The 144,179-nt window shown below is 36.7% G+C and overlaps 4 protein-coding genes across 5 annotated transcripts in view; all 4 read left to right on the top strand.

The window, feature by feature from the left end:
- Positions 1-7,896: 7,896 nt before the first annotated feature.
- LOC115920405 (papilin-like) lies at positions 7,897-29,372 on the top strand. Its single transcript, XM_030976154.1, has 8 exons — positions 7,897-8,321; positions 11,680-11,728; positions 21,086-21,274; positions 24,404-24,840; positions 26,399-26,672; positions 27,999-28,142; positions 28,752-28,838; positions 29,356-29,372. The coding sequence occupies exons 1-8, from the start codon at positions 8,235-8,237 to the stop codon at positions 29,370-29,372; spliced, it is 1,284 nt and encodes a 427-aa protein (XP_030832014.1). The 5' UTR covers positions 7,897-8,234.
- Positions 29,373-30,928: 1,556 nt separating this feature from the next.
- Positions 30,929-44,866, top strand: LOC105437414 (adhesion G-protein coupled receptor D1-like). The gene is made up of 18 exons (XM_030976155.1): positions 30,929-30,959; positions 31,166-31,242; positions 33,442-33,687; positions 34,096-34,255; positions 34,870-34,998; positions 35,360-35,432; positions 35,978-36,092; positions 36,492-36,547; positions 36,830-36,950; positions 37,441-37,547; positions 38,150-38,255; positions 38,833-38,986; positions 39,564-39,697; positions 40,575-40,660; positions 41,764-41,890; positions 42,453-42,566; positions 43,146-43,194; positions 43,786-44,866. The coding sequence occupies exons 1-18, from the start codon at positions 30,929-30,931 to the stop codon at positions 43,854-43,856; spliced, it is 1,956 nt and encodes a 651-aa protein (XP_030832015.1). The 3' UTR covers positions 43,857-44,866.
- An 18,600-nt stretch (positions 44,867-63,466) lies between these two features.
- Positions 63,467-75,231, top strand: LOC115920370. Its single transcript, XM_030976061.1, has 3 exons — positions 63,467-64,530; positions 71,833-72,067; positions 74,869-75,231. The coding sequence occupies exons 1-3, from the start codon at positions 64,456-64,458 to the stop codon at positions 75,021-75,023; spliced, it is 465 nt and encodes a 154-aa protein (XP_030831921.1). The 5' UTR covers positions 63,467-64,455; the 3' UTR covers positions 75,024-75,231.
- Positions 75,232-97,693: 22,462 nt separating this feature from the next.
- LOC100891932 (endosome-associated-trafficking regulator 1) overlaps positions 97,694-144,179 on the top strand; it is a 51,613-nt gene continuing 5,127 nt past the window's right edge. The window contains exons 1-5 of one of the 2 annotated variants that reach the window (XM_030975173.1): positions 97,694-97,984; positions 117,601-118,814; positions 120,754-120,865; positions 126,349-126,411; positions 138,262-138,395. In XM_030975173.1, the coding sequence (XP_030831033.1) occupies positions 97,946-97,984; positions 117,601-118,814; positions 120,754-120,865; positions 126,349-126,411; positions 138,262-138,395 (1,562 nt within the window). In that variant the 5' untranslated portion in view covers positions 97,694-97,945. Of the gene's footprint in view, positions 97,985-116,846; positions 117,080-117,600; positions 118,815-120,753; positions 120,866-126,348; positions 126,412-138,261; positions 138,396-144,179 lie in introns of those variants that run through there. The other variant, XM_030975172.1, reaches the window with a different exon arrangement.

Below are 144,179 nucleotides of genomic sequence, written 5' to 3' on the forward strand. Positions count from 1 at the left end.
CACCGGATTGACAAAAACCACATTTTGTTCAATTTCACCAATCCGCAGGTTTGGAAATGTTCAAAAAACGACTAAGTCCAGCTAATTAATATGCGTAAATGCAATATCTCAAGTTTTAAATGAGTCTGTTTGATACAACTTTGTGGCAAGCTTCAACTAATGAATCCCTATCCATTTATATAATAAGATTTATGAAAACTAATTAATTATGCAAATGAGCTGATAATTAGCTAATTACATATTCGCAACACCGTTATGCAAATTAGACAATGTTTATATATTTTTTTTCCTTCTCACCTAACTTCCTGATCTATATAAAACAACTGTAGAAAGTTTGAGCTTTGTAGATGCTTGCATTTGCTGAATAAAATGATGAGCTGAACTTTCGCAGCAATTTCCAGTAATGTTTCACTCGATGGATTAAAAATCGGAGCATGTGGCAAGAAACTATGGATGTTAAACTACTGAAAACCAGTTTAGGATTTGAAAATCGGGCAATATTTACGGATTTATGAGCATTTTCTGAAAATTCATTCAACTCAATGTAACTTCGTGTAGAAACAAAATTCCGATGTACCTGTTGCTGGGGTAGCCAGGGAAAGGTCACAGGTACCATATATGGTAAGGTCATTGAAATCCAGTGAATGAAACATTGGTGGCAAGTCCATTTTTTACAGGGGAGTTTTTTCCAATCTGCCGGGATATTTAGTGCAGTATTGTCCGTGGTGATTGCACACACCCACTGGCCCAATTTGCGCGGTGTCAAAAACATCCCTTTTTAAAAAAATAAAATAAATACTTTCCCTAATACCCACACCCACAGGATTTTAAGTATAGTGGGTTAAAAGAATGACTGAAATATCTGTGAAAAAATTATGTTGTTACATGTTTTTGAATTTTTTAAATCATAAGTTGAAAAATGGCTTCTCAGCATAGATTTGCTATTGCTGTGCACTGACGTGCACGGCAGAATGTATATGCATGCACTGTGATCAGCCTACTATAATGGATTTTGTATAGGCATGTTTTTGCCCATATATGCTATGTATTAAAAGAGCTCGCGCGCACGGACATTTATCTTGAATTGACGCTCATGTTGTTATTAATGGTCATAAAGAGATAAACATGGTATCAAATTCCTCGAAAAAATATGAGAAATATCATAAAAGAAAAAAAAATGGCGATTCTATGTTTTTTAATGGTGTTACGCGCGAAAACGCGCGCGCATGCTCGTACGCGCGATTTTTTATAAAATGCTTAAAATGACCTAAAACGTATGCAAAATAAATTTGAGATGATTTTGAACATTTAAAAAATTTGCGCGCGCATTGACGCGCGGACGTACGCGCACGCGCGCGGATTTTGACCTGAAATTAACCGGACTGATATTGACCTTGATCATGATAAATATGAATGAGAAATACCTTTTGGTTATGAAGATATGATCATGAATTGATTTTCCGAAAATTTCACAAAATGGCGCCTAGATGACGTCATCAGTCAAGGTCAAGGTTGAAAACTTTACCGTGTTTTGTCCATGTGCCTATACATATGTGTGCCAAATATCAAAGCATTTGATAGAACCATTACAAAGTTATCTTGCTAACAAAAAAGTGGGTGGAAATAAGAAAAACTAGATTTGTAATACTTGTTTGGTACAAGTATAGGTGGGCTGGTCCAGCTAACATTTTAGACAAAATGAAGGGCACATTTGAGATAGCTAATTGTCTCAGCTACATCATACTCAAAGTTCAGCGTAAATGAAGCTAAAATGACGTAGATGTTGCCCGCGAAAGACGGGAATGTAGAATCGAGTTTTGAGAAAAAGACATGTCCCTTAGAGAATACACGCAAAATGTAAAAAATTGACATGCCTCCTTTAATCGCAAAAATACGCCATGATACCTTTGTCAAAATGAAGAATAGTACCAACTGCATTTGTAGAAATTTGTCTCAGCTAGAACATATTAAAATTTGGAAGAAAATTGATCAATATTTACAGAGATACAATCAATTTTCCATAAATATGCTGACGTCATAATATGCAAATTGAAATTTTGAGTTCGGAGGCCATTATGATGACGTCATGAGTTAATTGAGGGTCAAATGAGACATGAAACAATATTTCCGAATCATACTCTTTTAAAATATGAAAACAAATTGGGGTCACCTTGCATCCTAAAGAGCTACAATGGATTTTGTATAGGCGTGTTTTTGCCCATATATGCTATGTATTACACGAGCTCGCACGCACGGAAATTATCTTAAACGGACGCTCATTCCGTTATTAATGGTCAGAAAAAGATGAACAAGGTATCAAAGTGCTTGAAATAATGTTCCAAATATGATGACAGAGAAAGTTTGGCGATTCTATGTTGGAAAATACCAGTACGCGCGAAAACGCGCGCGCATAAGTGCTCTCGCGCAATTTTTTAAAATGCTTATAATGGCCTGAAACGTATGCAAAATTAATTTGAGACGATTTTGAGCATTTCAAAATTTTGCGCGCGCATTGACGCGCGGACGTACGCGCACGCGCGCGTTATTTGACCTGAAATTGACCGGACGGATATTGACCTCGATCATGATAAATATGAATGAGAAATAGCTTTTGGTTATGAAGATATGATCATGAGTTGATTTTCGTAAAATTTTACAAAATGGCGCCTAGATGACGTCATCAGTAAAGGACAATGTTGAAAACGTTATTGTGCTTTGTACATATGCCTTTACATATGTGTGCCAAATTTCAAGGCATTTGATTGAGCCATTTTCAAGTTATCTTGCTAACAAAAAAGTGGTTAGAAATAAGAAAAATATTTAATAACTAGACATAATACTTGTTTTGAACAAGTATAGGTGGGCTGGTCAACTTAAATTTGAGACAAAATAGAGCAAAAATAAGCGAGATACTGCTTAAATATTATTAAAAAATCAATATCATGTATATTCAAGACGTAAACGAAATTCACCTTCTAAATGCATAACACGCAAATTATAAAGTTTTGACATGAGGCCTTTAATCGAAATTTTTACTACAATGACGTCATCAAAATGAAAAATGGTGTTGACTGAGCTTGTAGAGAATTGTCTCAGCTACATCATATCGAAATTTGGAAAAAAATCGATCAATATTTACAGAGATACAATCAATGTTACATAAATTTGCTGACGTCATTATATGCAAATTCGTATTTTGAGTTCCAAGGTCATTATGATGATGTCACGATACACTTAATGGCCAAATGAGACATGAAATCATATCTCCGACTCATACTCTATCTAAATATGAAAAAACATTGAAGGTCACGGCTCATTCCAAAGAGCTATAATGGATTTTGTATAGGCATGTTTTTGCCCATATATGCTATGTAATAAAGGGGCTCGCGCGCACGGACATTTATCTTGAATTGACGCTCATCTTGTTATTAATGGTCATAAAAAGATAAACATGGTATCAAATTCCTAGAAAAAATATGAGAAATATCATGAAAGAAAAAAAAATGGCGATTCTATGTTGTGTAATGGTGTAACGCGCGAAAACGCGCGCGCATGCCCGCGCGCGCGATTTTTTATAAAATGCTTAAAATGACCTGAAACTTATGCAAAAAAAATTTGAGACGATTCTGAGCATTTTCAAATTTTGCGCGCGCACTGACGCGCGGACATACGCGCACGCGCGTGTTTTTTGACCTGAAATTAACCGGACTGATATTGACCTTGATCATGATAAATATGAATGAGAAATATCCTTTGGTTATGAAGATATGATCATGAGATGATTTTCAGAAAATTTCACAAAATGGCGCCTAGATGACGTCATCAGTCAAGGTCAAGCTTGAAAACCTTACCGTGTCTTGTCCATATGCCTATACATATGTGTGCCAAATATCAAAGCATTTGATTGAACCATTTCAAAGATATCTTGCTAACAAAAAGTGGGTCGAAATAAGAAAAATAAATAATAAAGGCGATTTTAACAAAAATATAAGGTGGTCTGTATTAGATACAGCCCACCTGATAAATAAATAAAGGCAATTCTAACGAAATTATAAGGTGGTCTGTACGATATACAGCCCACCTGATAAAGAAATAAAGAAATAAATAAAGAAATAAATAAATAAAGGCAATTTTAACAAAAATATAAGGTGGTCTGTATTAGATACAGCCCACCTGATAAAGAAATAAAGAAATAAATAAATAAATAAATAAATAAAGGCAATTTTAACAAAAATATAAGGTGGTCTGTATTAGATACAGCCCACCTGATTATAATGAAATGCTAAGAAAACTATAGTGTGACTTTGGCATCCTAACGGGCATGCATTAAAAGCCACATAGTAGTCTAGAGTCCATGTGAATCGCATCATATTTCGCTGACACCGAATTTGGTTTAATTACCGATGAATTTGTCTGTGCGTGCACAGGTCTCTCAAGCAGCGAAATCGTGGTCCCACCAGAAAATACTCTCAATTTGCCTTCATATCTCGAGGGTGAGGAAAATTCAATAGGCTAGTACACAGTGCTTTCGGTCGTAAAAGTGAAGTCCACTCTTTGTGATTGAAAACACCTGATATTGGGTAAACGCCCTAATGGTGTCGAATTCCTCGTGAAACCCACTACCACTAGCCTTTAATACTGGGTGGAGAGAAGCAATGTGAATAAAATGCCGTGCTTGAGGACACAATAAGACAATGCCTATATTGCTTTAAACTAATCAATATATTTTCATGTATCGTAAGATAGGTTTATATAATTCAACTAAACAAAATTATGTACTCAAAGCTTCACCCATTAGGTATTAACAACCTCGACCCTTTATCGAATATCTATCCCAACCCCTTAATTGAAAAGAAAGAGTTATTGATTTAGGTTATTTGCCAAGAAATGAAAGACCTTGAATAATTTTACGGACCAGCAAATCAAGCTATTTGAGACTTCGAGGAGGATCTGTGCAAATATTATATGCAGACTCTTAATCATTAAAACAATCAATAACGGTCCGTAATTTTCCTGAGAATATATACCAGCCTAATTAAATTAATTGTTTGCGTTAATTAATATGAGACCTCGGGTACTCTCACAAGAGAGTCTGATTCACATGCATACGGGAATAAATTCGCTGGGGAGGGCTGACGTTTTCTGCCCGAACATCAACTTTCTGGTTTCTAAATTTGTAAACGAGCGAGGAGAAAAAAATAGTGACATCCAGTGTTGACACATTGTGCATACATTCAAAGCCATTTCGCGTGTTTTAGCTGGTTTAAAATACACAATATACGCCTAAGGTTAAAAATCTCCAAAAGTTTGTGGTTTCCAATTCTCGGAGATGCAGCCACCATCTCCTCCTCTTCTCTGCCCCCACGTTCGCCTATGCTGTAATTTAATGGCCTCTTATCAATATTATTATTACGATCGCTGAATGGTAAGCTGCACTAGATTGGTTATCACTCCATTTGGCATCATACATTTGTCGACACGTTAAGCCTTTTACGCAATTTATATTCCATGGTGTAATTGATTACTTCCAATTTCGCGAGCCAACGCTTAAATCGATGCGATTAAGAGCGATATTCTAACTAATTTATGTACAGTTAAAAAGCTGCTGTTATGGTTACCGTTTTCAGGGATCAGGGGATTAATGAAGGCGACGATGGATATTGCATTTTTACATTTCGAAGATAATATATTCCTATCCAGATTTTGCCTGTCAGAGAATCGGTTATCCATGAATCTATTCTTTTTCATTAAGTTCCTAACATATTCATTGATATTTATGCGTTTGATGTTTGTTTGTTTGCTTTTGGGGGCTTTCTTTTCTTGTGTTTTGTTGTGTTGTGTTGTCTATTTTGATGTTGTCTTTTTATCAGGTTTTTGTTGACACGAAATTCCAGAATGATTTTGATTTATAAATGTATATCCGGTGAGTTTGACGTTTTGATGTGTATGACGAAGGTGTTGTACAACAGTGTATGAATGAGATTAGATGGTACAGCACGGAAAAGCTTATAAAAGATGAAGAAATGTCGTTAGGAAATACAGCTGGTGTTATTGTATGTTATCAATTTTCCTGTCTGACTTTCCGTTTCAACTAGATTCATTTGCAACCTGATTCGTTTTAAATATTTGTTTCATATTGATGATAATTTAAATGTTAATTGTTTATTAATAATAATGGTCTATCTGATTTTATTTCATTTGTTCAACTTTAGATTCGTTCCTTTAATTCATGATTTAAAAACATTATATAAACAAAAACAAAACTTCATTAACCATAGAAAATAATTAATACAAATTTAATTAAAAATAAATCCACCTAATCAATCACTACTCGACAGCGAATCTAATATCTTTACCGGACATACATGTAGACACCCAAGGTAACTGTATAAATGAGTTATCGAGAGAAAAACCTTTACACTAATGCAAATTCGGACTGTCCGTCCAACCACGATGATATGCTTTCTTTTTTTACGAATGATTTTTTATTCAATCCGAATGCATTCATATTGGTGCATATTTTAGATAAAGATTTTGAATTCATATTAAAAAAAAGAAGTACAATGGCCCCGCACCATGATTTTCTCGATTGTATTAAATTGTTTTAAATTTAAGAAGATAATAATAATGATAAGATTTATACCGAGCCGAATCCGCTTGAAATCAAATGCTCAAGGCGCAAACGTGCAAAAATTTAATCCCAAAGGTGTCTGTATTGTGCACAAAAGAACAACAGGAGTAAGATAGATACACATAAATAAAAGAGAACCTCATTATGCTGAATACAAGTTACAAATGATAATGATAATAAGTCGGGGTTTATATTACGCTTCATACATCGACGATGTCTATAAGCACTTTACAGATAAAGTATTGAGAACATAATATGTTGATATTACACAAACATAATGGAAACTAACGAACAGTTACTTATCATTCTAAGAGCAAAAAAATAAATATTAATTGCACTATCAATAATTTGCATTAGGTTAGTTTCAACTTCGGCATTTTGAAATCTCTCGCGTGTCGATTGTAGAACAGTAAATTGCTGCAACAATAATTCTGCGGTCATTTCTAACGCTAACTGAATCCTAACGGTCAATCCTGTAGGCCTAACACTTCACCTGACCCTAACCCTAACCCAAAACTTAACCCAAAACTCAACTTCCAAGTAACCCAATCTTTGACGAAACTATACTGCGGAAAATGTAGCTGAATTTAATGTCGGACCACCTGATTTTCCTGTGAGTACGGAACATAGGGCAAGCTTAAATTATGAAATCTAGCTTACTATACCTAAAAATCTTGATAGTGGTCGCACGTCTTCCAACTTATATGTACATAATTTAAGTTATTTATAGAAATGTCTAAAAAATGATTTTCCTTCGTAGTTAGTCATAACTTTCTGATATGTAAGCAAAGACAAAGTCAACAAAGTTGTTTTACAACTAAAAAGGATAAATGCAACCCGTGTTTAAACATATGCACATCGATCTCACAGTAATACACATTAGCAATTATGGCGGCGCCATAAGTCACGTGGTACACGACCTCCAACCAATCAGCGTCTAGATCGTAACAATGCATCAGATTTTCTTTCCATTTTCCTCATGAAAGAACTTGAGTATCGTTTCGACGGGACAAGGGCTGCTTTTGCATTGAGCATCTCATTGTATGTTTGTTGTCTTAAACTGTTGCACTGATATCTAAATTCTATTTAGATTGTTTTCTTAAATATTGTGTGCATCTATAACCTTAAAAAGATCGAAAGTCTAAGTGTGCTTTTGTGCTTACACAGGAAAACGGAATTACCATATTTTCCAAAAGACATCGACGCCTAGACCCCTCTCTATGATGGGTAAAGGAAGCAGTGATTAATTTCCAAGCAATCATCACTGTTCAATTCAATACTCGTAACTTCTACCTCCGATTTTCTAGAAACGTGGTGCATATAAGGACACACACCCAGACATCCCACTGCGGTGTGACTTTTAAATTACATGCCAACCAACTAACCTTCCGAGAGAACTACAATTGACTTTTCCCCCGCGTTCGATGAAATTAATGTCATCGCTTCTATTTGACCAACCAATTATCAGTAGGGGACGGACCTGTTATTAAAATTTGCGAGAGAGGATAGGATAGATGCGAAAATATGTCAATGTTGCAAGAGCTTTGCAGTGGAGTTTGTGTTTTCGTTTAATCGTCGCCGGTGGACTGACCTGAGTTGCAGGATGAGGATGGACGGTGTGATGGTGGTTTTGCCGGGCCTCGTCGGGAGCGGTGCACAGCGATTCGGTGTTTGCCTCACGTTGATTCTGGTAAGTTTATTTGTTTAGAGTATATGAACATGTTTGGCATTTATTATTTCAGATTTAATTGAATGTTTCATCTTTCACGCCATTGATATTGAATTTCATGTTACTTATTAAACAAATGAGACAAACAGATATGGAACAGAGAGTTGTTGTCGTGCCAATTTTTTTGTATTACGAAGACATTTATTTTTCTATAGTGCTCTCCAAAGTTCCGTCTTTATTTTTTTTGAATTTCTCCACCATTTTGCTATCTTTTAAGAGAATGAAACCAAACGAATGAGTTATGCGAGAAAAGAAGAAATTGGAAAATGTCGTTAAAGCTCAACATCGACCATATTAAAAAGACCGACCTGGAGAGGAAAACGAGGCGCATCCTTTCCCTTCTTATTGGAAAACATGAATTGCTGATTGATTTATTGATTAAAAGATTAATTGATTGTATGTCACACTCATCTTCTCCTTTCGAAATATGCAATATGTTTAACATATGGGTAAAATAAACATTTTCAAAATATGGGGAGGTGAATACTCGAAAAACGAAGCACGATACTTTCAATTCAATTCATTTATTTTCCATTAAAATTCAAAGTAAATGAACAGCAAAATCGGAAGGACCCAAGATAAGCAAAGCTTGTAATAATGGGGCCCTGTACAAAAATGAACAAACAAGCAGATTTTAATAAATATTGTAAAACTGTAGAATGGGGAGGGATTTAAAAGCACTGTGAGGATAAGTGATTCGCATTGTATAAATAGAAAACCTCGATTATGATAACTGATTATATTAATGATGATTAGTATGAAACATTTTTATGATTATGGTGATGACGATGATGATGATGATTGGTTGGATAATAATGATTTTTTAATTTTTTTTTATAGCAGTTTGAGGAAACTGTTTTTTTTGTATCCATCCGAAAAATGTATAATGTTTCTTGGTATCATTACCAGGAGTGATCATATGGAGGAGGAGGAGAAAGAGGATGGTGGAGATGATGAAGATAAGGAGGAGGTGGAGAAGAAGGAGGAGGGGAGGTGGTGGTGATGGTGTTGGAGGTGGTTGAAGGGGGATGATGATGGTGGTTGTAACAATGATCATCATCATCATTATTATCTTGAGGAGGTGGAGGAGAAGGAGGAGGATGGGATGGTGGTGGTGATGGCAGTGGAGGAGGAGAAGAAGAGGGATGATGATGGTGGTTGTGACCGTCATCATCATCATCATTATTATCTTGAGGAGGTGGAGGAGAAGGAGGAGGAGGGGATGGTGGTGGTGCTGGTAGTGGAGGAGGAAAAGAAGGGGGTGACGATGGTGGTTGTTACGATGATGATCATCATTATTATCTTGAGGAGGTGGAGGAGAAGGAGGAGGAGGGGATGGCGGTGGTGATGGAGGAGGAGGAGAAGAAGAGTGGTGATGGTAGTTGTGACCGTCATCATCATCATCATCATCATCATCATCATTATTATCTTCTTTTTTCAACTAGAGCACCATGAAAGGAATTATCATATTACTATCAACATCATGCTTCATCTCTTATGAATCAATTTTGGAAGCACAATATTCCATCGCCATGGGAGACAGTCTTATTTTATTTGCTTCTCACTTCACTAGGAGCCAATATGGCGACCAGACAATAAAGTCAAGGAGATTCGATTCTATGGACGCAGTTTGCCTGACAAGACCTAATCGATCAACTTCACTGAAAAATGGCAAAATTAATACATGGTGATCTAATTACTTTATTAGAATTTGTTTATTAACGACTCGAATTACGTAGCTTAAAATGCATTGTAAATGTTAGCTGTAAGAATATGTAACGGAGGGTGGAAGAAAATCTGTTATTCAGGTAATACCATGTTAAAAAGATATTAACAAGTTGCTGTGCTCTAATTAAAAATGAACATTTGAAGGAGGAAAAAAAAATACTTGGTGTATCGACAAAGACACGAAGCTTCGATTGATCGATTTCATTGGTAATACATGGCACATTATATAGGGCAATCTATTTAATATAAGGATTTGTTCAGTAATGAATATTATTATGTAGTTTATAGAATGCATAGCAGATGTTAACTGTAAAAATTTATTTGAAAAGTGAAGGAAAGCCTTTTTTCAGATAATGTTTGATTGAAACAAACATGCCCCATAACGAAGCACATGATATAAAACTGTTGTTCTCCAAATAGACTAAATACATTCGACAATTTACCCAATACAATCTCTGTCTATTGACAAAGGGGTGGAGGAGGAAAGAGGAGAATCAAATCATATTGTGGCACTTTTACGAATTTTTTTAATTTTTACGAAAAACAATGAGCGAAAAAGTAGTCCAACTCTTAATTATTCATACATTTCGGCCGTGTGCTCACAGTTTGGAATACATTTCCCCTTCAAAGTTTCTTCCTCAAATATTTCGATATACATGAATTTGCAGGTGTTTTAGCAGAAATCAAAGAACATGCGGACATCTGCATCTGAATTACACTGTACATTCAGTGAATAAGGTTATATTCGATAGTTTCACTGATTAATTAATTGGCGTACATCAATTATGCAACGATGAGATGAAGCTCACAATCTATTCAATCAAAGGTGAAACGTGTTAATGACAAGGTATGCTTGAAGGTTATGAAGCAATTATAAAGACAAAAATCTGCACCCCAAATTACCTTGTTTAAGAAATCCAATCGGCGTGCATTTGGTATGTTTGGGAGTATTTTTTCCACCCATGCAGCTTGTATTTTGTTACAATGGAAAACAAGTTTCTTGTCTACAAGCTTATTTGCTGATTTCATTTCATATTTTGAATACTACTGAAAATTATTGAAACCTTGATATAATTCGAACTAATTCCTCCATTTTCTCTCTTTCTTTATATCACCCCCTCCCCCGCCCTCGTTTCTTTGCCCGTTTCTCTCTCTCTCTCTCTTTTTCTCTCTCTCTCTCTCTCTCTCTCTCTCTCTCTCATTCACTTTTCCGTGATTTTCTCTCTGTCTCTCGTCCTCTCCCCCTCTCTGTCTGTCTGTCTGTCTCTTTCTCTCTCTTTTTCTATTTTATTTTTCTCCCTTTCTCTCTCACTCTCTCTCTCTCTCTGTCATTTAATTTAATTCACCTTTTATTTATATCATACTGAGGGATGGGCTCTAGCATAAGGACCATACTCCTTTTTAGCTCATCCCTTCACTCCCATTATGTTATGTTATTTTGTTGTTATTGAATGTATGATATTTTATGTGTGATTATTCCGTATTTGATTGTATATGTTCTTGTATTTTTAATGATGAGTGTAAATAAACGAACTTGAACTTGAACTTAAATAAACGAACTTGAACTTGAACTGTCTGTCTTTCTCTTCAGGTTCTCGTCGGGTCTATCTGTAATAGTCAACGTACCCACGACTGCACAGGTGAGTGGCATATACTTAACTGCTCGCTTGTGTTGCCTGTCTGTATGTATATTGCTATGTTGATGCTGCTAGGAATGAAAATGATGATGATAATGATGAAATGATGACGATGATGATGATGATGATGATGCTGATGATGATGATGATGACGACGATGATGATATTGATGATATTAATGATGACGATGATGATCTTAACAATCATGATGATGATAGGCTATCTTCCTTGTGTTACAATGTTCTTCACATTTATTTGTTGAAGTGCTCAAATATTCAAAGGGTCTCTTCCTACCTGGTACTGATTTACCTCACCTGGGCCAAGAGTGGCAAATGTATATAGATGAATATCTTGCCAAATGACGTATGAGTACAGTCAAAGATTCGAACCATGTGCTTAATCATGATTTTTCCTAGTGCTGCACAGAACATGAACTTTGTGATAAAAACGTACTTTGTTTTCAATGTCACCCAGTTGTTTCCGATTAATTAGCCAGTATTAAATCATCGTTATTGTCTCTTCTTTTTGGATTTTAGCAAGTCAGTAAATATTTAATTTATGCCAACAACTGAAATAGCAGCCTCATGCGCGATCTTTTGATCGGAACTACAAAGCAAATTAATGTAGTGAGCAGTTATATTGTACCCTGAATGGTCTGACAAGGAGCGTCGGACTCCGTATCCTTTACTGGTTGGAAGGGTAGGCGATGAGGTCACATTTGAATCTGATAACTCCTCCCACAAAAAAAAATATATTAAAAAAAGTAATAATAATAATAATAATAGATCAATAAAAAGGTTCTCAAATTGACACAAGGGGCACAGAATTTGGGCCAGACAGGGGATGGGCACATCGTGTATTACGTAAATCTTAATTTTGATTGGGAGGGACCACGCCCCCACCCCTCGTGCCTCATGGATGCGCCATCCAATACAATCCCCAATCATATATGTGGAGAGTGTGTGCGGCGCTTTGTAACAGCAAGGAAAAGGCGCTACATCAAATATCTTTTGGATGGATGGATATACAGAAGGGATTTAGAGCACCTATATATTCCCTACATCTCTCCTTTTTATTTCAATTCCTTTATAATCGCTTTCTCCGCTTATTTCCACATGATTTCATGAATTATTCTTTAGATGGGTTCTGCAAAGTAATTTAAGCATTCATTGTTGGCTCATGTTTTCTCCTTTGTCCATTTTTTCTCAAGGTTTATCTCTTGATAAAATGCACATTTTACGTCGCCCGGAATTTATATATATATATTTTGTTGTCTTTTTCCGTCGTGCACTGCCCATCCTTACATATTTTTTTCTTCTTTTTCTCTCTCTCTCCCTCTCTATCTCTATTCCTCCTTTCCTACTCTTTCTATTTTTCTCTCTCCCCTCTCTCTTTTTACCTCCCAAGTATTTTGTCCATTTTGTCCGTTTTTCTTTGTAAACATTCTCCATTCGCTTCTATTTTCCTGTATTTCCCCCTTCTGCTCTCTTATAATTTTACGTACATTTAATTAACCCTCCTGAGGAAGTTCTTTAAACACACACCAGGGGCGTATCCGGAATTTAAAACAAGGGAGGTAGAATTCCGAAATATTCAGAAATAGTAGTCAAATTCTCAGATGATAAATTACGTCTTCAAAAAAGTCTGTAGCAAGCAAAAAAGAGAGGATACATCAAAACATTTTTAGGTGCCTTCTTGTTTGAAAGGATGGGGACACAATCTTTTGTTGTGTTCTTTTACCCTAAATAGCCCAGGCTATTTTGAATCTGCATGGCCCGGGAGGGGGAGGGGCTTATTTGGCCCCCTTAAGATCTCGGCCGTGAAATGGCCAATCGCCGCGGAAATTTGCATGAATGTCAAATGAAAACGTCACTTATTTGCATATTTATGGTAATTTATGTAATTAAGATTACAAAATTCACATTTTTTACCATTAAGTCTTATATTCTTCATATTTAAACATTCGTTTTTTCTACATATATTATTTAGACCATTTGGAATAATAATACAAAATTTGGGAAAAGCCGGGTTATTACTTATGTTTTCTATTTTTTTGATAATTTCTTATATATTTCTTTGTATTTTAACTTATGTATTTTATTGTTTTTGTTGTTTTATTTAATTTCTAGCTATAATTCTACTATTTTGATGCATAAAATCCTAAACTATAAACAAGACCAAATAACCAAAGTTTTATCTCTTTTTCGGAAAATTATATTTCCATATGTTTTGTACACAAATAAGGAAAATGAGCGATTTTCGGGCTGACATGCAAAGACAAAATGTCAGGTAACTTGTAGCAGTAGGTCCGATTTTCGAAAAAAATTGTTTCAAAAGATGCGCAAGTGATAAAATTTCAGCGCAAGATTTGTTTGCTTTAAAAAATCATCATGGTAAGTCATAGTCACATGTCATCTACCTCCCCACTATTTATTGCTTACATTTGCGCGCTCCCCCCCCCCCCCCCCTCTCTCTCTCTCTCTCTCTTTCTCTCACACACACATACACACGAACACGTACATTTCCACATTCTGGGTTCTTTCTCCTGCCTTATTTCTCATACCCCCTTTCTTTATATTAAACTTAGTTGCCCTTGCCCGAATTTTCTACCGCCCTATTCTTTTTACATTTCATTGAGTTGTGCCCGAGTGTGAAACTGATATTCATACCGCATCACTGATATTCATTATTAAGTACAGAACAAGTTGTTTTTGTTGTAAAGCCTCTTTCACACTGGATCTGCGTAGAGTTGCGTAGTGTGGCGTACCGACTACGCCGAAATTAAGCTGCCTATTCATGAAAAAAATGTTGCTTCGGCATAGTCCCTGCGTAGTTTATGCAAGGCTGGCGTAAGGTGGCGTATGGTTACATACCCTGTGCAAAGGCACCGCGTACCTACCTATACGGCGTATGCAATTGGCATACCTACGCGTACGATTGCGTATAACGAGCACAGAGTTGCGTACGTTTACGTAGGCCTGGTGTACAGGTTTGCTTACGGTTGCGTATTGTTGCTTACTGTGTGCGCACACTTTTATCGCTTCGTCGGCCTGGCGTAGGATAGCGCACTCTTGCGTAGGCTTGGCGTACTGTAGCGTAGTGTTGCGTAGACCTGCGCAAAAAATGCGTACTTTCTGCGTCTAGTGTCTACGCCAAAAGTACGCCAACAAAATTAAACATGTTTAATTTTTTTGCGTCCGTCTCGCGTATACCCCTTTGCGTTCCTTAGCGTATAGTTACGTAGGCCAGCGTAGCTAGGCAGCGTACGCTTGGCGTAGTCGTTATGCAACACAACGCAACTATACGCATGGCCCGGTGTGAAATGGGCTTTCAGTCTTGACAAAAATGGATGTGCATGAACGCAAGTGTCACGAGAAAAGGAAATTCATTATCAATACATTATGCATAATTAAACGATTAGCTTTGCTCGCCAACCTGCATATATCTTATCTTCAATTCCTATATACAATGCATTTTCACTCATTTATATTTCATCGCTCTGATAAAAATTAGGACAACTTAATCATGACGGGAAAAATTAAGAGGACTTTATTTGAAGGATAAAAATGAGTACTTTATTTGACGGACAAAAACTAGGACTTAATTTGTCGGACACAAATTAAGGCCTTAGCTGGCTTCACACATTTATATTTCATAATCCTTTTGTTGAGGTGAAATGGGTTTTTATCGCTTTAACTCATCGTCAAAAGGCTTTTCAAGGCATTTATTCAAAATATAATTTAATATTCTCCTATTTGATAACGCTATTAGTTTGAGAGAGTAGGTTGAAAGTATATGATGATTTTTACCCGATATCTGATGTCAGTTCTAGATCTGACTATCATTATTTTATTACATTTCAATCAGGGCACCGAATGGACTTTATTTTTTTACGTTAAAAAATTTTCACGAAAAATGTAAAGGGGGGCGTATTAAGCTCCCCCCCCCCCCCCCACCCCCGGCTATACCGTGTGAGTCAAAAAAAAAGTTTACACCTAGAAAATTGCTGATTATTTTTAAAATCAACTATGAACAGTAAATTATTATACATCTTATGAAAAAGTGTTTTATCCCAAATCATTTGGTATCAATTTTGTGTGGTATGTGTTCATGCTTGGATGAACAGGAGGCATTGTTTGCGAGAGTGCAAAAATCGACTTGCGCCAAAGTGATGCCTACAGTTGTTGGTAGTCATACTATCAAGCTTTGCTTATTTTGTCAACCCTCCTGTTTGATGTTCTCGATTAGTTACACCCAGCCTTACTTTATTCTACATATATTCTTTTGTCATGTGTAAATTTGCAATATTTGTTTGTTATATATTTGTAAAAATGCAAAAGAAAAAGAAAATCAAACAGAAATAAATAAATCAAATCAAATCAAATCAAATTGAATGTACACTGTTGGTCATAATGGTGGAATAATTATTTTTACCCCAATTTATTGAATAATTTTGACAGTGATTTATTTCTAATAGATCTAGATAATAGTATACATTCTCAGATTTTATTGAATGGAAATTGGGGAGTGTTTGTTTTGCGTGACTGCTAAAGAATGTGTGTGCTACAATACTAATCAACTAGGGGACCTACGTCCTTAAGTCATAACTGACAGTAATGGGGATTAATACCTCATAAAAGGGCAATAATATATCACATCGACACGGTTTTGATCCTGGGGGCTCTCAGTAACGAGGCCATTGCTTAGCCAATGAATCAATACTGTACTCAGCGGGTGCTTGTGTACGTCGACGCCCCCACAAAAAGAAAAAAAAATGCAATCAATTTTCAATAATTCATTGCATTTTGCTCCGAACCCCCAACATAACAAAATCTTCTGTGGGCATGCCTTGAACCATAATGCATGGCCCTACAGAGGATTTTTTCCTGTTGGGGACTGGGGGAAAATGCAGTGAATTATTGAAAATTTATTTCATTTTCTTTGTTTTTTGTTTTTGTGGGGGCGTCGACGTACCCTAGCGCCCGCTGCGTACAGTCATGATTCATTGGCTAAGCAATGGCCTCGTTACTGTGAGCCCCCAGGATCAAAACAGTGTCGATGAACTATATTAGTGCCCTTTTATGAGGCATTAATCCCCATTACTGTCAGTTATAACTTAAGGACGTAGGTCCCCTAGTTGATTAGCATAGTAGCACACACATGCTTTAGCAGTCAAGCAAAACAAACACTCCCCTTTTTGCAGATGGCTAATTCACACACACCCACACACACGCGCACAAATGTTCGTTGACATTTGAAATGTGTGGTATGATTAATTTTGTTAGTGATGTTATTTGGATCTTCAAAGACCAAATTAATACCCAAATCCCAATTGTTTTATTCAAACATCACATTTGGCGCAAGTCGATGTTTGCACTCTCGCAAACAATGCCTCATGTTCATCCAAGCGTAAACACATACCACACAAAAATGGTACCAAATGATTTGGGATAAAACGCTCTTTCATAAGATGTATAATAATTTACTGTTCATAGATGATTTTTAAAATAATTAGCAATTTTCTAGGTGTAAACTTTTTTTTGACTCACAAAGTCTTATTATTTAGTCACATGTCATCTCTCTCCCCACTCTTAATTCCTTACCCTTGCTATCCCTCTCCCCCCCCCCCCCCCCTCTCTCTCTCTCTCTCTCTCTTTCTCTCACACACACATACACACGAACACGTACAATTCCACATTCTGGGTTCTTTCTCCTGCCTTATTTCTCATGCCTTCTTTCTTTATATTAAACTTCGTTGCCCTTGCCCCAATTTTCTACCGCCCTATTCTTTTCACATGTAATTGCGTTGTGCACGAGTGTGAAACCGATATTCATACCGCACCACTGATATTAAAGTACACAAACAGTTTTTTTTTTTTTTTGTAAAGCCCCGTTCACACCAAATCTGCGTAGAGTTGCATAGTGTGGCGTACCGACTGCGCCGATATTAGGCTGCCTACATATTCATGAAAAAACGTTGCTTCGGCGTAGTTGCTGCGTAGGTTATGCGAAGGCTGGCGTACGATGGCGAATGGTTACGTACCCTGTGCATAGGCATCGCGTACCTACGGCATAGGCAATTGGCGTACCTACGCGTACGATTACGTATCACGAGCGCAGGGTTGCGTAAGTTTACTTAGGCCTGGTGTACAGGTTTGCTTACGGTTGCGTACGTTTGCTTACTGTCAGTGTGCACAAACTTTTACTGCTTCGACGGATTGGCGTAGGATAGCGTACTATTGCGTAGGCTTGGCGTACTATAGCGTAGTGTTGCGTAGACCTGCGTAAAAAATGCGTACTTTATGCGTCTAGTGTCTACGCCGAAAGTACGCCAACAAAATTAAATATGTTTATTTGTTTGCGTCCGTCTCGCGTACCCCTTTGCGTTCCCCATCGCATAGTTACGTAGGCCAGCGTACCCTCGGCGAAGTCGGTACGCAACACTACGCAACTCTACGCATGGCCCGGTGTGAAAGGGGCTTTAAGTCTTGACAAAAATGTATGTGCATGCACGCAAGTGTGAAGAGAAAAGGAAATTCATTATCAATACATTATTCATAACTATACGATTAGCTTTGCTCGCCAACCTGCATATATCTTATCTTCTTTCCTTTATACAATATTTTCACTCATTTATATTTCATCGCTCTGATAAAAATTAGGACAACCTAATTATGATGGACAAAATTTAGAGGACTTTATTTGAAGGATAAAAATTAGCACTTTGTTTGACGGACAAAAACTAGGACTTAATTTGTCGGACACAAATTAAGGCCTTACCTGGATTCACACATTTATATTTCATAATCCTTTTGTTTAGGTGAAATGGGTTTTATCGCTTTAACCCATCGACAGGGCATTTATTCTAACTATAATTTAATATTTTCCTGTTAATAACGATATTCGTTTGAAGGGGTAGGGTGAAAGCATTTGATGGTTTTTACCCGATATCTGGTGTCAGTTCTAGATCTGACTATCAATATTTCATTACATTTCAATCAGGGCACCGAATGGACTAATAACGGTCGATGTATTTCAGTTATACGTACTTCGATGAAATTTAAGATAATGATTGTCTAAATCCCCCTTTTTTTGTTGGGTCAAATTTCTAATTTAAAGAATTTTGACGGGACCCCAACAAAAGCGACCACGAACAATAATTACACAGGCAAGAAAACGTCGTTAATTTGAATTGATATTACGAAAAATGTGAAGTGGTTAATTAATTACTGGTTAATAAATTAAGTTACCATGGGCATGGCATAGATCTAAATCAATATCAAAGCCTATTAGTCAGACAACATCATTAATGATATACAAGGTATACACTTTTCATTGTCATAATGATGTGCACATTACAGTGTGTGTGTGTGTGTGTGTGTGTATTGGATTTTTACAGACGTGTATCAATCAGATATGATTATTTACGTCTGGGACCGACCTTTAAACGTCACCATCCGAAAGACGTGACTCAGTTTCGAACCTGCGTCCTCGGCTGAATCAGTTGGTAACTTCCACTTTTTAGCTGGATTACAGGCGCACGCCACAACGCCTAGTTATTACAACACAGATCACAGTCTGCTGTAAATATGTGTGGGTCACTGGGTTGTGTGCGTGGGTGTGCGAGCGTGATTTTTGTGTAAGTGTGCGTGGATGTGTGATTTTGGTGTGTGTGTGTTTGTGTGATTAAGAGTTTACAAACATGTGTCAATCGAACCTGATTACTTACGTCTGGGACCGACCTTTAACATCTTTTAAGTTTCGAACCGAGGTCTGTCAGATTCGGTTCATAGACGAAGACAGCGATCTCGCCAAGAACTCCCATCAGCCATAACTCTTAACAAAAAATGACGTGCAAACTATCATCTTCCTCTAACCAGGACAGCTTTCGCCCAAAAAACTATTTCATACACAGGACCAAACTACTGGAGCACCATTGATCCGAATCTCAAACAGCTTAAAAACTGTGGCCGCTTTAAAAAATATATCAAATTGTTATTATTTAATTCGTACATGTAATGCACAACGATACTATTTTTTCCCCGACTGTGACTTGCGACCTTGAACATTCTATTCTAAAAACTTCCTTTTCTTTCTCCTCATCCTTCTTCTGACCCTCATTCTTAACCTTCTCTTCCTATTCTCTTCTCTCGTACATCCATCATCCATATCATTTCATTGTTTTTGTTATTATGAATGACACTGTGTCAAAATTATTTGAGGAACTTAAATTCTACAAGATATATGCTTTTTATTAAGTTCCTTTTTTCACATGTAATTTCGAAATTATTTAAGTGTAAATGTCATACAAACTTATGCTATGTAGATGTCTTTATTGTTCACGAATATCAATTTTGTAAATATGCTTTGTTTTGTTAATGTTTTTTTTTCTTCGTGTGAAATAAAAGAAACTAAAACTAAAACTAAAAAAACACAAAAACAAACACTAGACCTACTCATATCTCCCTCTTCTTCATTTAGGGCAACACAGTTAAACATTTCGAGTCGAGATGACCCCTCATTCTGGTAAATTAATTTTGATGAGAATATATTGCATTAAACATCTATCTGTTATGATCGGTCAATTCACTTATGATGTGAGCTAATAATAGATGAGGCGGCTAACGAGCATGCTTTTTTGAGAAGTCGGTATTACGATCAGAAAAAAAATGCATTATTCAATAAAACATTTTATTATTCAACAATCTTACTTGTCCTTCCATAAATATTTCATCTTCATTCCCTCTAATTAGAGTAATTGCTGCACTTCTAATCTAACCGACCCCATCTCGTACTTCCAAATGATCAACAAACCCGTCCAATTCTATGCCACCATCCATCTCTTATAGATTTTATGCAAATAGTTTTATGTTATCCTAGGAACATGGAATAGAGGACTAATTGGGTTAAAAGGAAACGCATCGTTATTCCTGGTAATAAGCGTATAATCATGTCTTTAAAGAGACGAAAGCGATGAATCTTTTGCAGTGATATTAAGATTCAGTACAGCGCTTAATTTCCATGCTATAAATATTTCTTCATATTATAATTTTTCTTTACTTAGTACAATATGACCACTAACCTGTTTCAAAGGGAAATTTGTTCCTCCCTTCTACCGTCATAATGTTGTGATACAATAATATATATTAAAAGCATGAATCGTTTGTTTTACTACATCAGTACGCTTCTTCATACATGTATCATATCGAAATATTGCCTATAAACTCACCATAATTATGGTGATTCTCATTTTCTCTGTTTTTTAATATTTATATTTTGATTAGAAAAATAATGTAAAAGTGTAAAAATGAACAAATGTTGATAGTTGAAACTTGACTTATATTTGTACACTTTATGCAGATTTGATATTGACCAATGGGACGCTAGTCATCGATACAGACTGCGGCGTGTGGTATCTTGTTTGTGACGACAACAGTACGTCATGTCTATCCTATGACGTCACAAACGGCCAAAACGTGACGTATACATGTACGATGTCCATTGAAGACTTGGACCTGGATTTCGAATCTTCTGAAGATGGAAGTGGAGGTGAGTTAGAAAATGAAAATTTGATTTGATTTGATCTGAAAGATTTATGTCCGTAAGATATTCACAGTGACAATTCATGCTATGAACAAACTTTGAACAGATTGTTGAACAAATCATTTAACTCGACCGCAATTAATTTCGAAAATTTAAATCAAATTAAAATCATGTCAAGGGCAATTTCAATACCTATCCTATAGCAATCATGTTCGGATTACGTAATACGTCATGGTAATTTAATACAGGTGATGGACAAGGCTATTGAAATTGCCTAAAAGTAGGGCTCCCACTTAGCGGAGTTGTATTAGCGAGTTAAGGCGAGTTGTGGTGAGTTGCCTCAAAGGGGCACTCGCAATAACTCGCGATAAGCTCTTCTTGTAACTCGGGATAACTCGCAACAACTTGATATGGCTCGGCGTAACTCAACAACATTCCACGACTCTCCCTGAAGTCGCGAGCAGTTTTTCGCCGATTCGTTGTCACTCGAGGTGAACTCGCCAACACCCGTAATATACTCACATTACTCGTAACAAGCTTGTGCTGCACTCTTCATAATGTGGCGAGTTGCTACGAGTTATCCCGAGTTACAAGAAGAGCTGTTCGCGAGTTATTGCGAGTGCCTCTTTGAGGCAACTCACCACAACGCGCCATAACTCGCTAATACAACTCGGCTATATAAGTGGGAGCCCTGCTTTAGTTTGATATGTCAAAAGTAGTTGCGCTCGTGTTAATTGTGTATTTGAAAGAATACAAGTCATGGGAAGTGTTTCGCAAAGACTAAGATCAACTTTAAGTTGGATTTAAGTATGGCAGGCCATTCATACTACTGTTTGCTCTCACCATTGGCCTCTCAGTTATGATCTTTAGACAATATCTTTTCCTTCAGTAATGAACTATACAAATATTTAAAAATTCTGGAGATTTGAGAAACCAATGCCACGAATGGTTAGAGGAACTAGTGGCATGAACTGCCTGCCATAGATAAGTCCAACTTAAAGTCGATCTTAGTCTTTGTGAAACGCTCCCCTGATGTTATAGTAAATAAGATTATAGTGGGTCTCAACCAGACACAATGTCGTAGCGTGACCATCTTGGTTTAACTGAGATAGTAAGATGGTTCTTTTTGCTTTGTTAGGCAAGGCAATTATGTGCCATACTGAAACTAAGTTGGGCAAACTCTGTGCGTAGATGACTCTCAAGATATTCCTATTCCCATTTACCAAAACCTCCCTATTGATAAATTTGTATCGGAAAATTTATGATGTTGTTGAGTGTTTTCTATCCTTTTCGACAAAAGAAAAAGATCAAGCAGTCTGCTTTTTTATATTTGCTCGTCGAAATATTATACGATTTAACAAATTTGGTAAGGCCGTAACTTTGACATTATTCTATCGACGCCTATGAAATAACAAAACATCATAACGTCGCGAGTTCGATGAGCAGTAAACTTCTTTCAAATGTAATTATATTAGAATATAATAGTTATTCCACGTATACTGGAATAATCACCTAACTACAGTCAAACCTGCTTAAATGACCACCTGTATAGAAAAAAACACCTGCCTATAAAGACCACTTTTCTTTGATCCCTTGGGTGGTCTTTATAGACAGGTTTCACTGTAATTGCTTCATCCAATTATCTCAAATCCTTTTTAACTCGTTTTGTATGAAGTACTTTGTTGAAGGCCGTCCATTTCTAACGTATTCATATTCATTATGTAAACTATTGTTCTGAAAATTTGCTTCCATCGGCCTAATCACGTTTTGACATTGATTGATTAGCTCCTCATTTTTTTTATTTCCCAAAAAATATTGTGCAATAAAAATCAGCTTCATAGTGATTCTACTCTCAATAATATATTTTTCAAAGATATACTCCATCAATAGGTGCGGTACCTGATTTTTTCTTCTTCCTGAAGTGTGTTACGTTTTTAAAACACCTCTCTCAGGGAAAAAGACCTGCATATCTATATTTTTCGAGGCATTATGCCACTAAAACGGCTGATAAGCAACAACAAAAACAAACAAACAAACAAACAACAACAACAATTTTTATTTTCGAGCCATGTTTGCTAAATCAAGAAGGCAATCATCCCCTTTTCCGTACCGCTGCGCCGTGACGTCGCCGCCGTCTAGCTATGTTTCAACCTTAATTTGATGAAGTACACGCTAGAAAAAAGAATGTTGATATAATATATATTAATCTGATGATGGGTCTGTGTGATTCAATGGCTTTACGGAGAACAGTTACAAATCATATTATATTATGTAATATTTTACTACTACGCTTGAAAGCCGTGTCGTTAATTAGGATATAATAAAACGAAAAAAAAAAAGATAAGATAAGCTTTGTTGGCTTATTTCAATTCATCGGGCCTTCGCGTCGGGTCGGATGTTCGCGTTACACGACCTTTCGTGAAACGGAAACGGAAGATCATGCGACCTTTCGTAGATTTGCCGTAGGATTTTCACACAGTGTCGGGTAATTTACCCCGGCATTTTGTGAATTAAGGGGCATGTTTTATAAAAGGTCGGGTAACGCGACCACCCGACCCGACGCGATGACCTGATGATTCGAAGTGAGCCTCAAACAATGCCGCTTTGTTTTTAAGTACACGAGTATTTTATTTCTGTACCTATCGCACAGATCTTCATAAAAGGTGATAGGTTTTTTATTATTAGGTCTGATATCATGTTACTTATACTCCATTTTAAATTAAAATTTCATTGACAGCTTAGAAAATTGACAAGACTCAAATGTCAAAAGGATATACATGTTTATAATTCAATGAAAGTCCAGTGCATTAAATAATCAATATTCACAATTCAAAATACCGACGTATGAATTAATAATAATTGAGACTTTTAACATCTTTAGATTAAACCAAGAAATATCCTATATGAAGCAATCAATAAAAGTGGCATCATCTATACGCATACACTCGTACACACACCATAGACAAATATAGTTTGTCGAATTCGGTCTAGTTCCCAAAAGCACGCCCATCAACACTTTTATACAGCTTCACGTACAAAGATTGATGCATTCCAATTTTCAATGTTCGGGATCAAAATGCACTCACGCACTTACTGACAATAATGGTATTGGTCGTTTATATATTCTTTTGGCAGATGATACCACGCCGTGGTTGTCACCTACACAGCTTTTTAACACCAACCCAACAAGTGGAACCACTTCCAACCCGGACAGCACTGAGAGCAGCATGACCAACCCAAGTAGCGTGACTCCAGAGACTACATTTCAATCTGGAAAGCCTGGGACCACACCTTACAAGACCACATCCGGTCAGTCGACGGGAATGGCAACAGGAACGGACGGGGTATCCTGCCCCTCGGACACGACACCTGAGACCCTGACACCCACAGCAGGAAGCACCTTAAGCACCGCAGAGGGCGCCACCACACCCCTTTGCGAGAATGCTACCATAGTTAAGAACGTCACCGAGATAGTCAGTACCGACATGACTGGCACAACAGACTATACCACCATAGATCCAAATCCAGAACAGCTGGACTGTGATCAACTCTACAATGCAAGTGTGAATCAGGTACAAAATAAAGTAATATAGACAGCATAGTATATGTCTAAGTAATTTTACCTATAAAACAAAAATGTTAAAGAAATATGAATAACGTTTGTGGATACATATAACCAAAGAGCTTAAAAGCCATTTGTTAAGTGCATTTTCTAGATTTCTTTTCACGCATCTGCTTAGTAGATCTAGATGTAGAAGTAAAAGAAAAGCAGATAAACTACTCACTTTTGATTATATCTGTAATATATTCGTTTCGTGGCAATTTTTCATCAAGTTTTATAGCGTATTTGTGTATTTTTGTTCCATTAAATCTATTGATAACTTTTTACTTTTATAATTTTGAAGTTGAACCAGCTACTCAAAATCAACGGGTTTTTTTAATGGCATTTCCTACCAATATAAGATTCGCTAGTAACAGCTTGATAATAATATAATAATATTTAAGATTTATATAGCGCTGGTATACAAATACAGTTTCTTAGCGCGTTACAAAACAAATGAAATGATGTGACGTATTGTTAACCTGAAGTTACAATAACCCCCCTCCCCCACCCAAGGCCAACCACTCTCCGAATTGCCTTGTCTATACACTATAACAAATTAAAGGATGCATAACATTTATGGGAAATGGGGAAGAGCACTCAGGTAAATTTTCTAATCAACAAGATAAAAGGAGTTCCATAATATATTTACAAATGTCATGGTTTAAAACCTTTGATTATGTACTTCATTACTGATATCCTAATCCACTATATTGATTGATTGGATAATAATAATGATACTAATATGGATATTTATATAGCGCCGGTATCTGCCAGGACCAATCTACGCCGAGGAGAGTTTACTGGTGACAGATTGGAAGTTTTATGTCTCCCAGTCAAACCTTTTCGGCGGAATTTAAGATTCTGAGTAATTTGAGGAGAAGATGACGATTTACTCAATTTTGTTTCGCGCCATTTTACCATTACGCTCTCACTTTGTTTGAAACGTTGTCAGTGATGCCCATAAAGATCGTTTTCATTTTGCATAGTTTTAATTCGATTTTATCATTTTTATACTGAATATGTTGATTCTTTCCATTTGCTCTGTCCAAAAAAAAACAAAAACAGAAATATATGTTTTCCATAAAGAAGGTGTTCAGTCATACATGCACCCTAAATTTAATTATTGCAAATGTTTCTATACAACCCCTGTATGAAACAATCCTTTACTTTATCAAAGAGGAAATTAACATTTATGACATGTTATGCTCAGAGCAAAAGAGAGAGGAGCTCGCAAGATACGTCACACCGTTGCCATTTTTTCTTCATTAATTACAACTTTAGAAATTCATAATCTGAATAATTTTAATCAGATTTTGCTCACACTTTCACTAAACTACTACTATCATTATTTTGTGTTCTTTGGTTAAAACCAACTACATTATTAGCAAGGACTTCCCATTTAATTGGTATTATACATTGTGTGTCCTGTTCTAAATGGAACATATTAAGTCGAAATAAAAACTCAACTGTTTTGAAATATTGTTATTTCAATCGCAAATTAGATTAATATGCATTTCTATCTATAGCACGTGGTTCTCCGTGGCAGCATAACCTACTACAGCTACATCGATGACTTCAACACAACTTGGCATTATGGCGTCGCTACCTTCAATGTGAACGGATCACTGTATCTTGGCTCAGCGCTGAGGGTTGAGGTCCGTGGAGAAAATGCGCTTCGTGTGAGCAGCACCTTTGGTGACGTCATCATAAATACAACCATTCACCTTGATCGCATAAACTCGTCGCAAAACGGCAACGATTCCAGTTCATTCACAGATCAACATTTAGGTGGATTTGGACGTAAGTGGGAAATTGATTATCATTCCATATTCTTTCATTAAGTGGGATTTTCGAACGAAAGCCCGTATTACAATATTATTCCAGGCTCCCACAAAGCATGAATTATCATATGGGTATTTTGGAACATCACATTTCACTTTTCGAATGAAAGCCTGTAGATACCAAATTTCGCCTCATAATTATATAATTAATTTCCCCTTGCATACAATATCCTCATAGCCTTCCCAAAGAAAAAATTATCATAAGGTTCAAAAACCAAATTAAGTCACTCCCTCCATCACTTTAATGCATGCACTGGTACCTAATGTTATATCATGACTTTTACCATACAGTTAGTTTTGTTTGTTTGTTTTGTTTGTAGTTGTGTAGTGTAGAAGTTTTATTTCTTACCTTTTGCCCGTTTGGTTTTATGTCTATTTTTTTATGGCATGTGTATTTGTATTTGTATTTTGTATTGTATCAATAATATCTTAAATGTTTCATATTTTAGGCCCTATGTTCATTTTGATCTATTTTTTTTTTCATTTGATATAATTTTTCTAAATCTCTTATGGTATGTTGTGTATATCATGTCTTTGTTTTCTACAATGTATTATATTTTTTGTAAATCTTTGTATGTACAGGGCTCTTTTGTAAAGCAGGCCTTTGGCACTGAAAAGACTACCCTGCTTTTTTAAATAAAACTGAATATAATATAAGGTTATTTTGAAATATCACATGGATCGCTACTTTTTTCTGAAGTGGTCAAAGTATTTGACATCCATTTGTGGATCTTAGTTCATTATATTTTCGTGAAAAATAAAATGAAATATTTAATTTCAGTACAATGTATCAATTTGAATGCTTATTGCATATTCATGTAGCTAAGGTAACATCCTCAAATTCTGATCCGTGTCTGTTGTCCTTATTCAAAGTATTTTTTTCCTTTCTTTCACTCTCTCTCTTTCTCTCCCTCTTTCTTCTTCTTCTTCTCTCTCTCTCTCTCTCTCTCTCTCCCTCTTTCTCTCTCCCTCTCTCTCCCTTCCCCCTCTCCTTATTTCGTTCCCCACTACTCGCTCTCTAAACTCCTAATATTTTTTCTTTTATTTTACTGCATCTCTTTCTCTCTGACTCTCACTGTCTGCTTTTTTTCTGTCTTCCTTGTCTCCTTTTTCTCCGTCTCCGACTCTGTCTATCTTTCTATGTTTCCCTCGTCCTCTACCCATGCCAACCTCTCTCTCTCTCTCTATCTCACTCTCCCTCCCCCCTCTCTCTCTCTCTCTCTCTCTCTCTCTCTGTTTCCCTCATCCTCTATCCACCCCCTCCCATTTCGACTCCACTCCTCAGGTGCTAGAGGTCCCGGTGGAGCTGCACCAAACTCCTCCGATGGGGCGGGGCATGGAGGTATGGGCGGGGCTATGACCCCCTCCACCCGCTACAGCCAGGCCTACTTGGTGAATGAAACGGAACATCTTCTGGGAGGAAGCGCAGGTACTTCATCTCGCATAACTGTTTTTACTTTCCATTTCTGTCATTTACTTTTCTAATATTCTGATAATCCTTATATTCTTACACGATAAAGATGGATTTGGAAAAAAGAACATGTCACTGTCAGCGATACGCACTTAAGAAAGCTACTGAAGTTAATGATTGATTGATTATTCCTTGGGTTTAAAGCCCCACTGCACTACTTATAGCTGCTTGCGCCCTCTATATAGCAAACAATACCTAATCGGTGACCGTTGGTCCCCTATGGTCCCCTTTTCTTACATTAATGAGAGCTGATTCGATGAGATAACCACCTGTCAGTGATCATGCAGGGAGGTATAATCCCTCCTGGTCAAGCTAATGCAGATAGGCTTTAGAATTGACTCACTACTATTGAAATGTTGAGAGTGATTTTTCAGTTCACTATCGAAGAGGTTCACGAGGGCATTATGAAAGATTAAAACATTGCCGGACAAAAGAAGTGCTGTGACATATAAATTATCAACCTGCATAGTCCTATCATAAAGAACCAATATATTGATTAGTTTTTCTTCTTTTCTTCCTGTTGTGGTCAATATTCCATTCGTTATACAATTTAATTACTCTAATTAGGTGGAACGTGGACGAATATCAATGGGACAGAGAGAGCTGTTGGCGGTGGTGCACTAGAGATGATCGCAGCGGGTTTTATCTACATAGGTCAGTTATCAACCACATTTCTCTTTCAGATTGGAGAAACAGTGGCGTGGCTAAACCATTTTGAATTAAGGGGGTGGTTTGAAGTAAATTGGCAGACAAATTTCAAGCAAGCAAAGACCAAATAAATTCTCATGATTTTAAAATTTTGCCATAAATAACAAACCTTTACCCACTTTTATTTTCATTTACTCGAAATTTTGAAAGGGGATTTACATGCCCACAACCTCGTCTAGCTACGCCCCTACGGACCTTGGCCATGCCTCATAGTGCTCACGCGTTAAAGTCAAGGATAAAGAATAAGATGTATATGGTCTCCCTGATTTGAACGATGACATTGCTTAATACCGGCTCAGTTGTTTTGTGATATGATTGTGTTTGAAATCAAATATAACCTTCTTAATTATTGATGTGAACAAGGTCTCAACCGTTTCAAATAAAGAAAACTCAAAGTAGTTAGAATATTGAAGGTCTTACGTTTGTCAGTTTTCGAACCTACTCATATCGTTTACATGTACAGAACTCTCAGCGCCATAGCATAGTAATAAGGAGCTTAAGGTAATCTGGACTTAAAGAAACTGAGAGGGGGGAGCATCTGCATCAGCAGCTCCTTCTCTGTGGAATAACTTACCCTTTTTCAAACTTTCAAAGCCATACTTAAGACCCACCTTCTGCTTGCTGGTAACATGTTTTAAATTTCTCTTCCTAGAATTCAACTATCAATTCACTGACTACATAATATATTCTTATTAATTTACCTTGGAGCTTTTGAACTGAAATTATTTTGAAGGCGCATCGATATTTGCGCGTTATAGATAGTCATTATTATTATTATTATTATTGATAACAGGAATGTTCTCATATTTTCGAAAAGCTAATCTGTCTGAAGAATCTCCAACCAAACAATACCTATTTTTAGAGGCTGTCAAAATTCTTTTAAGCAGGTTTGCCAAATCCTTATAGAGGGCAGCCCTTTCCCTTGCCCCTCCCCACCCTCATCCCACCCTCGCTCCTCCTAAGGCCGCCCTTGAATATCAAAACAGATTACTACTTGATCATGATGATCCGTGTTCTTTTTTAGGATCTGAGATCACGGCTCGTGGAGAGGAAGGAGGACAGGACTTATGTAGGGGCAGTGGCAGCGGTGGGCTTATTCGACTCATCGCTAAATCTGTGAGTAACAAGCCGATAATGGTTGACTAATCTCCTGCTCTACCATTTTCATCTAAAAGTGCATTCATTTTCCCAAATCAAATCTTTTAGAGTGTAAAGATCGGCACTTTAATAACCAGTAATGACAGATTTAATGTTTTCAAATTCACAAGATTACGTAACAGTTGCTTTCTTTCTTCATTGTAGTTGTGGAACTTTTCAGAATACCAGTATTCGGTGTAGGTGATAACTCCTAGTTGTGGAAGAAGTGACATCGTGCACTGATTTATTTTGAGTTCCCTTAATTTGCTTTCCAAGGTTGTTATAAGGACCAATTAAATGATCAATATAACAATTACCATCCAAATATTTTGCTTTGTGACTCTCTGCATAGACCAACATTATTTTATTCGGATATATCGTTGTATTGAAAATAGATCTACATTGTGGATGCTGGATCGTTGAACGTTGAGGGCGGAAATGGGTCTTTCGCAAAAAATGGCTCCGCATGCGGAGGGGGGGAGCAGGGGGTGTGGTCCAACTTTTGGCCAATGAGAGCTGTCTTAACTTCGACTCGCTGAAAGTTCAGGGCGGAATCGGGTTCAAAAATGGAGAACAGGGCGTGGTTATAAACAATGGTAAGTCATATTTAGATTCATTACTAGTAATTTAACGTAGGGATTAGTTGCAAATGAATAATAACAGTTATATTTCAGTGGCATTTTGCAAGTACTATATTGGGAACCAAGGAGAATGGTTACACATTAAACGAGGATGATGGTTAAATGTGAGACACCTAGATAGAACCGGCATTGGAGTACCATCTCATCAGTATTGAAGAGGAAAGGGGGATGGGTAAGATCTTGTATGCTTTTGAATGTGAGAGTATCTTAATGCTAGGTTTATTGGGTAATTAGTGCTGTCGGTAGAGGGTCGGAACCATGCGACACAATTTGGATGAGCTCAAGGCAAGTATTGCAAATAAATTATATATTTTGAGAAAAAAAGTTGGAGGAATAGTCACTCCTAAAATAAAGCAAATAAATTCATGTATTGGTACGTCATCATACGCGAGGTTCGAAGGCAATGTTGATTAGAGCGTTGTTTCAAGATTCTTTGTTTTACGATTAAAAAAAAACATAAATCTTTTGTTTCCTCCTTCTTTTTTAAACATGAAGGATCAGAGTGCTCAACCAGCGGAGGCGTCAACATCGATTTTGGTGGCGGAAAGTGGAGCGGGAACGGAAAGGGAAAGGTAAAGGGAAAGGGGAAGAAAGACAGGGATCAAGGCACAACCGAATCTGATTCAAGTTCGTCTCCTGAGACTTTAGACGAGACAGCGGTAAATTTAAGCTCAAAATCACCTTTAGGGTTGCTTTTGCCCCTTCCCATTTGTTTGTTATGGAGCTCTCACACTCTGCCGTGTAGGCCTACCGTCCACCTGCCGGGCTATTAAAAAACAACAGAGTCCAGAACGTTGGGTTTTGAGCGAACCTGTCCCCGGCCGCAAAAAAAAAAAATCATAAAATTAATCTTTTCACCGTTTCGTTGCCATCTTCTGACCGTTCTCACCGGCCGCATACCGGGTGTTGAACGTGCTTCTACCGTCTTCACCGCCCAGATTGACTTTTGTTGAAAATTTTGGCCGTTTCCATACCGGGCCCATACCGGGTCTCGAACGTGTGCACCGGGTTTGTAGCAGCCACCTACCAGTCACTTAGCGTCCCCTCACCGCTCGGAGCGTCCTGTGAGCGAGTCCCCGGACTGCTGACGTCATGACACGACTGCCATAAATACCCCGATTTGAACGGCAACGGTCAGTCCGCTCTCCATTTTTCATCACCGTTCTGTAACGGGTTATGAGCGTGTTGTGAACGTGTTCATACAGCAGTGGCGGATCTAGAGGGGGGGTTGGGGGGGTTGCAACCCCCCCAAAAAAAAAAAATCCGGGGACCATTTTTTTAAATCTTATCTTTTTTTTTAAACTTGTAATTTTATTTTATTCTATTTCTATGTATTTATTTCATTTATTATTATTATTATTATTATTATTATTATTATTATTATTAGTCTATTATTATTATTTCTTTTTTGGGGGAGGGGGGGGGGGTTGGGCGAACAAATGTCACAGAGTCCCTTGCCCCCCCCCCCCCCCCCCATCAGCTTTTTTGAGGACACGGGCCACCGCCGAAGTGACAAGCTAGGCCAGCGTTGCCGATTCTCATCCCCAAAATCCCCACATTAAAAAAAAAAAAAAAAAAAAAAAAGGAAAAAAAAAAGAAGAAAAAAGAACGCACGCTGGAGAGAAACCCTTTCAAGTGCAAATATTGTGAGAAGATATTCAACTCATCTGGTAACTTAACCAAACACATGATAACTCTGGATATAACTGTGTATTTAACTGTTACTTGATTTAAAAAGACGTTATCATGCACTGCTTTTTATGGTCTCCATTGTGTTAATAGATGCCAGGAAAACATCACTTACGGGGTTCAAATAAACACCCCAAAAAAATCGGCTCGCCGCTTCGCGGCTCGTGAACGATGCTCTGCATCGTCATTATTGGTCAACCCCCCCCCCCCCTGAGCAAAAAGCTAGATCCGCCCCTGTACAGTGTGACCGTTTCCATAACGTATTCATACCGTCCTCATACCGTTCAACACCGTCCTCTTGCCGCTTACTTGCGGCCGGTGCCAGCCGGCCAAAGTTTTGAACATGCCCAAAACTTTCGCCGGGTCCCACCGAGTGTAAATAAGCGCCAACGCCCTATTAACGTGTTGCCCGCTTTCGCGCACGGTGGCACACGGTAGGCCTACACGGCAGAGTGTGAGAGTCACTTTAGGGGTTGACATCCTCTCTTACAATTTTTCCTGTTTAAAATAATATATTAGCTTACATTAAATTTTGACCCCCAAAATATAACGACGATTTAAAATAATTCGTCGACACAAAAAGTGCAATGGTTTATCCCATGCCTCATCAAGTCATCTGTATAGCTACAGAACACCGAGAGTATTAAAACTTTTCTTTTCAACTTAAACTTGTTTCCAATATGTATTCCTCCATTGTTGTAAATGATTATAATTAATTCGTTATGTTTTGTGTGAAACAGAAATAAAATTGAATTGAATTTTACCATTATTTTGTATAAAGTGCTTTCACAGATACAATTGCTGTCTTGCATTTCGTAACACTGTCAGTTTTATTTCTTTTCTTTTCTTCAAGTATTTCAAATATGTTTGACATAAGCTGAAACCCACATTCTTTTGTTTACAAAATGTATTCAGAGGCGTCTCTAGAAGAAGTACTTGGTACTTGTAAGTGTCAACCTCACGTTCCCCCACCCCCCCCCCCCCATTTTACATTTTGTGTATGTTGATTTATCATATTTAGAGTCTTGTTGGCAATTCCCCCCTGACCATGCTTATTATCGTCAACATTTCTCACAACGCAGCCCAACCCACAGATAACGACGAGCACAACAACGGATTATGCAGGTAGCACTGGTCCTATCTTAACGACGCCTACCACCACAACAACACCTACCACATCAGCATCAGTCTCTACTACCACAACGACAGGTTCTGGTTCTACCTCGTCGACCCCTACCACATCAACACCTTTGCCTACCACAACGAAAATGACGTCAAACAATACCGTCGTTCGTCGGGAGCTTGCCAACCTCATCTCGTCCTTTTCAGTAAGCACTGTCAAACCTGTCTATAGCGACCGCCCAAGTAAACAAAAAAAGGGTCTTTGTAGACAGGTGGTCTTTGTAGACAGGTTCCTTTAGTACATGTTTCAATGAGAAACCATTTTCAAGGGGAACAAAAAATGTGGTCTTTGTAGACAGGTGGTCACTAAAGCAGGTTTGACTGTAGTAATGATACCTTTATTTGCCGGTGGTAGCCTCATCATTATCCATGCTGTTCTTCCAGGGGGCCATCTCCGCAATTGCCAGTTATTCACCTTGGTGGAGAGTGGAGAGTGGAAAATGTGAAATCGGTGTCGTTGGTACGAGGCAAGAAATTATAACTTGATTTGGGCTTTAAATGAGTTAATATTATCTTATTATTAATCTGTATAATTTTTTTTTCTTTTCATTCAGGTCGGTAGTAATGCGAGTTCAAGCACCAATGTATCATCTAGGGAGGCAGCTACTCAACTCAAAGAGCTAGAGAATGCAATGTCTAATGTAGCTCTCAATCTTCTTCAAGGTTTAGCAGACGACGAGCCTTTAAAAACAACTATCGTGGTCGGCGAAACCGGTATGTAATTATTATCATTTTATCGCATTACTTATTGTCTCATATACATACACATGTATTTTACAACAATCCCTAACTCATTTTAACCCATTTGCATCAGTTTTGATAGCAGTATTCTAGCATATCTTATAAGTAATAACCTTATCCATGAAAATAATATGCTTCAAAATATGAGTCTCTCAAAATTAATGGTCATGGTGACGATAACGAGAAAAGAAATTTCTACGAAGCACATAATTATAAATGCAACTGTTACTTTGAATGGATGAAAATGTTCCAGACAATGCTTTAAATCAATATTGACGTTTATCATGTCTGTAATCTCCTCTGTCTCTCTCTCCCTTACTCTCTTTCCCTAAATCTTTACGTGTTCTCTCTGTCTCTCTGCCTCTTTTTGTGACATCTGTCACCGTTTTTCTCTTCCTATCTGCCTCTCTTTTCTGTCCGTATCTTTCTCTTTCTCTTTCTTTCATGTCCTCCTCCCTCTCTCTTTCTGTCTCTCTTCCCCTTCCTTTCCTTTTCCCTCCCTCTCCCCTCTCTCCGTCCCTTCCTATCTCCAATCCTCTCAATCCTCTTCTACTTCCTCCTTCCCTTCTTTCTCCTATCCCTCTCAGCCGTAGCAATCGAGATCGTACCGGTGGCTGACTTCGAGGGGACATCGTTTCCCTCTGGCGACTCGACGTCGACGTCGGATGGCGCGAAGATCTCCATCCCTACCGTGGTCCTCCCCGAAAATGCAACTGGTAACGAACTTTCTTATTTATGAATTAAAAAAAAGCAATATATCTGACTATGCGGACGGCAACCAAAAAACAAAAGAGTTAAATTAATTATTAGATTTGATTGCGTGTATAATCTAATACTTTTAATTTGAGTTGACATTGTTAGCTACCCCCCCCCCCCCCCAACACACACAAACATACACACACGTTTTATCTTTCGAAACCGTTTTCTAATTTTTTTAATTTTCATCGTTAGAATGATTTCAGGGCGATTGACGGAAGGGTCAAAGGTAACAAAAGTGTCGAAATTATTTATCTATTGTACGTCATTTGAGATCACACCGGTATTTCATTAAACATCTTTGATCCGTTTTTGTTTCAGGTCACTTGGTGTCAGTGTTTATCCTTCATACAACACCGCCCCCTCTTGGTGGAAACCTAGTCGAGAACACTGGGTAAGTGTACTGACTTATCTACATGATCTCTTTGGCGAATAACTCTTTAAAAATTCTATGAAGAATTACCTGTTATCAGATCACCTGTTGTACAGACCATTTTCAGGAGTTTTAACTTTTTTAAATGAACAGTTTTAGGCGGCATTTGAAATGTAGATGACCACTTACATCATCGCGAACTTACTTTTTGCAAAGGGCATCTAAAGTGTAAAGGAATGCTTCACTATGAACATGACGGACAAAGAAAGCGGACAAAATATACAGTTCCTCAGGTAGAGAAAGGAACATCCCTTCACTGCTTTTATGTAAAAAGGGAATATGCAGGTGACATCTGTTCTACACATTTTTACATAATAACAGTGAAGGGATGTTCCTTTGTTTAACTGAGGAACTGTATATTTTGTCCGCTTTCTTTGTCAGTCATGTTCATAGTGCTTACTATGACGGCAACTTGTCTGTTTCTTTTGTTAATTAGTTAGTTTGAGTGTTCATTTGTTTGTATAAATTACCCATTAACAATTGCTTATGTGTATTTTTCTATCTAGATCTAACGTTAGTTTTGAACTCAACAGCCAGGTTATAAGTGCTAGTGTATCATTGGCTGATGATGGCGCTGTCTCCTTCAACGAACCAATCACGATTGTTCTGAGAAACAACCAGGTAAGTCAATTATCAGGATATACGCATGAAAGAGAACGAGGTAATAATTAATGACACAGTCAGCTCGTAAAATTCCAAGCATTTCTTTAATCCTACCATATTGCATATTTACTTTTCAAAGAGTATTTTTTGTTTGTTTAGTGAATGAAATTCTGTTTTCCTTTTTTTTTAATGTAAATGAAGACTTTTTTTTAGCTGCCCTCAAGCAAAGAGTAATCGTAATAAAACTATTATTATTATGTTGTATTAATAGTTGGCTTCTGGTGCTAACACGCCAATGCTTCAGTGTTAATAATAAAGGTCCAAATTCATCTTATACTTTAAATGCAGTAGGCACAAAGATAACATACTGTTCATATTGTTTGTTTGTTTATTTCATTCTGTTTCATAATTATGCAGGAAGACAGCTCCCAAAATTCATCGCTGTGTGTCTTTTACGATTTCTCCGCTGATAAGTAAGCATTTTTATTGATGATTTTTATGAATTTTCCTTTTTCACTGGACGTAGCATAATATTTTTTTTAAACAGAACATATATTGCGACAAGATTTTTCAAAAACTTTGTTTTGTTAACTTTACCGTTTCATGAAGGTATCATGAAAGATCGCATGAAGGCCCTCAATAAGTTATATAAGTATTGCCAAAGCTTGGTTAAAAAGATGTCCTGATGAAAAATGTCATGCTCAGTCTATGCCCTTTCTACCTTGACGATCTTATGCTACTTTTTATTTCTCTAGTTACACAGGGGCGTGGTCAACCGAAGGATGTAGGGCAAGTGACATCAATGCTACCCATGTCACGTGCTCATGCGACCACCTGACAAATTTCGCCATTTTGCTGCAAATAAACGACATTGAGGTAGAAACTCTCGTGGAATTGATACTGCAGCTTTTTTCATTTCAAATTTACTTAAATATCTTGTAATGAATCAAAGAATAAAGTGTCATATTTCAAAATTCAAATTTACCTAAATTTCTTGTAATAAATCAAAGATTAAAATCTGGAAGGTTAACGGGGAAAATGAATGATGTTAAATAATGAAGTAAAGAAAAACAAATAGAAAAAAACGCAACAACATTTTTTCGTCGTTATAATTAAAAATTTTAAATAAACCTCTCATAGGCAAAAATATTACGGTTACCAGGGATGTTGATCCTGAGGGAGGGGCATAGACAAATAAAGTTATAGTTGCCCTAACATAATTTGGTTATGAAGTGTGTGTCCTTTGGAGAAAATTATTCCAATTAATCTATTTTCACCCCCACCCCACCCCCAATTCTAAAGACAGACTGTCGCCCCTGGTTATTGATTCTCAAGTTCCGTTATCTTATTTCTATTTTTCACTCAGATTTCAGAGAAGGATCAGTTAATTCTTCAAATCATCTCTCAAGTTGGAATCGGTCTATCTCTCGTCTTTCTGGCTGCCGGCTTCATTGTTATTGTAGCCGCGCTGAAGTGAGTTCTCAATCTTATTATATCTTAATTTCAATCATTATTTCTTGAAGTCCGTCGTATTCGATGATGACGACAACGATGACGACGCTAATAACGAACGGAAGTATAGAAACAATATACTTTAGTGTGTACATGTCAAATCTTTTGTTGCAGGATTTTTTTAAGAAAGATCGTTTTTTGTTTTGAAGCCATGATAAAAAAAGATGCGTGTGTGTTAATAAATTCTGTGTATAACTATATGAGTTAACGCCCTTTTGTCTCTCAATAGACGGTTTGTGTGTAAAGTTCTCTCCATTTTAGTTATTTCATGAACAAATTGTGTTTTTCTTTGGAATTTCGGGAATATTTTAAATCCTAATTAGCAACGATTTCGTTTTTTCCTAGATCTGTTTTTTCAATTTGCATGCCTGTAATGTGTATCTGACTTGTGAATTATTTTACCCCATAATAAATCAAGCGGATACTCTAGAAGAATACAAATAGATTCATATTTTGTTATACGCGCATAAAATGATAAATCAATCATTTATAGCGCTGTTATTACATACTGATGACATGTTTTCTTTTCCAATGACCCTCCTGTTTCATCATCGATGATACAGATCTTTGAATAATCGAGAAGCAGCCATTATTCACCTCAATCTTATGGGAGCTATGATCGTAGGTCACCTCATCTTTCTCATCGGTATTGATGACGTCTATGATCAGGTACTCTCTTTTTTCGAGAAATGATCGTCGGTATAGAATTTATTTCACTTTGAAGGGGAAAAAACATGGAAATCTAATTTTTGTTTAATTCAAAAATGTTGCTAAGATATTTTCAGTGGAGAATGGTGGATGGGTAAAACATGCAAACATCACCAAATAAAAAGGGTAAACTTTCAACGTTTGACAGCATTTATGAATCATTTTTTTCATGTAGACGCATATCATTAAAAGAGCTAATACTGATACAGATAGATCTAGTCAATGAAAGTCATTGCTTTCCATGTTTTTTTTCCATTTTGCAATGGTATTGATGCGGTAGAGTACTATTAAAGGCTTTTATTTATTTTACAATCATAGTTTTCATTTGGAAATATATCTCATTTGATAAAGTTTATTTTGAACCTTACTCTTGTTATATTGGCCCATTGCGTAATAAACCATCACGCCAAGTCAGGTTTTCTTACATAATATTATTTACCGGGCATATTTATGAATATGAACAATGAATATCCTGAACGTTGTGTTTTTTTACACACCTATGTTGTAAATGCTCACTCTCTGTTTTTCTCGACATTAGAAACGCTGCAAGGCAGTCGCCATGTTGCTTCATTTCTTCTACTTGGTGACCTTCTTTTGGATGCTTATGGAAGGGGTTCACATCTACTTCCGGGCCACGCGTGTCTTCAAGAGCACCAACTATCAGCTGAAGATATTCCACGTGTTTGCATGGGGTAATCATTTATGTATACAATCAAACCTGCCTTCTTGACCACCTGTATACAAAGACCATCTTTTCATTTCCCTTGAATACGGTTTCGCATTGCAACCTGTACTAAAGGAACCTGTACATAAATAGGCATACACCCTGCCTATAAAGACCACTTTTCATTATTCCCTTGAGCGGTCTTTATATACAGGTTTCACTGAACCTTAATAAAAGAACGATATCGGGGAACTTTTCATGGTTACTTAATCTTACAAGAACCAAAAAACGTTCGTGAATGTTTTGTATAATCGCTGAGAAGGAACATAATCTTTTTACACAACTCGAAATAAGAATAAATAAATACACACCTTTTCATAATATTATCTTTAATACGATGGGTTGTAGTCGGAAATTTAAAAAACTTTATTCCTATCTATCTTTCTGGTACCATGTAAAGCTAATTATGGTCTTGTATTGTTCCACTTTTATATCAAATGATACAAAGATACAGGGGCGGCAACCAGACAAAAAATGAACGATTGTAGGATACTGTATAAATCTTCAAAATCAGACATTTTCTTTCCTTTTTAATTGATTTGTAGGTACTCCGGGTCTGATAGTCATGATCACAGCCCTGGTCAACATCGATTTCTACGGGACAGAACAGGCCTGCTGGCTCTCCAGAGAGAGGGGTGCCATCTGGGCCTTTGCTGGTCCTGTCGTGTTTGTCATAGCGGTAAGAAGTGGACCAGTGGTTAGACAAAGTGGTAACTGTATCATGAAGTTAATGGTTCAAATTTCCCACAATGAGAATACAATCTATAGACCTTCACTACTCCTGTCACATTTGTTATGGGGTAAGCGCTCTGACAAAAATAATAATATGAACCAGTGGTTGGACCTAGTGGTACTGAATTATGAAGTCTATGGTTCGAATCTCTCAGGCCTGCTAGCTCTCTCTCGAGAAAGAATGGTGCAACCTGGGGGCTTTGTTGGTCCTGTCATGTTCGTCATAAGGGTATTAACATATTTTGAGAAAAAGACCGGTGGTGGGACCAAGTGGTACTGTAATACAAAGTTTAGCGATCGAATCTCTCAGGCCTGCTGAATCTTTAGAGAAATTGGTGCAATTTAGGGCTACGCTGGCACTGTCGTGTTTGTTAAAGGAATAAGTGCTCTGAGAAATCAAACATTGGTTGGACCAATGGGTAATTTACCATGACGTTTAGGTTTGGAATCTCACAGGCCTGCTATATAGCTCTTTAGAGAGAGAAATTGGGTTCAATCTGGGGCGAGATTCTCGAAACCGTCATAAGTCTAAGTTCGTGTACATCCCATAGAAACGTGTGGTAATTCTATAACACACGTTTCCATGGGATGTCCAAGAAGTTAGACTTATGACGGTTTCGAGAAACGGCCCCTGGGTATTTGTTACCAGTTGCTACACCAAGTGGTACTGACTTATGATTAACAAAAATGGAAGACTATTTCTGAGTCGATAAATTTGAAAGATACCAACCTTATGTCACAGTAATTTTAGAGTTCATAAACATGCTACATATTTTACCTCTGATTGCTGTTTTAATGTCCTTTTCCATGTGCCATTTTTTTAGATGAACATCATTGTGCTAGTAGTCGTCTTGCAGACATTCTTAACAATCAAGTCCATCAACAGCAAGTCAAAGTTTGAACAAGCCAAGTGAGTATATTCTATAAACCTTCCAGCTTGTACTGTTTGTTTCTCATTTCCATCATAGCATTACTTACCTTCCTATCAAGAGAATAACGCCATTCGTCACTCCAATAATAGTTGGTCTCATGTCTATTGAATCATTTACGGTACCCTTCATTTACCATATAAGACGCTATGACAAGAAAAGTATAAACACACTTCATCCTTTATTCAGATGGGATCGGTACATAAATCCAGGCGCGGATCCAGGATTTCTTAGGGGAGGGGGCCCAAATTTTTTTTTTATTTTGCTCCCGGAAATTTGAAAATCGCGCCGGCCGAAATGTCGCTCAGTGGGGGGGGGGGGGGGGGGGGGGGGGGGGTACAGAGCACAATTTTTTTTTTTTTTTTTTTTTGCTCCCGAAAATTTGAAAAACGCGCCGGCCAAAAATTCGCTCAGTGGGGGGGGGGGGGGGGGGGGGGGGGGTAGTGAGCACATTTTTTTTTTTTTGATCCTCAAAAAAATTTCAATTTGCACCCCCCCCCCCTTGAGCGCCAGGGGGGGGGCCCAACCCCCAAAAAAGGTAAAAATCACGTGATTTTGCATGATTTTTTTCTCAAGGGGGGGGGGCCCGGGCCCCCCGGGCCCCCCCCCCCCCCCCCTGGATCCGCCACTGCATAAATCTATCTATAGCTATACAAATCCGATTCCTTCTCGTTTTCGCATTTTATTCCGAATATTGTTTAGGATACACTGATCTTAATAGCTCTAACCTATTATGCAAGAATTGGTAATTTTCAAATCATTTTACAATGTCGAAAATCTGTGTAACAATTAAAGTAGATGACAAGTTGAACAAAGTATGAGAGGGATCACAGTCATAATCTGGATGATTTCCATGATGACCTACGCAATACGGAAGCTGATGGGGCGTGTTCTCATGCTGTTGAATTTGTTGAAATGATGATTTACTAATGATTAACCATCTAATTACACATGTCATGACACATCTCATGACAATTTTCTTGAGGAAATTTGTACTTGATCGTGTTCATGATATTGCAAGTTCAGAGTTCATAGTTTCCATATAAAAATGTGATTTTATCTTGTATGTAAAAACTTGTTGCAGACGATCAACTCGAGCTGCTGTGGTGTTGCTCCCTCTCCTCGGTATCACGTGGATCTTTGGTTTCCTAGCAACCGGGTCGTCAACCATCTTTTTCCAGTATGCCTTCGCCTTGCTGAACTCTCTGCAGGTAAAGACCAGGAAATAGATTCGAATAATATTATTAGTGTCCTATATAGAAGTATTGCGCTCCTCAGTCACTAAGGTGTTGTGGTCATGGCCATTTCCTATGCATAAAAACTGTCAATAATTTGCTTTATTTTGTATCAGAACATATTTATGATATGTATGATAAAAGTGTCATAAGAAGTATACACTCAGTGGCAGCGACGATATTTGTTCATGCTAGGGGCATGCTGAGAGTAAGGCGGGGGGGGGGGGGGAGATGGGGGAGGGCTCACTGAGAAAGATCTAGGATCATTTTGACAGGGAGGCACTGTATAAACTGTCAATCTTATTTGTCTATCCAGCCCTTCAAAACTCATTCAGCATGGCTTGGCGATGGGAGTAGGTACCACTGATACCAACTGCTTAATATCAATTTTAAGCTCAAGATCAGGCAGATTGCTTTATCGAAAAACGTCGCATCCATTTCCCATACCTGTAAGACTTTATTATATAAGCACGCTTGAGGTAGAATCTATTGTTAATAATCAATTGTATACCTGTACATATCACTTTAAACTTTACAGGGCGTCTTCATATGTATATTTCATTGCTTTACTAACGATGACGTCATGAAGGTAGTCAAGTTAAGATACAAGCGCTCCAAACAACAGTTTGATGCCATCCCAAGCAACCACTCGGTAAGGTTTATATTCATATTTAACAAAAACATTTTTAGTGAGATGCTGTTCACAAAATTTAAAGTTATCAATGGTATTAACAACGTATAATATACGACTCATCAATTAAAAAGATCATCACTATCAAATATTAAACTTTAAAATATGAATTAGAGCTCCTGGATGAGAATAACGCCTTTGTGCATGACATCAAAATGAAATTGACGGTTCGTACACAGGAGAGGTATGGGTACCTGGTAGGATGCTGACAACCCGTTTGAATGGAATTATCACATGTCCTTACGATAAAGATAATGTGGTGGTAGGAGGAGTCCTTTGGGGTAGAGATGGTGCACATACAATAATGATTAGATACACGGTGACAACGCTTTTAGAGATAATTGTTTTAAGCAAGATATGAACATGTATATTTCAAGTGCTTTCCTAATTACACTTCCTAATACACATTTAGTTCAAATGTCTACAAATTTTATTGGACAAACATCAAAGTTTAACTCTTTCAAACAATTATTTATCATGCTATAATGCTCTCTAATCTCTACTTTACCTTTGACTTTCCTTTTCCTTTTTCTATCCTAGATTGGTGGTCGATTTCGGTCAACTACAAGCACAAATAAAGTTTCAGCGGGTAATTGTTTTTGTTTATCTAGTTAAATTTGAACTTTTGTATTACTTTCGATATGCTGAATTTGATTACAGGATAACTACGATATTGATTTTAGATCCTGGACAATCACCGAGTTTGCGGTTCTTTGCAGGACTCACCTACTTATTAACACACCGTCCTCAGAGCTAGTGTCTCATGTATATTCATCAGTCTCATGTATATTCATCAGTCCACTGTATATTTATTAGTCATATATTCAATTTTCAGGACTACACACCTTCAAGAAAGATTACCGAGAGTCCTTTTCAGGACTCCTTAATCCTCCCTCTCTCTCACACATGGTGCACCCGCAAGCCTACTGTATATATCCAATAAGTTTGATAGAAAGAAAGAATGAATATGGTCAATGTGTATCAAAACACCTTTTGATATAATTCAATCTACAATTGTCAAACTTTGCCGTACATTCCTTTATTGTAGATCAAACTCGAAAATGTTGATGTAAAAATTGAAGGGGAAAATAAATGAATTTAAGAACAGATTCAATCAAAAGTTCTGCTAACAGGTGAAATCTTTCCCTAAATTATGTGTTTTTTCTCCTTTCAATTAAAGTTGGCAGGAAAGAAGCTTTTGGGGAAAAGTCCACAGTTTCGACGACTGCTACCGATACGTCTGTCTTTTGATTGATGTGAGGAAAAATGGATAAGGAAGAAACGGTCGTCGGCAGCAGTTATCCCAGACAACACGATCAAATAATCAATTGCATGAAATTAATGAGGAAGCTTCCAGAAGTGGAACGCTAGGTCAAAGATTTTGTGGATCAGATCCTGGGTTCATATTCAACCCAACCATAAAGCCTAGGCCTATGTAGTTAGTTAATAATAATAATAAGCCATACTTATATAACGCATATGCGCTGTAATGGAGAAAAGGAAAGAAAAATAAAAGAATAGAGAAGATTGAGATATGCTCAGCATACTGCCTAAAGCCTAGTTGTCATCTTACAAAATGCTATAGCCTATTTAATCAGTTGACAATTAGTCTGATGAGGTTTTATAAATATGGGCCCTGGTTTTCAAAAAACAGAAGGGGGCAGGATTCTGAAATTCTTTCTGACAATAACAAAAAGGTAAGCACATTTTCAGGTGCATAACTTACATAACAAAATATCGGCCAAGCAGCAACAATTAGAACAAGAAAAACAAAAAGGAAGAAGAAAGTTGTCAAATAAGAGGAATTATAAATCTGTAGAGTTTATAAAAGAAATATTGCAGCAAAAACGAAATGCAAACGGAGATTATAGTGTGCCTTTTTTGGCTTTCACATTTCTCAGTTTGTTTTGTCTGGAATTATTAAATGCTATGTTTTACGTACAGCTTTTCTATAATATGTGGCGTGTTCGTTAATACGATAAGAGATATAGTTTTGCAACCTTAGTGTAAATATATTTTTGTTTGTCTATTTGAGCTCTGCAATTCCAAACGTTGACTCAATAATATTGAAACTTTCCTTCATATATAAATATACGAGTAGATTGCTGTGAACAAATGTGACGTGTTCGTTAATAGATATAATTTTTCAAAACTTAATGTAAATAATTTGTGTTTATTTTTCTTTTAGCTCTATAATTCTAATCAATGACTCAATTATTTTAAAAATGGCCTTGATACGAGTGATTTGGGGCAAACAAAAAGTACCTGTCACTATATAAGACGGAATAATACTTACTTTCTCTATTTTTAATAAAAATGAAACTAATAAGAAGGTAGAGATTTCAAATTAAATTGAGTCAAATGATAAATGATAATAAGTGATAATCAGATAATTTGATTAGAAAATTCATGCAAATATTTGATACCATGATTACCATAATGATTTGTAAATACAGAGATAATGTGATTTTAATATGCATATTATATATTCATGAAATTTGAATTATATCCCTTCAATACTGATTACCTTGTCTTTCAAGAGATATAATCATGTGTCTTTAAGAAGTAAAATTTCTAGCAATCTTTAATAATTATGTGTATGTCTTCTTTTTTATTGTTTAATGGATGAGTTCTGGCTGAGTGATATTTATATGATATATATATATAAGTATCAACTTTAGTAGGTTTCGTGGCTGGAGGATTGATTGATACGTGCATGGATACATATTTTTATTGCTATAAAATTAGTTTACTTGTCACTTTTAATATTGCGTGCCTGAGTGATGATTAAATTATCTATTTTAATAATTATTGTTAGATAGATTTTTTGTATGGTGGAGTAATTATTGAAGTAGTGAATAATTTCAGTTCTTTTTTTCTTTCGGGATTCGACTATAATCAACTAATCCGACTAATATCATTCGCTTATTAATGGATTTGTTAATCTGGATTGGTAGACGAGAACGTATGAAAATTAAATGACTAGATTATTATACTACAATAGGTCTGATTGCCATCATCACACGGATTCTTCAATATGTTGAACGTATGAAAACTTTAAGGATCTCATTGATAGGAAAAATCGTCATAATCTTCAAAATATCCATAACAATTTAGAAATACAGATCCAGTATCTACATAAATAAGAATGATCATGTTTTGATGCAAGACACCTGAGAAAGAAGCACGTCAGGCCTAAGTCTGAATTGATTTGTAAACTGCGCTGTTATTTCTCAAAGGATGCCCCGGATCGGTTGCAAAGGAGGAAAGGAAGAGAGGGGGCTCCTTCCCACTCCTGCCTCTCTCAGGTAAGTATGCCCTAGCTAGCGATGAAAAGGTCATCAGATTGAATGCTCCCAGCTTGAAGTTGGTTTGAAATGTGAACACGGGTTATTCTGAGTCAGCGAAGGGCTACCCGTCTTCCTCCCCGGGAGTCTTGGCGGAAACGCTCAATTGGTGCTGCTCGGTGAAGCCCGGACATTCTTCGTACCAGTGGTTAACCATAGCGATCAGTGCTGTAATTATATAGGCTGTAATAGTCCCAAAGAGGGGACGCCGTATTTTAAGTTTAGGTTTTCTCTATCTCTTTGAACGTCCCAGGGCTGAACTAGAAATATCCACTCATTATAGGTGTATTCACGCTTGTGATTTCAGTCTTAGTCTGTGCGTAGATAACCGGTGAAAGTGTTTTGAAGCGCTGAATAATGCTTAATGTTTTAAAGATAAAATCCTACATTCAACAAGGGGATGCGATGACATCGAATTCAGATTATGAAATAGAAAGATACGCATGGACAAAAGGCATGATATATTTTAAAAATGAAATTAGTATAGAACATTATTTCGAATTTCTATCGTCATTCAGCGTTTATGATTATTTTTTCTTTCCGGACCCTCAATTAAGTTTGAACGCTGTCATTGATCTCATCCGCCATCCTTTCATTTTGCATTATTGGACTGATAATATTGATTTTATTTGTGTTTTTTTAGATGATTATTTTTCTGTGATAATTCCGTTTCGCAATCATTCATCTTTCTCCCCTCATGCTCTCTTTCAATTTCATGAAAAGTATTGTTACTCTCTCAAAACTAAAATGTTAAATCACCTTTTAGAACTTAGAAGGGCCGAAGAGTGACCACTGTTTTCAAAATGGTAGATTAAACCCGTTGAACCTGCTGGATCCAACACTATGAATGTTGATTTTAGCATGTTAAAAGTGTTAATCTGATGTTTTGAAGAAACAAAAGTGGTCTTTCTTTGCCCTTTAAATGCTGATTAAACGTCTAGAGTGTTTGCTTATCGTTCGCGAACGTCATTATATATATCCGGCTCCATACGAAATTCACTACATTTGCTACATTGATGCAGATTTAAGATAATGTCAACATAATTACTTCGATAATTAAATTAGGATGTTGAACAAGGCCCGATAGCCTGTCCCATCTTCTTCTATCTGTTCATAAAGTCTCATCTCGTCACAAAGTGAAGAAGTGGGAGTCTTGCCCGAGGAGACATAAATAAAAGCTATCTCTTATTAACTTTGTAGAAATATACTGGAGTAAAGACGATATCTCTTTAGTTGAAAATCTGCGACTATCCGTCAATCGCAAAAACTTTTTAGTCGCCGTATGTAAAATTATGCCATCCGTTTCATTATTTATAATGATAATCACTACACATACAGCGCCTGGATCTTATGATTGCAGTCAAGATGTATCGTAACAAGTTTTACACTCTAAATTCAAATGCTCCATATAATTATGATGCTGTTACATCAAGAATAATTAACGAATTATAGAATCATCAGTACTTTTTTAAATGATTGAACGTTTTGGTTTTCGGCTATCTTGGCTCAATGCCTGATCTGACCTGGTAAAAAGGTATATTTTCCATAATATATCATTCATTTATTTATTCAATCAGTCAATCAATAAATTAATCCCTCACTCACTCACTCAATCAATCAATCAATCAATCAATCATGTAATGCAAGTGTATTTCAAATTTTGCAAAGAAAGCCAAGCCGTCTTGGCTCAATGCCCGATCAGACCTTTAAGTAAAAGAGGTATTTCCCTTTAGATGACACAGCGTCTGTATTAACCGTTATTAACACACCTTATTCGTCATTAGAAAGGGCGGGGCCGAATTTGAGAAACCTTGGACATTCATGTTTATCCCATAGTCATTGTCTATGTATTTATCATCTCCTCTCTTTATATCACAAGTTAATATAGATTCAATGCCATCTAATATGTTTACTAGATTGCTCGCTACCTGATAATACACTCGTCGAATATGATGATATGCAGTATCTATTCTGGTAGGTTTTTTTCTTTCTTTCTGTGAGGTTAATGAAGTCCAAAGCATTATACAAATTTAAAATATAGGCCAACCAAACGAATGAGAATTTCGATAAGCTTGAATAAGACATTTGTTAGCCAAATGACTAATATTTTTTAGTCAAGAAAAAACAACTAACTTATGATCCATACGCTATTATAATACTAGTTTTAAGTGCTTTTTGACAATGTATAAGTAAGTATGAATTACTTATAAATTGGTAAGAAAATACTTTGTAAATATAAAGAGCTTTGATGACACCATAATTATAAAGAGTTTACTTTAGAAAAACATATCTTATTTGCTGAAAAACATGCAATGAATATGGTGACATTAAGGAGGGCTTTCGCGAAATCGGTGCACCTTGTATGAACACGCCCATGGCAGGTCTCAGCAGACGGTATTAAGAACCAAAAAGTGAGAAGGAAGTTTTCGCACTCAAAAGCAACGCAACGGTTAGTTCGTCCATAGGTCATTTCGCATGCATTCACGTCGTGTGCACATTCAGTCAAGCGGTGTGTGCCACTGTTTGCGGCGAATCTATTTTGAGCTCGGCGAGGAGGGGGGAAATGAAGATAGTTTATCAAGAGTTCAAAGTTGACAATAAATTGACGAGGATTCAGATATTATGATGATGATATGATTAGGTGCAGAGCTGCTCTCGACTATAGCGAAAGAAGGAAAAAAAAAGAGAGTAAGCGACGGAGCGAGGGTGGGACGTTATCCAATGATTTCATACCGGATTAAGCACAAATACCCTGCTTTAACTTTTAAACCTTTTTTCATCGTCGAACTTTGATGATGGGAGTATTATATGGATATTTTTAACCATTGGTTGGTCTAGCTCCAGATTTATAAGCTAGAAAGGATCTTCATTTGCTCTTTGGTGAGTATGACATACTTGTGTATAGTTACGCTCACTTTTGAATTTGAGATGTTTTTTGTTGTTGCTGTAAATAATTACTTGTTTGCGTCACATATATCATTATTACCCTGCATACTGGACCAATTTTCAAGCATAATATAAGCACATTGTGTTACATGGTAAATTGATAAGAAAAATCGGTCCTATGTCGACTCGGTTTGTGAAAAGATGGCACAAATTTAAAGGGGAACAAAAACTTGAAGCAACCGTTAGGAGATGAGGATGTATATAGCCATAATTATGTACATTGTTAACGTTTACATTGTCTCCATGTATCTTTCCATATATCGAACTTTATGTTATATACTAATACGACGAATGTAATAATTATATTTTGTTATGTAATATTGGATGATATCCGTATGTAAATTGTCAATGTTTACATTATTTTAGCTAGCTTTCCATACTGCAGATGAAATGCCTATAACGGGAGAGGGAAGAATGTTTACTTTGAGGGTAATATATCTAAAGAGAACGAAATCTTCTCCATTCTACGATTGCCATTCCCCATTTCATTACCATGAATTGCAAGTGATTTCTCTTGATGGTTCATCACTATCTTCTGCCTGCATGTGGCTATTATGTTGATGGTCAGAAGGACTTTAAGCCACATTATCCTTTTTTCATCTTGAGTTATAAAGCTCTTCTGACTCTAAGCGGAAAATGTATTCATATCACTCAATTAACATGATTAAAAAAATAAGTCATTGTGTACGGTTTTTCTTTCGCATGTGGGGTTTAGGGGGGGGGGCATCTATCTCTTCACGTCGCTTCTATACGAATAAAACTCCTTATATGACGTCACATGCAGTGACGCTGTCATCCATTGCCATCCGATATCCATCATCGAATCTGTGATGTCCCCGATAGCCGTCTGATAATATTTCTTGGGAATAAGAAGAGGAAAGCGGAGATGATGGTGAAAAAGAAAGATGACCATGCAGAGAGACAGCTGCAATGGGTGCTAGCTTACCCAGAAGTGGGAGGGGCGCTTTCCGCTTTCTTTCTGACCTAGCACAGGGGCATTCGGAGCGGGTCAAAACATGGAAACTACATCGTTCCCTTTAACAATTATTAAAGCATACTAAAGAGTTGTTCTAATGATAATTTAGTACACAAGCGTGGGAGTGAAGGGGGGGGGGGCTGTAGATAAAAATAAAATGTCAATAAAAACCACAGCAGCAGCAACAGAGAAGAGTTAATTTAGGGTTATCAATGCACATAATATATTAAATCATTTATTTATATTTTGCGCATTTTTTCTAGTTCCCCATGAGAATTATCTTTCACAAAAATAATAGAAATGTATTAGCTGAGCAATATAGGCAAGTGGGCATATTGTCCGTTTTATTTAATTGTCAAGTATTATTTTTGATGTGTCATTTTCGTATTCTTCATTTCTATATATCATGTTCTGTTGATAACAGATATACGGGCTGTCAGACTGTTTTTGCACAGGTCAATAAGTAATATAATCTCCTATAATAACTCACTCAAATCTTGAAATCCAACCGGGTACAGATCTCACGAAACATTCACTAAAAATAGCCCAATTATTTCAAAATTCAGTCTTAACATGACTCAGCCACTAATAGATATAGGAAAACAAGCCTAAATTGGTAAATAGATACTTAATTTTGTAATAGTATCATCCCTTGTTAATTCAATCCTATTTCGCTTGTTTAGTGTAACGCTATTCATCAAGCAAGTTTTTAGTCACTTTTGAAGTTCTGAATATGATTTAAACATTTTGTTCCTATATGATAGATAACGAGACAAGCTTTGAAAACATGGAATATTTGTTATCTTCAAGAGATTAATATTTGTATCCGTCGGGTTTCATTATATTTAATGTTTAAATTTGACAAAATTCTCATGTTATATACTGTATGTTTTGAGCAAGTGGTGTGTTTTGATGGACCTTTAGAATAAAATTACTTAAAAATTGTAGAAAAGTAGGTTATAAAAGATAATTTAGGAAGCCTCGATAATAATTTCTGGCCAGGTCAACCCACACCATATCATTCACTTTTCTTATTTGTAGGCCTACTTTGCAATTACAATTTTCATGATTATTATTATTCGCTTACTATCTCATTACCCTGATTAAAGAAAACGGAGGTGTTAAGTTTTTTTTTATCTGGACTTGGGCAAGCGTATCATAAAAAAGTCATATCTGAATTTAGATTGTCTTCTTATTCATCAAATTTTAGCAAATTATATGACATCAAAATGAGATGTCCTTGGCTGGATGAAATGTAATAAAATTGAATAAAAAATGCAACATTAATTTACAGGGAGCAGATAGTCGAAAATTTGACTTAAAAAACATGAGATCTAAACGAGAAACACAGCCCTTGTAAAACCAAAGAGAATTAAGAGGCGTGTAATAAACACAAAATGTTATTGGCGTATCCAGCCAGCATGGAGTGGGGGGGGGGACGGGGGTGGACGAACACCACCCACCATAATCTCACCTCGCAACCAGTCACAAAAAAAGGGGGGAGGCTTATGATCAAAACAATTCTTTTTCAGTACTATTTGCTACCTTAAGATTGTAGGAATATGACCACTTTGATTGTTGTTGTTGTGTGTGTTTTTTTCCTTTTTTTCGGGGGGGGGGGGGGACATGCCCCAAGATTTCCTAAGACGGATAGTCGGGATTGAGGTCGAATGCTGGAAAGCAAGATCAAGATTTCTATTCACATATAATCCTTTGTTTTGATTTCTAGTCCCTCTTTAACTTTACAGGCATGATTGTTCCAATCGAGGATAAAGATTAGTATAGGCTACAACAGCTGCAGGCTTCGTTTCTCAGCTATTGTTTTCTAGAATTGCCTCGGCTCGCAAACGTAGGATTGAAAATGAATTAATAAGATCAATGATATTCTTTTCATGTAACAAGTTCCATTTTTAGTTTTATTTAGAATATCTATAAAGATCTTGGTTACTTATGAAACATTATTTTGGGCAACATTAGTTTGCATGATTGTTTCGTCACCATAATATGGCGGAATGCGCTATGCGGCATTAACGCCCGTTCGATAATGTAATTACATACGCCAATCAAGCCTTTAGAGTAAATAAGCGCATGCGCCAATAATTCCATGCAATAGTCGCTCTATATATGACATCACTCTCACATGGCCTGCCGGAGACTGTGATAGTCGCTGACGCAATTCCAACGTCAGCATAATGTGGCCCCATGTTCAACAGAAACAAAACGAAGAACAAGGGCGCTAAAGAAACTGTTTGGGTACTATTTGCTACAAACATTTTGGCTTTCTGTTTTAAATATTGTATGATTTTTTTTTTAAACGAAATATATATTTCTCTCTTTCTTGTAATTCATTTTGAGATCATAGCGTTCAGCTTCAGCTATTCTTCATGTGCTCTGTAATGCTCGTTTGACACGAGGCGTCTTCGGGTGACGTCATTGGACTGCGTCAGTGTCTGCATGGGGCGATCTAGTGACGTCCCCCATAAAGTGAATACAAATCGAAAAGTGCACTGATTGCCGTAATTCATGGCGCTTTTTTCTCATAGCCTTTATAATGCATCGCAAGCGTAAAAATGCAATAGAAAAGACGCACACTCGAGTGTGATTTCGTATTTAAGAATAAGTGAGAGAATGAAAAAAAAAATCAGTTGATGCAAACATAGTATTTAATTGCACTGTGCATGCACTTATTTCCTTCTCAGGCTTCATTAGAGTAGGTATTAACACAATCGAGATGATGCATCGTGAAAAAAAACAGTATCTGATAACTTCTTGGAAACTTCCTGGAAGAAAGAAAAAAGCGTGGAGTTACTTATCTTCGCTTTGATGACGTAATTATTTCAATCTCTGCGTAGTCAAATGTCGTCACCCTTACGTCACGGATTCTCGCAATGTTTGCAATCCTAAAGAAACACAAGAAACGGGTTAATATCAAAATTCGAGATAGCCTATTTTCATTTTGATTAAAATCAAATCTAGCAGGCTCACACGCCTCACAGTCAAGAAAACGAACATTTAAATCTTTGCAAGCTTTTGATTATCCTACTTCTCCTACGCTACTAAAATTAGAAATTAGATTTTTGGGTGAAAGTAAAGCATGAGATCATTCATATAAGATGATGATTTTAGTGGGGGATATCGAAAGGTGAGACCTTGAACAAAATGTGATAATTTTGTATGTCGTAGTATATTCATTTTAGGTGTTCGACTTTATTGTTATCTATACATGTATAACAGGTAGATGACATCTGAATAACTGAATATTGTACTAGACCATGTTAGTTATGCTTGTTACTACTTTTAACCTCCTTTTTCGAATCATCTGAAAGAGTTGGAAAAACAACAACATGCTATCTGAGTTGAATCAATGAGCATATAATCATAGCCACAAACTCTTGATTGGAACTTGTAAGAAAAGAAAGGAATGGTGTCTTTTTGCACCTGTTCTCTTTAGTCTGACTTTTAGCCTTCTCTGGAAAAGGAAATCAAAAGGTTATGCCGTGGCAGAAATGTATCCTCCAATATAGCTCCCAAGATGACAGTTGACCAGACAATAAACACCATGACGTCATAGGTTGTCTTCTTGTACATCGTTTCTAATTTCCTATTTCTTATTTAAATTTATTGTTGTTCTTAGTTCTCTTCCTTCGTCTTTGTCTTCTTCTTCCTCTTCCTTTGCTTCCTCCTAATTATCTGTGGGTTTTTGTTGTTGTTGTTGTTGTAATATTTCCTCGCCTTTTTCCTTTTCCTCCTTTCTTTTCGTCTGCTCTTGTGCTTTCTTTAGTTTTAATTTTCAATATGTTTTTATTCTACTGCTCTTCTTTTCTGTCTTTTCTTTCAATCTGTCATCGTCCATATTGTCCTTATCTTTTTTCATATTCCACATATCTTCAATAACTGTCTTCTGGTCAACATATATTTTTTATTTATAAATTATTAGTTCGAATTTTAATAGCCGTCGACAGCTAAAAATTACTTTCACTTTGTCATTCAATTCTAATGCTCTTTACAATAATACCATGTTTCAAAAAGACACAAAAATACTAGATAATTATAGATGTGACGAGTCGCTCAGACCTCCTGATTAGTGATCAGGCAAGTATCTTCACATATGTGTATATTTTCTCACCCGATAAGAACTCATGAATGGAAAGGAAATGTGAACAAAATCAAAACAAGCTACTTGTTTTACTTTGGCTTAATTTGTGTCCTAATTTCGGTCATTTTAATACATTACATTCATCAGGCATTATACTGCACCGTTAAATCGTGAGTAATAACGGTGAGACTGCATTTTATCCTTGAAATAGTTCGTGTGTTACAGAGACGTGTATACCTGTTTTATATAATTATCGTGTGAGGCCATGTTTTGATCATTGATCTCTCCTTGCTGCTTACATTGATTAATGCTGTTGTTGTGGAACTTTTCTTTTTTTTAAACGATGATTTAACTTATTATATGAATATAGACATTTGTGAACAGAGTGTTTCAAGTAATTCCGGATTCTTTGAATCTCTTTTAAAACTTGGATCAGTTTAATCACAAAGCATGTTTTCCTTACGCTGATCATGGTGGTTTGAAATACATATTTTCGATTAAGATTTTCTATGATAGAGAGAAGAAAAAAGAAGAAAAAAGAGAGAAGAAGTAGAAGAAGAAGAAGAAGAAAAAGAAGAAAAATACTTCTAGTAGTAATAGTAGAAGTAGTATTAGTAGAAGAAGAAATAAAAGAAGAAGACGAATTAAACAAGGAAGGGGAAGGAGGAAAAGAAGAAGAAGAAGAAGTAAAAGAAGAAAAAGTAGTAGTAGTAGTAGTAGTAGTAGTACATGTAGTAGTAGAAGTGATATTATTATTATTATTAGTAGTAGTAGTAGTAGTAGTAGTAGTGTAGTAGAAGTAATATTATTATTATTATTATTGTTAGTAGTAGTCGTAGTAGTAGTCGTAGTAATAGTAATATTAGTAGTAGTAGTAGTAGTAGTAGTAGTAGTAGTAGTACTAGTAGTAGAAGAAGAAACCGTATAGAGACAAAGTTTAGGGCGTAGAGTAAAGACTGCGTCATCGAACCGGTAGTCGTCGATTACCAGCACAGCAGGTGGTCTGATTGTTCTTCAAGGCAGAGATGGTGTCAAGGGAAGTCAAACCAAGTAAACAAGATGACACTGAACATCTCAATAGTTCTTAATACCTTGCTACAGCTCCCGAGACCGACATCTCACAAGACCGACACTGCCCACGAGACAGACAGTCAATGAGACCGACGATGTAGGACTCGCAGGCCTTATAGGGTTCTGTAGGCAGTGGTGGTGTTAAACCAAACCAAGTAAACAAGATAACACTGAAGATCTCAATAGCTCTCAATAAGTGGCAAACAGCCCACGAGACCGATATCTCGCAAGACCGACAGCCCACGAGACAGACAGCCCATGAGAAGGACAGCCAATGAGACCGACGGTGTAGGTCTCGCGGGCCTTAGGGTTTTGTAGGCAGTGGTGGTGTAAAACCAAACCAAGATAACAAGATGACACTGAACATCTCAATAGTTCTCAATACCTGGCTACAGCTCACGGGACCGACATCTTTATACAAGACCGACACCCACAAAAAAGACAGCCTTCGAGACCGTCATCCCACAAGAAAGACAGCCACCGAGACCGATATTCCACGAGACCGATATCCAATGAAACCGACACGTCATAAGACCGACAGCCCACGAGACCTACAAATTATTAAAAAATACATACTAAAAATACAGAAAACGAGACTGTTTGAAAAGTTCCACGAGACCAATGACACACGAGACTGACAAAACAAAGAAATGTAATAAGGAAAGATAGAAAATGTCGCTCTCTGAGCTTCTGCTTTCTGGTCTCCTGAATCCTCCGAAAAATGGCCCGCAAGGCCGGTCTTGTGGGCTGTAGGTCTTGAGAGCTACCAGCCCCCAAATGCATAAAAGGAGTTGACCCTTAGAGTTGTATATTTCAAGACATGTGTTTTTCACAAGTGAAAACCACGAGCATACGTCATTGGGGCTGATGATATCATACTCCAGATGAAACTACAGACATCAGACATGACATGCATCGTGTAAATGTAATGTGACAATAAGGAAACGTTACTCAAGAACAGGTCTTTCCTTCACGTGCAGGTCCAGGGTTCTTTATTGGGGGGGGGGGTGGGGACAGTTTATCAGTGAGCATTTAACTATGCAGTCTCCCTCCCCCTCCCACCTCTCTCTCTTTCTCATTCATTTTGAAAATACTAAGATATCATTCACCTCCTAGATTTAAGAGAGAGGTGTTTGAGTGACAAATGATCCGGAAATGCAGAGTTATTTATTTGTTTATATTTATAAAAAAATATTCATTCATTTATTTAATTATTTATTTATTCATTCATTTATTTATTCAATTATTCATTTATGTATGTATTGTCTTTATATCGATGAAATTGTGACTAAAGAGTGCTATCCTTAGATTGGGGTACAGTATAACCAGGCAGTTGTGAGTTTAAACCCACAACTCGCTGCAATAACAGTTCTTTGAGCAACAGAGGATTGTTTCTAAAAATGACGTATAAGGGGAAAGTGAGGGGATTTTAGGCTCATTCTCCGTACAAACGCCCACATGATTACGTCCCTATGACGTGTGCAATGATGCTGAATCGACAACATTGATTTTTAAATGACCTATTATTGATAACCTTTAGCCAGAAGTTTGTTTTATCCCCAAGCTAGTTTTGTAATGAAATAAAATATATATTTTGTACGAATAGAGGGCTTTCTTAATTCCGCAAACAAACCCTGTTGAATGAGGATGACCTAAAAATATTAATATATTATGTTACCATGGGTCTTCATATTGATTGCTGATTATAGTAATTTTCATATAATTTATATCTGCATGCAGTTTAACCTCGAAATGTTGATTCAGTTTTCAAAGAAGTGTGAACAGTTACATTAATATTTTGAGAAAAGTCTCAAATGGGAAAGGAGCCAAATAGAATAAATAAGTTGCTATTGTTATTTCATTTTTATTTTATTTTTTCAATTAAAAAATTAGAAATTCCTTGTGGAACCTATTACAAACACATTTCACTCCTACTTTACGTCAGTCTGCTACTATAGGAAGAAGAAATTATTCTATTTTCGTTTTATTTTCCAAATATTTCTTGATTTTTTTTTTATTTGAGACTACTCTAATATGTAATTTTGCAGAAACTTACTGTGATATGCGGTTTAATTGAATGAGAGGAGAGACAATTCTCCATGGAAACGTTATTCGTTAAAATATATGAAACAATAGTCGATGGCTCTGGTACAAAATGTACACTGGAAAATAACAAAAATATGTGCAATACTAAAAGAAGCAGAGTGTAGGTTATTATGCATATATATATATATATATATATATATATATATATATGGAGTAGTCGTTCCCTTATTCTACAAACTACATGTACATGATACAAACTAAATACCGTATGTGTCTTGTTTCCTAAATACCTGCCCATGTCTATTGAGACTACAACAGAAACACCTTGCCCCCATAATAATGTACATGAAGTACGGTTTTACAAACGCTTTTATCGTTTTAAGCTTTCCCTGTCTTAAGAAGAATCCACCAGTCCATAAAGATTAGCGACTGCCCATGACTCAGTGCATTGCTTACATTAATCACTGAGACCTTAGTTTATAATAATCATGACCGTAAAAGTTTGTTCCCCCTCCTCTCTTTCTTTCTCTCACTCTCCAGGGTTATTTCCTCCCAGGTCACTGAAGCTTCTAACCATGCCACGGTATAGTGCTTAACACTGTCCAGCCATACAATACACCCCCCCCCCCCCTCCGTTTCGGGTGCTACGCCGTGTTCATAAAACTATATCCGCGCCATAATATGCAATTCAGGCGTACCTCACAAAAGCTCATTGCTTCACGAGGTTCGACGACTTTTTTCCTAAATGATATCACAATGTATACTTATTATTATTTTTTTTTTTTTGCGGGGGGGGGGTATATTCTTGATTACTATGAGAAAAACGTGACAGAGAGATTTTTTTTTATAAATCCCTGAATTTAATGAAATTTGTCTCCGTTGCATTGGATGCACTTTATGGTATCTAGGAGTATTGTATCACTGTTTAAACAGAGCGATTATTTTCTAAGGACTAAGGATTTATGATTAAGTAATATAAATATAAAGACTGATCTAAACAGTTATCATCTTATGATCACACCGAGGTTTTAGAAGAAGATGGATTGCGCTATTCATACAGTATCCGACTTGAATACAGAAACACCGATGATCGTTACCAATATGAACGCAGCCTTACCCTGATATAGATACAACGCGGTCCCAGGGAGGGTTGAGGGAGGGCATGTCGAGGAAGGTCGAGTATTGTTCATACAGTATCCAACATGAATACAGAAACACGTATAATCATTACCAATATGAACGCAGCCTACCCTGATACAACGCGGTCCCAGGGAGGGTTGAGGGCAGGTCGAGGAAGGTCGAGTACTGTTCATACTGTATCCAACATGAATACAGAAACTCAGTTAATCATTACTAACATGAACGCAGCCTTACCCTGATATAGATACAAGGCGGTCCCAGGGAGGGTTGAGGGAGGGCAGGCCGAGGAAGGACAAATCAGAGGATGAACGGGGGTCACCTGGATGTGAGGGGGGTTTATTCACTCAAACAAAACATCCAGAACTCGTCAATCATGTTCTTGTGAATATCTTTGTAAAGTAAACATGTAGATATCTCAAATATATTTGTTGCAAAAAAACAACTATGAAACTTAGTTTGTACCAATTTTGTGTCGCGTTTCATGCCTAATTAAAATCGGCCACATTTGCTAAATGTATTGTTCTTATGAATTGAGCCCTAATCTAACAGTTTTTATAACAAGTTTATCAATAAAAGTATTTTAAAAGCCATTTGCTTTTGATTCCTATGTGCCCATATGTTAATGCCCTATAGGTCTGTGAATAATTGTAACGAATTAGAATTAGTATTATAATGACTCTAATTTATTATGATTTATCAAGTTATGTTTGAATTTTGATATAGGATAAGCTTTTGATTATAAGTTCTTACTCTGTTTTGGTTTTATTTGAAGGACTTTTTGAAGAAAATAATATCGATCTTTATAAGGTGGGAACTGAAACAAATCAACAAACTTCATCGGGATGAAACATTCTATTTAGGGTAGGCTGTGGATAATCAAACTTATCTCTTCACCCACTCCAGCTCCCCAAAGTAGGCATAATCTTAAAAAGAAGCTAACTTTGAGCCTCGAACTCGTTCCTCTCTCTCTCTCTATCCAAGACGAATGATTGAGTGAATTCGCCTTATTTACTGCTCTATTTCTGGTTCCAAGACATTCATTTAAAAAGATCAATTTGAAGTCATTTCCCTTTTAAGAGCCCAACTGTGTACCAGTCACCGGGTGATAATGTTCTCCCCGTTATAGCCCTCTACTTGTGACTTAGGGTGGTTCCCCGCATGCAGACTAATTGGTTTACAGCTATCCATTTTGTGAATTGAAGATTGGAACGAAACTGACGTTCAGATTCAGGGGTAATATAGCCCCTGAATCACTTTCTAACCAAGGATATTATGCATGCTTAAAGGCGTTGTTTAACAATGTTAAATCAGAGATGCATGGCCCTACCTGTTGCAGTGTCTGTGATATGGTGTAGTATTGAAGCTCTAAAGAAGTATCGCTACAGAATGATCAAGAAGTGCCTCAACAAAGTAAAAATCTTTGAGTGACCAGTTTTACCATACTCATTTTTCCCAATAGACTGTAGTGTTTTAAAAACCGTTAGGAAAACGAATTCTGAAATTTCTTATTCCAATTATAGATATCTTGATCATCAGACAGGCGATTGGCTTGTAAAAGTCATGGGATACATATATGACCTAAAGGTTTATAATTATGATTGCAACATGAGCTAAATCAGAATTTTTTAAAAAGAATCTGAAGCAAAGTTACCCAATCCCTTTAAAGGTTTGTGCCCCCTTTCCTTTAAAATGTCCTGGATATGCCATTTACTTGAAAAAAGGTCTTGTTATTGTCTTTGAATTTCATACATTTTGGAATGTGTTTAAATTGTGGAATCACATGATTTAGTTCCTTAATTTGTCGAAACTGTCTGCAATAGTCTATAAAAGAGATCCATGTATCTTGTACTGCTATAGATAGACATTCGCATGCAAAATAGTTTTCACAGTTTTCTTCAAAAGTCTATAACAGTACCCAAGACTGGTCAATATTCTTGAGCTTTCTTCGCATGACTTGCTGTAGATTGCATTTCATTAATGTTATGTAAAATATCGTTAAAATGTCAAGTTTATTTGTTTTGTTTGGTTGATAATGAAACAAAAATCATTAATGTATACGTGTAGGGGTATTGTGGTCCAGTGGTTAAAAAAAGTCTTGAATAAGTTTTTGTTCTTATCTGTCTGTAAATATTACTATTTTAATTATTAATTTTGTACTCGAGAGCTTTCGTGGGCTATCCTAATCAAGCTGACTTCATTTTGATCTGTTATTCTTATATATTGTTGTATGTTGGAAGCTTGGCGAATGCCTTAAAAGGACGTCACATGTAGCAGTCCACTATGTCGACCTGAAGTCCCTATCATTGCCCTTCTCGACCCATGTCTACGTCGAAAGGAATACCGTCATGTAATAGCAGCCGTGCTAAAGTTGAAAAATATTCATCAGTTATAATCAGAGGAGTCTACTGGATAAGCGATTTTCCCAAGGAAAATTCTTGAAAGCTATGCATTTTCCTTCTATGTACTCACTCCTCAATAGTTGATTTAATTTCTTCCTTTGGAGAGAAGATTATATAAGCTGCATCAAAGGCCGGTGTCAGATCGAGGATGTTCGGTGACAATATGAAGATAATAATCAAAGATTAACTATGTGCAACAGGAAATGATTCATTTTCACTCGTTGTTAGATAAATTTGCTCGATGAAATACAATACTTACTTAAAAAGCAAACACCGACAACAACAACAACAATTACAACAACAAAACGTTTTTGGCGTTCCTGTTTTTTTAGAATTATATTTAAAATTCACCTTTTACTTTATGGCTAATAGAAATGTTTGCATCTGCTTTGCCTTGTTTGATTCCTTCATTTTGCATTAGTAAATACATTATTGTTTTATTTTGAAATAGTGTTGTTCAATGTGAAATGTGAACCAGAAAATGAAAACCGAAAAGGATTAGAAATATAGAGTTTGGATTCATACGAAATACGTGCCGTCATCTTTTGAGTAAGGCAAACGCGGATATTTTCTCCGGCTAAGCTATACTTTAATTTGCAAAATTAGGGGTAAAAATATTCTTATTTCGTCAAAAATCACACACCATTGGGTCTAAAACTGCTAAAAAGTGTACTAATGAATGGAAATACAAAAATTTGGCAATAATAATTGTCATTTAATGTTTCCTATGTTCAGAATGTGAACACATTATAGAATTAATGACTGGATAATATCATTACTGAAGTATGCATATACATAGACAATACAACTAAGATATTACAATATTTATCAAATTCTGACAATTATTTTTAAAGGTTGACAGAATACAACATAGTTAAGCATACTATTGGGTATATACATGTATCACATTCATTTCTATTCAAGTATTTACTATATCCCTTTATAAACATGACAATAATAAATATTTGCTTTGATGGAAACTTCAATCTATCAGCAAATAGCACACCGAGCATTACAGTCCATATTCCGGAAATCTTAAGATTATGTTTCCCTGCCCTCCCCACTTCTTGAACATTGAGTCATATTTGAATCATATCTGGGTGAATAACAGTCTCAATGTCACATCGATTAGTATATGACACATTCTGCTAAGCCCAAGTCCTATCCGGGTTTTTCACATTCATTTTTAAGTAATTAATACAGCTGCGTCTTGGTGTTGACATCCAAGCATGTCCGTTTGGCATTTCATAATTATGCAAATGCATATACAGTCAAATTTGTCTATAGCGACCGCCCAAGGGAAACACAAAAAGTGGCCTTTGTAGACAGGTGGTCTTTGTAGACAGGTTCCTTAAGTACATGTTTCAATGAGAAACCATTTTCAAGGGAAACAAAAATTGTGGTCCTTGTAGACAGGTGGTCTTTGTAGACAGGTGGTCACTAAAGCAGGTTTGACTGTAATTGAAGGTAGAGCCAAAATGCGTGCATCCATGCTAATCTGTCAGTGTCTATACTCATTGTGTTAATCCTTATTTTTTCCGTGGCACAATATGAGTGGTAATTTCTGTATTTGTAAGAACATAGTATAGAAAGTAATGTTTGTTATATTTTCTTTACACTATGGATATTTTCATTTTTGAAAGAGGCATGTGCATGCCCTTGGCCAAATCAAAATATGTTACATACCTGTAGTACTCATCAAATGAATCGTGTTACTGCTTTTTAATTCGTTGTCAGAGAATCTAGAACCATCGCTGTTATAAATTTACAGTCTTTAAGAACATGATTGAAACTAAACATTAGTTTTTCAATTAGCCGGGATGTCATCTACTTCTTGATTACGTAATATTTTATTTTGAATAATTACTTTCTGATTGAAATAATGTTCATAAACAACAGCAGCAACAACAACAAAATTGTTGTCATTATTCATTTTATTCTACGCTGCTTACAATCTGGCGAGCTAATTAATGATGAAGTTGTCACCATACCTATTGACGATGAGCTAACCGCAAACACTAAACAATCCAATCGTTGATCTTTAAAAAGGCTCAATTTGGCATTGTTCCCATTAAGGGGAAAGTCCACCTGATATTCAGTTAGTTTTAATAGAAGCAGTAAAACGAGAGGAACAGGTCATTGAAATTTGAGCAAAAATGTACCAATAACTTTAGAAATGTCTATTTTCCCTAAATGTAAATGTTCAATCGGATTTAATCGGATTTTGTTCAGACTTTTACTAAACAGTTTCTCAAATTTTCTGCTTTTACTTAAACCAACGAAATATTAGGGTAAACTTCCCCTTTAAATATTTCGAAACTGCACCACGGCTGCTCACACCTAAACCTGGCATCAATACATGAATAGATATGAAATCCTGTGTTCAAGGTTAAACATGACTCCACGGAGCATGAGAAAAACAATTGAAATTAGAAAGAAAGAAAGAAATTTGTGGCACGTGTCATTTTGATATTTGCTATTGTATCTGTTCACAACAATATTGTGGAATATAAGTAGTCTTCTCCTTACTTTAACCAATTTGACTGTCTCCTCTGTTCCGTCAAGATTGTTTCAAGGTATTTTGCGGTCTCATAAATGTCACTATCATCAAATATCACTCTATTTTTTTGTAAACAAACAGCGTGTAATATTAATCTCTGTATCAGAAGTAAAAAAAAGGTTCCTTTTTATACTGTCCTCTCTATTAATTTGACGGAAATCCCAGATTTTAAGACCTTTCAAAAATTCACATAGAGGTGTTGATAAATGGAATTATTTTGTTATAACATTTACATTTACATTTATATAAGATTGTTATTTTTTCTTCTCTCACAGACATTTTGACATGGACAGGCAACTTTGGATAAAATTATCGGATACTTCTTGACAACTGTCCACTGAGACTGTCCACAACAGTACAGAAGCTAAACCTGGACCTGAACGTCGTTCTCTTCAAATTTGGAATTCTTACCGATCTACTTTACAATTTGCTCCTTTTTTCGGATCAGCCTTAGCTCTTGTACTTTGGATCATCAGTTCCAACATCAGATCGGGCAGTTTGGATCATCGTTAGTCCATGGACGCAAACCACCTGTGGGATTATCATTGCTACCTCATGTTTTGAAAGCCGACGCGTTTTCAAATATTTTGGCGCCATTTCTTGTGACGTGTCGTCTGCAAGTAATCTGTTGGACACCACCGATTGTTCGGACCACCTTACAGAGATAATCCGATGCTACATTTAAATGTACTGGTCACAAGCCAACCGGTTATTGTATCTCTGAAGCTATTGTACGCTTGGTGATTCATCTAAACACCGAGGAAGAGCAGAATTAGAAGTAACAGCAAGTTGAATGAGCTCAATTGGAATAGCTTTTGTTGTGACGAAGCCAAAAGCCGCCAAGTGAATCAAGGTTACAGTGTTTGTAACCGACCAAAAATTTGCTTAAACAAGGTTGTCAAAACCGATGAAAAGTGACGTCGGAACTGAACAATCACTTCTGATCTAATATTTGTGTTACCACATGCACGCGGAGTATCCAGGTAATCCTACCCAGTGGAACATTAAACATGATAATTAACAACTTAATGATCGAACTTCTGGAAATAGAGTGTTTATGAGAGTCTAAACACCAAACCCGTTTCATCTGGATAATACAGTTGTTTGAATCCATTTTAAAGGAAAACACTATTTGGATCGTCAACCAACAGACTGCAGAAGGAAAAGGACGCATTTGGTACTCAGTAACAGTTCTGAGACAACGCGATCAGAAACCAACTAACACGCTCTACTCTTGAAAACTAGTGACTTTACCTGTCATTAGATGCCATGACCCATCACCGAGTCAACATGCAACGAGTCACCAAGAAGCTTCGCCGGATGACGGCCCCGGCATCCATTCAGGTAAACAAACCTACCCCATATCCCAAGGTGTTAACCTACAACCTAAAAATGGACGCATACAATTAATGTTCTAGATTTCTCTGAAAAAGGCTTTTGTTTCTAAACAATGTGCGTTTAGATGCTTTCTGTATAGGTTTCCGTGATGAGTAAATATTCAACAGCCTCGTGAAGTATTTTCAGAAATACTGTCTCTCAGTAATGGCTACCACATGGTGTTACCGAAAGCCTCCAACCGTGAAGACTGTACATTCATTTAGCAAACTGTGACAATTTGTGACACGATCTATATACTACATCCACAAATTAGGGGAATAGTGTATTTTTTAACTCCTGGAACAGCCATGTTAAAAACTTAAATCTTTAAGGAGTGAACAAACGGCGGGGCCTCGCAATTGGTTTCTTTAACGCTAACGACCGGTAATCGTTAATTGTCAAATTTCCTCCCCATTAAAAGCGTTAGGTGTCATTGTTCTGCAGACCACTATTGCGTGTATCAACACCCTTTCCTCTGAAGCTGCGAGTTTTAAATGCATAGAAGTTTGATGCACTAATGGTTATGGTTATGATTCATAAACCGGACAGTCTATTGGGAGTATGTTTATGCTACACATCATGAGGGCGTTACTGAAGGGGATCGTAGAGTAACATAACACCCAGAAGCATTTGTTTACATTATACACATACATTTTGACTGATATTATTGAGTTATCATTTTGTAGATAAATGTTTAAAAAGTCTCATCTCTGTACAAACGAAACTCGCGATGAGTCAATCATACTTCACGTTTGCCAGTTTATATGTTGTTATTTAATAAAAAAGGTACATGCTAGGCTCGAATGAGGTATCATTTTGTTGAACTGTATTTGACAACACATCATTCGTAACAGAACTATTTCTTCTGAGATTCCAACATGTTATAAATGTGTCATTGAACAATGGATTGAAAATTAGTTGCAAAACATACAATGTGTGTCACGATGATATGTGGCACACGCACATTATAAGTTAGATGCTTTGAAGAATGAAAAGGGTATAGTTCGAAAAGAAAGTGGCTTTTTATTCTGTCGCTCTTAAGTGTACTATGTACTCGCCAACATTATATCCGTGCTTATTAGATTTTGAATTTGAGGACAAGTACTGCATGGGAAGTAGAGTGATTTACTTCAATGTCCATCTTTGTTTAAAGGGATCCGGTAACTTTGTTTCAGATTCTGAAACAAAATCCTGGATTTAGCTCATGCTGCAATGATATTTATAAACCTTTAAGTCAGTCAGGAACCCCATGACTTTTAAAAACCGATCGCCTGTCTGATTATCAAGATATTTATGATTGGAAATCGAAACCAAATTTTGCGTTTTTCCTAACGGTTTTCATAACACTACAGTCTATTGGGGAAAACGAGTATGGTAAAACCGCTCGCTCAAAGATTTTTAAAACTTTTTTGAGGCACTTCTTGATCATTTTGAAGCGCGATTTGTTTTTAGGGCCTCAATATTACACCATATCACAGACACTGATTTAACATTTTTAAACGATGCCTTTAAGAAGAGTTCAAAAATATGTTGTTGTCTATCTTTGATTGACCCAATAGAATACAATTAACGAACATGCAGATGCACAATCAACGTCTCTTGACATAATAATATATATCCCACAAAATTACATTCTACATTTAACAAAAAATGAGAGAAAAAAGGGGAAGTGTGACGATGCTTTCGAGGTCGTAAGATATATTATCATCCGGCGACAATTAGTCCGGGGTTTATTTCGTCAAATAGGCCTATATAGTTTTAGGGCTACAGATATAGGCCTCTATAATGTTTGGGCCAATGTTCAAGATAGGATTTTGGTTAGGATATTGACCGCGGAGCTATGTCTCCAGAGCATGCACAACCGCATTTGATGACGCTTAAATTCTTCGTTAATGATACTGACATTAATGATCAAAACATGTTTAAACTAAGCACGTGATTCAATTCAATGTATAAACAAAAGTTATAATCATTATTATAGTCTACAATTGTTAAAATTGAGGAGGTAAAATCTTCAAGTTCATAAACAACGTTTTACTCTTTTAGATCCAGTATCACTTACTGCGAGACCCGTTAATTTCTCATGACTGATGTACTGACACACAACTATTTCAACGGCCTCATTAAAATGAAAGAACACTTTCAAAATGGAATTTGCCCATTTCTGTACTTTCTCCAGTCCCACGAGCCAATTTCCAGCAATCCCCGACCCTTTGCGCCAAAATCGAATTTGAATGAAACAATGTCGGAGAATTTAGTGTCCATAGAAGAAAGGAAAAACTTGGCACCTTCCCTGCCTTTTTATTCAATTGAGTAGAGCAATCAAATTCTATGAGTGTTCGTTGACTGAAGGAGAACATTCAAGAGATTTTTAGTGAGCAAAACTGTACTGTTATGTGATGCTCCTTCCAGTAACAAATCCAGGATTAATTAAATGGAATAAGAGTTTTGAGGCCATTTTCGTTGAATTGAACTGTCGATTGCGGGATAAGTTTTATTATAAATGTCAGACTGTTGTGAATTTACAATATTTGTTGTGGTTTTGGTGATGAAATTGGCTTTTAATTTGGATTAAATCTGACCATGGAAGTGCCCTTCGTTGTAGACACGTCTCTGAAACGTGCCATCCTCAGGCAGCAATGGAGGAATTATCAAGAACAGGTATATACTTTTTGTAGCACATTGAAATCGATATATAAATACCGCTCATGTGAGACACGAAGAGTGGTCTTCACAGCAGGTGGATTTTATGTACAGGTTCATTTAGCACCATTTTAATAACAAATACTATTCAGAGAAAACAGAAAATTGGGTCGTTATAGACAGGTGGTCACTTAAGCATGTTTCACCCTATTTTTATTTTATTTGAAGCAATTGACCAACCATGATATATTGGATTAATGACACGGATTACATAACCTGTGAAAACACAATCGTTACTTTTTTTTTAAATTAGACGAGGGAAAAATCCTTGCTTATAATTCCATTTGATACATGGGCTCTATTTAGACATAATGTATGTATTTGATTTCTAAATCGTTGTAGAAAATCACTATTATTGCACTTGTATTATACGGTACGGCCACGTTATTATCCTCGAAAATTTATATTTTGAGATTCCGTTTGGTAGTTAGTAATTTTATCCGCTTCAACAAACATAATGTATTATTTGAATTCATCATAGCTTTACTTTTGATCTTTATAATATAGTTTATCTGCGACTAATTTGAAATCTCCCTTCGGCTCTATTCAAGCGTCTTTTGATGGCGATGCCTTCCCACCCTCATTTTTGATTTTGTTTTCTTGTTGTTGGACTCACCTTCCCCTATTCCCACCCTCCACCATATTGGTCCGGTGGTGTTTCTATGCTGAAATTCATAACTTTATTGATAGGTAGGTAAGGTTATTTAGCTCCCTAAACCAAGATATATATATATATATATATATATATATATATATAATATTACCGCGCTCCTAAAATTGTTAAATATATTTGTTTACCATACATGGACAATTTTGACTGCTTTTTGTAGAATTACGTATTTTTGATCTTCAAAAAAAATCTGTCGGCAATCTATAATATTTCATTAATGACCGTTACAGTGTGGTAGGAACTTTTAATTGTATTTGGTGGAAAAAGCTTCTGTTATATTTGTGTACAAATTTGTCGTTCATTCGTTCGGGCGTTTGGAATCATCCCTTCGTCATTCTACCGATATTCCCATTGGTAGTTCGTATACTTCCTTGCACCACACGACCAGGGTCACATTATCTTAAAGCTCTTCTTGTAGCTACTTGCTCCCTCTATATAGAAAACTTCCCCAATCGGTGCCTGTTGGTCCCCCATGATCCTCTTTTTCTTATGTTAGTTGAGAGCTGAGTTGATGAGATAGCCACCTGTCAGTGACCTCGCTGTGTGGTATAATCCCTTTTGGCCCAGTAGTATTGACGGTCTTTAAAAACGGGGTTTATTATTTTGTCAGAGCATGAGTGGTAAAAACATGCTGAGTCATGCTTACGGTGTGTGGTTATAACGGTACCTATAGGGTCGTATGACAGGTGAATAATGTTGCTAACTCTTGTCTCAATCTCCTATTTCCCATATCCTGATTAAGACATCCTTCCCGTTTCAATTATAAATACATTATCATTCCTCTTGCCAGACCTTATAGGAGTATTTCGGAGAAGCGTATTTTACCTGCATTGGAATAGGTTCCCGAGATACGACAGCTACTGAAGGGCGGGGTTAAGGTTTAAAAGGTTGACATTTCAACAAACTTTGATATCATATCATAACGTAAAGTATAATTATTGATTAAACTATCGAAAGGATAAACAAGAAATTCGCCGGTGGATAATATTAGGGGAAGATCTAGCTTTTTCCAAGGGGGGGGGGGGGTTTGACCCAGTAGCGGATCCAGGATTTTCCAAAAATCCCGCCGTTTTACTGTTTTCTTTTCCCCCCTTTATTCCCCCCCCCCCCCCCCTAGATCCGCCCCTGGTATATTTACACAAATTCGTTTGTACTTATTAATACTTAAGTCTGCCAGCAAGATATAATAGGTTATATATTGTGAGAATTTTCTTTAAGATGTGATCTGTGGCTCGAAGTAACCCGCAACCCCTTACTATTGCCGTATTTGTTACGTAACAATGCACTGTTAATTAATTTGATTAATTGCTTTTCCTATTGACTTGGAATGGACAAGGTTGAGGAAATGAGGGCAAGGGGAAGATTAAGAAAGATCAAATTCTCAACAAATTGTAGTGAGAGACCAATTTGATTTTGTCAAATATAGATCAAAATTAATAGAAGCAATAATATTGTGATATCACTATGAACATTACTGACAAAGAAAGCGGACAAAATATACAGTTCCTAAGGTAGACAAAGGAACATCCCTCTCTGCTATTATGTAAAAATGTGTAGAACAGGTGTCACATGCATATTCACCTTTTTACATAATAGCAGTGAAGGGATGTTCCTTTGTCTACCTGAGGAACTGTATATTTTGTCCGCTTTCTTTGTCAGTCATGTTCATAGTGTATAGAGCTTAATGTTTGCCCTTGAGAAGGGGATATTCAATGTACATATTAGTTCACTGATATTAATAATGGCCTATGAGAGCAAGTAAACCTCTCTCCGTGCTGCACTTTTACATCATTGTTTCTCTTCTCTCACGTCAACTTGTATCAACATCTTTCTTTCTCTCTCTCTCTCTTTCTCTCTCTCTCCCCCTCTCTCTGTCTGTCTGTCTCTCTCTCTCTCTCCTCCCCACCACACCCCTCTCTCTCTCCCCCACACCTCCATCTCAATCTTTTCGTTCCCCATGTGGCATGGACCTTTCTCTGTCTGTCTCTCTGTCTCCACCTCTCTATTTCCTGTCCATTTCTACACGTCTACCATGATGCCCATGTCCGTCCCAGTAGGATTGTCTTGTTCGATTGTTTCCTCTATAATGACATGTCTCTCTGTGTCTTTGTCTGCTTGTCTCCCCTCTCTCCCTGGCGGTCTCAATGTCTCTATCCTGCCCCCTCTATCTCTCAATTTCAGTTCCCCTGTCTGTCTCTGGCTCCGTATATTGCTCCCCAACCCCTCATTCTCTTCCTCTCGTTCTACCCTATACACAAACACTTCCTCCCCCTCTCTAACCGACACAAACATCCTCACCTTCATCTAGCTCCTATCTCTCTCTCTCTCTCTCTCTGTGAGCTTTTCTGTTTTTCCATCGTCTAGTATGTTCTTAGTTAATGGAAGTTGATATGGAAGTTGATATTTCTTTCTTCATTTCCTTCTTTCTTTATTGATTCCTGCCATAATTTTTCTTAATTATTTGCTTTTCTAAAATAACTTTCTCTCCACTCTTCATGTCCATCTCACGCTCTCTCCTTCTCTCTCACACACTCTATCTCTCTCTTTCTCTCTCTCTCTCTCTCTCTCTCTCTCTCTCTCTCTCTCTCTCTCTCATACACACTTTCTCTGTCCCATCTTTATCCTTTGACACATTTTTTTTTGTAATAATCTTCTTTCACGCTCTCTATACCCATCGTCAATTTTCATTCCCAGGCGAATATATCTTTTACTTTGAGACTTTAAGATTATTTCATCTCTACACTTGCCAAAGAAATGACTCACACGTTGATCGTCGCAACTGTTGTCGCGACCTACCCCCGCCCCTCCCCCGCCCCTCCCCCTTTCCTCTCTCGGGCCTTTTTACCCCCTCCTCTCATGTCCAACCCCTTCTCGTTTGCCCATGAACTACTTCCGGGTGGCATGGTGCGCAGGAAATGAGCTATGCTGAGGAAGCCGTTGTCGTGGCAACGTGACAAGTTGCTTTAGGCCACGTTGCAAATTATTGGTGTAACCTCCGAATTTTGCTGTACGAGTTAACAAATAGTGTCACACAACATATACGAAGATATCTTCTATTTTTAAATGATTTCGTAATGAGTCTGTAAGACATTATACAAGACTACAAATAGAATGATAACAATCCCGAATACTAACTATACATTTTTAAAAGTCGAAATGAATTTGAATTTCACCCCCAATTTTACTGATATACTAGCATGTAAATGTATAGACTTACCATTTATAATCTACAATCAGATGAGTTTGCTTATTTCATAATGTAGTCTTCAGACATTTCCCCCTTGAATCTAAACCTCTGTTTAGTGTATGAATGGCGGTGATATATCTTTGAACATATATTTTTTAAATTAATCATTTAAAATTGTGTACGTCAACGTATGCTTAAATGATACATATTATTGTTTTATTCCACACTCTCAGCTATTTAATTTGAACGTCGAGTTAACATAACTCAGTTATGTGACACCCAGCCTAATGCCTGTTCACCCCAAACTTGCACAATTAATACGAATTTCATCCTAACGTAGCTTTTTTGAGAATTTTATCTTGTAATGTCATCTTCCCCATGTATAATTGTTTTCCTCCTTTTAAAATAAAATGAATTTCACGATTCCCCACAATTTCAAGAGCTCTCATTGGCTCTAAGTTTATAACCAATCACCCATTTTGTTTACCACACACACGCACGTGTACCACTGACCTTTGACCCCATATCACAACAATCATGGCTGCCTTTATGGAGGAGTCGTCAGACGACGAACCAAACCCTTTTTCATTCAAGAATTTTTCTCAAAAAAGCTCCCAACCCTTGCCCCAAGCACCTCTACCAGCTGTAGTATCAAGCAGCGATGATTCTGAATCAGGTAATTATGTTTTTTGGTCGGTTCTCTTTGCAGAAAAATGGATTTGGAATGGCGAACGGCGCGAGGGACGAAGACTTTATTCACATTGACGATGTTGATGAAGAAGGCTCGTCGTTTCTGTACGTGCCCTACCGGAAAAGATCGTCTCAGAGTATTTTAGATGAAAGTGATGGAGAGGGGGACGATACAAGACCCTACAGTCATGCAGACAGACACTCGTCGTTCCATGACCCAAATATTATCAGGAGAAGTAAACTGAAAGTTGCAGGTAATTCGGTGGTGAATTGTTGCCAATTCCTTATGATAGCCCCACATGTGTAGTTATTTGTTAGGTTTTTGTTTAAATTGTTACTGTTGATCTGAATTCATGTATTTCCGTTTTTCTTCTATATTTTCTTCTTTAATATTAAACAAAACGGGAGAGATTAGTGTCAAAGTAGCCAACAGGTATCTCACATACCCGATATAGTATATACATTTATATGGCTGCCCTGTAACTTTTTGCAATTTAGACCTAATGAATATTTGAATTTCCAATAATAAATTAATGGGAAAGCCAAGTATTTTTTTTTTTGTCATTGAATATTCAATGTACAGAATGTTCTGATGCATTGTCAGAAAGCACATAAGTTGTCCTTGACCATCATTTCCCCTGCTGTTACACTTTAACAGACTTTTGAAAGCTAACATTTTTAATGTTTGTTTAACAGTTTGAAATGTAACTGAAATATCCTAATGGATTTCTTATGGCTATTTCAGATTTGATATTTTGCTAAAATGAAGTTTTCACTGTTATTATAATTAATCTTGATTTTTAAATTAGTTTGTGGTAAAAATGGAATTTGTATCACTAAATCAGACAATGAATTAAATATTTGTTGATAAGGCCAGACCTACATGTGAATGTTTATATGTATCAATACAAAGTTGTCACTGCTATTCAATCATTTCTAGGTCGATCATCCTGATATGAAGGCCACATTGATCATTGTGACAGTGTGATGTAAATGTGTTGATTGAAATATTGTATTTATGATGATTCAAGTAAACACACAATATATATGTATTTTAAAGACAATGAGGAATATATGAATGCAAAGGAGTTGGTTTCCATGAAATAGGACAAATTTATACTAATAAAAACAAATGAAGAGTTAAGGCCAAAGGTAAAAAAGGGATGGTATGAAAACTCTACACTTTTTATGCATTCATTACGACAGCGCTTTACATACAAATACAAGGCATTGAATATCCCTTGATTTTTGCCTATAAATACACCCCCCCCCCCTCCTTTGCGAGTATATCTAGTCTATAGCCAATGGGTTAAGAAATTAGGACTATCACATGTTCTGTTGATCTGCAGCTGGTTGCAGAATGAAGCGTCTATCCCTGAACCCATATGCGTCAGTGATGATGTCAAGTCTTAGCCCAGCCCCAACACAAAATCCCATCAAGGGTATAGGATTTACTGACACACTACAGAGTGTTCTTTATGTATTTAATGTACATGTACATGTAGTAGCCATTCAAAAGAATATTTGAGTGATTAATTGGATGAAAACTCAGTCATTGCCAAATTGCAATTAATCCTGCTTTAAGCATGCTCCCACGTAGTTCTATCACAGCGTGAACTATTTGATGCAGAACTGTGTGCTATACTCATTATGGTGCAGTTTGCAATGCATTTGCATGGGTGAATGCTGTTCGAGGAGCTGAGAGAGACTAAGATCATGTTTACCTTACTGTCACCTTGTAGGGGATGTTGTCAATATCCAAAGTTTATTGGTGAGCTACCAGTCTTAATCTCTATGATTAGTAGAATTTTCTTGTGTTTTATTAACTTTCATAATCCATAATTATTTATCAAGGAAACAAGATTTCTGGCAGTAGACAACTTTAGATTTGTGTGTAATCATACTAATATTTTCTTTGTCTGTTTTTCTTTGAGAGTACCTAACTTGATTAATTTTATAGGAAAGGTTCTTATTAAAATTTACAATTGCCTCTAGAAGTCTATGACCAGTAGGTCAACAATTATGAAAAATCTAATTATCTATTTTCTTATATAAGATTTTAAAAAAACTTTGCTTGATGATATATTTATTTGTGTGTTTCTAACCTTTTATTTTCTTTGATATCAATATATTTTTTATACCGATTTCTTTTGGTATGGCAAGCTGTCTGTCATGATGTGGAAATTACGATTCATTTCCTTTTTTTTTATCACAATACATTCACGTTGATATTGTACGTTGGCCAAATAGGTCAGGTCACTTTGTTTCAAGTGCCAGCAACGGATATGAAGCCTATTGATTTTCTGAAATCTTTGGATAATATGCATATAATTATTCAGCTTCTAAAATCTGTATTAGATATAATGTATGATATATATTTCTGACAGTTGTATTAGCTTGCTGACACATATTGTAGAATGCATACAACCATAGTACACTACCGGTATATCCACTAATGAGTAGAATTTGCAAAAGATATGTATTTATCAGTCTATGTGTACTTGATTTTTTTTTTTGCAGTACAAAATTAAGCATGTGGAACATAACCAGTTCTCTCATATTATGTAGTTTAATGTCACTTTATTAACAACTATCATTATCAACAAAGGAAGCCATATACAGCATGTACAGTTGAACAAAAATATAAAAAATAGAGAAAAGCACAAGCCATGTTCTATCATTGAGTATGCAGGCTATCGCCTCTAACGTTTCATTCCACCGACAAATATAAAATAGATCTCTTGAATGAAAAGTCCAGTAAAATTTCTGTAAACAAGTTGCTTTTCCAAATGGAAACTATTTCTATGTGTAATATTTTGCTAGTATAGCCCACGGGCCCGTTTCTCTAAACAGTCATAAGTCTAACTTCTTAGACATCCCATTGAAATGTGTGTTATAGAATTAACATGCGTTTCTATGGGATGTCCACAAACTTAGACTTATGACGGTTTCGAGAAACTGGCCCCATATCACCAACATAAAGAAAGTCTCATTGCGTTTAAAGAAAGAGTTCTAAGTGATAACAGACTTCTCTCATGTTTTCTAACTATGACAGAATCTCCAACTGAGGAGGTTGGGAAAGATGGCAAGAACCCGTTCTCCTTCAAGTCCTTCATCAAGAAAGAGAAGAGAAAAGCTGTCTATTATTCATCTAGGGAGCAACTGGATAGCTCAGGAATGGAGGAGGAGGATTTGGTAAAACTTGCATGAAATTTCTTTCTAAATGTAATCAGAAAGACTTTCAACTAATCAACCTAAGGCCAATTTCAGTAGCCTTGTAGATCTAGAGTTGATTTCTTAGAAGTCTTGCAGTTGTGCTCATAATTTTTCTTTATTAGTAGTCACATCTGCCTGTCTGTCCACCCCCTTCCATCTTTCTCCCTTCCTCCCTCTATCTCTATCTGTCTATCCATCTCTGTGTATCTTTCTGTCTGTCTGTCTTCCTCTCTCTCTTTGTCTCTCTCTTTGTCTCTGTCTCCCTTCCTCCCACTTCCTGTCTCTTAGTCTCCCTGCTCTGTTTCGTTCTTTCTATTTAGGTTGCCAGAGATTTCGATATGCCCATTCTCTCCTGTCATCATTCTCCATTCTCTACCCATTTCCTAATTGTGTTGTTTGCATGATTAATACCGTATATACTTTTTACTCACTGCTTTACATTAATGCCACTTCTCAGATGATTGCCAATATACTAGGGTGTGACATGGGGCCATTTTAGAGGCATGTTGGTGTCTCTCTTCTGGATGTAATCTCAAACATTAGGGGCCTGTGTCATAAAACTTGTTATCTATAACAATTGCTCAATTTCTATGACAAACTTGCTCTCAGCTAATCAGATGACATGATTTAAATAGCTTATAACAGTAGCTTGTAACTTGCTATTGATATCAAGTTTGCTCTCAGCCAATCAGATGCCATGATTTCAGTAGCTTATAACAGTAGCTTGTAACTTGCTATTGATATTAAGTTTTATGAAACAGGGCCCTGAACTGTGTTTGATTAGAACCCACAAACACCCTTACCGTATAACAAATACCCTTAACTGTTAAAACCCATCAGTAGTTTACAGCTAAAGATGACAGTTCTAGATTTTATCATTACCGTTGAGGCAGCTGGATTATGGCCTGTAGAAAGAAAATATATCCCTCAGGTGATACCACGTAAGGACTTCTAAAACAGATCTGTTGTTGTTTAGCGTCTCAAGGCTTTACCATGACTCACCAATAAGCAAAGGATCAACAGATTGCGTTTTACAGGATTTCAATGTCGGCCATGACCTCCTGTCACAGGTGTGCCTTTGAGGGCTGGATGCAACGTCTCTCTCGCTTCTGTCAGCGTCGATGTCTATTTCCAGTGTCTGTCCAGCAGCCATGACTGGTCAGATATATTTTCAAAGGGTCAGTCTTGTATTTCTTTCAAAGTTGGTTGCACGCAAGAAAGATCTTCTTGGCATGGTTTCATGATTTCATATAAAATGCATTTTATGATGTGTTTAATAGAGATCTGCAGGGATCAAAAGCAGACTGCTGTCTGTTTTCTAAAGACTCTCTCCTCATTTTGTGTAACTTTGTCTCCATAAGACTTTCAGAGGCTCAGTCTTGACTTTTAAAATAGCCACAGACATCATATCTTGTAAGAATGACTTGACCATCGTGCAAGGAAATAATTTGACATTTACTTTCTTTGTAGGCTCATAGCAGACTTTAGATTTACGACCTAATGTGACCACATATAGGGTAATAACTTGTCTCAGAGAAAGGATTTAGGGGGAAGAGTGTCTTAAACTCGTTATAAACATGCAGATGTATGAGGAAAACATGCATCTTGAAAAAATAGGTATGAACGAATCGTCACATACATCACAGTCACTTGACTGCATTGCCAATTTGAGACTTGCATAGTTGAACCATATTGACAGCTATTAAATACTTCAAGATGTGATGGATTGTGATTTGTGTATGAAAGACAACAGTTGTAAAAGCAGAAAGATTCAAAACAACTCTCTGTAGGAAATTAAGCAAAGCAGTTCAAGGCTACATTACAATTTACGTTTACTATTTGCATGAGACAAGTATCTGTACCCTGTACACAATAGCACAATAGACATAGGCATGTTTGAGCCAAAAGATCAATTACCTCCCACACCTCAAATTAATTTTTTAATCCCTATGCCTTGAGTTTCATCAAGCCAACATGCTTTGCAAAGTAGAACTGATTATCACCTCCTGGTTAGTGAAAGGGGTGAATATTATTTGTAATGAACACTTAACATGTATATACAAACAAAATTGCATTGTATTAAAGCCATTCTGTACTAGAAGCACTACCGCAGAAACCCCTCTGGCGCTATCTCAGGTCAGCTGTAGCGGTATGGTCCCTTAACTCGCTGCTTCCCTGGCTGCGATGTTTGTTTTTGCATCGGGTCCTCTCAGGCCTGGGTCCTCTATCTACGAAGTTGAAATTAGGTACTGGGTTATACAATGTTGGGAAGTTGACCTTGAGTTTGCACTGTACAATAAACAGTACCCTAAGGCAGAAAGTTAATCATCTCCTTTTAACAATTTTGTATTTATCCCAAGGAAATCATCACAGTATTGCTGTAAGTGGAGGAGAGGCTAGTTTTCATACTTTCCAAAAACATATATCATTCTCTCAATCTTAGTATAAGCTTTTTTGTATTTTCTCCAAGGGAATGTTGTTTGTATTATAAGAAACAAATCTTATGAATGAGCTACATTGATTCAATGTGGTATCTGTAGTCACCTGTCACTACAAGCAAATTGAAAATGCTTCAAGAATGAAGATATTGCATTACAACTATGTGACCTATTGGTAAATCTCCTACAATATTATCTTAACAGATGTCAGGGATAAACAAAGTTGATCAAGGAAAGATACTTCCAAACCATTGAAAGTATAAAAATCTTTTTACTTTCAAGCACATGTTCATGCTAGATTGTCCCTTTAAATAATTTCCAAAGTGGTTCAGGAATCGCTACCCTGGCTTTAACTTCAAGCATCCATGATAGGGCACAGGGTCTTTGGGCTGCTGTAGTATAAAGATCATTTTATTTTTAAGCACAAGTATATGCTAAATTGTCCCTTAAAATACTTTCAATCGTGGTTCAGGAATCGTTACCCTGGCTTTATCTACAAGCATCCATGACAGGGCCAAGAGTCTTCGGGCTGCTGCAGTATGCCGTCCTTACAAAAACCAATGCCACCCCAAGAAACGGGCTAGAGGCCTGTCCTATGACGTCTTTCTGAGGTTGTTATGCAACAGCTGCATGTGTTCTGCTTACAGGGAATTGTGATTCATCGTCCGTTCGCAAACTTAATCCCAAGATGAGAGAGAGAGAGAGAGAGAAAGAGAGAGAAAGATAGTAATTCATTCTGTCTTCTAAGAAAAACAAAGCTTGACGCATTGTTTATGCGATAGCAAGGAGAAGTGGGTGGGGTTCTAAGATTTTCATTTTTTTCTAATCAACTGTCTTTCCTGACAAGCTTGTCTTCAGGGTGTCTTTCTTGTTGAGTATTCATTTAATCATATTTGATTAATAAAGGACTAATAACTATTAAAGTTCATGTTTAAGAAAAAACACAATATGACTCAAGTTAATATTTGTTTTCAGAAACAACATTTTCTAGATGTTTTGAAAGTTTGATGGCAACTTATTGTCCAAGATTGAATTTCACAGTCAGAATTCATTCTGATGTAAAAGTTTTAGGTCATTTCTCTCTCTATCTCTATTGTTTTCTTTCTCCTGACTGTCTCTCGCTCCTTCTTTTTAACATTATCCAAGCTACATGTAGGGAGAAATCTTGTGTAAATTTCTAGTGTTTAACTTTTCTAACTTTATACATGTTTGTTGCATAGAACAATTGATTTTTCTTGTTCCTTATCCCCTATCCGCTACTCATACACGGATACAAGTGCGATTCATGAGTGACAGTGCGTTCTGCACAACTGATTGCCCAAACTCTTACCTCTTTGAATCACAAGAGGGAGCTATAGAAGGTTCCAGCTGTGTAGGGATTGATCTGGAGGTGTTCGGGATCCAAATGGTTAAATGAACTACTTGCACGTGACACATGCGACCTAATGATCATTACACAAGTAAATTATCAAGCTTCTTGGTCATACTATAAGAGTACTTGGTGAAGGTTTATATCTGAAACTTAAAGCCTATTAATTTTTTTTTATTCAACACAAAGTCCTACAAATCTTGCATTTACAGCCAATTAGCAATAAACCAAGATGTCATTTGTTGAAAGCCAGAAGGGCATTAAAAAAAAAGATTTATGGCCTTCTGGCTCTGAGTCGAGTTGACAATATATTCTACTTTTAATTTCTTTTGACTTTGCAAAAAAAAAAAAAAAAATTGATTACATGGGATGATCACTATTAATCTTCTATCTTTTTCCCAAGTTACACCGATTGAATGAAAGGAAAGTTTAGTCATGGTCGAGGGGTATCCTGTAAATCTACTTTGAGTCCTCATCTCTATCTTAACACAAGAGGGAGCTGTAAAAAGTTTTGTACAATATTGCACAGAGCCACAGACCTATCTTATTGACAACTTCAGAACAGAACGGACAAATCAATGCATACAAAACGCCATATCGATTCACTTCATTCCAGAACATCAAATTGAGAAGTTGTTTATTTTAGGTCCCATTGTCTTGCTGTTTATTTCATTGTATAACCAACTTTCAAACCAGTCAACAAGCAAATTACAAATTGAACTGTAGCTACAATTTAGAGAAGTATCAAATCAAAGTTTTTAGAAGAAAGTGACAAAATCTAGAGGCTTATCAAGTGACTTGAACGATTGAAACATTTTTTTAATAACATAAAGGTTACTGCTTACTAGGAGTTGGTTTTAGCTGTTCTACCAATGATGTTTAGTATAGCAGAACTGGGAATTCATTCTGAATGAAATAGAAGATGATAGGAATCTATTGATAGTATTTAGAATTGAGGGTATACCTATATACTAGAAGAAGATATGAATATATTTTGTTGCTATTAATAATTACAGGGGAGGGGAAGGAAAGGGTGTGGAATGAACATAAAAATGGTTAGATTAGATTGAGATTTGAGAGAAGATATCTAATCAGTAAAAAAAGAAAAATAGTGAGAAAGAAGAACATGACTCTGTTTTTATCATGTGGCAGGAAAACCTTAGGTTTGGCAACTCTTTGCGGAACACCCAAACCTAGACAAAACCACAAATGTACCGAAGTCATGACCAACGTTACAGAAAAAGCATGATGGAGAGGATGAATCATCCACAGTTTCCTGATACATTTAGACCTCTCCTGTGGCTTAAAGGTTATACCAGGAAGCTGTAATGAATGGAGATACCGTCTCGAAAGAATTTTCCGAGGGAAAATTATTCAAGATTAACCTGGCTTAACAAAAAGAAATGTAACCCTCTCCAGCCACCATTTCCATCAACAGCTGTCCATATCAATGCACAGTCCCTCTCTGGCATTCCAAATAGTACGAAATGTTACGCAACGCCATCTGCTTCCCTAAGTTCTCTATTTACTCGTTTGCAAAAATATGCAAGCATCGGGCTTTGAAGCCATGCGTGGCACCGACAAATTAAGTCATGTTCATGAAAGATGTATTTAGCTATATCATATAAAATGCAGAATTCACAACATTATGACCAATGCAACTTTCTATTAGTCATCAAATGCGTTTTCCGTTCTCGGATAGCTCTACTGAAGACATGGCCATTTTAATCAGCGAAATCGACCAAGGAAATCATGAGTTAGAGCGAATGAAAGATTTTCATAATCATGATTTTCTCATCTAATTATTGACATTTTCCGAAAATTTCCGAAATTTGTACATAGCTAGGAAGGTAGTCCAAAGGTTTATCTTCCTAAAGAACTAAATGAAATTGTGTTATATGTTTGCGCATTTATTGATTTAGGGCTAGAAGTTGTCAAGTTAGCACCACTATTCACCCAAAGTACGGGCCGGCAAAGCAAAAGCCGCCGTGCTCGCTGGGCTGGGCTGTGTGTGGAAAGGGAGGACTTAGTGCTACTAGGGAGCTGTAAGGTTTTGGAGGGGGATTAAGGGGATTACGGTAGGGGAAACAAAAGACGCGCGGTGCCACGGATGACTTCAAAGGGGCCTCTTGGACGGGATCTCCATTCATTACAGCTTCCTGGTTATACACAGTTTCTGTGGATGAGGTTTAAATATTTGCAACATTATGTTTTTCTTGGAGCGAATGTTGTGGGTTTGAGTTCTCCTGGCATAGCACTATGGTCCTTTGGCAAGAGGTTAATCTACATTTGCTACTCTCCACCCAGGAGATAAACTGGTACCCGTTGGAAGGAGTTCATTCAGTGCCATGTGCCACCAAATCAGTAGCCTAGCAGCTAGAGTAGGGCTAATATTGGAGTACCTTGAGTACCTTGAGTACCTTGAGTACCTTGAGTACCTTGCGTGGTGGATTTATATACCGGTACTATAAAAATATCCTGTATATGTACAGGGCTCGAAATTAGCAGTTGCCCAGGTGCCATTGACCACCTAAAAGTCCTGTCTTGGCTGCCCGGTGGCAAAAAGAACAAATAGACCCGTGGCAGATTTACGCATTACACAAACCTCTTTAAACCTATTCACTGTGCCATTTGGCAACCTAAACAAGTGTTTAGGATGCCCGGCTGGCAACCAAGAAAAAGGGTTAAGTGAGAGCCCTGGACTGTAGATAGCATAAAGACCACAGTGACGGGTATCTTTCTTTTTGGTGTACTTGTAGCCCGTAGCCCTGTGCATAAACTTACTATGTAAGCTAATGAGTGGGCAGAAGGGTGAAGAGTTTAATCACTGCCATTCACTACACAGTTTATAAGTATTAAGTTGTGCACCCCCCCCCCCCCATTTATTTTTGAAGAATTAAAAAAAAAAAAAAAATTGTGGAAAATTGATAATATTAGGTAGAGAATGTTTTAATTAGAGATAAGTTTTACACATTTCTTGGGAGTCGGTACACAATTTTCCATAACTTATTATGCTTAGAAGGTCTAAGTGAAGTTATTGCTATACTTTTAATAATATTAATTTATAGTAATTAATAAGTGGTTACAAAGTTAAAAACAAATTTTCTTTGTATTGTGTAATTTTAACAACTGTATAATCGTTTTAAATCTACGCACAATTTAAAAAAAACATTACAAATCAATGCACTAAAAATAATGAATAATAATCTGGTCTTATGAACACAGGGTAGCCACATCAGAATAAGTTAATACTACTCTTCCTGTGGGCCCTGCAATTGCCAAACAGTTGCCTAACAGGTTCCTATTTATACCTGGGTGGAGAGTGGAAAATGTGGATTACTGTCTTGTCGATGGAGGTCAGTGTCCGGCTTGACCCTTGGATTGAGAGTCCAGTGAACGAACTGCTATTCCACACTTACTCCACTACCTATCGGGGAAAAAATATTTACAAAATTTAAGGGGCTACTTTTTAAGCTTGCTTGCATGAAAGTAACACTCTTTAATTTGTTTTGCATTGAACTCTATGCAAATTTTTGGGGCTCTTTTATGACTTTCGGGTGCTCTTTTAGGCATTTTGGGGGCTAATTTGAACTGAGCCCCCGTGTATATTTTCCCTGCTACCTATATTGTACAATGGAGTTAAGAAAGCACGCTTCTTGCACATGCTTATTATTTTGAGCATATTTCTTTTAGCATCCCCTTCTATTCCCTGCGCCCCTGGATTCGTTTCCGGCCATGTCTGCTTGTCTCTTTGCTCTCATGCCTCTTGGCTATACCCTTGCTTAGTTATGGGGCTCTATCACCTTGGTTTCGATGCTGAGTTCACCTAAGCTAAACCCAAGTTCACGCAGTCAGGGGAGAAAAAAAAAACAAGAATATTGTCAGTAATATGTACCAAAAGAGCTGGATTATCGCTGATTTCCTGAACGCAGTCGTCGTAGGATAATGGAGAAGCGCTTCTTCAAGTTCAAGGTAAAAATAGATTTGAATGTTCCGATTCTGGGGCTGTGGATGTACAGAGGGAGAGAGTGAAAGAATTAACCAAACTTCTTCTTTTTTGGTGGAATTGTTTGTAGGTGAGAAATAAATTGCTGTTGTTATATAATATTACCTGTACAAGGTAAGTATCAGCTAACCAATTTTCTTATTAGTTCTGAAGCTAATGTTAATAGCTATAAAGGAAGTATTATGATTTTGTTATATGGCGTTTTTTTATGCCTCCGTTACGAAGTAGCCGGAGGCATTATGTTTTCGGGTTGTCCGTCCGTCCGTCCGTCTGTACGTACGTACGTCTGTACGTACGTACGTACGTACGTCCCGTTCTCGTGATCGCGTTATCTGAAGAACCGATTGATGGATTCCTGCCAAACTTTGGTCATGTATGTATCTTGCAGAGCCGATGAACTGATTAGATTTTGGGGTTACGAGGTCAAAGGTCAAAGGTCACAGGGCTCATTATGTATGCAAAAACAGCTCGTGATCGCGTTATCTGAAGAACCGATTGATGGATTCCTGCCAAACTTTGGTCATGTATGTATCTTGCAGAGTCAAAGAACTGATTAGATTTTGGGGTCATGAGGTTAAAGGTCAAAGGTCACAGGGCTCATTATGTATGCAAAAACAGCTCGTGATTGCGTTATCTCAAGAACCGATTGACCGATTGCTGCTAAACTTAGGTCATGTATGTTACTTGCAGAGCAGATGAACTGATTAGATTTTGGGGTCACGAGGTCAAAGGTCAAAGGCCACAACGCACATTATGTATGCAAAAACAGCTCGTGATCGCGTTCTCAAGAACCGATTGATGGATTCCTGCCAAAATTAGGTCATGTATGTTACTTGCAGAGCCAATGAACTGAGTAGATTCTTGGTTCATAAGGTCAAAGGTCAAAGGTCATGGGCTCATTATGTATGCAGAAATAGCTTGTGAAAGCATTCTCATTAGAACTGACAGATGGATTACTATTTAACTCAGGACATCTTGCAGAGCCAATGAACTGAGTAGATTTTAGGGTCATGAGGTCAAAGATCAAAGGGTCATATATGTATATGAGAAATTGCTTGTAATCACGATATTCTGAGAACCTGTTAATGGATTACAATTGAACTTGAATTCGAAAAATGTGTTCTGTTTTGGTTTGTAAAATTGCTCTATGACGGAGGCATCATTTTCGACTGCGCGCAGTCGAATTCCATCTAGTTTTTTATGGCGCCGAAATATGATTATTTTTCAAAGAGTAGTTCAGAGGCTACAGTGTTGATCTTGACTATGAGCACAGGGTCTTAAATCCCTGCTATAACACTTGTGTTCTTTGGCAAGATGTTGATCTACATTTGCCACACTCAACCCAGGTGATGTAAATGGGTACCTGGCAGGAATTAAATCCTTGAAATGCTAGAGGCCGTAATGGCAGCAGTGCTAAAGCCAGGGTAATAATCGGGAGCGCCAGGAGTGTCAAGTCTGACAGACATGAGCGCTATACAAGAACCCACTATTATTATTATATAGATGTTGATCTACATTTGCCACTCCTGACCCAGGTGAAGACAATGGGTAGGAGGAAGAAATTCCTTGACTGTTAGTGTTACAGACAGCGGTTCATCAATAATCTGGAAGCTCATCTAAATCTGTAAATAGTAGCAGTATTCTGCGCTTTGAGTCTTCTGGAAATAGCACTGTATTAATCCAACTTCCATCACATGTATAACTGTCCTTGGGCAGGTATTACCAAATCAATCAAATAGAACTCCATAGATGAACATGATGGAATTCACTAATGCACATTCAATGTGCCCTTGCTTCCCTTATTATAGCATCGAGGTCAAATGAACAATGAACAGAAATGGTTAATTCTAAGATTTAGCTCTAGAATTTGTATTAAGGTTCAGAGAATCCAAAGGAAATTTATCTGAATGATGTATAAATTATTTATTCAGTATGTCTCAAAAGTTATATTTTATGGCACTAATCATTAAAAGTTAGATTTAGCCTCAGATTAAAGTTACAAATCGTTTATTTTACCTAGTGCATTTCTATTGCATGTACCAAGCCCCAAAAGAAGACAGATACAATGTAACATTAATGAAATACAGGTATAGGTTCATGTAATTATTTTCAACTAATTTATTAAAATTCTAGCAAGTTATACCGGTAGATACATGTACATCTGCAAATTTTAGAATAGTATTAATAGTCGGATACATCATGCAAATAAACATTTGAAGATTAAGATGGTGAGGTAGGATATGACAGACTATTACTAAAATGACAGTTGCCTTTGAAGTCATTTTACATATTTATGTTCATTATTTGAGACTTCTGACTACCTAAGAGAGCTTTCACTTTTATTAAATAATATTTCTGTGGTGAAGTACCAAACCAAGCAATGCACTCATGATAATCTATTGTTCTTTCTTTATTCAATATTCTGAGCTTCTTCTTGTATAACTTTTGTTGTAGTTAATACAGAGAAGCAGAGCATTAATTATATTCCGGACAGGCGAAGTGTTTGTCAATTGAAATTGTTGACAGCATCTGAAGAAAATTGCCCTTGGTATTGCTGCTTTTTAATCTGATTAATTAGAGCATGGCCAAGTTCTAATTTATAGCTTCCGCATGTTGAAACCAAATGAATTATTTGAAGGCTAACTTTTATAGGGCAGGATATCAATTGCAAGAGAAGTTGAAGTGTGAGATTTTTCTTGATTCATTTATAAATGGACAATGAAAAATAGAATATCAAAAGTATTTGAGATGATGCCAGCGGAAATGATGTTTGCCAATGGCTTGGTTCTGAGATGTTGTAGTCAATAAAAGCTTTTTACCGAAGATATGAAAGTCATAGGTTCAAGCCTCAATGATGACTCATAAATAGCCAAGGGGAAAAAAAGTTAACATCAAGTATTATCACTTCTGAGTTCTGATCTTGTTAATTGTGATTTTAACGATGTTTGTGAAGTATTTAGGTGATGATGATGATGATTGTTTTACCTGACTGCTGAGAAAGCATGAATATACTTGTAAGTAGGCAACCAGGATCCTCTCCGAGAGACTTGGTAATGAGGATTAATGCCTTACCAAAGGACAAAAACACATTGACTTGGTTTTGAACCCAGGACCTCCTGGTTATGAGATCACTGCTCTACCACTGAGCCATCGCACCTCCTCCTATTTGGCTGAATGCTGCTTTGCTACCATTTTGCTTTAATAGGAAGCAGACACATACATAATCAGCATATAAATAAAGAGCTAGAACAAAAAGTGTATGACCATTTATAAAGCAGTTATATGCAATAATAAAAAAAATAATTTAGCATTCTCCTTCTCTCTCACTGAAAAAGAATAAGCACAAAATGCTCTGGCAATGTACAGCTGCCTTGCCGAATAGGGTATGAGTCAGATTAACCACGCAAAGCCTGCACCCATGCCGCTTCAGAGATACAGAAGCAATGACTGGCCAAGCGAGGTGGGGGAGGGGGAGGGGGGCAACTCTTCCCTCTCTTTCTCAATCGCTAGCTGCCTCGATCATCGGAGCGGGTTGAAGTTGAGGAGTTTGCGTGCTAGGTAGCTGTCAAAATATTAAAAAACTGAAACCATGTGCAGCAGTTGACTCACTGTATTTTCTCACCGGGGGCTTGATCGTTTAAGTTTACTCGCGGGTCGGCACGAAGGGTTTGTGTTTTTCAGCAGCGGGATCGGTAAGTTTTTTCCCCTTCTCGTTTTACTCCCAAGTGTGTGCCTGTCACTCGTCGTTTTGCATGCTATTATTGTGATGCGGCTATCTGTGCCCCGGTGCGCTTGTGTTTGTTTGTTATTTTGTAAACGATAATGTCTTCTCTACTTCTTTTGGAATAGCGTGCAGTGTTGACATTGCAGGGAAATAGCTGTCCTTGTAAATATCATGTTTACTTGTTTTGTTGTAATTAGGTTTCCTGTTTCAATTGAAGCATGCAGATGTCAGTCTTATTCTGTTTACACCAGTTTTATTTTCAGCTTCTCAATTTCTGTTATACATCTTCCCTTGAACTGGTTTGCCCTCCTTCCTAATCCTTCTTTCTCCAGACACCTTTTTTTTTTAACGTTTCATGTACATGTAACTACATTTTATCATAATCAACAGTTTTTAAATATGTAATACCTTGAAAATTATTTTAGTGTAGATCAAAATCTTTTTCTGTAGGATTATGTGATCTTCTTATCCTCCAAGTGACCCAATTTCCCATTAAAAATAATATTCATGCAGCTTTTTTGCCTAGTCATAACTAACTTTTGAAAGAGAAAATTGACATTTGCTATGGTAACAATTGCTCTGGGTTCTATTTTGTATGAGGTTTAGGTTGTAATTTTGTTTTGGGATATTTAGGTATAGTATTTGACCTTGGTCAAAGTCAGGAATCGAGTTGGTGAAGGATCTTGATGATGGAGTAATTGTTGACAGAGCATACATGTATATCATAGAACTCACTTCATGGTCTCCACTATAGGCAAAGATACAAGATACCTGTAGTTATACCTTCTTGAGAATACTATGGGATGGATTTGATTAATCCCGTCACAATTTTCCTCCTCTTTTTTCCTACGTACCAACCATGCAACCCAGAAGGTATGTCTTCATCAGCTCGAGATTGCCAAATGGCCCGCTATTTCTGATTTGGGAAATAAGTCCAAAGTTACAAATCGCATCTTCATCAGCTCGAGACTCAACCTCGAAACTCGAAACACGAGCTTTAGATATTGTGTCAGCGTTAGCGCATAGTGCGAGTCTTCAGGCTGGTGAAGATGCACCAAACAAATAGCGGGATATTTTGCCAAATAGCGGGATATTTGCAAACTAGCCAAAGATATATTTTGGGATGACTATCTCAACCAAATATCCCGCTAATTGCAACTGCGGGATGATGAAGACGCAAATTAGCTGGATAACTTGCGATCAGGATCGTTAAAAAAGCAGGTTATTTGGCAAACCCGAGCTGATGAAGTCACGTCTACGATTCCTCCTCTTTTTTTTCTTCCTGAATAACCATACAACCCAGAGAGTGAAGAAAAAAAAGAAGAATTGTCATTACTAGTTTGATGGCAAGGTCATGAAGGTTCACAGGTACATCATATAATCTTTGATTTTAAGAGATCCTAGCACATTACTGCTATTGGGAGGTATTGTTTTATCATCAGCATTGATAAAAGGCAAAGACATACCTATGACCTTGACAGGGCAGAACTGGGCGGTGTTAATTGATCACTTTACTATGTCAAAACACAGGAAATCTTGGATGAAGGTTGTCCATCGCTTCATTGTTCCTTGATAGAGCCATTGAAGCGATACTGAACATTGGGCGGAGGTGTGTTCGTTGAATGTCACAAGACATTAGGGTCACAGAGATGACTTTTGCACATATCTGTTAAGGAATTGCCTCTGGGAACAAGATGGTCTCAGTATAAAGCCTATGGAGATGAGAGAATCCAGTAGCCAATGGTCCAAAACATTGTCCACCATGCTCGGTAAGTGCTTGCCAAAGAGAGGGGAGAAAAGCTTGGACAATATTGCAGGTTCCTTTGTAGGGTTTCTCATTGATACCAATTAATGTTAACACCAAAGTATTTGAATTCTCAAAATTATTTTAGTGTTTGAACCTTGGACAAGGGGGTAATAATAAATATTTGGTTAGGAATTAGGATCTCCCTTGTAATTGGTATTTCTGTCATCTTTTTGCCCTCAAAACTTTCACACTTTTCCTCTGATTTATAATTGTTTGTTTGTTTGTTTGTTTGTTTATTTATTTTTATTTCTGCATTTTCAAAATGAAACATAGTCATATACATAAAGTAACAAATATTTCTTCATTTTACATGATTATACATTTTTAAGTACATTGAATAAGATGCATACAAACACAAATATAATTTCAATGAAAAAATAAGAAAAAGAAAGATAAATTACAGAAAATGCAGGAGACCGCCATCATGAGCGGTAAGCTTGAAATCGATGGCGGCCTCGAGAGCCACCATTATTAATTCAACATTCTTTCTTGTCAAGTGCAGAGATGTGAAATGCTTCAAAAATGCCCCCCATTTTACTATGGTATTTATGGAAATGTGGACCTACTGACAATTCTCTCTCTTGACAGAAATAATATGATAGCAGAAGTCTTTGGGGCTTGTGTTTAAACTTCATACAAAGGTTTAAGATACTTCAAAATTGTTTATAGAAGAATTCCTTAGTTCCCCCTCCTTATTCATGGCTCCTTTTCTATTCATATAATTGGGCTTTACAATTGATACAAAAATAGAGACATTCGTATATTTATAGCAAAAGTAAATTTCAATTGACAAGTATCAACTTAGCGTTAAATATTTGCACCTCTCGAGCCCCTGTTATTGCTTCTTGAAAAGGAGATTATTGTTTAAGCTGTTTCTGAAGACAAAGCAGGGCCCCCACTTCGAGGGGGACCTTGAGTCTATAACATGATGAAAATAGTTTGCATTTTGAATAATCTTGTTGATATTTTTGAGTGATGACTGTTCAACATACCCTGTTTACAGACTACAGAAACGTTCCACTAACACTGTGTTCAGACTACATAATTCATTGTATAGCTTTATGAGAATCATAGCTACACAATAAATACATTAGAATTTTCAGATTCTGAACACACATATATATATATATATATATATATATATAAGAAATGTTGCTTAATGAAACATTATAATAAAAAGCATGTTTCAGCATCGTTTGAATGAAAACCAAATAAGAATCAGGGTCCTATGCTAGTCTGAATGAATATTGTAACTAGGCGGGGCTTGTCGTGAGCATGCACTGACGATTGACCAGCTGTCATGTCAAATTACCTCTTCAAAATGATTTTCTTTATACAACGTTTCTTCAATGCAGTGTTGTTTTTCTAGTCTTTATGTTCCCTTTGCTGTTCAATAATTCTTTATAGAACAAGGTTTTTATAAGGAGTTTTGTATAAATCTCCTATTGTCTGAATAGGCCTTTACTAGATACCTGCAGGAAGAGAGCATGATTTGATTCTGGTTGTGTTTGTGTACTAGTGATTCACCAATTGAGTACAATCAAGTTTTTTTCTCTTGGGTTATATATATTCTGAGAGACAGATGGAGTCATATCCTGAAAACAAAGAGTACATGCCTTTCTTGCTCATATCAGACTACATTTTGCTTTTTATGAAGCATATTTCAACCAAAAAAAAGCCCCCCCCCCTCCTCCCTTTTTTTTTGGGGGGGGGGCTGTGGTTCTCTTATATTCCTGTAAACACTCGCTATTTTTATTCATGATATTGATAACAAGAACAAAAGTATACCTCAAAGAACTTCATTTCATGATAAATTATGAATAAAATAGTTCATGCTAAATTATTAAAATTCCGGTCTTTATATATGCTTTAATGGAAGAAATATGTGAATTATAGACACACAGATTAATTTTCAGATTTTTAGAGGTCCAGTTGCTCTCATACCTCTGTTTTTAAAATGTTTATGGTTCAACTAAAGATCTTTCAGGAAAGGATATAAAGCAGGGATTTAAAGGTACTATGTCCCATTTGCAGGCCAAAAAAATGAAAAAGTTAAATTCCAACTGCATTTGAAAGATAATACTAATTTAGAACTAAAAAAGGTGGGGCTTGAAAATGTCTTCAAGTGGGAAAATAACGACTATTAGTTGTCAAATCGACTTTAGGGCTATAGAGCCCAAAAGTAATAGTCTTGATTTTCAGACAATTGTTCCGAATGGTCATACGTTTTATGCTGCGCGAAGATTCAATCAGTTTAATCTTGGCCATCACAAGAAGTGGGTTATTGATGTAGACAAATGCTCATGTACCCTTTACAACTCTTTTCATGTATGTTATTACCAAAGAAGAAAAAAGCCAGTCAGTCACTCAATAGTGTCTGACAGTGAAGTCTAGCAAGTAAACGGGTTTCCTTGCATAATTTGAATATGAGGACACTGCTAACGTTTAAATTTCACAGATAGAACATACATGACATATTCATAAGTCCTGCAAAGTTCTACAGAATTTGAGGTTGGCTGCAAAAGGGACATAGTACCTTTAATATCATTCACATTTGAGATACTTCAACATTAATTCATCATTCTTTTTATACTTATTGAAATATTAAAACTCCATGGTTGTCGTTTACAAGCAATACAATTATAGTTCTACCTTTAGTGAGCATTTTCATTTGAGGTTGAGTAATATCCAGTTTTTGTTATTTGAAATTCAATATCTTTGCATAACTGCCATGAGAAATATGAGATGTTCCTAAAGCTATACCTCTGCTTAACAGATTAGCCACTCAGACAACATAGATTACGGACCCACGTATACACATATTTATGTTATTTAAACAAAACATACACTGTGAGGCAGCGGGTTTTAACTTATATAATTTTGCCTAAAACGAAATACCCAGGATAAGTTCTGGCTCTCAGACAAAGTCACATACACTGTTTTGGCAGATAGCAGAGTTCTGATATTTTGTAAACTTATATGGAATTGAAATAAGAAATAGATTCTTGATTGATTGAAGATGACATTATAGATCACTAAATTTGAAACTACAGAAAAGGTGTGATTAAAAAGACATAGAGACTGTTGTTTTTAAAGAGTGGGAAGTAGGGCTTTAATTCTATGAAATAAGTATGAGTAAACTGCTATTTGAAAATTGCCTGAAAAATACATTTTAAGATTGTAATTTAGTATACAATATTCATTTTACCATCAGAATGCTTTAATTGAAATTATACCATTTATTTTGCTTAATTGACAAATATGTTTTTTTGCTTGTGTTAACTGCAATGTGAAGTAACATTTCAGGCGATGTGTTTTTGTCATCATAAGCCTCGGTCACAAATGCCATTACGAACTGCTACGAATGCCGTACAAACTATTTTCAGACAATGGAAATTCGGGAAGACAATGGAATAACGGAGATTCGTACGAAATAATCGTTCGTACGAACCTTTGTGACTGTAGCTTTAGATATATCAAAAACATCGAAAACCAGCTATTGTCACCTGCTTTCAGTGATAACTTCAACTTTTTTTCTTCAAACCTTTAAGATCTTTTTCCAATCCTGAGATACCTTTAGAGTGTGAAAGTGAATGATAGATGTACTAGCGTTATGTCAGCATTTTGCAAGCAGCAGACATACATGTCAACATGAAGCCATTTAGAGCCAGATTATTACGCAGCTATCGTTCACCTTCATACCCTGACACCTATGAATGTGTCTGGTAAACAAGATAAACTTGTTGATGTAACATGGGAGAAAACGTTGGCAATGTGTGAAAAACGTAGTTCCTATGTGTATCCTTGCAAAACAAACAGATTCATGTTGAGTCTGAGGGTGTCTTAAAGCGGGACAACAACCGTTAGGTCTTTTTGATAGCTATTAAGTCTGTTCATGTACTTTGTAGTTTTTATATGTAAAACTTAGATGTACATAGAAAGTTAACCCACTGGCTACGGAAAGCCTATGGGAATGAGACAATTTAGCAGTCAATGGGTTAGAACCTGTTTAAAAATGAAATATAATTTATAAGGATTATTGTAGGTTCTGTGTAATTGTATCTCACAATTCCATCTTAAAATTGTTGATAACCAAAAAAGATACAATGCTTAACATCTGTAAATTCTTCTAAAATAACTAGTAAAGATTCAAATTAGATGAGCATTTAATGCATCATACATTAGTCTTTTTTTAATCTGTTCATACACAGTAGATATCTAGTAAATGATAGCGATGTTCATGTGTTATTGCTACCTGAATGTTTGTCACTTATTGAGGTGCCATTTAGCCGTATTTCATTTCCATAAATTGAAATGATCTTCTTATGATGTTAGTTCTCTGGCATTGAAATTTTCAGTTATTAATCAGCTCAAGACTGTATTGGATTATACCACCCCCTCTCCCAGATTTCTAATACTATTTGGCTTTACAAACAAATTTCTATTGCAGATTATATATTAATGTATTAATTTTGTGATTTCTGGAGCAGATAACCATGATGGCATTCATGATTGTGTACACCGATCATATTTAATAGACATGAATTGACAAGTTATGCCAACCTGAACTAGATATATTAGACTTCAACAGATTATATGTATACCTCTCTACATGTATTCCCAACATTAATGTAGTTTATGCTTGGACTATAAGGGCATTCAAGAAATATCAGATGTTTGCAGAATTTTGAGGAAGATTTTTTCACTGTCCCCATTCATGGCAATACCAAGATATGGATTTTGTCCTTCTTGATTGTTATCAAAGATGATTGTATTATTTTAGTAGCTCTATTATAGAATGGACCTGTCAGAATGTCAAGTACTTTTAAGCTGAAAACTTAGACCCCGTTCTCACTTACTTCGTTGGAGCGCTCTGGAGCGCTCTAACTAAGACCCGCTCCTCAGGAGCGGTTCTTAGGTGAGTGAGAACGCTCAAAGTGGTCCAGGAAGCGGACTTCTGGACCGCTCCAGAAGTCCACCTTCCGAGGTGGTCTTGAGGAGCGGGTCTTATTAAGAGCGCTCCAGAGCGCTCTAACGTGTAATGTGAACGGAAAGCGTACTTTGAACGGAAGTGACGTTCCGCGCGATGAGCGATCGGGCAGGCACTACACATATACATGTATACGGGGCGCGTCGCGAACGGGACATCAGGTGACATAGGGTTTGGATTCCGCGCGCGAAAAAATTGACCCGCCTACCTGAGCTGCCATAGCAACAAGACCACTTTGACTCGTGGAGCGGTTTGAGCCATAAAAACTGCTCGGAGTGTGAACGCTCGCAAACCGTTCCTCAAGACCCATTCCTCTGGAGCGGTCTGGAGCGGTCTAACTAAGACCACTTTCAAAGTGAGTGAGAACGGGGTCAAACATGAATTGTGACTTATGTAAATACAATCAACACAGGAGCATATGCAGAAGGCAAGTTTCAATTCGGGATTCAGCAACTTTCAAGATGAATGTAGGCATTTTATTTAAAGTCACAGGTTGTCTAGCTTGTTCTGTTTACCAACCGGATTTCTTTCATTTGAAGAAAACCATGATAAAAATCTTGGCTGGCGAGTTTTCCCCATGGAATTTTGGACCTTGAAATGTCAAGCATTATGTTTTTCTTTCATTTTCAGTCATCTCTTCAAAACTTACATAAGAAGGAAAAAATGAAAAATGAATTTCTTTCAAGAAGCCAGTTTTCAACCAAGACATTTTATGAAACATCCGTTCACGTGATTCAGAGATTCATGTTTTGTTAATGTGTGGTTCATAATGTTATTTGGGTTTCGGAAGAACTCGGGGAAAGGGGTTGGTATACTGTATTAAATTATTTAGATGCCTGCCCCCCCCCCCCACTCAGTGTTATTTAGGGTACGCGTCTGCATGTTCCCTCCTTTTGAAAATACCACCTAAATCCGGTGTGTAAAGTCAACACGGGCCAATTTTTTTGTGTGTTAAAAGCCGGACTTTGCTGCGTGAAAAGTACCCCTTTACCGGACATTTTTGGAACACGCATGCAGTCCTCCCGTTCCTGGAGTGGGGGGGGGGGGGGGCCGGGTTAAGATATTAATATTCACATATTGGCTACTTTGAGGGACACAGTTAATACTGTTGCTGAAGGTAATCTCGAAACTGTAACCATAGGCAAAGTCCAAGTGCATAGTACAGTTTTGAGATCAATGAGAATCTATAGTTTTAAACGTGGCCTCCCAAATCAGCAGTCAGTATTTGTTTTATACATTGTATACTGCATCTCGCGTGTAAATTCTCCAAATTTGATAATTCGACAAAATAAACTGTTCAAATTTATGAATTATATAATGTAGAAAATTTACCAATCTGAATAAAGTAGGTGTGTCCAATGCATGCATCCATATAGTATCTATTGCGTCCTTCCATTATACATGCAAGTGGTACTATGCCGGTCAAAAAATGCTTGCTAGTATGCTCGTTGATTGGATAGTTTTTGCTCCATAAGACAATCATTCAGTAAAATCATGGGGGCAATTCAGCCCCCCTCATGATATTGATGCCCCTGCAAGTGATTAATTAGTTCCTGAATAGTGATGAAGGAATTCCTCAATTAATACCTCAACGATAACTCTAAACACATCAGAGGCTTTCCAAATGAAATGAATTTATTCAGCTATATAGACTGTGGCAAGATACATATATAGAAATATTATTTACAATCATGTAATGACATTCTTCTGATGAAGATTTAGACTGTCAAGGCTTTTTGTGCTCATCAACATGTTTTGTTGAACTGTATAGAGGAAGGGTATATGACGGCAGAGAGAGAGGGGGGGGGGGCGCATGAATCTCTTCCATATTACAAATGCATGGCCATGGATAAGCCATCGAGTTCAAGTGGAAAGGGAGTCTGTATTGGAGTAACACTTTGTAAGTAGTATGAGTACACTTGTGTTCATCTTCGAGAAAATTCTTGGGTAACTCGAAACTTCTCAGAAGATTTCAAGTATCTGTGCAATCTTACAAACGTTTGGCAAAATGGAGAAAAAACTTCTCAACTGGAAATATTGTGCCGTTAAAATGCTTTAAAAATCTTTCACATATAGATCTGCTATTCTGCTTCTTGGCATAGAATCATCATTTACATGTACTTGCTACCCAAAATAATGAATTGATACATATATATATATACAAATATATATATATAACTAAAGGGTCAATTCTGTTTTACATTTAATCTAGCCAGGTATAATTGAATTTGAAAGAAAATGTATGATTTCGAGACCATAATAACAACTTTAAAGAATAGTGTTTATTATGGACATATTGTTGCGGCATGAAATTAATGATTATAAACATTTTTTGCCTGACCAGTTAGGCAAGTTCATTGGCATGTTTACTAGGAGGTGCTTTTTTAAATGATGAGTTACATTCTCTTAGAGCACATCAGTCAAGTTGCTGCATGTGCTCGGGAGCCATATTGACGCAAACATAATTGAATCATGTGCACTTTGGATTAATTTAGCTTTAGTCATCATGTGTTAGAGCACACATTATGAGCTAATGAGAGACACGTGTGATAATACAGTAGACATTATGTACTAATACAGGACACATTTAAGCTAATGTAGTCACTTAAGTAATAATACCTCTAAATAAAGTTTGTCCTTTTGTAAAGTTGTGTAACTTTGTAGAGATCAGCAATTTACCACATTTAAAAGAAAAATTAGAAGAATTTTTTTTCCATTCTAAATTCAAAAAAAGAATCTGCTCAATAATTTTGGTGATTCTGATTTTTTTAAAATAAAAAATAGATTAGTGTGATTAGATTGCTTTTCCAAATGACAGATTTGCTAGGCATTGGGCTAAATATCATAGGGAATCCACATGAAGAAAAAAAAACTGCCCCCAGCCCCCCCCCCATTTTTATAGCCACTGTGTGTACTGCTCCCCAGGAATCATGGACTTTTGTGACTTATTTGTTCCCCCCCCCCCCTCCCCCCTCCTTTCTGATAATCCTGGATCCGCCATTGCTAATAGGCAAGTGACTCCATGCATGGAGGATAGAGCTTGTACTGGTTGTAAAACAAGAGAATAAGTGAATCATCTGCACTTGAAGCCAATTTAGCTGTTATGTCTCATGTGATACAGCACACATTGTGAGCTAATGCAGTTATTCTGGTAATTAGAGGTAATACCCTTTAAAGACAGTGCATCATCTTATCTATTTTTGCGTTTGAAAGCATTAAATGTACAAACAGTAGTTCAAGTTCAAGTTCGTTTATTCATATCATTTTCATAAAAAACACAGCAAATGCAAATAAACATACAAGTATATATACATACAAAGAATGTTCAGTTAATACAATAGTTTCAAATGGAATGGGAGAACAAAGGAAAAGCCCATGGTGGCTTTGAATAAAAAGTTCCCAGAATATTATAATTTATATTATTTATATTACTGAGCATATATTAGTTAAAGATATCACAAAATACAGCGATAAACACAATATAAAAACAAAAAAACTACAAAACAAGGTAAATTTAACGGTACTCAGAAAAAAAGGTCAGTTTCATTTGTTTTTTAAACATTGGACTGTTTTTATATTAGCGAATGACTATAGTAGTAGTATGAAATCTTACAGTCTTAGGTTTTTAACTTTGCATGAAAGTTTAATAGAAGCTAACCCCTTTTATTTGACAACCATTGATGCCATTTGGGGGTACCAAATTTAATGCTTTTAATTCTAAATAGCAGTAACATGATTTTAGTACCAAATCATTCCTACTTATTAATTTCTTAGATCAACATTCCCAAGAGTGCCTTTATGGGTGGAAATAGCTTGAGCAAAGTGAATTTATATTTGTATTTATGTATTTTTTTGTTTTTTTGTTGCACACAATCATAGGTTTGTCATTGAACCAATAGTTTTGTTTAATACAGAGTAATTTATTTTAGAATAATAAGTGCTAACATGATATCCACTGTTTCATAACAAAACTTGTAAATTTCAGTGTGATTTAATCAGAAACTCAACATATTCCAACAAGAAGCCAGTTTCCTACTCCCATATCGTGAGGAAAGTTGTTGCAACTTACAAGGTATTTCTTCTATGTACAACTATATTTAAAATATAACATGATAATATTAATCCTGCAAAATGGAAACACCTCCTTTAATTCTGGGATGACAACAGCGCAATGTAGGACAAACCACAACACTAGCTGTGCACCCTCCACGAGCCAACAGCATGGAATGATTGACACAAACCATAGTCGATTAGCAATATCCGCCCGTCGACTACCGGGAATAGAAAAAAGGGGGCTCCTCGCAACCAACAAAAAATAGAACGCCGTAGAGTCAGGAAGAAGGAAAGAGTTGCAGGAAAAGAAGGAGGGGGAACATGCTCGGAGTGCCAATGTTTCTTAGGACTTATAATCCTCGGGATCGGTCGTGAATGCCAGCATAATCCATGTTGTTGTTGGGTGCACGAGGATATTGGAAGGAGTATAGCTAAAGTGGGTGTTATATTATATAGTGAGTAGGGAGAGAGAGAGGAAGGGAGGATATTTTCTAGTTTGGTCACTGGAATACGGAGTGAAATGTGCTAGATGCCGTTCCGGGTAATGAGCTCGAGTCGTAATAGAAGAGTAAGTAATTTAACTACCACCATTTCTCGTTGTTTTAGACTTTTCTTTCTGATATTGAGTATAGATTGTAGCAAGGACTTTGAAGTTTGCAGTCATCATACACAAATGAATCATCAGTGATGTCATGACCTTGCCTTCATTTTGGAAATTACAAGGTGTGAGATTCAGATGGAGTCTTATTTTGGAATATATTTGACAAGTTTTTTGGTATGCATGTAAGCTTTACAACATTTGTATGATCGACACTGCTCTGGTGATATTTGCTCCACGGTCAACTGCTAACGCTTGATGTCTTCCTAACTTTGACCCTGACCCAACACTATACACTCACTGTAACCCTGACGCTAAACTTAACCTTTAACCCAATTTTTCATTCACTTATTTGTTTTCACTGGCTGCCTAAAAAAATAATAACAGGAGAATTTTAAAAAGACAAGAAACCCACAAGAAAATAACATCCAGTACTATATTTGTATAGATACATGTATGCTAGAGCAGGCAGCATTTGAAAAATGAAAAAGGACCTGAAATATGAGGCTGACCCAGAAGTATAAATTATATTTTCAAAATATAAACCATATTTAGTTTCAACCCAAGTTTTGATTCTATATCTTTGATGAATTTTAGCCTAGAGCAAATGTAGCCTGGGCAAATGTTACCGGCGAAATTGTTGGGTCAATTATATCACTTATAGCAACATCTACAGGATAGTTCAGTCTAATATTACCTCTTGGTGATCTCATGGCTTGCATAAGATTTGCCTGACATATAAAGAACTGATGTTGAATTTCCATTACCAGTACTGAAGGTATATTTGATAAGTGAATTAGGAGTATTTCCAAGAATTGTCAAGAATTTTATAAAACTTAGATAACGTTCATGGTCAATAATATATATCATCTTTTATATTTTATAGCATATTGCAGGCATTTCTTTTTTTTCAATGATTCCCCAGGAATGTTTTAAACTACACCTATTTGATGAACCGATATTAGAGGACATTATGTTTCCATTTCTGAAAACTAAATGTATGGGTATATAGGAAGCTAGAACATACATTCTTACTGAAAGATATTTCTTAATTCTTATACAATATTCCGAAAGATGTAAAACTTGTCATGATAGATATCATTTTTGCTAGACTAGAGATTGACTTCACATTCTACAAATCAATGGAATCTTTTTTTCATAATATCTTGTAATATCTTTCATATTTTATCTTGGCAAATGGTGAGAGTTGCCTTCAATTTGTACCTGAACAACTGCATTGCCATGATTTGAAAATATTTTAGCAGAAGAAAAAATTCCTATAGAGTAATCTAGCCATTTTAAACAATAGGTTCATTTCATTGTTCTTGGAATCTTCACAATTTAATTACTTATGAAGTCTTTACATGTACGATATGAAATGTCCATCTGTTATTAATTAATTTCTTGCTGATCCAGGGACTGATAGTGTCCAAATCTATTGTGTAATTGGATTAATAGCAGGATGTATGCAAGCTGTGGAGTGCTAATATTAGAATTGATATTGGCAAGAATAGGGCGTTTATTTGGCTCTGTAACTGGAGAATGCTTATAGATTTTTAATTTGGCACAGGTATGAAAAAATGGAAAATCAACAAATTTGACTAATTATAGAGAAAAATACTTTGGATAGCTCGAGAAGAGACTTTACAGCCTTTATATACATCAAGATATACCTCAATATACCTTTGCCCAGGTGTTTTTTTTCTTCATTCAAGATCTATTCTGTTTTCCAGTTTTTCAGACTTTATTGAAATTCTGGCACAAGAGAACAGATATATATGAAGGTATTTAAAGATTATTCAAAGGATGGGCTATCAAGGTTTCTTTCGGTGATAAATGTGACATTCAATATAGCATACTTTCAAAATTGATTTCAATGTGAGACACTTTTTCTTTCTTTCTGTAAGCACAATAATATGAGATTAAAAAAATAAGTGCAATGTAGCATTTATACATAATGATGAAGAAAGAAAGTGTAATACAAAATACTGAATATTTTTTATGAAGTATTAGGTTAACTCATTTCATCTGTTCAGAGTAAGGAGCAAACACATTTTTAAAAAAGTACCGGTAAACACCCTTCTGGCTCCCAAAGGACAATATTGAAAATAAGCTAAAATCTTTCATTATAAAATATTATGAATAAGTGAGAGTGTTTGTTTTTGATGAAATAACTTTAGGGTTTCAACTTTCATGTAGAAGCGGTCATGAATGTGGGAATGTTGAATGTTCTTCTTCAAATTAGATGCTTCCATGTTGGCACATGATGAGTGACCTCACCCAGATCCATGTTCACGCATTCTTGATTTAATTTCCCTTTTTGAAAGGGTGAACTGTCTGTTGGGAGCTACGAAGGGTGTTAACGCTTACATTTTAGCATAGATGACATGACCTCTTAACTCTCAACGGTGTTACTGTAGAACGTATTCTAATGTTAAGGTCATTGTCCTCTTGTCCTCTGGTGCTGTCCCAGGCAGGGGCTGGTGGCTATGCATATATACATTGTATGTGATCATGAGATCTTGCTCTGACCTCTTCATGACGAAGTCCAGTCCATATGTACTGCTTGATGTTGTCATACCAAGTGATTTGTTGTCTCTTCATGTTTGACTCTATCAGTAATATCTTCTGTAGTCCTCTTTTTATCAAATGTCCAGCATATACTAGCTTCCTTTTCCACCACGCAAGGTGCTCAAGATGCTCCAATATTACCCTGGCTCTGCAAGGCTACTGATTTTGGTGCTCACAGCATTCAAGGATTTCCTTCTTACCGATACCCATTTAACACCGGTAAATTTAGATTAATGTCTTGCCAAAGGATACTAGTGCCGCGGCGGGACTCGAACCGCGGACCCTGTGATCCACAGTCTTGACGACGTATCCACTAGACAACGACACCTCTACAGAGATCCACCATGGGATGTTTATGTAGGATTTTTGAGTAGTGGAACCAATGATTGGACATAGGTTGTATCAATGGAATTACCAAGACCAATGATGTAGGATATTTTAACCAAAATGCTTACAATAAGAAATTTTTGAAGACAAAGCTCATGGCCAGAGGTTAGTTAATTAGTTTAATGCAAACACGATTGGGTAGATATCACATCTAAGCAAATCAAAATTTAATATTGTATAGAAACACCAGATGATTAATGCATGAATAGCAAAGTTAAGGAATTTTTAGTATTCATGTACATTTGGACATTTGGGACCTCTCCGAAGCTTAGCTGTAAAAAACTGTAGTTTACACTAATGTCGCATCCAATGATTTAGAAAATCCCTCTGAAATCCCCTCCCTCTCATTTTCAATTGAATACATTAGCTGTGGGTTGACATAGCCTCAAATCTCTGATACAAATCAAGATTTAATGAATTTGCACTTCATTCTTTAGCATTATCTCTGTAGTTTAGTTTGTGGCAACAAAATATGACATCAGACAATTAAGTTCTTGGCCTATGCAACACTTCATGATCACTTCGTGAGCATGACACGATTTAGTGTTGAATTTAGTCATCACAGCACCTAATTCCCCTTGCCAGATCTACCCCCAAAGAAGCTATTTTTGTTGCCCTCCAAATTGTCTTTTTTGATAATCTTTGTATCACAGTAGGGAATGTGTTTAATGCTGTTGACAGACTAGATGTTGCTTATAAGACAGGGAGGTAGATGTGGATTAGTTGTTTATGCTGTAACCATACCTTCTGGTTTTGGGGGAGGATTTAGGGTTGAACTGAAACTCAATTTCAGCTGTGAAGATATATTAATCATGCAAAGTAAAACAAAACTCAGAATGCAAATGTTTTGAATCAGATGAAGAAGTGAAATGTTGTTCCATTCTATTTCAATCGGTGTACATGCAGACCTTCTATACCTTGTTACCTATTAAAGTATTTCATATTAAGTAATAACTGGCTGAAATATAAGGGTGCTGTAAAACCTTGAGAGTTATATTCCCATGGCAAAATCTTACGCTAATTAGCAACAAAATAAATAATAACACTGATCATTGTTGGAATACTTGTATAGCACCTTTTCCACTGGAAATATAGTGCTTCGAAATGTGGTCGTTATGTCAGTGTTAGAGTTACAATATATATAAGTTTCCAAGCAGTAACAATGTGAGATCAATGAATGCACAAATAAAGAAAGAGTTTTTTTTTTAATTGACCATCAAAAGTTCAATGTGATAGTTTTGTAATAAATTTAGTGGCACAGAAGGGTTGAATTATGATATCAGTCAGTCAGACAGAACAGATGTATCTAATTTACCAACTACAGACAAATTATGATTCAGCATCGGGGGTTTACGAACAGGATCATCTTTTTAGTTGTGATGAGCACCATAATCCTGTGTTATTGCATATATCTGCATCTGGTTACTTTTTAAAGGCAGGGTTAGCCTTTTAAAATTTGAAATCACTTCTAACCTGTTGACTACTTGATTCCCTCAATGCCACAGAATTAATACAGGAACTACCTGGTTCCATTTAGGCAATGGGTTAAAATGAACTCTGTAAATGGGTATGATAAACACTCTTATTAAAGAAAAGGTTTTAAAAAAACATGATCACGAAAACTTTTCAAAGAATCAACATAAGGCATTTGCAAAAGCATTGAGCATTTCCTTTTACAATTACAGAAAATGACATTGACATGTAACATTATCTGAAGATGATTTTAGAGGCAATGCAACCAATATTGAAATGGCCCTTGAGTTGATACTTTAGAAGTCTGTCTCATTCTGTTATAAACAGATAATGGATTCCCTCTACAAAAGATCCTTTGCACCTGGGGAGTGTTTCATAAAGCTGTTCGTAAAGTTACGCATGACTTTACAAACGACTTGTATATGAAGTGCCAGATAGTATGCCCAAAATCTTTTCTGATATTTCCAATTACCTCAATTAAATTATGGCAAAAAATATACTTTGCTTTAAAAATGTTTGTTATGATAAGAATGTTAATCTACATCTGCACAGTTCAACTTTAGTTGATGCAGTTAATAACGATTGACCATCCCATTTGGCTTTTCATATACAACTCATTCGTAAAGTCATGTATAACTTTACAAACAACTTTATGAAACACCCCCCAGGAAAGAAAGAGAAAGTATTGGTATTTTGACATTCGTTTTGAAATGCACACTTATAGCGAGATATACATCCAATTGAAAGAAAATGACAGATTGAGGTGGTCGATGAAAAGGGGTGGGGTCATGCCGAATATCAAGAATAAATATGCTGGGGTCATCCTCTCGGTCAAATGAAGATCAAACTTTCATCTTGAACTCTGCAAATTTTCACCAAATTGCCTTCATCGAAAGTCTTGAGATTGAAGATTTCCACCAAGGAGGGACCCTGTTTTCAATAGACATTTTGTCATTAGATAAATTCATCCGAAATCCCTATAGCGTGATATATAGTTGGGTTTGATCTTTGCAGAGAATGTAAGCTGATATATAACCTTTCAGAAAGTGTTTTTTAGGACATTGTGGTTCTCTGATGACTAACAAACCTGTTATATCTACTCAAGTTTGTCTGCTGTTGATCTTTAAGTCAAGGTCAAATACTGGTCAGATCCTAAAGACCCTGAGTCACAGCTTTGTGATTCTATTCTGAAACAATGTCACTTTAAATGTACTATTTCCCATTTGCAGGCCAAAAAATGAAAAGGTTAAATTCCTATGGCATTTGAAAGATAATACTAATTTAGAACTTCCCTAAAAAAAGAGGGGCTTGAAAATGTCTTTAAGTGGAAAAATAACGACTATTAGTTGTCGAATTGACTTAAGAGCTATAGAGCCAGTAAGTAATAGTCTGATTTTCAGACCATTGTACCGAATGATCATACATTTTATGCTGCGCAAAGATTCAATCAGTTTAATCTTGGCCATTACAAGAAGTGGGTTATTGATGTAGACAAATGCTCATGTACCCTTTACAGCTCATTTCATGTATGTTATTACCAAAGAAGAAAAAAAGTCAGTCAGTCACTCAATAGTATCTGACAGTAAAGTCTAGCAAGTAAACAGGTTTCCTTGCATAATTTGAATATTAGGACACTGCTAACGGTTAAATTTCACAGATAGGACATACATGACATATTCATAATTCCTGCTAAGTTCTTCATAATTTGATGTTGGCTGCAAAAGGGACATAGTATCTTTAATCTTTCAAATTGTTTATAAATACAATACGTCAACCAAGTCAATCATCTGAAAGATGCTAATCTTGAAAAAATGCATCATGTCTTTCTTGTACTTTCTTCTCCCTGCATTTTTGTCGGTCACCCAATTATTTTATTGTGAATTGTATTTTTAGATACTAAATAATATTTCCAGTTAAAATGAGTCATCTTTAGTAGATATTAAATTACCTTCTTGAAATTGAATTAGTTTTTTGTAATGTCAAAGCTGAAGGGTAGTTAGTGTTTTGTTTGGTAATTAATCTTCTAGTGTTGTCTATAGTAGTTAGTGTTAGAAGGGTCAAACATTATTGAAGAAAAAAAACATGCTCAAATAATGATCCATATTGATATTTTCAGAACACAGAACATTAATATTGCAATATTTTGTATACTTTTTCTCTTAATCTAAAAAATTAGCAAGGTTTGCTTCTCAAAAAGTTATGGATAAAAAAAAAAGGTCCAAAAATTTAAGAAAGTACCTGTTAAGCCATATATAGAAACCTAACTTGATATTCATATAGCCAATGTACAGTTTTTATAAGCAACAAGATAACTTTTCTTCTATAATGAATTCTATTATTTATATAGTAGATGTCAGAATTTTGATCATAAGATCATGGTTCTAAATATGCATGAAAATTGTGAAGCTAACCTTGTGAAACAAGTATGAGGCTAAATATACAGAGCGAGCTGTTGTGATCTTCCTGTAGCGGCCACACACAGTGCATTGTGTATCTTGGTTCGGTGTTCTCTCATTGTATTAAACCGTAATGGTAGTGTTCAGTGGAAATGATTGTAATGATTTTGACTAGAGAGGGAGCAGTAGGGGCTATTCTGTTCCAGTCGCATTGAGAGGAAAAGAGTTAGTTAACTTCATTTTTTGCTGTTGTTGGATGACTTGCATCAAAGAGCCTTGTTGTGCAGAATTCAAGAAGTATCTGTGCACTAGGGATGCGATGGGAAGTGAGACAGAGAGAGAAAGAGGGATATTACTGCTATTTCAAACCATCTTACACTGAGTTTTGATCAGGTAATTGCTAGAAGATTACATGGTACTTTTCTGTATTACAAACTAAAATTTCCAAACTAAGGAAAGTCTGAATGTTTAACTTCAAATTCATTTGAAGAAACAAAACACCATATCAGAAAAATCACCCCAATTTATGCTATAACTTGTGTTTGAAAGATTTTTTTTGGTCTTAACAAATACTTATATTACCTCTATATCATTCAGATCTGAATGCTCCCCCTGTTCCATGAAATCATAGAAAATAAGCCTCTGAGAGTGAGAACTAATTTGACCATTTTGCAAGCAGAATAAAGCTTCAAAAGAAATACTAATACTCAATGTTGTGAAGAGTACTTTACATTTGCTGCCCTCTTTTGGTAAAAGAATGCTCGAGCAAAATATCATTAAATGACTTTGCATTTATTAATCACGTAGTTGAGTTGACATAGGATGTACAGAAAATAAAATGGTGTTCATTATGATCCCATATACACCATTGCATCATTTGAATTGTTTTTTCTAATACAAATGATGAATATTGGAATATTATTTATTCTATTGAATTTTTAATATTTTTTACTGCAGATATTTAGTATTTTAGACATTTTGAGATTAAAAAGCTAAATATTTTTTAGTCTTAAGACTATAACCTTATAATTTAAAGAAAAAACAATCTGTGACATGAGATTATTACTTTATGTTGTATATATTAAAGGTATTGAAATCTAAAGCAAATAATTGAATGATGCCCACACTGGTGCGACATGGCCCTCTCTCTTATACAGTATATTGTGTTGCCTTGAAGTTCAAGAGAATTTTGTCATTCTAATCATGTTATGTAATGATAAGAATAGTAAAAATAAATGTAATTTATATAGTGCCAACCCCACTATGTGGAGTGCTTAAGGCGCATGTAGAAATAATTAAGAATGAAACAGAAGTGTTTTTACATGATTTTAAAGGAATCAGTGGTTATATACTTTTTGATGTCTTCAGGAAGGCTATTCCATAAGGTAGGACATGCATCAGTAAATAATCTTTCCCCCAATTAAGTATACTTGCTATCTATTTTTGCTTTTATTCAGTTTGTCATCATAACACGACACTTCAAATTACCAAGCTAAAAAAAAGATTGTCTAGGGGCGTGTTCACACCGCAAGGGGGGACCGTGGGCGGACCGTGGATCGCGCTATCGTAGCGCGACCCACGGTCCGCTCATTGGCATTCGCCGGATCCACACCGCAGTGAGATAGCGCGGTCTATCGTAGCACCCCCTTTTTTGAGAGGTCCTGTTGTCATGACGCGTGACGTCATGAGGTCAGAGCGGTTAAAGATTTCGCGCGCTATTACGAACTAGGAGTGTTGAATAGGCCATTTTCGTAATAGTGCCTCAATACAAATTATTTCATTCACCTGATAAGAATAATAGTATTTCGATAGACAGAATCCAAACTGCATACATTATTTGTTGTCAGGTTGGACAAGCATTATGGCTTGACCTACCTATATAGTAACACTTAAAGATAAACTTGAGTTCTGGTAATGCGATTGCATTGTGAAAGAAAAGGTGTGGAATGGATCAGAAAAGTTGATCATATAGCATGTAAGTAATGGTGTGTAATGCAAGGTTCTGGAGTCATCAAAATCATCATAAATTTGGCAGAGTCTTGGTAAAGTAACAATCACTTACACAGAAAGATGTATATGGTACAACACATATGGTGTCGGGGCTAGTACAACCCTTATTTTTCTATGCCCATTACTCAGCCAGTATACATTTTCTTCCAAAATTGTTTGGCACATGACATTTATTTGTAATCTTGAACATTCAATGTAAGTTTCGTTAGATTCTGTGAGAATTAATTTTCTTTTTTTACCAAAACTAATATATGCAGTTGCATTCTGACTATTGAAATACTAATGTTCCTATCAGGTGAATGAAATATGTGGTATTGAGGCACCTCACAAACACTTATGTATTCAATTTGGTTACATTACGAAAATGGCCTATTGTACCGATTCAGATTCAGATCGCACCAAAATAGAATGAGTATGAAATTCCCCGTGTGTAGAACGATGAAAGCCGGCGTGCTATCGTAGCTCCGGTTCACACCGGCAGAGATAGCGCGGTCTAGCGCGCGCAAGACCGCGCTCTCTCTCGTGGACCACCCCCAAGAGGTGCTCCAGTGTTGGCTCGCCGTGGCTCGCTGTTGGGCAGACCGAAACGACGTTGTACCTTCCACACCGCAGAGATAGCGCGGTCTAGCGCGCGCTAGACCGCGCTATCTCTGCCGGTGTGAACAGCCTCTAGGTGCTCTTCAGTCCACTATAGCCACTGTGAAACTCAGAGAGAAAGAGGGAGACAGAGAGAGAGAGAGATAGAGAGAGAGAGGGGGGAGAGAGAGAGAGGGGGGGAGAGAGAGAGAGAGAGAGAGAGAAGGGGGGAGGAGAGAGAGAGGGGGGGGGGGGGGGGAGAGAAAGATAGAGAAAAGAGAGAATGAAAGATGGTTGACAATTTGGGTGTCACTGTGGTTCATGTGTTGTCAAGTGAGGGGTAGACTGTAATGACTGGTTTCCCCAGGATTATATAATCGTCTGGGTCTGTCAATTTTGTCGAACGAGGGGCTAGGAGAGGTTTCCTTTGGACCAGCCTCCTTGCCTCGAGATTCAAAAGTAAATATGAATTCACTTTCAAGAGTTCAGTATTGAGTTTCAGTCATTTATTATCCTTTATTTCATTTATTTCAATGTTGCGTTGGTCAAGAGAGTTCTCCGTTCGTGCCAATTTCTCAATGTATCTATTTGTGTTTCATGAAGACAGAATGATATTCTTGTCCTTCAAGGATACGGTACAATGAATAAATTCTGTGGCTGTACCCACAGAACGGAAGTGGTTCATCTTTAAAGGAACATCTATGCTTTCTAAGTTATTATTAGAATATGTATTTTTGTTTATTTTAGTGACACTGTATTGTGCATAAGTTTAGAATAGCTTGCATATAGATTTGTTCAGTACTTGATCCTCTTTTTTTCTTCTTCCAGTGTCTCCATATTAACTTTTGAAAATAAAAAGTAATTGCTGTTGATATAAACTTGTATTTCTCATTTATCTCTCCTTTAAGTAGGAGTACTCGTCATTTCTTTTCATTGTACATTGTTATCACCTGCTATTTCTCTCCGTATATCGTCTTTATATTCTCCTCTCTGTTTCCTTTGTTCCTTTTGTTTGTCTTTTTGGTCTCTATGTTTGCAATTTCCTGTTTCTGTCTCTGTCTCTGCTTGTCTGTCTGTCTGTCTGCCCAGGCATGGTTATAGCAGAATAATATTTGGGGGCTGGCTGGGGGCTTAGGGGTTCTTGCCTCTTGCATTCATTTTCTTCATATGCCATGCTTTGAATTCATTTTGTAATACAATTTTTTTTTTTTTTTTTTTTTTTTTTTTTGGGGGGGGGGGGGGGGGGGGCTTGAGACCCCCAGCCCCATTTATAGGACTACTACTAGCTCTCTGCCTCTCTCTGTCTTTGTCTGTCTATTGGTCTCTCTCTCTCTCTCTCTCTCTCTCTCTCTCTCTCTCTCTCTCTCTTGTGTATATGCCTCTGCTTCTCTCTGTCTCTATCTCTATCTTTCCCTTTATGTCTCTATGTCTCACCATCCTTCGACTCACTGTCTTTTCTCTCTCTCTATTTGAACCATCTTCTGGACATGTAGTCTAGCAAAGATTTCCCTAGGATATTAGAGGAAACTCTGCAGGACGGTGATTAATTAGTCTGCCTCCTTTTAATGTATCTTCATTTAAATCTAGTTCTCAAACATGAGAACTGTACACACTTGAAAACAAACGTTGTCATTTGATTCCATAACTTATTCGGACCAATTCTCCCTTTGAATTTCAGAGTGTTCTACGTAATTTGTCAAGTGTAAATGACTATGATTGCCTCCTTCTATGATTCTTTGTCAGTATCTACATGAATAAATAATAATGTTTTGACTGTACCCAGAACAACCCTCAACTGTATAAGCTGTATTATGGACTTTGTGATGACTTCAGCATGAGAGGAATATTATTAGAGGAGATTTGTGGTATTTCAAGTAATTTCTCTTGAGAACAGAATTATTATTGATATTAATCATTCATTGTTTAGTAGCAACCAATTAGAGACATTTTGGGTATTGTTTTTTAGCAGCCAAGTGGAGAGATCTTGGAAGTATTCTTGGCAGTGAGCTTCGTGTGATAATGGGAATGTGTGTAAGAGAAATTTGAATTGCTTGAAAATGCTGCTTGTAGGGCACTATCATCTAATATTGTAAGTTTTTTTAAAGAGAAAAAATGAAATAGTCAACCAATTTCTTCTTAAATATTCCACTGTCTGTAGATGAAAGTGGAGAAAGGAACAAAATGGGGAATGTGTTAAGCAAAATCTTAGAAAATTAGGGGTGAAACAGTAATCAGATGCAAGAAATGGCTGAGAGACACAAACACAGACACTGAAAATGAGAGATGAAACAAAAATAGAGAAAAATAGGAAGAGAGAGACAGTTAGAGAGGAATAAAAGAGTGCAGTAGACAAGAGTTAGAGAAAGAGAGGGAGAGAGAAATGACTATGAGGGCATGACACGGAGACATTGAGACATACAGACAGGAATGAATGATAAGAAAGAAAGACAGACCAAATAGAGAAACTGAGAAAACATTGAGAGAGAGAAAGAGAAGGGAAACTGTCAGAGACAGAGAATAAGATAGGAAAGAGTGAGCATGAAGGATAGATAGATAGATAAAGAAAGAGAGAGAGAGCGAGTGAGGGAGAGAGATGGATAAGCCTTTCTAGGGGCCCCCTCTCAAGCCTAAGTGACGTGCAGGAAGTAACAGGAGGAAACGGGCGATTAGACCTGCAACGAGCGAGCTTCAGCCTGCCTCAAATATTCTTATCTAGTCTGAGAGCTCCCATCCCAAAACCACTCATTATCCCCCCTCCCACCTCCCCATCCCCTCACCCACCTCCTCCTGGCTTTAAAAAAGTTTTACATAACAAATATATATCATTGAATATTAATTTTTCAGCACTTGAAACTTGAAATCCTCAAAATGAGGGGGCAAAAATTAGATACTGCCCTAACAGAAGATTGAAAAACTCATGTGGACAAATTTAATATTTAAAGTATTAATGGATAGTAAAATATTATGTATAGAGAATCTCATTATTTCTCTTACTCTTTCTCTTTCTCTTTCTCTCTCTGTCTATGTCTCTCTTTCTGTGTCTGTCTCTCTGTCTCTCTCTGTCTCTCTTTTCTCTCTTTCTCTCTCTTTCTCTCTCTCTCTCTCTCTCTCTTTCTCTCTCTTTCTCTCTCTTTCTCTCTCTCTCCAATCATTGTTATTCTTTCATCCTATCCAGAGTTTTCTCTTTAGTTTAGTTATTAATTTACAAGGCAATCTATCTGTACTGTAATCCCACTGATAATTGCCTCATGTCATGCACCCTCTCGGCTTTTTAGTTCAAAGATGCAAAAGTCATACTCCTCCCTTCATAATACTCCAAATTAACACATCAAAAAGAAGCCTTTTCTTCCCCTGTGTCGGCCGATTATTCAACAGGATGGGCCCAGCGCAAGCCTCCTCCCTTTTCCTATTAAGCATCCTCTTCCAATTCGTGTCAAATTGATGTTACTAATATAGACCCAGCCAGCCACAATATCCCCTGACTTTGTTACCATTTCCTGGGTCCCTTTCCTTTAATATGTCTTGAGGTAAACGTTACGTCTATTGTGGTTATTTATAATATAAGAGATTTCTAACAATCCTTTTAAGATGTGTTTATAAAAGGTCATTCTTATGTCATTATGTTTCAAGATGTGACAAATGGCAAAGGGTTTGGTAAATTCTTCTATAGAGTGTTCTGTTTATTAATTTTCTTGTTTAGACTTCTTGACTATTTAATGCATCCTATTCATATTCATTGATCAGATCAATGGAACCAAGTGAATTTCTTTTGGGTTTGTTGTTGTTGAGATATTGTAGAGCTATAATTTCAAGAAAACTCAGTAAACTCTGTTGTGACTGTTTGAATGATAAAATCATTATTTTCTTTGAGAGGATGGCATTCCTTTCCAAGGCTTTGCTTTAATTTATACTACTACCACTACTGGTACTGCTGCTGCTACTACTACTTCTGCTTCTACTACATCTACATCTACTACAACTACTAAAATTACTAATACTGTTATTACTTCTTCTACTACTTTTACTGTTACAGCCACTTCTACTACTACTACCACATACTTTTTGCAACATATTTACCAAATAATTTATATCTATGTTTAGGATGTCAAATATGTGACAGTAAGTTCAGCAGGAAACAGACAAAATTCTCAAACTTTTCCAAGACCTATATTTAGACCTGGTTAGACCTGGTTAGACCCGATGAGCCCTCCCTATAATCGCATGTAAGTAACTGTGCCATCTGCCATGGTATCTCAGTAACCATGGCGATAATTTTAAAAGCAAACCCTAAAATAGCAGCAGGGGATAAACAGTAATCATTCGACTGATCTTCTCTAAATCCGTCTTGAACTGTCTCTGATCAGGGGGGAAATACAGAGAAGCAATTATTACCAAATCTCTTTTCCTGTTCCCTTTATGAAAATCTTGTCTAATTCTGGCAAGTATACCTCATCGGGGCCCAAGAGACCTTTGAAGTTGGTAACTTACATCGTAGCTTTTAACTTTTCTTTGCTTTATAGTTCTGTTTAAAAGTATATATCATAAGCTGGGTCTATTTTTATAATTTGTGTATTTATGTTACAGTATGGTTTTGAATTCACTGAATATAGTTAAAGGAATTTTCATTCCAATTTGGGAAAGTCATTTCCATAACCGAGTGTCCATTTTTTTCATGAAGAAGAGATTGCTTTTATCATACATACCAATTGTTTTAATTTTCATATACTGAATATATTTAATATTTTATAATTCAATATCTGCTGTTATCATACATACCAATTGTTTTAATTTTCATATACTGAATATATATAATATTTTATAATTCAATATCCCATTAAAAAAAGCATCGTGTAACACTGGATGGCACAAAACTAGTACCGGGCAGCTTTATAACCCTCAACTAACAATATTAGTAGAACAAGAAAGTGATATCCGTAGATGGTTTGGACAATTGTACCTTCTGTTCTGGCAAAAAACATTTAATTATGGGGATTAAAATTTTAGTTTTTATTGAACAAACAAAATAATAACTGCTAAGAGCTGCCTTCGTTCATAGTACATGTCTGTACGATGCACACACACTCACACAAAAAGAAAACTTGACAAAGTTCATTTTCCTAGACTCAAAACTCTTTCATGAACGGGCCAGACTGTATATTTCTAACATATTTCCAAGACATGATTCATCTGCGTAATGGTATCATGAAGCGAGACCTAAGAGTAACATAACTAGGTTTGGTACTAGCTAGTCATCATAACTTCCTACTAAGCACCCTTATGATCTCCCTGGGTATAAATATACTCTGAAAGGTCATAGCCAGGTATTAGGTCATGCACCTGTAGGTATATACACCTGGGGAGTGTTTCACAAAGACTGCGATCGACTTTAAGTTGGAATTACGGTAACTATGGCAGGCCGTTCATGCTACTGTTTGCTCTCGCTATTATGATCTTTAGATACTATTTTTTCCTTCAATAATGAATTATTAAGAAATTTTAATTTGTAAATTTGTGACCATGATTTGTACGTCCATTGAGAGACCAATGCCAGTAAATGGTAAGAGCAAACAGTGGCATGAACAGCCTGCCATAGTTATGTCCAGCTTAAAGTCGATCTTATTCTTTGTGAAATACCCGCCCCCCCCCCCCCCTGGATCTTTAGTACCTTAGCCCAATTGCTTTTATTATTATCTTATGCGTTTTGAAAGCTTAATATTCTCTTTTAAGTATTCCGAGGTAAAGTTTTACATTTTTAAAATCCCTTAACTGTTTTATTTAACAATAGTTTTAAAAAATATATCTAGGAAAAAAAGCGAGGGGGTATATGTACATGTCAATCATTTCCAAATTGGTGTTTAAAACTAATAACAGTTCATTTTCAAACACTTAATGTTATTTTATCATATAACTTTGTTTAAATTGATGGCTTGTATAATGGTCAATGGAGACATGTGATTGAATTGTCATTGAGTAGATGAAGTGAATTTCCTCCCACTGGTGATTCATTGTTAATCACTGACTCTGTGCACTGTTAAAGTGGGAGGATTAACAGTGAGACGAGTGATTGGATTCTCAAGGCTTCTCGATCAGTTGAAACAATTAGAGCAGAAATGGATGTGGATGTGAGTTTTTTTGGTAAGAATAATGAGTGTTCAAAGAAACTTTAAAAAGGAAACTATTTCCCTGCAGATGTGAGAGCGGATCTCCTCTCCTTTGTTTAAAAGGAAAATGTAAATAAACAGTTTACACTACAAATGCCAAATTGTGAAAGGCTATGAGAGGGCTTACACTCATGAAAATAATCATATTTTTAATTAATTAATTCCTCAAAATATACTAACTAGCAATTGACTTGAAAATTTGATCTGACATTGTGGAAGAAACATCTCTCTGTTCACATTTCATATGTTATGCTTATAAGGACCATTCGTATTTATTTAACACCTTTTGTAAAACAAGTAGAATGAACATTTCTAGACCCATGGCACTCTTTCTGCTTAAACTACAAGATGGCATCTCATGAACAGAAACTATATTTGGACGTAATGCTTCAACATCTACTTTAGATCTTAAAGGTTGTGCACATTTGCTTGTTTTGTCAATGAATGTGTGATCAGCAGTGTATTCTATTTAACCTGTTGACTCCTGAATTATAATGTGCCCCATAGGTTTAATACAGGATCCACCTGGTTACAGTAGGCAATGGGTTAATGCGCATACTATTGGAAATATTAGCAAACAATATATTTGTTTAATTTTTTGTGCTTATTGACTACATATTTCCTCAAAATGCTCCTTTGAAATATATGGTTGTCAGAAAATCAAATGAATAATAAATATAACGCTTATTGATATGAGATTTGCAGAGAAATTTAATGATAAATAGGAAATGTGGAAAGTTAATGATGATTTGTTTATAAACGCAATACCGCAGAAGAGGTTATCAAGTTCAGTATCCAAATGTTGACTATTCGGACTCAGAAAGGCATCAACTCACATACTTAAAACACAGAGTTAACGCCCTTCTGGCTCTGAGCAGATGATTTATTGTGTCTGTCACAGGGAGAATTATAAGGCCTCATTAAGATACGACACGGCAAAACCGCAGCGTTTTTTCATCCATATGATGATGTAACGTGTAATACCTATCATACTTCTGTATCTTATAGCACAGAGCTCAGCGCATACACACAGGATCTTTGTTGTGTGCAGTTGCCATTCTTTTATATGTTGTTGTTTTAACCACATGTTTTTTAAACACTGCAATTTTTTTGCGGTGCTTTACCGCGTTGTATCTGAAAAGGTCTTGACTTGACATAGAATAGAGTATGTTGCCTCCAAGGTTGAACATCTCATGATTCAGCATGTGGCTTAATTAACGCAATTTTCTTTTCCTAATTTGAGGTAATAGGAAGATTGACTACTCTAAAATTAAACTCCATTTCAAAGTAGAGACCTCGATGTAACACCTCTACTGATTGTCGCTTCCTGTCTGCTAAGATATAGGGGGAAATTATTTGTGTTGTGTGTGTGTGTGTTTATCATACATGGGTTTTGTTGAATCCCTAATTTTTCACGATAAGATCCCTTTTTAATTTGCTCTTTTTCCTAGAACTGTAGGATTTATTTCAATATTTGAATTTTTATTGAGAGAGAGGGAGAGAGAGATAGAGAGAGGGAGGGAGAACTAGAGAGGTGAGGAGCTTAAAGGGCAATGCAACCCTTGTAATAAGTTCATTTGTATGAAAGCAGAAACAAATAAGATAAGAATTTCGAATTGGCAGTTTGGTCAGTGGATTGTGACGTAGTTGTAGATAACTTTCCCTCTTGTTGTGTAAGAAAATGTCATTAATTTATGTTTTTCTATTAGGTGCTTTCTCCCGTGGGGCTCTACTCAAAATATATAATAATAATTATTATTATTATTAATATATTATGGATAGCATATTATTATAAGTTATGAAGAGAATCTCCTCCCCCCCCCCCCCCCCCCCCTATGAGTAATATATTTGTTATTTGAATAGCCCGTACCTATAGTGATTACAAATTTCAAAAGTTTATAACTTTGTAAATTTTTGTCTGATTTCATTCAAACTTTCACCAGTCTCCTCCCTTGATTTGTCTGCTTTCCTCTACAGTAGTTTGCCATCAAGGTAGTGTCTCCCTTTAAGTGATGTATAGGTTGTTGTTCCCTTAACCTAATTAGCAGATCAAAGCACCCCTTTGCGATACCCAATATCCTTTCTAGCTGAGCTGAGCTGTAAGCCATTGATGGGAGTAACACTGTCACAACAGATCCGAGTTAGAGTTTGTAAATAACTTTACCAACATAGACTGGAAGTGAGACATCTACAGGTTGCCCTCTCCTTTCTTCATTTAGTTTTTAGAGCCATGATTGTCTTCAAGGCTACTAGTATGAGAGAAAGTTAGAGAGTTCGGGAGACAGAGAGAAAGAGAGAGGATGGCGTGCAAGGGTAAGTACTAAGGAGGTGGAGCATATTTGTAGGTATGAAAATAATAAAAAAAGTGTAAGAGAAATTATAAACATTAAAAACTTTTAAAAGATTTTAAAATACCTCAAGCTCATTCTATAGAGGGAGAGGCGGAAAGTAAATAAGAATATTGTAGATTTGTTTGTTTGTTTGCTTTTATTGGGGAAACAGAAAAATTATGATAGGAAGCCAGATATAGAACTTAAGAGAAGTGCCTATAATACAGAATACTTTCAAAGACATATTAGTTAATGAATTGATAAAGTGACAAAAGTATCTAACATAAGAAAGGAGACCCAGATTTTGATGTTTTGTTCTTTATAATAAAAAGGAGGGGATGGGTGAAATGTTGTCGATTTTATTTGGTGATGAGAAAGAGGTTAAAATGAATGTGATTAGAAAAGGAAACATTAAAAGTTATAGCCTCATTACATACATGTCCCAAGCAGAGAGGGGGAAAGAGATAGTGAGAAGTGGGGAAATGAAAAGCATAGTTTCGAACCTTGTTCACACAGGAGGTGGTAAACCGTTCTTTAAAAAAAATTCTGCAGCAAAAAAAAAAAAAATCGTTATTAAAAATCTATTAATGGCATGTAGGGTGGAAGCAATTAGCCGCGTGCAACAAGGACCCTGAGCTTTTCCATTTTTCTGCTGTGAGATACCGAAGTTTTAAGCACATAACAGTTAGATAACAATGAATATTGTTGTCCCGGGTTTGTGAGTTGGGTTTAAAGAGTCATGTGTGAATGAGGCTGTAGGAGAAGTCTCTGCTGACTCTGACTCATCTTCACCTGCAACCAATGGGCCTGCCTCGATCTACAACGGGAACTCATAATAAGGAGGGGGGCAAACCGTCTACGTAATAATCCACAGTGTGTGTGTGTGTGTGTGTGTGTGCGCTTTCTGAACTCGCTATCCCCTTGTCTCTTGTTCGAAAGGCTCAGTTTGTAAATCTGCGCTCTTGTGTGTGCATGCGACTCATCCGTCAGCAGGCAGGCACATCAAGCGCCCAACTCTTTTCTTCCAAGTTTGGCATTTGTTTGTTTTTCTGTTTCTGTCCATAAGTGGAATTTATTGGATTGTTTCTTGCACCCTGGAATGCCTAGGACAAAATGTATGTTTTAACAAAGTGTCGCAATCGTCTCTTCAAGACCTTCCAGGTAATGTGATGTTTTACTTTCATGGTTAACCAAAACTTTTTCTTTCTTGGAATGATATATTGCTCTCCAATGTTTAATTGGCTGACATATCGGCTTTAGCTGAGTCGGTCTTGGTTTTTTTTCTGTGTGACTTGGTTGAAGGCTTTGTGACACAGCAATAAGTCGTAATCTTGGGTAACATTTGCAGGAAATCAGTGCTTTTGGCTTCTTTAGAAAAGTCTTTCAGCCCCCTCATATGTGTAATTTTCTTTTTTCTTTCGATCGTTACTTTGAAATCCTGGGGGCTTATGGTCTCTTCCCCTTCCTCGAAGTACTGACTTACGGATGATATTTTTTTCCACTAGCGCTAAATTACTGTGATTCATCGCAGTGGGCTATGCTAGAGTTCTATGTTGGGACAGGTCAGTCAGTAGAGTCATAGATTTAAGAGACTTTGCATGTTGCCTATGCAGAGGAAGCTCAGCTTAGACATCACATGTTTAATGTACTTTTGGTTTCTTGTCTATTTTTATCCTAATCAGACGGAAGACATGGGCAACCAAAATGGTAGCGCACCATCGGGGGGCGCCGCCCCAGAGGTGAGCAATGCAAACTCTGGGACCACCAGCAACGGCACCAGTAGCAGCAGCAGTAGCAGCAACGGCAGGACCAATCTAAGACGAGCAACCAGTCCTGGAATGCCCAACCGAGCAGGGAGAAAGGGTGCCCGCAGCGTGCAGAGCACTGCAGGAGGGACGCCGGCCCCTCCGACACCCACTAAACCCACGCACATGAAGTCATCTTCAAAACAAGAGCAGCAGCAACGCCCACACCAACAACAACAGCAGGCTGCCACTGCACAGAACCAAGCAAAGGGCAACGAGTTTGTGGATTTTATTTACGACTACGCCACAAAAGAGAATGGTGAAGGAGAGGAGGAGGAGAGTAACGATAAGATTGGTGAGGATACAACCAACAAAAAGAATAAGGCATATGATGCGGTGTTGGGTGGGGACTTAGCTGGGCATAGAGAGCATGTTGATAAGAAACAAGGGCGAGAGAGGGCTAGGGCGCATACCCACGGCCATGCTGCTAGGAAACACAAGTCACCTGCCAATAAACCAAACACAAAGAGCACATTGGTTGTGGACTATATCGATGCTTCACAGGATGCCCAGACCTACTCCTCGTCGACGGGTCTCGCTGCGCCCGATATGAACGCGGGAAATGATGAATTCACACGGGCCAAGGCTGCTCCAGAGCCCAAGCCACACAGGGAGAGGGCCAGAGCGCAATCCCACGGCCACCGCAAGAAGGGCTCAAGTGACTCCAAGAATCAAAACAAACATAAGGGCACGTCTTCTTCGAGCGATGCCTCGGACAGGGAACACGTGGTCAATCTCTTGGCTGTTCCTCCCAAACCCGCTAAGCCCACTGAAAATGGACATCGTAGCAAACTCTCCTCCAGTACAAACGAACTGGACGTTAGCTCTCGGGACAATAATAGAAGTCACGAAAACCTGCCGGACGTCTCGATGCATGACTCTTCCATGACAGAGAAACCGTATGAAGCCATGCCCACGCTTGATAAGAACAAGAGGGGGGACACCCCGCCCAGGTCCTCTACCCCACCCCAAGGGGATAGGACTGAGAATGGTGTGAGTTCTGCTGATCTGGCTAGATTCAAGCAAGAGAATAGTAAGCTGAGGAAGGAGTTAGCAGATAGTCGGAAAGCCTCTGACAAAGACAGCAAAAAGTGAGTTCTTCACCTTCTTATTTCATGGGAAACGTATTTTGAAATTGTCAAACGGGTAATTGACGATGTTTACATTGTCAAAGGTAAGTTACAACAAGTATTTATGCATTGTGGTCTACATGTTATCAGTTGTACAACTTGGGGTACTATCTCTATGATGTTCTATGTTGAATTTTGATTGTATTAGAAAGCAGAATTCTAAGCTACCTGTTCGTTATTTTGGCAATGAATACATGTATTCTGATATACCAATATCGAACAAACATTGTCTCCTTCTCTTTATCCCTTTTTTACTTTAATTTTTTTTTGCTTTTTAGTAGTAAAAATTATACTGTTGTGGTTCCGTTTACTATCTCGGGTAGAAGTGTGAAATTGTGAAATAGAATTCCCTCTTTTGGTATGTTACCCCTAAGCCAGGAGTCAGACTCTTGATATCTTTGAAGAAAATTAAGTGTATGAACTAGTCAATAATAAAGTTTCTAATTATGTAGGAATGCGATAGTGCTTGTGCCATAATATTTGCATAATATACCAAGATTTTAATTAAATTGAAGTGTAGTAGGCCCTGCTTTTACTACATGTCCTGGGAAAAAAAATCATTTAATGGCATGTATATTTGATACTAATAAGTTCTATGGCCAGTGGAATTAATCACTTTATTTTAATATTTTCTTTTTGTTTCATTTTCAAGAGGTAAACAAAAACCCACTTGAATACCTTGAGACACATTTTTCTACTTTCAAAATGGTTTACCAAAAGAAGGATTTAATTAGTAGTTTATAAAAATAGGAGTTATGCTTCCTTCTCAACAAGTCATACTTCCTAATCTCAACACAATTTGTGCACCTATGATATGAACTCTTGAATAAGATGCTTCATTATTAAGTGACCCCTGAAAGCCAATAATAATAATAATCTGATGTAGTAGGTTTATGAATCTTAGATTGATGTGACATAATTTTTTAAGTCATAACGAACCAAACAAATTATGTACTATCCCTACCTCAAATAAGAATGATATTTGAAGGTAATGTCCTACCTCTTTTGACTTTTCAATGATGATCTCTGCATCACATCTTTAATAGATTTATGTAGTTCTTGAACATTTTGGTAATGTCATATGCAAGCAAATCCAGACAACATCTTGTACATATACCTACACTGATCATGGTTAGGTATTGAATGATAAGTTATAAACTGAAATCTGAATAAATATGGTAGACCCACATCACTGACTCTAACTATATAAACAGGTTTATAACTTGCTTAAAATATTTAGGATCTATATGAATGCTGGTATTATTTGTTTTTTAAAATTGACAAGATATTTGACATGACTGTCTTTGTTAACTTTTGAATATCAATATCCAACATTTAGTATACAAACAACTACACTTCCATTTGATGAAATTCTGGGTTTTTATTCTATATATGTCGTGGTGGAGTTGGGCAATATAATATTTTATGGTTATTAACTTCAACACAGAATTATATGTCTGTTTCTGATGCCGAAAAAAAAGCATATTGTTATTTAAACTGTCATTAGCGTCATGTAATACATCTAGATGGAATATGCTCCTTCTAGCATGGAAAGTCAGTAGAATTTAAAATGTAGAAGTCTTTATTCTTTATTTTGTTCTACATAAATTTTCTGGTAATTTTAGTTAGTACTTTATAAGATAAAGTTAGAACTCATAGTGAAGGATGCCTATTACATTTGAACTAATTTCACCCTGATGAAAATACAAGTCTGTTGGAATAGGAAAATATCCACAATGCTAGTTTTCCTCTCTGAAATGTCTGCTGAAGAGGAAAAGTCTCACCGAATCCAATTATTGAATTATGAGGGGCCTCTGTAATTGAATGATTTGAGTGTAACCAGGCGTCTCTAATGCTCGGTTTCCTTCACGCTTGTCTGCCTGTCTGTTTGTCATGTTAGGATTGAGAGTATGGAGGCAGAGATCAAGAAACTGAAGCTGAGGGAAGCGGAAGATGCCAAGACACTGGAGACTATGGTTCAACATGTGGAGGCCAACCTCAAAAGAACTACGGTCAGTATGAACTAGAGAGGGAGGGAGAGAGGGAGGGAGGGAGGGAGGGAGGGAGGGAGGGAGGGAGGGAGGGAGGGATCAAGAAACTGAAGCTAAGGGAAGCGGAAGATGCCAAGACACTGGAGACTATAGTTCAACATGTGGAGGCCAACCTCAAAAGAACTACGGTCAGTATGAAGTAGAGAGAGAGATGGAGGGAGAGAGAGGGTGAATGTAAAGGGAGGGAGGGAGGGAGGGATCAAGAAAGTCTAAGAGAAGCGAAAAAATGCCAAGACATTGGAGACTATGGTTCAACATGTGGAGGCCAACCTCAAAAGAACTACGGTCAGTATGAAAAAGAGAGAAATGGAGGGAGGGAGGGAGGGAGGGAGGGATTGAGGGAGAGTGGGTGGGTGGGTGGGTGGTTGTGAGGGAGGGATCAAGAAACTAAAGCTACGAGAAGCAGAAGATGCCAAGACACTGGAGACTATGGTTCAACATGTGGAGGCAAACCTCAAAAGAACTACGGTCAGTATGAACAAGAGAGAAATGGAGAGGGAGAGGGGGTGATTGTAAAGGGAGGGAGGGATTGAGGGAGAGTGGGTGGGTGGGTGGGTGGTTGGTTGGTTGTGAGGGAGGGAGGGAGGGAGTGAGTGAGGGAGGGATCAAGAAACTAAAGTTGAGGGAAGCGGAAGATGCCAAGACACTGGAGACTATGGTTCAACATGTGGAGGCCAACCTCAAAAGAATTACGGTCAGTATGAAAAAGAGAGAAATGAAGAGAGAGAGAGAGAGGGGGTGATTGTAAAGGAAGGGAGGGAGGGAGATAGGGAGGGAGGGAGGGAGGGAGAGAGGGAGGGAGGGAGGGAGGGAGGGAGGGAGGGAGAGGAGGAGGAGGAGGAGGGAGGGAGGGAGGGAGGGAGGGAGGGAGGGAGGGAGATAAAAAAAATAAGCTGAGACAAGCAGGAGATGCTAAGACACTGGAGACGATGATGCAACATGTGGAAGCCAATTAACCTCAAAACTATGGTCAGTATACAAGAGAGGGAATGAGAGGAAGGGAGAGGAGAACAAAGTAAAGTAGAGAGTGAGCAGGGAAAAACAGAGAAAGAGAGAGAAGAAAAAAAGATGACTGATAGAATAGAAGAGGTGGTATAAGGGAAGAAGAAATACAGGCATCACAAAGCAGAAGCCAAGTAGCAGAAATGCTGCGGCTTTTCATACCAAATCAAAATTTGTTTCTGGATACATTCTTTTCTGGCAAGATTCAAATGCTGCTTTCCACTTTCAATGGATTGCAAAACTGTGTTCATATAATATACATTTTTTTGTGTTATACAACTTAATAATCCTGTATCCATTACCAGTGATACCTTGCATGCCAAAATGCTGGACAGCATCCAAAAATGTAAATGATTTTGTACGTAAACCACCTAAATTAAGCCAAGTGATTCACGCAATTAAAACCACCTACTGGTTTTAGTAAAGAGAAACAAATGGGGCTAATTAAGTACTTAATGCCAAAAGCATGTGATTATTCCAGTCACATGGCTTTATCCACTGTTAAAGGGGGACTAGATACGAGCAAGGGCAGAGGGGTATATAATTAGAGCAATGCGCAACTATATATTTATCCCAATAGAATTATATTTTAGTAATTCAAGGCTTATATTGATGAGGTCGACCAAGTTAAACCTTGTTCAGGGTAGATTTTAATTAGTCAGCCGATTTATAAAGTACCTCCTGTAACAAAACGTATTTGAAAATAATGATGATGGCTTCTCATCTAGAGCACATGACCTTTACATTGTGAGGCTCCTAGGGCTTTAACATTGTTAACCAGGTCATAGCTGGCGACCGAAAAATGTAGTGCTCTGCCATATGGGATACCCATTTACACCTGGGTGGAGGGTGGGAAAATATGGATTAATGTCTTGCAAAAAGATGTTAGTGCCAGGGTTGGAAACGAACCCTCAATCCTTAGATTGAGGGTCAAGAGAATGAACCACTATACCACGACACCTCCATGAATAAAATGTATCCAAGCATGAATGAAATCAAGAAATTGATTTCATTTTCATTCATTCATTCAATTCATTGATTTCACATTAAAAAGCCAAAAGCTTGCAATAAAACACAACAATATCCCTTACAATCAGCAAATCCAGAATACAAATAGAGCACATTTTGACATTATTTATTGATCATTCGATGTAGAAAGACCTTAATTTGTACGCAATGCGTTGGATGACACTTGCTGCTCCATAGATCATTGGCCTCAATCTACTTAGTTAAACCTGGACTAAAGATAATACACTTTTATCAATATCAATTATCAGCATTTGAATTCTGGAGTGTAGATTATATGTTCATACTAGCTTTTGAAGGGGAAAATGAGGATTTAATGGAATATTGGATAACTGTATAATTGGAGTAAGCTTCCTTTTAGGGACTATCCTGTGATTTTAATAAGCTTTTATGTGCATCCGACAAAACCTTGGTAAACCCTCTACTATCAAACTAGTGTTTAGTAACTGTGCCACCAAATTTTGTTAGTAATGCTATTATAATTACTTGATAATAGTGTGAATCCTAAGTTGATCTGAACGAATGAACATATATGCTCTTTAATGTTCATGGGAGTATGCATTTACAACGAAAGGCTCCCATTATTATCAAGTAGCTTAAAACAGAAATACACCATAATTAATCAATATAATTGATAGATCACAACTGTAGAATTAAGGTATCAGGATATTAAACTCTTGTAAATTGATAGTTATTTATTTATTTATTAATTAATCTCAAAAAGTGGGGCAAAATATGCTGGTATTCTGTAGGTTATTCCAATTTGGGTATCATTATAATCCATTGGGTTCTGTGTAGGTGTGGCTATGTGATCAATGTATGGCTTATATCATTATATATATTATTAGGATATGTTTCAGGGTATACAGTTAGAATTAGACAAATAGGACAGCAATTAATAGTATTTCGGGTATCACTGATATGTAGAAAGAAGTATGATTAGGATAGGTGTATAAGTACTCTGATATGAATTTTTATCAGCGCAAATTAAATTAGATTCCAATTAATTTTAAAAAAAGTATTTCTAAGCCTGTGTTCATAAGAATGCACAGATGACAAAATTAAACAAAGTCCAAAATACTTCATCCTGATTGGTTGAAAATCAAGTTTCTTGACTTTTTGTAAAGTTCCATTTGTTATTTGAATGGCAAGATAAATATACACAATATTTGACATGGCTCTCATGTTGTATTAAATTCAAATTTCTGGAACATAAAGTTCTGGAAAATGACATGGGCTACAAATGTTTGAAAACAGAGGTATAATGTGTTTGGAGACAGAAGGGTGTCATTAACTTGTCTAATTTTACTCGAAGTTAACACACTTTTGGCTCCAAACAGACAATATATTATTTCATTTGTGGGGATAAATGATAAATGATAATCATATTTCAATATCATTTGTAGGTTGTTTAATTTCATCAATTAGGCACAATTACAAATAGAAGAGAAATCTATTACCAGTATGTCTTTCCTGGAAAAGCAGCACATTTATTTTCAGTTTAAACTTGTACTCTCAACAGGCATGTCATTGGTATGGAGCCAGATAACCTTCTAAACTACGAAATAAAAAGGAACTGTTATGAAATAAATCTGGATTAACCTCATTTGGTAATGTATTATTTTGGGATGGAAAGAAACGATCATTTGCCAACTTCACAGTACTGCATTGAACAATCACACATAAGCAGAAATTATGTGACATTGGACTACCTTAAAAGAAATGATCTTGAATGAATTACTTTGCACCTCAAGAATTATATGACTGAGACATTGAGCCAAGTTTCTATAAAGCACTAGGTCATTATTTGAGGCTCACTGTCAAACTTGGCTGTGATTGTGTCCATGCATGTGTATGGAGAAGAGTTTCCTCCTTGTGCACAAAGCATTAGTCATACGGTGGGCACAGGAAATAGTGCTCAATTGTTGATAATTGTTTGTTGGATGTTCTGAAGTATATTAGATTTAAAAAAATCAAAAAGGAAAACTACGTTATTAAAGAACTTGTATGATCTTTAGGGTATCTCCCATGTATATGTAGACTATACAGAGGGAGATGGTATATTATTGTATTCATATCATCTGCTAGGAAATAGAGGGACGCTAGCACAAATCATGAAACGTTATTCCAGACCTTTGTATCTCTCGATCAACAGAAGTTAGCTTTCTAGTTTTGCTTTTTGATTTGTGTCATCTCTACCACCCTATTCACACCAACGAGACCGATGCCAGACCAACAGCACCCAAACAAGACTTTATGCCATGAGGAATAGCCAAGTATTTGTCAGTCTGGAGTCATTAAAGAGGTCTGAGTGAGGTATAACATCACTTCTGCATGGGTTCAACTATGTCATAGAACCATGTTAAAGGCCTATGCAGCAGGAATTACACAAAATCAAATACATGTACATTAACCCTACTGTGGTAATCACCTAGTTCAAACAATCTTTAAACTACCTGTTTATGTAGCATACAGTTGGTATATAACTTTGTGTAGTGTAGAATGCAGGATGACTTTCAGATTGTGGCCAGACTGACCCATTGCCATTGCAGAGATCCTACACACAGAGAGCCCTGTTTGGTCAGGCCATTGCAGAATGAGGGTTTATCGGGACATGAGTCACGTAATTGTTTTTGATCAAAGCAGCGTGTGTGTGTCACGAGTGGAGTAAGGAACTTGTGATCGGCACCAAGGGGCTAGCGCAAGTCACAGTCTTATCCTGTTTTGATTTGCGGGAACCGATTCATGATCCTTCATTTTAGCAGGTTTATGTATGGAGACTAGATCTTCTAGACTGGCACAGGTTCCAATAGGGTCAGATATAGTATGGGTGATAGTGTGATAGTTTCTTGAAGCAATTGTTCTCAGCTTGAATTCGAGGACAAGATATCTAGGACTAACCAATTCATGATCATTCAAAACAGGTTTATGGAGACTAGATCTTCTAGACTGGTGCAGGTACCAAAAGGGTTAGATACAATGAGGGTTAAAGTGTGATGTCTACGTTTCTTGAAGCTACTGTTCCCAGCTTTACAGAGGCCAAGATATCTAGGACTAACCGATTAATGATCATTCAAAACAGGTTTATGGAGACTAGATCTTCTAGACTGGTGCAGGTACCAAAAGGGTTGGATACAATGAGGGTTAAAGTGTGATGTCTACGTTTCTTGAAGCTACTGTTCTCAGCTTTACAGAGGCCTAGATATCTAGGACTAACCGATTTAAGATCTATTGTTCTCAAGCTTTTTAGACGAGAAGATATCTAGGACTAACTGATTCATGATCCTTCAAAACAGCTTTATGTATGGAGACCATAAACAATATATACTAACATCTTTGTAATGTATGCCTAATGATAGTCATTAATTTTGTGTCTTTCTTTCTCTTTGTATATTTTCCTTTCTCACTGAATGCAGGAAAGAGCTGTAACGGCAGAGAACACGATCACCAAACTGAAAGCTGAGATCAAACAACTAAAGGTGAGACTTTTTTTTTCTTTTGTTAATAATCAAAAGATGTTGCTATCCAAACCATTGGAGGTATCAGGAATGGTATGAATACATTGTACATTAAAAGAAACAATTAGCAATAATTGTACACCCTTAAAGATATAACTGGTAATCTTTAAATACAACTGCATGGTACATTTATGTTAAAGAAAAGACTTTAAAAACAAATAGAATATGTTACTAGAATAATAGACAGGCAGAGAAATTTGTTCCATTGGCCAACGTGATTCCCATGTATTTGTGTACTTCTAAAGAGTTATTCAGAAGGGTTGTCCATCTACTCATGGCACTTCATAACTTGTCATGTGAAAAGTTCAGTGAACTGTTAATTAGATTAATAAACATCCAGATGTCACCCTGCATTGGTTTAACATAGACCTGGTACCCGGTGACAGCTATTTATAGCAGCAGCGGTTCATCATTCTATCTTGACATGTTTTTATATGACAACTAATCAGGGCAGCTATATAATATTTATATCCATAAATTTACACAAACCTAGGGAGGCTTCTTTACCTTTCATCTTGTCATCTTGTCATAACTGATTGACAGAGTTTTTTAGTTCCACTTCTGAACTGCAATACTCTTTAATTTATGAAAACTTAAGGATGAGTTTTTACCTTTCATCTTGTCAACATGCCATGACTGATTGACAGTCTTATAGATTGCAGCTTTATATTTTCAATATTTATTTTTTACATCCTTAGGGAAACTTTTTTAAACCTGTCAGCTTCTCAATTTGACACTGCTTATTGAAAGCCTTCAGAGCAGGTACTCATTATTAATATAATAATAATAATAATAATAGTGGGTTCTTGTATAGCGCTCATGTCAGTCAGATTTGACCCTCCTGGCGCTCCCAATTATTACCCTGGCTTACATATACATCAATTTATAAAAATCTAAGGGGTTCTTTTACCTTTTACCTTTCACTTTGTCAACTTGACATGACTTGATTGACAGTCTTTTGGAGAATCTATTATTATCCTTTCAGAATCGATCATTCTTGATTTGTTACTTAAAAGGTAGCGAGGCTTTTTAAACCTTTTTATGATTCTTTATCCTTTCGAATAACCTTCAGAAAAACAATCTTTATTAGAAGCTCATTATCTATTAAGAAAAAAGGAACAACCTTCAAAGTGATATCAACTGATAGATGTCGCTTCCCCACTCGAGATGTCTGAAGATACAGCATTATCATTCAATGATTTATGCAGGGTTTGTAGCTATCAGGTGCCTGGTACACATGAATATATGGACCAAAAAAAAAAAAAAAAAAATCAAAATAGGGTTCTCCTAAACAGACTTTGAAAAGTTAAATTTAAGAGAATAAGAAAGTTAAGGCCCTGATGTATTCTTGTTTAAACAATAAATTGCACAAATCTATTTTGTATAAAGAAATGTAACATTTCTCTAAACATTGATGAAACTTTGACTTTACTTACACACGGATATCTCTCCTCTACCTCTCTCTCTCACACACACTCACACACACACACTCACTCACACTTTATTTCTATCTCTATCTCTATCTCTCTTTTCTATATTCTTTTCATCTATCGACATATCTACATTATCTCCTCTCTGTATTTCTTCACATCCTCACTCAGTCCCCCTCCTCTCTCTCTCTACCTCTCTCTCTCTCTCTCTCTCTCGCTTTATATCTTGTATATTCCATTTCTCTTCACAGTAACATGACTATCCATTGGTTTACTGCAGGCTTTTTATTTTGTTGGTGCTGTGAAAGTGACTCAGAGTTTGTCTGTACAGGGGCCACAAAACTTCCTGTTCCTTGACAAGAGTCTTAATCTTTTCTAAGAAGCTATGAGTAAAATGTAACATTCTTTCCGCCCCTTGCCAAAGCAGGAAAAAACAAAGAAGTGATGAACAGTCATAAAGTTGTCAGAGAGGTTTTTTGTTATTTTTTAATTTAGATACTTTTTGGAATTATGTGGGTAAAAGCATAATATTGGTCAAGGTTGTGATATAGTTTCAAATTTGTTTTTCCTGTTGCGGTGATAATTGAATCAGACTTTTGTGATTGCAAGTGCTTTGAGAACAATCTCAAAAGTTGGAGAATACTGTCCAGTAATGATGATGCTCTTGGAAGAATCATTTTTGTTTTCTTTCTAAGAAATGCATACATTCATAATCAAAGGGGGGAGTAATATTCAAGCACTTGTGCTTTGGTTTTATTTTTTATATTTATTTGGGGATGATGAATAGAAACAGGCAACTCATATTATAAGGTGTTTGATATGTTAAAATTTAAAAAAAAATGAAATATTGTGCTGTTTGCAAGAAGGCTGTAAGTACTATAATCATCATTGGCAGTAAGGGCCTTCTTGCAGGCAGATGACAAAGGAGAAGCCTAAAACAGTTCTGACTAGGGCCCTTCTTGAAGTGATTTATCAAAGTTACTGAAGTTATTGCATTTGATTGGCTGTGGACAAATTTGTTATAGTAATGTGGCAGTAATTGTTCAAAACAAGCTTTATGAAACTGCACCCTACAGATGGGCATCCTTTTTACTGTGTAGAGTACCCCCCCCCCCCCCCCCCCCCAAAAAAAAAAATCAATAATCAAACAAATAACCAAAAATCTCCTAGATTACATCATACATCATATGTGTCATATTAGATAGATGAAGGGCAAAATCAAAATGAATCACGCACTGACTGCCTGCATCTCAAATTTGGTTTCCATAGTAACCAGAGACAAACTTTCAAAAAGGTCAGTGGGGAATCGCCTTCTGCAGGAAAGAGGTTTCGGAAACATGAGGGGTTAAAACAAAAATGGTACAGCTAAAACAGGAAAGAGAGGAAAACATATTGGTGGTTTTTTTTAAGGTGGAGATATAACAAAAATTACTTAACAGAGGAGAAAATGGAGAGGGTTTTTAAGGATACTTATGAAACAATTTGATACAAGGAGGGATAAACACCCATGATTATGATCAAGATAGAGAAGGCCAATTTTGAAATATTACAGGGATTTTTGTTTAGACGATAAAGCCATAAAGATTGATTCATTGATCTGAGATTTAAGAATGTAACTGCTACAGATAGTCATGTTGATTTGTCTTAGAATGTGTTAAATATACACTGGAAAAATATAAAATTGTATCATCCCTTTTACGCTCATTCTAATCGTGCTTCTGACCATTTACTGCCTCATTCATCAAAGACTAATATCTCATACACTGATCATTTCTTGGTCTTTTGGGGGTGGGCTTTCAAGTCAGCAAAATTTTCTGTTAAGATTATTTCTGCAGTGCCAAATTTGTCAAACTTTTTTCAATTTCACTACTCCCCTAAAAGCTAATGGCTTTCAGCTAGCGATAATATCAAGATAAAATGACATCATGTGACAGTACTTTCACTGATACCATTTTGATGTTCATTTAGCAAAAAGGAAACATGTAATAATTAGATTAAACATGTGTACAGATTAATTTGCATGCTCGGTACATGAAACTTGCATTATTTGAGTATCCTCTCTTTTTTGTTGCTAAAAAGTTAAATTGAAAGTTCATCAAAAGGGCATCAGCTTTGGCCTTTTCTGAAAAGATGATTCACTCTCTAAATCAGATCTCTGTTTTGTAGCTTGTTGCCAATTTTCGTCTTTCCTATCATAAAGGTGGGTTTATCTTCCCCGCAAAAAGACAGATATAAATAAATTTGTGTAGAAAAGGGCAAAGGTTTTCTAATAATCAGCTCTCTTGTGACTCAGAAATATATTTCTACCAAATTTGACTTTTAGAGATATTTACATCTTCTAAAATTTTGTTTTGGTTACCGTGGCAATATCAGTCTATATTGAGATCTTGTGGTGAAAGGTTTGATAGGTAGATGGGAATTATGAAAGTTGTTTTAAAGGTGATTGAAAGGTTATTTGATCAAACTAGATCTTTAGGGAATTGAGCCAAATTTGAATTCAACTTTGAATGCCAGAGATAATATAAAATCATAAATATAGGTTTGATCAGATTTTTAATGCAATTATATCTTGATTCAAATATTGTTCTTGATATAGCTAGCTTATAAATATACATCCCTGAGGTAAACAAGTGCAATCTCATGTCTGTGAACAAAAGTGAAAGAATATTATAGTATGAAGATGGAAAACATTAAAGAGTAGGTGAATGGCACAATTGTTTATATCGTTTAAAGATCGATAGAAATAATAGTTGCCTATACATCTGTGATCCCTTCTGCATTAATAATGCCAACACCTATTGATTACAACAACATGAAAAGACCCCAATTTATCCTGTATACAAACCATGCTGTGCTTGTTTACTCCTGCTGTCATACATACATGTATTAGGCCTTTCCAGATTATAAATACGGAAGACGTCAAGAATTAATTAGCCAAATGGAATTGTACAATTGTTTGTTTCCGTAGGATGTATTATGGGTGGAAATCCTTCAGTTTAGATTAATGAAGATGGTGTGACTCAAAGATATGAAATCAAGCATTTCTTTGACTGCCTTAGCAACATGTAGGAGCGGTTTTTTGATTGTATACAAATATGCTATTTTAGTCTCGAAATAAAAAACAAGCCCAAATGGAATCATAAGAGTTTTGTTTCCGAAGGATGCACTTGGAATGCCGATCTCTCATTAGGAACCACGCAGATTCATTTATATCTGTAATTGTTTTGACAACGTGCGGGAGTGGTTTTCTTATGCATTGCTTCGATATTAAGAAAAAGGATGAGATAATTTGTGGAAAAAATCATTTGCAGAAGAAGAAGGATTTGACATTTTCAGGTTAATTACAGTTGCATTAGGAGGATGTTTAGTTAACATTTAGATCTACCAGATATATGATTACCCACATAGCAAAACAAGTTTGGCACTCATAGTATCAAATTAGCATTTTGATTTGACAGGACCTTTTTGTATTTCTTAAGATATTTTACTTTCCATTCATTGACATCTGTATTCAGATTTTGCTAAAAATATACCTAAATGTTACATTTACAAATCAAAATTTCCCTCTGCAATCATAATCTTGACATCTTAGATTTTCAGGTAATTTATTATTGGATATACACAATCTTTCCTTTTCTATTTAAAGTGATTATATAATGAGCTTTTAAAAGCTATTAATAACATCATAAATAATGCATGCAATCAAAGTTTCAAACATTCACTGTTATAGAGATCGATAGTTAGCCCTTATTCTCTGTTGAGAGCCAAAAATGTATCAACTTTATATACTTTAATAATAATGATAATTATAATGATACTAATAATATATGAGATTTGTAAGGCGCCAAATCCATTCCTAATCAAATGCTCAAGACGCACTTGTGAAAAGAAAAAAAACAAAACAAAAAACAACAACAACAACAACAAAAGAGATCATGTACTGGTATCAGTATTATAAACATAAAATATTTAATGCCCTTCTGGCTCTCAACAATCTATATCAACATTGGTGGGTTATTAATACCTTCTGAAACTACTATAGCCTGGATCTGGATGCCGCAAATTATACCCTATGAAGGTGGATTATGCCCAAATATTTACATTTAAGGTACTATTAAAGGAATCTTGTTGAAATACAGCTGGGGTGTTAATTGAGATGCAAAGGAAATGAGGTTAAATTTAACCCCCATCGTGGAGTGGACCTGCAGGCAGGGTTTGATTAAGACAGGGTGTTGAGAGTACCACACCACCTTGAGAAATTTGTTCCTTCAGAGACGTAGTGTAGTATTTAGTAATTAGTGGATGTAAAATGAAAGGTTAGGTTTAACTTTAAAAAGAATATGATTTTTTTTATGATGTTATGACATATTCAGATTGTTCATATAAAGTATAATGTGTCAAATACTATTAGGCCTTAAATCATTTTTCCTTTTCTTCTTTATTTCTTGGTAGGACAGATATGTATGAGATTCACCAGAATTTCTTTCAAAATTATTCACGCCATAATGTTGAATTTCTGTCTTAGCCATCAATTTATTTTTGCCTTTTAAAGAGCAAGGAGGATATACTTAAGCTTTTGATAACTGATTTGCAGTGCTCTGTTTCCTTTGACAGTAGAGAAATGAAGTTTAGAGGTAATAACGGGCAGCGTCTTAGCAGGATGATGACATTTTGGGAGTTGAACTTTGACGATATTCCATACTTGAATACCTTGATGTCCTACAGTGATCCAAAGTAGATCACTGCCATCACTGCATCAATACACATGCAAAGAGTACAAATTTCTCTCTTGTAATTGGGTTATCACCAATAGAATTGGCACCTGCCTGGGCCCTATATATAGCTGCAAAGGTGTTATTTTGGGGACAAAAAATTGCAAGCTGTACCGGCAATTATCAATGTGAAACGTATATTTGTCGAAGGGAAACCGATGATCTGAGACAATTAGCAAGGCAAGAGGTGACGTCAAGAGCAGTTGTCAGCTTAGATTTTTTTGCGAAGATTGCGGCAGGTGACACAAGACCGCTACGGTGCCAGGGATTTGTTCCTTTCGTGATCGTGGAGTGAGGCCTTTGAACTTTTATCAATTGGAAAGAGGGAGGATGTTTTTAGGGGTAGCTTGTTGCCTGGTGGATTGCATAGGTTACGTATCTATTTCTTGCATTGGGTGCTTCCATCTCGGTTGTTGTTTGGGTCCCGGAGGTAGTGGTTGAAATGGAGAACATCCCAAGGGGGGCGCGGTGGTTTACGGCAGGTGCTTACTCATTCCAGATAACAACGTAGTGGAAAGTTTGGTGACCCTGTTTGGGCAGAAAGTTGGCATTCTATATTTGGGAATTACCTCATGGAATTTACCAGTAAAATATCTCAATTTCAACTTCTCTTCTTAACAATTCTACTGTTTAAATAGAGTGAGCCGCAGAGAAGATATTTTTAGCTCCATCCAAACAAATGGCAAGAAAGGACACTAATAACAATCAAGGATTCTTCTTGCTAAAAACATAGCCATCAAGATCAAAGATTACTCGACCTTCGCCAAACAATGCAGCGCCCTTTTACTGGAGCCATCCATGGCTCATCTACTTTTAGAAATCTGGCATTACAAGCTGATAATTGATGATCATTAGCCAGAAGAGATAGATACACGCAGAAGGGTTATTTTGGGGTATTTTTAGGTGGGCTGCTGACACCAAGGAAACTTCCCATCACACCCAATCAACCCTGCATTGCTCTTGAAATTTGGACAGTCATGTTTTAGTTTGGCTTGCGTCGTCGGGCGATTAGTGGAAGAGAATGTTGCTTCGATGGCATGCGATGCGGTAGTACACCTTTGTCACCTGTTATGGGTGAGGGGGTGATCAGAGGGGCGTCGATTGTTCTACAAAAGATATTGTCACGACAGGAGTTGAGGAAGAATGAAGACCGTAGCTGGCTTTGACCTAATTCATGAAAATCCCTTAAGATGATATCCTATAAATATACCTTTGTTATATCTGGGACTGTGTTAGAACCAGGTAGAAAGTGTCATTTTCAGGCACCTGTTTGGCAAATTGGGTTCTTTTGTCAAGATTCATTCAGTCGATCGTTGTCTGTTCAGCAAAAGCTGGCTGAGCAATCTAAAATTGATATGACATGAATTAAAAGAACATTGAACTTCTCTCTGCTCTCAAAATCCATTGCCCTTCCCAAACTCTGTTTTTTGGGATATCAGACAATAAATTGTTTCCAGTAGTTTTGGTGATAAGAGGGAAGATCTACATGTATATTAATATTTTTATGCCTCCGCCACCGAAGGTGGTGCCGGAGGCATCATGTTTTCGGGTTGTCCGTCCGTACGTCCGTACGTCCGTACGTCCGTCTGTACGTCCGTACGTCCGTCTGTACGTCCGTACGTCCGTCCCGTTTGACCGTTATCACAATATCTCAAGAACCATTTAAGATTTAAACTTAAGACTCGGGAATAGTATTTATCACCATAGGAAGACGATCTGATTAGATTTTGGAGTATGTAGGTCAAAGGTCACAGGTCACAGAAGTCAACTTATGAAATTCCTTGTATTGAGTTTGTTAGCGCGATATCAGAAGAACCATTTGAGATTTAAACTTCAAACTTAAGGATAGTATGTATCACCATAGGAAGACGATCTGATTAGATTTTGGAGCACGTATGTCAAAGGTCAAGGGTCACAGAGGTCAACTTATGAAATTCCATACATTGAGATTGTTATCATGATATCTCAAGAACCACTGGAGATTTAAACTTCAAACTTAGTGATAGTGTGTATCACTATAGGAAAACAATCTGATTACATTTTGGAGCATGTAGGTCAAAGGTCAAGGGTCATAGAGGTCAACTTATGAAATTCCATACATTGAGATTGTTATCATGATATCTCAAGAACCACTGGAGATGTAAAAACTTCAAACTTAAGGATAGTATGTATCACCATAGGAAGACGATCTGATTAGATTTTGGAGCACGTAGGTCAAAGGTCAAGGGTCACAGAGGTCAACTTATGAAATTCCATACATTGAGATTGTTATCATAATATCTCAAGAACCACTGGAGATTTAAACTTCAAACTTAATGATAGTGTGTATCACCATAGGAAGACAATCTGATTAGATTTTGGAGCACGTAGGTCAAAGGTCAAGGGTCACAGAGGTCAACTTATGAAATTCCATACATTGAGATTGTTATCATGATATCTCAAGAACCACTGGAGATTTAAACTCCAAACTTGTTTAAATTGCTCTATGGCGGAGGCATCATTTTCGACTGCGCGCAGTCAAAATTCCATCTAGTTTTGGTTTAATTTTGCAGAGATAGGTTAGTCCTTTGTTTTTCTTCAATCATAAACAGGTCAGCGATTGAATTAATTGTAAAATCGATTGTTGATATACATCAGCTTGAAAAGATTGTGCTTTAGTGGCCTGTTGCAATTAATAATAATTAAGTTACATTTCCATACAGCACATTGGAAATTGCATAGAAAATTCACCTGTCTTACATGGGATGTTCTCAAAGTTCATACATGTACAACAGTGTTGTCGTTCCATGGGCCCTTGTCCTGCCTCTAAGAATGGTATTCTACTTAGCCTATGTCTTTCAAGTATTACATAATTATTATACATTCTAATGGAAAGAAAGTAAATTACAGGGAATTGTTAATGTTTTCACATCTCAGTTAGATTGCCCATTTTAACTATACATGCCATTCATGCATATTGTACATGGTGTCTGTTACCGTCATAAATCTTTTGTCTTGCATCATTGAGTCAACATGCCTGGACCCTGGGTATATAGGATGGTTAGTCAATAGACATGTGATTGTTCTCAAGCGGCCGGCCGGGGTCAGTCACTTCTAAACTTATCCTTCTCTCACATGACCTGTGGTGAATAGAATCCAGTGGGGACGTAGCATGACACAATCAGGAGGCAAGATGGCTCAGTGGTAGAGCAGTGGTCTCCTAACCGAGAGGTCCTGGGTTCGAAACCAAGTCAATGCAGCTTTAGTGCCCTTTGATAAGGCAATAATCCTCAGTAACAAATCTCACGGAGAGCGCTCAAAGCCATTGGTCCTCTGGATGCTTACTTACAAGCATACATATGCTCTCTTTGCATTAGGGTAAAAACAAAGAAACAATTTTAAAGCCTGCAGCAACAAGAATAACTCTAACAATCATTAACAGCGATTTGCTTATTTGACAGGTTTTGTTTGGTATGGGGAGGTATCTGCCACCATGGATACTTTAATATTTTAAGATCAGAGCTTTGATAATAAAGTCTAGAGCAAAACCAATTAACATTAAAAAGGTTTGTCTCTGAACATTGAAGATAGAAACTTACATGATATTATTAGTAATAGCCACTTCATTCTAGATAATGAAAAGAACACCCCCCCCCCCCCAACAAAAAAACATTCCCCACCCCGAAAAACCCAACAACAAAGCACAGTCCATGCTAAAGAAATCTGTTCTTGACAATTTGTAGTTACTGCAAGACATATAATCCCTATTTTATAATGTTTTAAAAGAGGAACAACCAAAAATATAACATCAGTAATGACACCTCAGTGCATAGCAAGGGTCTTCTGTTGTAGATGTTTGGTAGTTACCACCAGATACCATGTGTGAACTTTCAAAAATCTAGAACAGTAACAACTGTTCTATTTGTAACAAGGTTTTTCTGTCATATATGGTTGATAACCTGTTAAATGACAACAAAATCTAGAACAACAACCTTAGTTCACCACAAAGACCTTCTGTTGTAGGCAGTTGGTATCTACCATCAAGTTACCCTGTAGAGAAGCTAATGTGAATCAGGTCCTAGGATGGTTTCATTAGAGGGGACTATAACGTCCGCCTTAGACATGGAAACCCTGACACAAAGACCAAGCATAGCCCTACTTTCTTCACCTTGTTTTCTGGCGACCTCCCACATACCATTTCAAATAATACGGAAAAAACAAAAAAATGGGAAATTAGAGGAACAAAAACAACAGCTCATTGCATGACAAGGATTTTCTAGAGGATAGATGATATAGCTAACAGCCCCCACTCTGTGAATCAGGACTTTGGATCCTTTTATGAATGAAGGACTAACTAACTGAACATGCTCCTTTAGACAGGGGACCCTAGTGGATCATGTCCTTAGCATCAACCAAACATTGTACATCCTATCTTCCACCCACAATCTGGAAAACCACTCATACACTATCAACATTCTTCTAGAGCTGGGGGACCACCAGGGGCCCCCTCTCCTGGATTTAGAAACATTATTGTCACATCCTGGGAGGGGGTGTCTTGTTGCTGGGGGCAACACGGACATGACTTTGTCAGGCGAGGTTGATGTAAGCGCGCTTCTCATTTCCCTCTGGTTGCCGGCTTAGTGTGTGTCATTCTCCCCACATTGGAACAGCTCCATCGGATAGTCTTCGCTCACCAGCCACCAACCCTTATCTGATAGATCAGTCTCACTCTTGTCACTGGCATCATTGTCTTGCAGTTCAAAAAGATTTCAGACAAATTACATTCTTTTGTTTTATTTTGCAGGGGAAAGTGTTATATATATTTAATAGACAAGTGTTCTGAAAATTGCAAACTTTGTAATTTGATGTTTCTAGACATTAACATTTTTATGGGTTTTTCAACTTTGATCAAGTTTCATTGGAGCAGTATACAATTACATCATGACAACATTAATTCTTATTACATTATTTCATGTAAATATTTTGTTTTCATTTATTTTTCACAACCATAACAAAAGACATCAAAATACATATAATAAAGGCCTATGAGGCAAGTAAATGCAAGAATACAAATGAAAAAAATATAAACAAAAGTCACCAAAGATTATGATGGTAATGATATATAATGCTAAATAAAACAGAGATGGACAGTGTGTAATGAAATAGGAATATGATGATACATTAAAATCCAAATAAATTTGGAGAGTATGAAAACAAATAAGACAGTGTTTGTAGGTACGCAATTCCAGTTTAGTGTCTCATGTTGATCACATCATGACCAATGTTGATGTATAATGGTTTCAACCAAATGATTAATGAAATTCCTCCTGGGGGATTAAAGGCAGGAATCCATAATTTCTTACCTCATTGTCAATGTAGGGAATATATTAAAATGAAATGGCACATTTTCCAGGATTTTTGTTGGTGATCAAAATTGGATGTCTTGAAAACTTTCTTTCTGACCTCAGACCTGTAATAATGTTCTTGAATATTCTGTACCTATAGCTCGAGATGTGATGATAAATGATAGGTTCATTCTGGCTATGGAGCTTGCTTTTCGTAAATTCAATTTAAATGACAATGCATTTGATATACCATGTTTATTATGATTTTAAAAAAAAAAATTTCAGGGTGAACTGGGCGGCGGCAGCTCAAGTAAACAGAAGACAGAAGAGAACAAGGAATTAAAGGATATCAGAGAAAAGGCCAACGCAGCTTCACTCAAACTTGCCACCGCAGCCAAAGAGGCAGAAACAAACATCAAGTAAGTAGTCATCATACTCTTTCCTTCCTTTTCCTTCTCTTTCCTTTCTTCTCCTTCTCTTCTCTCTACACAGTCATTTTTTGAGAAAATGAGTAGATTAAAAGGCACAGATAGTATTTCTATGGAGTTAACAGGCTAAACAATTAGCTGACAACACCCCTGGACGATGATGCCTGGACAATCGTCCTAGGACTATCACCTTACCGCTTCTGGAATACAACCCTGAGGATAATTACTTTCAGACAACTGCCGCATAGGATGATAACCGCCTGGACAACTACCCCTTACCCATTACCTGCTAAGTTAATTAACCTTATAATTAACCCTCCATCTTTGATGAAATGAAGCCTGTGGCAGTTGTTACCGAAGCATAGTTCTGTTAAAATGTACAGTAAAACCTGTCTTTGTGGCCACCTCTTTGTAAAGGCCACCTGTTTATAGTGGCCATGTATTTTGTCTTCCTTGAGAAAGAAGTGTATGCTTTAGAACCTGTCTAGAAAGACCAGCTTCCTACAGCAGCCACTTCGTCTGTTTCCCTTTGGCAACCTTAACAGATGGGTTCGACAGTAGCTCACGTAATTTGAACCGAACACGAATCACTACATATCTGCATGATCATTGCCTTCATGTTCGACAGCTTTGTATAAGGTTTATGATTTCAAAAGCGGCCAGCCAACGCAGACACTGTCGTCTGCCCACAAGATGATTATCACTCTCATGACTAATCGACGAGGACTATCCCCTTCCGTATCCACCAAATGTCAACGGAAAACCACACTACACTCACGAATACACAGTAGTATAAATGCCCTTATCACGCATATCATAATATCTCCTTATCATCGATGGTTATATTTCTTGGAGTGTACTCTTTGCGCATTAATCTTTTGTTCTATTTCGAAGGAAAATGATGATGTTGATGAGACACTATGATAAAGGAATATTGCCCCCAAGCTAAGGAGACATATTGGTGGAAGTACAGTCATAAAGCAGTATTTCCTGTAGATCACTGTTAGAGTTATATGAACTCTTAGCTTTATAGCTGTACATGTAGATAATGTATCAGTCTGTCTTACTACATGTATGTATGAGGATCTGCTAGCCATAGACAGATGCTTAAACTGGACTAGATCTTTTATAGCCGAATGTATGATAAGATTAGTCATTCCAATAGGTAATAATAATAATATGTTATTGTATAGCGCATAACACATTATTATATAACGTCCCTATGTGCTTCCAAAGACCTTTGGAAAATTTTACCCTTGCCTAAGCTCTGGCAGCCTATATTAGCACACAGTGCATTTCAAGGAACTCATTTACCTCACCCAGGTGGAGTGTGGCAAATGAAGATCAGCTTCTTGCCAAAGGACGTTGGTGTTGTGACAGGGATTCGAACCCTGTACCTCGTGGTTCACAATGCAGTCGTAGGACTTTTCCACTGGGCCACAACGCCTCTTGTTGAAATATTTTGAAAAATCAAAAACTGAATGCAGGTAGATAGACTGAAGATGGTGTCCTTCAGATGTCACCTAGGGCAGACTGTTGCTTGTCAGATAGCTGAGGTTCAATTAACCATAACAGTTTTATATACCCTCTCCTAGTGCCATTTGGTGTATTTAAATTTCATGTTCTCTACACATTGCTACAGCAGGGCACCACACAATTTTTTTTTTCTCGCAGGGACCCAGAAATATATTCGGGGTTTGTGTGCACAGGGTCCTTGATAATTTTTTGATATTTGTGGGATCCGGAGGAGTATTTGTGAAGCCCATGTGTCTCAGCTGGAACCCTACTAATGCCAAACTATGGTTTAAGCTACTAAAACATGATTGCACAGGTAACATGCTTTCCAAAGAGTTTGTACAATCACTGCCTTTGTTCCACTGCAATTGTAACTCCATTCCAGCTAATTTCACATCGGTGGATGACAAAGGTTGATGCAATTATGTACAGTCACTCTCCTCATCTCTCCTATTAAGGATGTTGAATGATTTGCTAAGGCTATACTGATCCAAGGTTCCTGAATCCTACTATAAATAGACCCTCATCACTGCGTTTATCCACTGACATAATGCTCTTTCTCCTTTATCTCTTCCGGGGGATTTATCCTGGAATTGTTCGCTAAATCCTGCCGTGTAATTTTGGACGGTGAACTCAGCAAAGTGAATATTTACGTTTCAAACGGAATTGTTCTGTACAACTATTTTTGCGATGTGATCAATCTTGGTGACATTCTATTTTTGGGAGAACATCTGTGTAGAATGCTCATTGCTAAACCTGATAAAAGTCTTTAATTATGTTTGGGGTTGTTTTGAAGAAGGAAACAGTAAAGGGATATTTAGATTTAGTGGTGGTTATTTTACCTGGCTGCTAAGAAAGCATAAATGCTTGTTAGTAATCAACAAGAGGACCAACGGCTTTAGGTCCTCTCCGAGGGACCAATATTGTTGCAGGTCATATATTTATATTGTTTTGATAAAAGATGAGGTTGAATTTTAATGACATAATTGCTTGGTAAAATGTATGTCAAGAAAAGAAAGAGGACATTACACAAAAAAGGTAGCTCATAAATAATGAAGTGCATAAAAAGTGTACATTACAATGGTAACCAAATATCATACGAAAATGCAATAATTAGCTCAACATACATTCATGCTTAACTCCACTTTCAATTTATGGTCAGTTGAGAATTCCATGTATGCTTTATACTTCCATAAAAACTACAATTCATTTCTCCCAAAGAATTTATCTGTCCAATCCCAAACGGCTATATCCTCCAAACTTTACGCAAAAAAAATGGACCCTGTTCTAAAGATAGATCTCTGTATCCAAGCTGTGTAAGATTGGATGTAACCTGATACCATTGGCTAGAGGGTGTTATGAAGATAAATCCAGGGTGACCCTAATTATAATCCTAAGGATGCTACTGAAATATCATAAAGAAGATAAAGAAAAGCTGATAATACCCAGAAATCGGGCAACGCAGCTGCGTGTGGTCAGAAATAGACTTTGCTCCTTCCGTAGTAGAGAAGGAAAGCAGATAACATAAATATAAAGAGAACTTGATACTGTTTACAGATAAGAATTGTTATACTCAATTTCTAATCTTATAGAAACTGTATTTCCTTTTTTTCTCTCTTTTATTACTGTATCATGCCTAACAGGAAAATTTGGGGGAAAAGTCAAAATTGTGTGAATTCTGTAATCTATCTTTGCATAATTCAATTGATTGGAACTATTTTGAATGTGTTTCCTTTTTTCCAAGATGTCAAATTTTCTGATACTACTCAAAGATTTCTATCTTTCACTCTTGAACTGTGCTAAATATTGTTTTTTTAAAGACCGTCACCACTACTGGGCAAGAAGGGATTAGACCACATAGCGAGCCATCGAGGTCACTGCGACAGGTGGCTATCTCATTAACTCAGCTCTCATTTAACATAAGAAAAAGAGGATCATGGGGGACCAACAGGCACCGATTGGGGAAGTTTTCTATATAGAGGGAGCAAGTGGCTACAAGTATGGCAGTGTGCCTTTAAATCATTTATAACTAGAAAGATGAATAGTTCTTAACTTTATTGTCTTACTTTATATTTCATCTGCTGAGAACCAAAAGAATTTAACTTCTGTGTTAATACCAACTTTCTTGCTGTAAGCAGAACTATAATTATCAACAAATATATTACTATGAATGTTTTGAAAGGCATATGAGAAAAAAAGAAGGATACGCGAAATCTGGGATTAGTACCTTCTTCCTTGTAATACAAGTTCTTAAATTATATTTATGTTCCTACGTATAAATTATATTGTTTGAACAGACGTCAATTATGTTGTCAAATTGAATAGAAGAAAATAAATGTTAATTTGTATGAATAACATTAATAGCCTGTAACATCTATTTTTAGACAATTTCATAGCAGTCAGAATTGAATGAACAGTATTAAAAAGTCTGCTAAGAGACTTGCTCACATAGGAGTAATGCCAACCCAATTATAGTTTTTATCTACACATACCCATTGACTGCTTGCATAATGTGCTAATCCATTGAGGAAATGATAAATTTGTTCCTCGAGATATGGAACGTCTGAAACCATTTAGGCTGAAATTGATCTCGGGTAGAAACTGCAGAAGGGCCGGGAAACGGTTCTGTAGTCCCATATATGGAGTTTGTGTGCTGCTTTGAGATGTATTTATGTGATTTCTTGGGTAGATCTCAGGTTTGATATCCAATACCCACTCCTAAATCCCTCCTCTCCAGCAAACTTGGCTGCACCATGCAGTGTCCTAATAAGTTTATTCTAGACAGTATTCTGTAAGAAGAAGGAACAAACTAGAAAAGAAATGAGGATAGGAAGGCATAAGTACAGTGGGTAGTTCGTGACTCTGAAAATCTTTGATTTGGCTCTCACATCCTGTTGTCCTGTAACCTTGAAGTGATATTGACCAGCAGAACTATAGATTAGATATTTATAGGATACTAACGAGGTATTGTCTGAAATGTCATATAGTAAGGATTGAGAGACAGCAGAAGTGATGCACCTGATTGCATTGAAGATCAAGAAAACAAGACAAATTTAATTTCTTGCATCTTATCCTTACTCTCTTCCTGTTTTTTCCACTCACTTATTTTTTTTTCTTCTTAGGGTGGGGGAGCAGGGGTGGAGTTTATTTCATGTTTTTCTTTTGACATGAAAAAATGAAGAATCAAAGAAAATGCTAAAAATGTCCTAACAAAGACACTTTGTTGTAATGCAATATTACCTTGTTTTGAGCGACTGTTAACCGCATAAAATTAAATTTTTGACATTGCCTTAATGGGTTTTATATGTACGGGGAGGATTTCAAAATCTCAAAGTAAATCAAAAATACCTCCATATTTTCAGTAAATTGATGTGGATTATAAATAAATTGATAGGCAAATCTATGTCTATACAGGCTGACTTACTATCTAGGTTAGATAGCCGCCCCCTCAAAGCTGAATTACACCTGTAGAAGAATTATGCCATCTGGATTATTCTGGCTTATCCACAATATCCAGGATCAACATCAACATCAACTAAGCCATAAAATTATAATTCAAATAGGGCTGTAATCATAGAATCTGTTTCCAAAGGTATTAACATCTGGAATCGCAAAACTGTAATAAATGCATAAGCCTACTTTTTCTGTAACTGTTTGTTTTTTGTACAGGAAGTTCCATAGGATATTAGCCTAATTTTGACAGATTCCCTGCATCATTTGTAAATGGATGTGTTTTAACCATGTCAGGGCCCTGTTTCGTAAAACTTGTTATCAATAACAAGTGCCGAAACTCTGTGACAAATTTGCTCTCAGCCAGTCCAATGCAATCATTTCAGGAGCTTATTAATAGTCATTGAAACTTGTTATTGGTTGGATGACCTACCAGGTACCTGTTTAGAGCACTTTGGTTGAGAGAAATAACTATAGTCAGAATGCCTTGAATGAGGACATATGCATGATCAAGGAATTGAACAATTAGCCTCTTAATTAATGATAATAATAATAAATAATTAGGAGCCCTAAAATAGCACAAAATTACAGAGTGTGAAGAGAAACATGAAATACATAGACTCATAATAACATTATGTTACTGAGGGAACAATTATAATTTAATGGATCTTAATTGGACATTAAAACCAACTACTTAGATGTGTAGACAGAGATACCAGTCTGATGCCTACAAATTCCTAAAATCAATTAATGTCATCTCCTTTAAGCAACTCTACCCATTAACTTCATTATAGTCAGGAAACAAGGTCG

This window comes from Strongylocentrotus purpuratus, unplaced genomic scaffold, assembly GCF_000002235.5.
Source record: "Strongylocentrotus purpuratus isolate Spur 01 unplaced genomic scaffold, Spur_5.0 spur5_scaffold_8, whole genome shotgun sequence".
Taxonomy (NCBI): Eukaryota; Metazoa; Echinodermata; class Echinoidea; order Camarodonta; family Strongylocentrotidae; genus Strongylocentrotus; species Strongylocentrotus purpuratus.

Excerpts from the sequence above, each read along its gene's own strand:
- LOC115920405 (XM_030976154.1), top strand. The coding sequence starts at position 8,235 with ATGAGGATGGACGGTGTGATGGTGGTTTTGCCGGGCCTCGTCGGGAGC. Across the intron at positions 11,729-21,085 it reads ACGTACCCACGACTGCACAG|ATTTGATATTGACCAATGGG; the intron begins GTGAGTGGCATA and ends CACTTTATGCAG. Across the intron at positions 28,143-28,751 it reads TCTTCTGGGAGGAAGCGCAG|GTGGAACGTGGACGAATATC; the intron begins GTACTTCATCTC and ends TACTCTAATTAG.
- LOC105437414 (XM_030976155.1), top strand. The coding sequence starts at position 30,929 with ATGCGACACAATTTGGATGAGCTCAAGGCAA. Across the intron at positions 33,688-34,095 it reads ACCTCATCTCGTCCTTTTCA|GTCGGTAGTAATGCGAGTTC; the intron begins GTAAGCACTGTC and ends CTTTTCATTCAG. Across the intron at positions 34,256-34,869 it reads TATCGTGGTCGGCGAAACCG|CCGTAGCAATCGAGATCGTA; the intron begins GTATGTAATTAT and ends TATCCCTCTCAG.
- LOC115920370 (XM_030976061.1), top strand. The coding sequence starts at position 64,456 with ATGACCCATCACCGAGTCAACATGCAACGAGTCACCAAGAAGCTTCGC. Across the intron at positions 64,531-71,832 it reads CGGCCCCGGCATCCATTCAG|AAAAATGGATTTGGAATGGC; the intron begins GTAAACAAACCT and ends TTCTCTTTGCAG. Across the intron at positions 72,068-74,868 it reads AAGTAAACTGAAAGTTGCAG|AATCTCCAACTGAGGAGGTT; the intron begins GTAATTCGGTGG and ends TAACTATGACAG.